Source organism: Morus notabilis, unplaced genomic scaffold (genome assembly GCF_000414095.1).
Source record: "Morus notabilis unplaced genomic scaffold, ASM41409v2 Scaffold701, whole genome shotgun sequence".
In the NCBI taxonomy this organism is placed as follows: domain Eukaryota; kingdom Viridiplantae; phylum Streptophyta; class Magnoliopsida; order Rosales; family Moraceae; genus Morus; species Morus notabilis.
This window is the reverse complement of record NW_010363199.1, coordinates 1-112,691: the sequence shown is the minus strand read 5'-3', so window position 1 is coordinate 112,691 and position 112,691 is coordinate 1. Positions and strand designations below refer to the sequence as shown.

General features: G+C 34.5%; 13 protein-coding genes across 24 annotated transcripts; 8 read left to right on the top strand and 5 right to left on the bottom strand.

Moving 5' to 3' along the window:
• Window positions 1–5,640: 5,640 nt before the first annotated feature.
• LOC21391564 (callose synthase 10) lies at window positions 5,641–30,615 on the bottom strand. Of its 2 annotated transcripts, XM_024169238.1 has the most exons (51): window positions 30,074–30,615; window positions 29,591–29,688; window positions 29,318–29,481; window positions 28,766–28,889; window positions 28,193–28,303; window positions 27,806–27,931; window positions 26,437–26,526; window positions 25,610–25,707; window positions 25,413–25,530; window positions 24,593–24,721; window positions 23,475–23,551; window positions 23,302–23,383; window positions 22,226–22,318; window positions 21,997–22,099; window positions 21,774–21,897; window positions 21,478–21,667; window positions 21,316–21,368; window positions 20,113–20,173; window positions 19,898–19,979; window positions 19,209–19,258; window positions 18,704–18,790; window positions 18,421–18,506; window positions 18,260–18,287; window positions 17,973–18,070; window positions 17,784–17,865; window positions 17,408–17,568; window positions 17,197–17,317; window positions 16,491–16,588; window positions 16,071–16,161; window positions 15,816–15,976; window positions 15,600–15,709; window positions 13,635–13,769; window positions 13,364–13,432; window positions 13,093–13,264; window positions 12,025–12,142; window positions 11,396–11,515; window positions 11,108–11,223; window positions 10,941–11,024; window positions 10,053–10,165; window positions 9,859–9,911; window positions 9,566–9,742; window positions 9,415–9,462; window positions 8,241–8,399; window positions 7,714–7,827; window positions 7,496–7,584; window positions 7,215–7,373; window positions 6,996–7,098; window positions 6,734–6,853; window positions 6,567–6,617; window positions 6,293–6,475; window positions 5,641–6,178 (listed from the first exon to the last, which is right to left on the bottom strand). In XM_024169238.1, exons 1-51 carry the CDS (start codon window positions 30,279–30,281, stop codon window positions 5,942–5,944), a joined length of 5,724 nt encoding a protein of 1,907 aa, XP_024025006.1. In that variant the 5' UTR covers window positions 30,282–30,615; the 3' UTR covers window positions 5,641–5,941. The 2 variants fall into 2 exon arrangements, with proteins under 2 accessions (XP_024025006.1, XP_024025005.1); XM_024169237.1 differs by having other exon boundaries at window positions 13,093–13,432.
• A 5,116-nt stretch (window positions 30,616–35,731) lies between these two features.
• Window positions 35,732–39,520, top strand: LOC21391563 (phosphopantothenoylcysteine decarboxylase). Of its 2 annotated transcripts, XM_010103638.2 has the most exons (4): window positions 35,732–36,106; window positions 37,162–37,508; window positions 38,137–38,449; window positions 39,451–39,520. In XM_010103638.2, exons 2-3 carry the CDS (start codon window positions 37,167–37,169, stop codon window positions 38,446–38,448), a joined length of 654 nt encoding a protein of 217 aa, XP_010101940.1. In that variant the 5' UTR covers window positions 35,732–36,106; window positions 37,162–37,166; the 3' UTR covers window position 38,449; window positions 39,451–39,520. The 2 variants fall into 2 exon arrangements, with proteins under 2 accessions (XP_010101940.1, XP_024025023.1); XM_024169255.1 differs by lacking the exon at window positions 39,451–39,520 and having other exon boundaries at window positions 38,137–38,689.
• A 6,933-nt stretch (window positions 39,521–46,453) lies between these two features.
• LOC21391562 (GDSL esterase/lipase At3g48460) lies at window positions 46,454–48,765 on the top strand. Its single transcript, XM_010103637.2, has 2 exons — window positions 46,454–47,269; window positions 48,058–48,765. The coding sequence occupies exons 1-2, from the start codon at window positions 46,622–46,624 to the stop codon at window positions 48,562–48,564; spliced, it is 1,155 nt and encodes a 384-aa protein (XP_010101939.1). The 5' UTR covers window positions 46,454–46,621; the 3' UTR covers window positions 48,565–48,765.
• A 2,109-nt stretch (window positions 48,766–50,874) lies between these two features.
• On the bottom strand, window positions 50,875–54,134 carry LOC21391561 (E3 ubiquitin-protein ligase RNF8). 3 transcript variants are annotated; one of them, XM_024169261.1, is made up of 5 exons: window positions 53,819–54,134; window positions 53,114–53,276; window positions 52,564–52,630; window positions 52,181–52,394; window positions 50,875–51,230 (listed from the first exon to the last, which is right to left on the bottom strand). In XM_024169261.1, the coding sequence occupies exons 1-5, from the start codon at window positions 53,908–53,910 to the stop codon at window positions 51,020–51,022; spliced, it is 747 nt and encodes a 248-aa protein (XP_024025029.1). In that variant the 5' UTR covers window positions 53,911–54,134; the 3' UTR covers window positions 50,875–51,019. The 3 variants fall into 3 exon arrangements, with proteins under 3 accessions (XP_024025029.1, XP_024025031.1, XP_024025030.1); XM_024169263.1 differs by having other exon boundaries at window positions 53,225–53,276; XM_024169262.1 differs by having other exon boundaries at window positions 53,114–53,271; window positions 53,819–53,899.
• Window positions 54,135–58,416: 4,282 nt separating this feature from the next.
• On the top strand, window positions 58,417–59,208 carry LOC21391560 (B3 domain-containing protein Os01g0905400; the record flags this gene model as incomplete). Its single annotated transcript, XM_024169269.1, has 2 exons — window positions 58,417–58,548; window positions 58,672–59,208. Coding segments are annotated over exons 1-2 (669 nt in total), but the record flags the coding sequence as incomplete, so codon positions are not given.
• On the top strand, window positions 59,201–62,026 carry LOC112090255. 2 transcript variants are annotated; one of them, XM_024169265.1, is made up of 7 exons: window positions 59,201–59,278; window positions 59,369–59,509; window positions 59,611–59,694; window positions 60,235–60,543; window positions 60,654–60,737; window positions 60,902–61,116; window positions 61,629–62,026. In XM_024169265.1, the coding sequence occupies exons 1-7, from the start codon at window positions 59,260–59,262 to the stop codon at window positions 61,878–61,880; spliced, it is 1,104 nt and encodes a 367-aa protein (XP_024025033.1). In that variant the 5' UTR covers window positions 59,201–59,259; the 3' UTR covers window positions 61,881–62,026. The 2 variants fall into 2 exon arrangements, with proteins under 2 accessions (XP_024025033.1, XP_024025032.1); XM_024169264.1 differs by having other exon boundaries at window positions 59,366–59,509.
• A 263-nt stretch (window positions 62,027–62,289) lies between these two features.
• On the bottom strand, window positions 62,290–69,541 carry LOC21391559 (adenine/guanine permease AZG2). Of its 3 annotated transcripts, none has more exons than XM_024169270.1 (2): window positions 69,524–69,541; window positions 62,290–64,077 (listed from the first exon to the last, which is right to left on the bottom strand). In XM_024169270.1, exons 1-2 carry the CDS (start codon window positions 69,539–69,541, stop codon window positions 62,452–62,454), a joined length of 1,644 nt encoding a protein of 547 aa, XP_024025038.1. In that variant the 3' UTR covers window positions 62,290–62,451. The 3 variants fall into 3 exon arrangements, with proteins under 3 accessions (XP_024025038.1, XP_024025039.1, XP_010101936.2); XM_024169271.1 differs by lacking the exon at window positions 69,524–69,541 and adding an exon at window positions 64,193–64,227 and having other exon boundaries at window positions 62,290–64,057; XM_010103634.2 differs by lacking the exon at window positions 69,524–69,541 and having other exon boundaries at window positions 62,290–64,089.
• A 2,585-nt stretch (window positions 69,542–72,126) lies between these two features.
• Window positions 72,127–77,946, top strand: LOC21391558 (kelch domain-containing protein 4). The gene is made up of 19 exons (XM_024169259.1): window positions 72,127–72,313; window positions 72,775–72,861; window positions 72,969–73,037; window positions 73,146–73,278; window positions 73,372–73,418; window positions 73,526–73,612; window positions 73,938–73,999; window positions 74,374–74,416; window positions 74,510–74,590; window positions 74,695–74,811; window positions 74,938–75,043; window positions 75,261–75,364; window positions 75,527–75,787; window positions 75,895–76,056; window positions 76,410–76,535; window positions 76,757–76,903; window positions 77,051–77,137; window positions 77,394–77,462; window positions 77,651–77,946. Exons 1-19 carry the CDS (start codon window positions 72,182–72,184, stop codon window positions 77,741–77,743), a joined length of 2,013 nt encoding a protein of 670 aa, XP_024025027.1. The 5' UTR covers window positions 72,127–72,181; the 3' UTR covers window positions 77,744–77,946.
• Window positions 77,947–90,346: 12,400 nt separating this feature from the next.
• Window positions 90,347–94,299, top strand: LOC21391554. 2 transcript variants are annotated; one of them, XM_024169247.1, is made up of 10 exons: window positions 90,347–90,497; window positions 90,928–90,953; window positions 91,453–91,537; window positions 91,618–91,827; window positions 92,467–92,589; window positions 92,669–92,726; window positions 92,887–92,960; window positions 93,396–93,484; window positions 93,560–93,638; window positions 93,730–94,299. In XM_024169247.1, exons 1-9 carry the CDS (start codon window positions 90,363–90,365, stop codon window positions 93,627–93,629), a joined length of 870 nt encoding a protein of 289 aa, XP_024025015.1. In that variant the 5' UTR covers window positions 90,347–90,362; the 3' UTR covers window positions 93,630–93,638; window positions 93,730–94,299. The 2 variants fall into 2 exon arrangements, with proteins under 2 accessions (XP_024025015.1, XP_024025017.1); XM_024169249.1 differs by having other exon boundaries at window positions 90,482–90,497; window positions 90,869–90,953; window positions 93,730–94,295.
• On the bottom strand, window positions 94,120–96,313 carry LOC112092644 (oxygen-independent coproporphyrinogen-III oxidase-like protein sll1917). Of its 2 annotated transcripts, XR_002902676.1 has the most exons (3): window positions 95,247–96,313; window positions 94,285–94,978; window positions 94,120–94,194 (listed from the first exon to the last, which is right to left on the bottom strand). XR_002902676.1 is itself a non-coding variant. In XM_024169246.1 (2 exons), the coding sequence occupies exons 1-2, from the start codon at window positions 96,044–96,046 to the stop codon at window positions 94,348–94,350; spliced, it is 1,431 nt and encodes a 476-aa protein (XP_024025014.1). In that variant the 5' UTR covers window positions 96,047–96,313; the 3' UTR covers window positions 94,208–94,347. The 2 variants fall into 2 exon arrangements, 1 of the variants encoding a protein (XP_024025014.1); XM_024169246.1 differs by lacking the exon at window positions 94,120–94,194 and having other exon boundaries at window positions 94,208–94,978.
• Window positions 96,314–96,609: 296 nt separating this feature from the next.
• LOC21391553 (elongator complex protein 3) lies at window positions 96,610–100,224 on the bottom strand. Its single transcript, XM_024169250.1, has 9 exons — window positions 99,725–100,224; window positions 99,215–99,284; window positions 98,931–99,103; window positions 98,591–98,765; window positions 98,130–98,296; window positions 97,722–97,941; window positions 97,524–97,628; window positions 97,159–97,311; window positions 96,610–97,021 (listed from the first exon to the last, which is right to left on the bottom strand). The coding sequence occupies exons 1-9, from the start codon at window positions 100,195–100,197 to the stop codon at window positions 96,863–96,865; spliced, it is 1,695 nt and encodes a 564-aa protein (XP_024025018.1). The 5' UTR covers window positions 100,198–100,224; the 3' UTR covers window positions 96,610–96,862.
• A 798-nt stretch (window positions 100,225–101,022) lies between these two features.
• LOC21391552 (telomere length regulation protein TEL2 homolog) lies at window positions 101,023–107,335 on the top strand. Of its 3 annotated transcripts, XM_024169240.1 has the most exons (14): window positions 101,023–101,257; window positions 101,671–101,699; window positions 101,826–101,928; window positions 102,109–102,280; window positions 102,768–102,793; window positions 102,913–103,069; window positions 103,272–103,432; window positions 103,554–103,830; window positions 104,323–104,537; window positions 104,755–104,853; window positions 104,938–105,476; window positions 105,801–106,570; window positions 106,711–106,909; window positions 107,030–107,335. In XM_024169240.1, the coding sequence occupies exons 1-14, from the start codon at window positions 101,089–101,091 to the stop codon at window positions 107,186–107,188; spliced, it is 3,075 nt and encodes a 1,024-aa protein (XP_024025008.1). In that variant the 5' UTR covers window positions 101,023–101,088; the 3' UTR covers window positions 107,189–107,335. The 3 variants fall into 3 exon arrangements, with proteins under 3 accessions (XP_024025008.1, XP_024025007.1, XP_024025010.1); XM_024169239.1 differs by lacking the exon at window positions 102,768–102,793 and having other exon boundaries at window positions 102,884–103,069; XM_024169242.1 differs by lacking the exons at window positions 101,023–101,257; window positions 101,671–101,699; window positions 101,826–101,928; window positions 102,768–102,793 and adding an exon at window positions 101,933–101,991 and having other exon boundaries at window positions 102,884–103,069.
• Window positions 107,336–110,691: 3,356 nt separating this feature from the next.
• On the top strand, window positions 110,692–111,881 carry LOC21391551 (tropinone reductase-like 2). The gene is made up of 2 exons (XM_024169268.1): window positions 110,692–110,830; window positions 110,991–111,881. Exons 1-2 carry the CDS (start codon window positions 110,793–110,795, stop codon window positions 111,772–111,774), a joined length of 822 nt encoding a protein of 273 aa, XP_024025036.1. The 5' UTR covers window positions 110,692–110,792; the 3' UTR covers window positions 111,775–111,881.
• The last annotated feature ends 810 nt before the right edge of the window (window positions 111,882–112,691 follow it).

The following is a 112,691-nucleotide window of genomic DNA, read 5'->3' as shown; positions in this document are numbered from 1 at the left end:
AAACTTGATCTTCCATGCCTCTTTTTGATTCAAAATCAAAACCCTAATTATACCCAAAACCTAAAATTACAGTAATTATAATCCCGAATTAAATTACAAATAATTTAATTTGAACAAATTTAATGCGATCCATGGAACCATATAATTAACGACCAAATTCATCATCCATACATTCATCATTATGAATCAAATATAAACATCCATAAATACAAGCGCCTACCCATCACATAAATAATCATGAAATTTTCATTGATATTCATAAAATATTCATAAATATATGCACATAAAATAATGAATGAACTCTTTTATTAAATAAATAATAAATATCTTATTACATCTCATGCTTCTAGGACACTATTCCCAACATTGTCTACTTCATATGAGATGTTTGTTATATGATTTTTATCTACCTTACATTCTGATAATTTTTTCCTACTCACCGACAAATGTAAAAGAGGTTGCATATATTCATTCATTCAGTTACACGTTTTCTTTTCAGTTGGTTTTTTTTATCCTTGTGAGCCTTTATACTTTGGTCTCTGTGGATGGAACAAAATGGTATAATTTTTTAGGAAAAGGCAATGGGGCCAATTGATATTTTTGAGAAGGCAAAGTTCTATGCCAAAAACAATTCCACAACTCGAAGACTACAACTGTCCTTAAGTAATTGTCACTAATGCTTCTTTTAGTTGTAATTATATTGTGAATGAAGAAATAAAAAAAAAATTAATTATAATAAATTTATTGTTAAAAAATTCAAAATCAAAACATTATGTGTTTTTAAAGTTAAACAAGTATTTTTAAATACAAAAAATAATTATATATATTTAAATTTCATATCATGTCTATTTTGATCATTTTATATACCCACAGCAATTCCACCTTAAAATTTATCAAACGTTATTTACTAATTTTGGAACCAGCACAGCTACTATAATTACAATTTATCAAACACTCAACTGCTTTTTAGAACAATAATTTTTTCTTTTAGCACAACTAAAAATATTTTTTTTAAAATTCATAGCATTACCAAACTAAGCCTATATCTTTTTGTTCGTGTCGTGTCAGCGTACCAAGTTACCAATATAAGTGGAATTGGTATATCCTCGGTACTTTTTAAAGTGCTTTTTCTAAAGTATGCGGCTTTGATTTTTAGTTTGTTGAAACATAAAAGACATAAGGACCCTTATCATTAAAAGCTGCATTGACAAACATAAGTCTGTGATTGGTACTCTCTCTCTAAGACCAATACAAAATTTTTGGACGTAAAATTGTACATTTTTGGATAAAATGAAAGAACATGAGTTATACTGTGAAGTAAACGACAGCCCTTCGATGAAGACCCAACTGTTGTCGTTTATTTATTTATTATGTTTTGAGAAAAAATGTAACACTTGGTAGAAATTATTCAGATTCAGTGGACCGGGTATATTGTTTAATACAAATTCGACATTTGATTAGTTTGCCTATGTCCACTTTAAAGTGATTAAAGCTTTCTTTCCTAGTGTATCTTACATTAATATGTAATCAAAATCACTGTAAATAGTTTTATTTAGATCTGTAATATTAATTAATCTTAACTAATATTATTCTCAAATCTCAATTTTTTATAAAGTTATTTTCTATATAAATATAGGGAACTCAAAAGACGTCATTAAAAAAAAAAAGACGTGCCTAAACCCATTGAAAAACTTGATGGTATATATAATAAATCTAACAAATAAATAACAATCATATTTCTGCGTGGAATCACTGTTTACGTGTCCATCATCACACTCCTTTCTTGCATTCTAAATATAATACAAACAAGTAAAATAAATGCATTAGGCAAAGATGTCCAAGGACGAAACAGAAGTAAACCAAATTAATTGGCACAAAATAAAATTTAATAGGAACTTAAAACACAATTAGTGATAACACTTGGGGGCCCAAAAGAAGTGTGTAAATTTTTTAAGCACCGCAGCAAAACCATTTCTTCTGCATTGAAAATTTTGGAGAAACAAATTAACGATTTAAGTTTTAGATGCAGTAAACCAAACGACAAACATAGGAAAGGATGTCATGTATGTACCTTGGAGGACTCAGCTTTCTTCTCAGCAATAATGTCGTTTTTTCGCGGAGTCACAATCTTCACCGCTGCCGTGGTATTCGTCTTCTTCTCATCTCTGGCCTTGTTGAATATCACTGTGAAGCCTTCAGCTGAGGCAGGGTTGTTTACATCCCACTCTCCAAATTTAGGCAATGGACGACCTTTGTCCTGCTAAAAAAAAAAAAAAAAAAAAAAAAACGCAAAAGACACATCCTTTATATTTCATAAGAAGCACTTGTCAGTTCTCTATTAATCGGAACCTTTTTAGCATGTTTTAATTATTTATGATGAATTAACTTCGAGTTGGTTGCTGATATAGTAGATGAATTTGTATTCTACTCAATCTTGATAACATTAATTCAACCTAAAATAAGTGAAATACAAATATTAATTTGAAAATTCAAGTGAAACATTCGTAATTAAAACCATGATAACATGATCGGAACAATACTTGGTGGTGTTAGAGATGTTAGACAAAAGGACACAGCCTAATATGGACTACATGTGTGAGATCCATACTCTTGTGATCTTGTGGTGCTCGACATCAGTGGCGTGAACGACATCAGTGACGTGAAATAATACGTAATATATTTTTTGAGATGTATAAAAGTGTACATCATGTAGGGGCACGGCTTGGATATGTAATAGCTAATTCAATTTTGAAGTATATTTTATACATCAATATATAAACTTAGAAACCTATACAATTAATATGTTAAGAATATTTATACAAGAAATGGAATGTCATATTGAGGTTCCCTGAAGAAATTACTTAAATCAGCTTATACAAACGAAATACACGTAACTGTACCTCGACCAAATTCATGTTTATTATTAATAGACATTAGGATCTCTTTTTCATTTCATTTTTCATATGAGCCCGTAAATGTTGTGATAAACAAACGCTGGAATGGAAAAGATCAGTACTCCAAAACCAACCCTTCAATGAAGCCTAAATTAAAATCATCATCTCTTTCACGTTGTGATGCTTAAAACTCATTAAAAAAGAACATAAGAAAACAGCAGAATCACAATAAGGTGAAATATTTATCCTCCGAAGTCAAAATCTTTTTTTCTTTCATTACAAAATCGATGATATAATATTATATGTCGCTCTTCAAGAACAAGGAAATGTTCATGCAAGAACAAACGCTATTGTTTAAACATGTATACGTATATACACAATAATATATACGTATGCTTGTGATTGAATCCATTACAAATTTCAAAGGGAAAACAAAAGGAAAAACTATCTTACCGAAGCCATGATGGAGGTCCGCAGGAGCTTGCAACCGCGGGTTTGTTTGGAGAAAGAAAACGTGGGGACACACTGATTTTACGAGAGAGAAAATTTTGAAGAGACAAGCTAGAGAGAGAGAGAGAGAGAGAGAGAGAGAGAGAGAGAGAGAGAGAGGGAGAGAGAGATTAATTAGTGCGATTTGTAAGGGAATATATGCCTAGGGCGGAGGCTTTCTTGTTGATGTAGTGAATTATTGTTGAGATTGCATGCAATAATATGTAGCGATGCACGTACCTTTTTGTTGTTTTTCCTCAAATAGCTACGTAAATACACGTCGCTCAGCCAAATCAACTGCCTTTTGTTTTCCTCGATTTACCGTCTTCCATCTAATAATATAATTATATAATGGATTTTGGGGTAAATTGCCCCCTCTTTTAGAGTTTTTTTTTTTTTTTTTAGTAAATGACTAAAGTTTAATAAAATTAAAAAATGACTGATTTTTTTATTAACTTGAATTTCACTGATTAATTTTAATTTACCATCGATTAATTTCAGTACATATCACTGATTAATCATGATCTACTATTTAATAACTATAATTTATTACTGACTAATCATGATTTATCGCTAATTAATCATGATTTATCACTAATTAACTACTACAGAAAAACGACCATTTTCTAAAAAACAAAAAGTACAACTATTTGGCTAAAATTTAAAAATTTTGGGTATTTATTAAAAGAGATGGCTAAAAAAGATCATTTATCTAATTTTTTCAAAACCTTATCATATATATATATATATATATATATATGTATGTATGTATATATACCCGACAGCATTATGCAATATGAAATCGTTGGAGTTCTATCAAGTTTTATAATCTATATACCATTCAATTCTTATTATCTCTCTAAACCCTACCTACATGCTACAACACGAAATTCAATGATTTTTTCTGTGTCCTTTTTTTTTTTTTTTGCGTGTGTACTGAAGACAATGGTTTTTTTGTGCTTAGGAACAACGAAAATGTTACATGCCAATAGAAAGCTTTTATTATAGTTCATAAAAGTTTCTGATAGTCAATTTATTTGCCTGAGTATATACTTGAACAATTAATTGAAGAAAAATAAGAAAGCTGTGAAAATCCTAAACAAAATGAACCAACGGGCAACGAAACTCCTGGATGGCTAGATCACTAAGGCCCTCCAAGACATCTGCACATTTGACCTTAAAGTTTCGAGCTTACTCCTGTAACTTGTTAAATTATTACAATGTGTCTCGTATTGTTAATGATTAATTAACATTGCTTTGTATACATATGTGTAAATTCTTATTAGTCCTGTTGAAATATAGAAAAATAAATAAATATTCTACAAATAGCAACATTGATTCAACGTAATTTTGTAGCGTAAAATGGAATATCATTATAATAATGTCTGTGTTATTCCTAGAATATTTCAAAAGAACTTTACATTTCAACTCTATCCTCCTAAATTTACAATGTGGTATAGTTAACACAAATTTATTAATTTCCCAACTCCCAATCTCTCAAAATCAGACCAAATTCGGAGCAAAATTGATAAAGTGGAGAACATTGCAATAGTTTAGAAGAGTTAAAAGGGTAAATTGCCAAAATCCAAAATTCACGGGAAAAGCTTTCGAAATCCAAAAAATTATTGCCAGAAGTAGCAAAGAATTTTCAGAAAAGTGACACAAAATCCTGATCTCAGTGTCATAAGATGCCCCACTCCATCTTAGACATTAAAATAAAATAAGGTCTTTTGCTCCACACGTACTGCGTGCAACCAATTATTGAGATGTACCTTGCAGACCGTTTTCCTGGAATTGAATAGAAATTTTCAATGGCCAAAATCATTTTAATCACCATACACCTCTAGGTGATAAATGCTTTTATGTTGTCTACATTTCTTATGCTAATGCATTTTTACTACCCTGGACCCTAATAGTGAGAAAGAAAAGGGGAATTTTACATTTTTATAACTTGTATGTATTTTGAGCCTGCCTAAAAGTAATACCTCATTTATTTAACTGTTGTAAATTTCCAACCTATCCTCAGTCAAACCGTTAATTTTAACCATAAAAAGGCCAAAATGTCCACACACAAAAAAAGGCAAATAACTTCAACGAGGTTGTGTTCTGTAGCTGATTCTCGTTCTCTTTCTTTTTCCCCTTTCGATTGATGTTTTCAGTAATCGTAGATATTAACTATATTGTTTAGCAACTCTAGAAAAACGTCATGTCGTCGAGAAAAACAACGCAAAAAGGCTCACACTAAAGACTCACTCACTTTGGTATTAAGAATACTCGCTACTAGATAAAGATCAGTGAAACAAAAATATCAAAATATTGGCACAGTATTAAGGTCCAATATTTACAAGGAGGGAACCGAGGTAGTCTGGGAAAAAACATACATTTCTCTACAAAAATGCTACAACATTTTTACGATCAAATATACAGCTGCCACAATGTCGGATCCTCAGGACCGAGTAACAAAAGAATGACCTTGAAGATAGAAACACTGACAAGAAAATATACAATAAAAGAGAGACCTAGAACCCGAATACTTCCCCAGAAACTACCCGGATCACTTAGACATCGACATTTGCTTTGTTTCCAGCAAGGATGATGGAGATTTCCAACCCGCGGCTGAATGCTTGGTTGAACAGAAGTCGGGACTGGAAGGTGGAGATGAATGGGAACCATGATAAGACTGCTATAGGAGCAAAAATGATCATACCCATCCCAGCATCATACATTCTGGAGAATTCGCGGACCGAGTCCCACAAACCAAGACTCCTGACCACCTTCTTCCAAGTGATAGCCAGCTGATTTTCACCGCAACCAAAAAAGATCAAGATGGCACAAAAGATATCAAACTAGAGAGAAAATTCAAGTTCAACAAGCTGACTTGAGAGGATGCTAAAAAACAGTACACTTACACAAATAATAGCCCAGCCAGTAGGAATAAATGCAAGGATGCTAGCAAATAAGTCAGCTATTGAGAGATCAGTGAATATAACAACAAGGGTTATGGCTGCAACAAGTGACAAGGATGTGACGCCCTGCATGAATCGCATCACAAGCTGGAAGCTCGATGACTTTTTAGGGCTGTAAGTAAAGATCTACGGCGTAATAGACACAAATGATTAGGTCAGTTTTGACAACAGAAACAAAGCATGCTCAGGGAAAAGAGAAATTAAGAATGACACGTACCTTGAAAACCATGACAATGGCAACCAACACAATCCAGGAAAATCCATAAACCTAGACAAGAAAGGAATTTGTAAACATCAAGAAAAACAAAGATCCACAGATAGAAACACAATAATTTTCAATCTCAAAAAATGATGCAGAGTATTTAAATTTTGCTGAGGGAGTACCGCAAGTGATGTATCCTCTGCAGTGAGGTGGAGCTTGTACACAATCCCATATTGAAACATGAGGAATCTCAAGCTCAAAATGGTTTCCAGTAGACGGCCTCTCAGTGTTTGGATATGCAGCTACAACAAGAAGAAATAACTTACCAGTTACCAAACATGATTGAAATAAAACAACAGAAAACAGCAATGAAAAGAAAGACTTGACGAGGGCAAAGCATAATGAGACGAAGTTTTCTAGCAAAATCATTTCTCAGTCACAGACCTGCTCTTCATCCCACCAAGACTCCCAGCTATCATCTCCCTTCACTCCGACACCACCTTTATAGAGAAGCCAACTGGTCCAATCATCAAAATCCTCCACCGTTCTGTTTAACCAAGAGTTTATATCATGCAACGCGAGTTAAGATAACAGCAAAAACGTTATGCAATAGGAAGGCGGGAAAAAAAATGCAGAACTAACCAAAAATAGTCAACTACTTACTTTTGCCACTCAAAACCAGAAGGATTGAAGATATAAGGCGCAAAGAGCCAGGAAATGACCATAAACCAACTACTAAGAGTAAGCAAAACAAAGGAAGTAGCCCCTCTGCCAGTGTACCCATATGCAATGTAAACAATGAGAAGCAGAGCCACTTCAAGCCTGTAAGGAAACAGTTTGCAAAGTTTTACTTTTCATTTAAGTAACTTATTTATCTTCTAAATGTGGACAAGTTTAATTTCCTGCTTCCAAATCTAAAGAAACTTTTGGTAATTAGTACTTACGCCTTGACAAAATGACTTCTTGAGTAGAGCCGGTAGTTCTCAGCAAACTTGATGTGGCGGACAACAAAGCCCCTACCAGTTGCTCGGTACTGTTAAAAAAATATAAAACGGGAGTATGACACTTTAGTTTCCAAAAAATAAAAAATAAAAAATAAAAAAATAAAATAAAAAACCCTTCAAAACCAGAATATCAAAGTTTAGATGATATAAGTACGTACTTTTGCACCTCCATGGAGAATGGTACGTCCAAAATAGTGAGTTCTGGTTCCTAATGAGAAAGTGAAGAACACAGAACATAATTGCAGCTGCATTGTAATAAAGCTGAAAACTGCCTGTAAATGTTTAAGCAAGAAGTTGAGCAATTACATCAAAAAAAATTATTCTGGAAGATGATACATCTTTGGAGATACAGAAGTAAATAGTCCTAATAACACAATAATCATCATAGATAATACAGCTAGAGGAAGAAAACCATTTGCAGAAGTTTTTTCCCCTCGAGAGAAATACTTCCACTAACACAGCATTTCCTATATCTAAAATATCTTGTGGGAAAGAAGTTTTTTTTTTTTCCTCCCAGCAACAGGAAACAAAACTTTACTGAGATTAAAACCAGTACATAGAAGAGAACAAGGAGTCCTCGGAATAACAGAAGAAAGAGATAACAAACAGACACTCAAGACATAATAAACATGTGGTCCCATATCGTCTTTCTAATCCAATATATACAAAATTAAAATGGACTAACCTTCAGCAATCCCAGTTCCAGTATGAACCCAACAATCATTGGGACTGCCGTAAACACTCCAATCTGAACCAAGAACTGTGCATTTAAAGCAGCATCCAGTGCTGTGTTACCATATCTTTTCGCTTGCTTTACGATTTGTTCATCAACTCCAGAGAAAGCCTGAAAGCATCGGCAAAGCTCATGAGGTATTACCCTGGTAGATTACCTGATTTAGACCTCATGTTTGACTGCGACGATCGACCGGTGGTTAGAGCGAAGGATTTTCGGGGACCCAACACCCGTTCCCCACTGGTCTTTCGGTATTGTTCCGATCAATGGAGCTTGGACATGTGTTTCCGGATTGGTCTTTCTGGGGCTGGTAAGCTTGTGTATTAATTTTGTCCGTAACTCTCTTTTTTGCCTTGTTGGAGGTGATTGTGTGTCTAAATTTTTCTTTATTTTTTTATTTTAGCTTGTGTTATGTTTGTGTGACTCATGGGGGTATGATAGGAACTTGATAGTTGGTTAGTGAAGTTACTAGTTTGTTAGAAAGGATGTTATTAGTTAGTTACTGTGGACTTTAGTTGGGGAGGGAATTAGTTAGAGAAGGCAGGGGATATTAAAAGGGGGGTTTGGGAACTGAGGGAGAGCAGGAAAAATACTGGAGCCTTGTAGGGAGTCTTGGCTTAGGCTGAGCAAGGGGAGGTTTGGCAGTACCTCGAATCACTGCATTGTAATTCATTCTTTCATTCAATAAAGATTCATCTTTCTCTTCTCAATTCTTCTCATTTCTTGAGAATTGTCTTAGATCTAATCAGGGTACCATACAATTTGATTTATACAAGGAAAATTAGGCCTAGATTTTGATTCATATCCCATTTATAAGAGAAACTATGAAAGAGATGCCTTCCCATTATTAAAATAAGAAAACTAGACTCAAAGCCATCAAGTCGCCTTAGAATCTGAAACGTCTCCAGACTCAGGTAAAAACAGAAGCTTTGAACATTCGCTTGTTTGACCATTACATCCACATCATTATAAATTCATACGTTTATTTATTTATTTGGCGTTCTTGCTGTTATTGTATGTTCCTATTACTATTATTCTGACAAATAACAAGACTTATATTAAATAAAAGCAAGTACAAAGAAGAATAAGACTAGAGAGAGAGAGAGAGAGAAGAAATAAAAGTTACCAGGTAAACCCTTCCATACAAGAATATGTACACCGTGATGACTGTCATCTGCACAAGTATAAATTGCCATCAGAAAACTCCAGAAACTTCAAAGCAGAACTGAATCAGTTATAATGACTATTAGAAGTCGAGACCAGTCGAGGGAACGTACCATAGTGCAAACATAGTAACCAACAGTCGTGAAGAAGAAAGAAAGCATCCTAAAGAAATCAAAAAGTTGTCCAAGTCTGTAGACATCCCTACTTAGAACTTGCTCCCCGTTTCCTCCAGCAACTTTTCCTTCAAACAGAGCAATCTGGTTCAAGCCAACATCCCTTCCTTTTCCAACCTGAACGGAACAGTAACAGACTCAGAAAACCACAAACTGGAATCTATGGAACATAGAAAGTGGGGAAATAAAAAACAAAAAAACAAAAAAACAAAACAAAACCTAGCATATCAAACCTGAATATATTCGTGGTGTGTAATATTGCCCTGCCGCAAAGTTGAGTTGAACCCTGTAGCATTTTGTTTACATCAAGATAAATTGGATGCTAATAGTGGAATCAATCATTCTATTCCACGAAGAATATTTAACAGCAATAACAGATAAATGAGATGCAGAAATAAGAAGCAAGTACTCACTATTCCATACTCACCTGCAAAGATATCTTCACTAATATTAATAACACGCGATGCCTTGCTAATGCCACCTCGAGTTATGTGAAATATGCGGTCAAAAACATCTGGATGCCCATAGTGCATGCGAGTTCTGCGAGAACATATACATATATATATATATGTATTTTTTTTTTCAAAAACAAAGTCCAATTCTAGATATTTTATGTATGCAGGATGAGATTTTGCACATACTTCCCTTCAACCAAAAAAGAAAAGAAAAAAAGCATCTACTTTTTTTCAGTAGTTAGCTGTCACAAGTGATAATCTTAACTATGAGGCTCCACATCACCAAAAAACCTTAAAAAGGGAGAATATGGAAATAAATCCGCATGTCGTTAATGAATAGCCCAACACCTCAAAAAAAAAAAAAAAATACAGAAATGTTTTACACCAATAGTTAAAAATTGTTGAAAAGAAAATTTGTTAACACTAATATTAGCAATACGGAATATTGAGATCCACATAGTACAAAAATATGAAAAGCACTTTCCAGAAAATAATTTCAACTAAACAAATGCAGTATTTAGTTTCACGAGTAACTTATAAAGTAAAACACTAAAAATTAAACACTTTAGCAAGACAGAGCAATAAGAAGACGACAAATTCAGAAAAAACAAAGACTACAGACACATATGAATACGCAGTTTTAAAAAGCAAGATTAGCACAATTCCAGCAGAATGATGTTAAAACTGATCTTCTAAACAATTCCTTTCCCTTGCAATCAAGAAGCATAAATTTGATTAATTAAAGCATTACACCAGTTATCCAATAGACATCCTCAGAGATGTGAGAGAGAAAAAACCACAAAACATAAAAGATAATGACCAATACGTCCTTTCCACAAAAAAAGTTGTGTACTACTCACTTGAGAGGATATGCTAAGACACGTTGGCCCAAGGTCACAAAGCTGGTTTCTTGATTTGACATAAACCATGCTAACGATGAGACACTGTAAGAACACATAACAATGGCTAAGAGAGGTTATCAGGGGGAAAAACACTCAATAACATTTATGTTTAAAAGAAATCCAACCTTCCCGTAAAGACATGCTCTCTAACACCAAGAATACTTGGACGCCGAAGGCCGTGACTTGTATGAAATTCCTCAAGAAGATTTCTCATTTTCATTGCCTCCTCAAGATAGTTATCCTATAAAACACCATCACGTCAGTCAATCATGTGTTAACTTCCTTCACTTTTGGGTAAGAAGAGGATCATAAATCCAAAACAACACAATGCTAATTGAAGACAAAACATCATAAATCAAGTTAAATCGGAAACATATTATTCATAACTGCTTGAAGAAAGACAGATTTCTGACCTGATTCATGTCAATAGTTTGAACAGCCTCCCCACGAGTGAAGATTATTGCGTGGTTTTGGTTTTCAGGCTTCCCCTCACCAAGCTTTGGATTACCAGGAAGTTTAATTGAAAATATTTCCTGCAGATAGATGAGAAGCAGATCAACATCGAGTGCCCTAATGAAAGCCTTTTCTATCCCTTTTATCGAATTCAAAATATCACTCATGTTACTAGTGAGATGGAGCATTCTCGTTAGAAATTGGAAACACTCATGAAACTAGCTAAATAAAAAGAACCATCCAGATTACTAACTTGACGGGTATTAATGAGCCTTAAACCTTTGCATAAAGGATACATGGATTATATTTAAAGAAACGATTTTTATGCATCTGTTGGAGGAAGAAGAAAACAAAGATATTATCTACTAAATTGCAAGAGCAAAAACATATCACATTAAACCTATAAAAATAATTTATCTAATGCAGCCTATAAAAAGAAATTTACAAAATAAGCGTATTGCCGGTGCACAATTAACTTGACTTGTTTTTATAATCAGCTCTGAGGCTCTATGGTGTGATTCACAATCAAACCCATCCAAGAGGAAAAGTTCATAAACAACCGGAAAACAGAAACTGAGCGATTATTTACCTGATCTTTTCCATGTATGTCAGCTTTCACAAGCTTTGAATAAAATTCTCTTGAAACCTTTTCATTAGTTGCACCACTCTCTTCCTCATGTATGAAAGCAACTCGAAGTGCCTCATTCCTAATAACCAAAAGAAAAAAGAAAACAGAAAATAAATAGCTACTAGCACAAAAATTTTAGTTGTAAGGAAATTGGAAACTGATTCCATTTATATAGTCCAAGAAAATATAAGAAAAAAGTTTAACAGATAAAGCAAGTTAATTAAGTGAGACTTAAGCAAATGCCAGCATATTATATGTTGGATCACTGCACAAAGCCCAGTTTGAAGCAAGTTCTGAAACTATTATCAAAACGATTATCATGGAATTCCAAATGTGCAATTGGAATATAAACTGGGTCATGCAAATTCTGGACCTCTAACCTTCTTTTTCTTCCACATTATACTTCATCTTGTTTTCTTTCTTTTACCCCCAAGGGTCAAACATACATTTAGGTTTTCTAGTCTCTCCTAAATTTCAATGGGCCTTAAATGCAAAATACTTTAACTGAAGCCTCGGGAAAAAAATGTTTTCAGAAAAGCAGAATTGATAACAGATTACAATGGGGCTTGACCGGAAAAAAACTTACAAACAAGAAAAAAAGAGAAGTTTCAAGATTAAGAGAAAGCACAAAGCGGAGTCTGGAGAGTAGTGAGCAGGAAAGAGAGAACAAAACCAGGTGCCGTAGAAAACATGGCGCAATGTCACACAAATTTGCAGTTCAGGACCGTAATCCAATAAATTGCAAATTGGCGGACACAGCCTGGCATTGTAGTCTGAAGCAGCGTACAATAATAGCTAAATCATTTATACTGAATAGAGAGCAAGGAAATTGGTAAGTGGTAACCATGAGAAAATGGCCTCTAGTTTCCATCAATTCGTATGGATCATTGTGCCTATATTTTTCTCTCTCTTCTCACATTGAATGTTTATTTTATATGCCCTTCTTTTAATTTCACTATGTGAACCAGTAATTAGAATATATGAATCTATTATAGTCATTCTTTCGCTTCAAATTTTGAAGATCAATACCTCTGCAACAAAAGAGATATATCAGCAGCCTCTGGCACCTTTCTCTGCTTCTGTTGCCCATAAATTTGGCACGACACCACATACGTGAACTTTATATCTGCTTGTGCCCGTGATTCACGTGATAACTCGAAACCTTGACTAGTAGGGATGCTGGACTGAGAATATCCATCCACTATTGGAACAGGAAAAAGATGTGATAAAAATAAATAAATAAATAAAATGTCCATGACCACATGATAGACGATGAAGTATTCAGAAGTCCTTAAAATACCTCCCAGCGATCTCCTTTCCAAATAGCTTTGTAACATTAAAGCCCTTCTATAGTACATCATACCGCGCACTGCAATTATAAGTCATAAATTTCAGAGAAAAATATCCAATGAATCGTTACTATTTTCATATATAGAACTGAGACATTTCAGGAGAGAGAGAGAGAGAGAAGTAAAGTACAGATATAAAGGACACGCTAATCTCAACCTCAAAAATTGAAAAACACCAATGGAACGAATTCAAAGATAGCATTGATAGGAAAAAAATCAAACCAGTCCTAGCTAGAGTTTGTCCCCGGTAGGATACCCAAAACCGAAGCTCCAAAGAATCACTTGAAATTTTCTGCAATTCTGCATCTGCCGTTGAATCTGGCCGACCAATCCGTTCCAAAAAGTTTTTCCATTCATCTAAAAGGAAACAAAAATCTTAAGGCCCTTTTTCCTGGATGAAGTAAATGATAATAAAGAAAAAAACAAAAACAAAAACAAACTGACAAACTCAGCCATTGGAAGGCTTGCAATAGCAGGAAGATTTTTATCGTCCGCTTAATATTATAAGGTGAATGGATCCTCCCACCGGGCCACCCCACCCAAACAAACGAAAAAAATAAAAATAGCTGAACTAGAAAGAAAAGATAAAACACATCTGAAAGCAGGTTATATGAAAGAGAATTAAAAAAAAAAAAAAAAGAAAAGAAAAGAGGAGAAGAAAGAAACAGTTACCAGTCAACTTTAGATTTTTTTCTCTCACAAAAAATACACGTAAATCGAAAATGGTTCTAATCTTATGATTCTAATCCATGAACCAAACGTCTCCTAATTTATTTATTTGACAAGAAACTCAAAATGCTTTAAATTGGCCATGTGATGGCTTGTCAAATTAAGTGAACTAGAACCTTGTACTTTCAGCTGGTTAAACAATCTTGGGTAACAGACAGGTATTGATTCCATGTGATAGCTTGTCAAATTAAGTGAACCAGAACCTTGTACTTTCAGCTGGTTAAACAATCTTGGGTAAAACAGACAGGTATTGATTTGGTTGAAAAGGTCAAATATTCAGCTTCTTTGTGGGCCTAGACTGATAAAGTCTTTATGGACTTCCCTTTTTCTCTGATTGCTCTGCATTGGAAGTTCTGATGGGGGGCCTAATTATTATGTGTGCTTGAGGGTCTTTGGTTAGCTTTTTGTTTCTTATATTTCGTTTTCTCCATTTTTATTTTGCTTTTTGAGAAACACTTGTCCTCTTTACTTCATAATTGATTTCTTCATCTCAATAAAACGAAGTTTTCTTACTAAAAAAAAAAAATTGCTTTAACTAAAGCGTGAGATGTATTTATTCAACCAAGTCAAGCTCAAACCAAATACCAGTTTAACTCTTAACCTGGAATTTTGCTAATCTGTAGCCCAATAAAAACAGTGTCATCTGTATCAGCTCTAGCATTTCTGTTGGCTACACGACTAGGCAATAGGCATACGAAACAAGTTCTTAAACACTGTGCGCAGAGAAAATAAAAATAAAAATAAATGGTTTTTGTTAACTTTTCATGATTTTTAACAAGAGGATTATATGCAAACCCTTGATGAACCAAATGAAGGGTATTTGCATGTCACCTTTCCTATGATGTCAATTACCATGTACAAAAATGGCCACGCAAAGATAAGATTGTGAAGTAAGACCAGAGGCACACGAATCAAGTTTGGATGAATCTGACACTTTTGGCACCTTTCAACATACTAATGGCAATCATTCAATCTTAATAAAAGAAGGGGCGGAAAAAGACAAACAAATTGGAATGACGCACAAATAAGAATTTTTCTTTTTCTTTTTTTTTTGACAAAGTGAATCATCAAGAAATTTAAAAGGAAAAACCCGTAAGAAAAACTTAAGATTGCAACACCTATCTACTAAGTTAACAGCAGAGTCAGAGCTCATAGGTTCAATTGAGCTCAACAAGACCTAGTTGTAGTACGATAAGTCAGAACATTTATGTAAGCTGCTACCGATTTGTTTCTTAAACCAATGCAAAAATGGATCAGCAGCTTGATCAAAGTGAGCAAAGCAAAACGAGAAGCACCTAAAGCATACAAAGAATTCAATCTTAATGCATGTGCATTCATTCACATTAAAATGCCATTCAAACAATAATAACATCAAGCTATGACAATCTACAGTAAATCAAATCTCCATCAAAGAGAAGAAAAGGCGCTACGAGGCAGCTGAGAAGCAAGAAAGAGTACCTGGAAAAATTTTCTGGAGATAGAAAAGAATTGATATTCCATCTTCATTTTCCTTTTGCAATTCAGAGGAACTATAAAGTACAGTCTCATTGTAGTATGGGGTGAAGACGCTATTCTCAAACAAAAAGCAACAGAAGGAAAAACAAAAACCTATTAATATTCTTTCAAAGAGCAAAAGATAAAGCCAGCTTCTACAACAAGGTAGTTCAGACGTACCTGAAAGGCATCATTTCACTAACTGGTTTGGCTGAAGGCATGTCCATAAACAATGAATTTGTGAAAAACTCTAATCTTCTTCTTGCTTCAAGGTTCTTCGGAATATTAGCCGCAGAGTCCTTTACGGTGAGCAGAAGATGCAACCGCTTCACTAGCTCTTTCTGTAATCACCCAGGAAAAGTGGAAGAAATCATAAATGCAAAAGACATAATAAAATAAGATATCCATCTTCTAAATTTAAACGGAAGATCTTACAATTTCTGGGTCTTTGGGCCATTCTATTCGAGAAAACAGCCGCCCTTCATTTCTTGCTCTTGCTAAAATGTTCCATGTATCCAGTTGCTCCCTGCAGCACATACAAGGAAACAGATGAAAACCTCGAGAATATAAAAAAGCTGCTAATCCAGCTTTCTTTGATCCTTTTAAATTGGGACAATATAGTGGCTCATTGATTGTACAAGGCATGTCTTGATTTCAATTTTATTTGTCTCTCTTTTTTGGCTGTTCTGAAGACATCTTGTCCTTGGTTTAGTCAGAATGTAAAAACTTATGATTTACCAATAAAGTTTTCGTCTTTTAAAAAGAACAAAAATAAAAAAAATTGAAAAAAAAAAAGAAAAAAGAAAAAGAAAGCTGCTAATCCAAAAGGTAACTCAAGAGTAACAAATCTTATACCTTAAATCAGATGACAGCAGATCATGCGTCACAACTTCATATAGATCAAACAAAGCTTTTGCAGCCCCTTTAGCAAGTTCAGGATCTTCATTTCGTAACTGCATATATCATTCATGTTCATTGATGTGACAAATATAACTAGATTATGTGACGTCACAACTATATGTCTATACCTCAATCCAATATTCCATATTTATAAACTAAACAATCTAAAAGGAACAGTTACAAGTGAAAATAAGATATGCAAATTGAGACACCAAGGAACTACCAAACTAATAAAAATTATAAGATACAAATATATCTATTGCATTATATTAGTATTATTTTTCCAGTTACACCTGTTGCTTCCTAAAAACAGTACCATTGGAAATGTAGATATCCATTTCGTAGTGGCTGCTGCTTTTTTTTTTTAAGAAAAAAGATAAATAAATATGCTTCTCTAAAGTTTACTTTACCAAAGACTAAAACAACAATCAACAACCCACATAAATAAACTTATGAAACATTCATACTAGATGACATGGTGCCATGTCTCGCTGACACTAGTACTAATAGGTAATGCACACTAACTAGCCAAACAGCCACACAGCAGTTATGACAGAGAACGATATACACCATCAAAATTCTTTCAACAAATAAACTGATGCACAAAAACTTTTCCATAAGTGGAAACTTTACAGAAATGAGGTACAAGATCAACACGTACCAGGAGACCAGTAAGAGCTGTAAATCTTGATAACACCAGAGGAAGCTTCTTAAGAGATAAGGTTATAACAAGCGAACCCTCCAAAATACTGTTGTTGATCTCACGATAGATTCTTTCAACCCTACCATTGAGAAATCGAAAATAAAAAAATTTAATAAACATCCCCAAAAAATCTTGAAAAGACTAAAAGAGGATCAGAAGAAATTTATACCAGAGTCTTCCTTCACCATCAATCAAAGAATATAAGAGCTTTTCAATACTATAGTAGCATTCCTGAACCGCATATGCCATGTATTCATCCCTACATATTCTATTCCAAAGATCTGCTTGTGTGTCTTTACAATCCAAGGCCAAATCAACAGCCAACAAGATCTAGAAAAGAACAAACCAACAACCAAAATCTGAGTACAGGACGTGTTTTTTCCACATAAAATCATCATTTTTTTTAAAGAAACAGAACTTCATTTTTTACAAACCGAATAATGAAGTACAATGCAAGGACAGGATGTTCCCAAATAAAAAACAAAAAGAAAAAAAACAAATGCCAATCCGTAACAAAGCATAAAATCATCGGGTTGAACTTGCACCTTACTGCTAAGAAGAAATAAAGGCCACTGTACTAATCTTAGACTTCCTGTGTTGCTAGGACAAGCAAGCAAATCCATCTCCCTGAAAGCACAAGAATCGTGAAGGATCTATACATTCTGACCATAAAACAGAATGAACTTCTAACACAAATTATTTCTAATGATAAAAAGCAATTGCCACAGGCTCACCTATTACTAATATAATCTTCTTCACGCAGACTTTTAATGATCTCGTTCCAAAATGGAGAAAACATGGCAGCATATGTCTTGTTCATATCCTGAGAATCCTGAATACACCAAAAAACATAGTTCAACCTCAAACTGTATTAAGAAATAAGAATCGTACAGCAAGAAAAGAACCTTGCTAGAAAGTAAACAACATGCAGAAAAAGATTATCAAGAGTTCAGTTAAGAATTAATGCAATGGCTCAGTAGAAAATTTGAATTAACAAAATACAACCAATTTAAAATCTCACCTGAGGTGCCTGCCTGTTAAAGGGCAGCCTGAAAGACCACATCAATAAATAAATAAATAAAGTCAGACAACACTTAAAAGGAAAAAAAAAATCTAAATTGAAGATATCTTTAAAAAATAAAATAAAAAAAAGAAAAAAAAAAAAACTAAATTTGAAGATACCTATTTGTTTGTGGAGAGACAAGATTCTTGACAAAAGCTTCTGGAAAACTCACAAAACGTTTGTGCACCATTTCAATTGAACGTATCTGAAATGGACCAACAAATAAAGCAATAAAACAATAACTATGATCAACTATAACTATGATCAACTGGCAATGTTTATAAATAAGTAAAAAAGAAGCATAACAAAATATTAAACATTAGAATGATTTTGTGTAAGCTATCCAACTAATCAAATTAAAAAGCCTAGGAAGTAACCAAAGCTATTTAAGAGCATTAATACCTCGCCTAATCGAGCACGTGCACCCATTACACCACCAACAATGGCTGACATAATAGTGTACCATATGTGGATATCCATGAGATAGATCTGAACCATAGGAAAATATTAGAAATGGTAACTTCCTTACTTTACTCAGTTTCAAAATAATAATAATAATAAATAATAAAAAACCATACTTTACACAACAATATATCAACTAGTTTATGAACCTTTTTGTACAATAACGGTACTCGGTCTTAATTTCCCTTATGGTACTCAAGGAGAAGCACCGAGGTGAGGAAAGCAAGTTACCAGGCACCATAGTCGATACAGAATGTGTTTAACAAGCATTTCATGAGTTCCATCCGTTCAAAAATGAAACATCATATATCAAATTTTAACAAACTTTAGGCTACAGCCTACAGTCTATAGTAATAGAGCTTCAAGTCAGCAAATAGCCAAATAGAAGTAACATACGCTACATGTGCATTGAAGAGTTAAAGCTGAAGCAAAAGGAGACACTTACAGCCACAACAGGAGCCCAAAGGCTAACGATGGTCAAGGCATTATTATTCTCTGCACAAACCACAACAATGCATCAGCAATCAGTAATATAAAAAAAAAAAACCACAACAATGAATCAGAAATATTAAGCGACTAATGAACGGTAGAGCTCATAAAAACCGAATAAAAACATGGCATAAGAGTCTTAGAATTTAACACAAATGATAGTTGATTGTATTATAAAAATAAAAAAAATTTAAAAAAAAAAGAAAGAAAAAGAAAAAGCTATTCCACATGAAGTACTACTTCTAGTTATAAGCCGTCCACAAACCAAGATGAACTGGTTTTTCTGCTATAGGAGAGAAGAGCCGGATTAAGCTAATGAGTAGAATTACAAGCTAACCTTGAAAGGAGTACTGTAAACTACGATAAAGTTCACTGTTTCAAGAATATTGCTACAAAGCCTTAAGCCATAGTAACAAGTAAATTCCTCCAGAAACAACATGACATCTACCCTAAAAGAAACATCTTGAAAAATCTTAGAAGTGACACCACAGAGAAGCCAAAACTTTCAATCTATCTCGAGAGAAGCTCAGCAATGTTTAGTTAAAAAGGAGTACCAGGATTTCTGAGGATCAGTCTGGGGGTTTGATTTGAACCAAAACAAAGTAAACACAAACAAGATCACACAAATAATGGCAGTTAACCTACTTTTTGAGATAAGATCATGCCATGAGTAGTCCAAACGCACAAGCTCCCGAATATCCTTGGTGGGATCAACGAGAGGTTTAATCTGCAATTAAAGTACAGAATAAAACGAGCTTCAAATTTTGTATTTAAACCAATTACCATATCTTAAATAACAACACAAAGTAAATAAACCTCTTTAACCCAGTGAAATAAAATAAAAAGACGAGATCGCTTACCTGGAGAAAGTAAGCAAAAGTGAACTTGCATATGAAGATCACCAGCCAATACAGTACATACCTACATCAATTGAGAAATGAGAACACATTGACAAAAACAAATGAAAATAAATCTCACAATAATGAATCTCTTTTACAGTTTAACTTAGGACTGAGAATTGCATTATAGTCTTTTCAATTGAAATCCAAGATAACTAAATGCAAACCATTAAAAGTCACTTCGGTGCTCATATACCTTTCCTATAAACCAGGGTAAAAATTAACTTATTACAAAAACTAAATATAAAATTCAAAAGGATTACAAATTTATAACTTTTTGACAAAAACCATATCTGCTAGCAAATAGAAGCATCACACATGCATGCATGACATACATACATAACGAATTTCAAATTTTAGAAGAATGAACAGACTTCATTTGAACTTGGATACCTCATAGTTCAAGTACTAAATTAGTAAATACAGGAACAGATGAAAAGGATCTCACTAAACAAATACTCCTAAGTAAAAGATAAAGTGATGTCTGGACCCCAATCAAAGTAAAAGTAACCTAGCTGATAAAACAGCTTTAGGTAAAACAGCTTTAGGTATAAAAATAGTCCAATGTTCTCCACAAAATTTAGCAAAATGGCCATAAACCAGATTTTCTATTCGGAAAATCTGAATTACATGATACAATCTAAAAAAATTAGTAAACAGATAAAAGAATAATTAATCAGGAAACCTGCACTACAAGATGATATATGTTCAACTGTCTTAGAGAGCAGAGAATATCAACATTAGAGCAAAATAGGTAGTCAATTTTGGAGAAATCAAAGGAAATTAGCAAAGCATAAAAACAATAAAACTCAATCAAATAGAAGAAAATAATGAGATGTTGATTGCTGGATTTGGAAGAGAGGGTCAGTGCTGTGGGAGATATTCCTGGAGTTAGGTTCAAGGTTGTGAAGGTCTCTGGGCAATCTCCACTTGCTCTATTCAAGGAGAAGGAGAAGCCTATGCCTTAAGTTCATTTCTATAGATAGGTCTACTGGGAAACGAATTGAGCTACCCAAATAATTTTGTTGGCTGCACAGGCCTTTCTTCCAAACAAATCTTTACCACAGAACACTAAGGTTCAAGACAACAATAGAAAAGTCGGCCTAAGAAACCAATCCCATTACGTTCTGTTTGCTGTAAGATACACATGCACATAAAGCAAACCTGCAATAATCACTCAGACTCTCATAGAGCCCACGTCCGACATAGTAACGCTCCTGAAATATTCCGAGGGAAAAAAATATACCATTAACAATCATTTCATCCATACCTGTAAAAGAATCATTTAGCTTATTTCTCTAAAATGATTGATCGAACGGGATTTACCTGATAAATCCACTTAAAGAATTGGAAGAACGATTGGTCAGACATTTCAGATAGCACATGACATGCTGGGAATTTAAGTAAGAGATCCAAGCCTAGGCGTAATGCAGCATAAATGCCCAGTACAAGTATATATATTCTGAAGTAGAATGAATTATCAGAGTTCCGGCCATTTCTTTCCTCCAGAACCTTTCTGCAATTATTTATGCAGTCATGATACAATGTAATACTTAGCATGAAGAAACTACTTCATGTCCTTGATACTAGAAACTAGTAAGAATTATCAAGAGAGTACTCACAAGTAAACATATGTCACAAACACAGAGCTCAAGCCAAACCAGAAAAACCTAATTACTAGCCTTGAAATAGCCATGCCTCTCGCGGTGGTGTAAGCCCCAAACATGAGCACCACATCCAAACAACCTAAGAAAACAGCACAAGATACAACAAACACAAGGTCAGATCTGAAATGTTGTTCCCTCTAAAAGCTTCAAAACAATGTAGGAAACCTGAATAACTTACTCTCAAGAAAGCTCATGATAGCAAAAGTTGGCCCAATGCTAAGTACACTTTTAAAAGTATCCAAATTTATTGTCCCGTCATTGAAGGCTATAATTGCTAAAGCCTTCATAAAAGAAAATAAAAAAATAAAAAATAAAAATAAAAAAAGAAGCAAGAAAAAAAAACAAAAAAAGTTAATATCTTAATCTTACAGTAAGAATAACAATTAAGTAGAGACACAACAAATAACCTGGAACATTAAAGCCAGAAATATCCACAAACGGTGAAAACTTCGGTACAAGTGAAGAAATGTCCGATGCTCAACAAAAGTGCTTTTACCAGTCTGCCAAGCCAGAAATACAAATCAGAAAAATAGAAAGAAATAGCTTCTATCAAGTCAAAAAAACGCAAGACCTGATCCAAGGACTAAAAGAAAGATCACCAGCATCCTCACTTGCATGAAAGAACAGATAACTACCAAGCAAACATTAGGAGGATGCGTATTGATATTATTGATAGCAAAGTGAGCATCAAACCCCTTTTCCACATGAAAGCATATCAGAATCTCAGAACTAATAATAAAACTTTTCTTAAGAAAATTAGGACACCATTCCTGAATCGAGAACTGAGATGTGAAAATAAGACTTCTTTAATTCTAAAAGAAGATCTCTTTATTTGAAGGATGTGATAGGGCGCTAGTTTTCATGTCCTCGTGTCCTTTTTTATTTAGTTTTCTTCATCCTTTATTTAGTTCTCTTTACGGTTTATTGAAGATACCTTATCTTATATCCTTTGGAATTTGCTTCAATGATCAACAAACGGAATTTTCTACTTCAAAAAATCCGAAAGATCTGATAAGGCTAAATTGAAGAACTTCAAATTTTCAGGCTAATAGTAGTTAATAATAATAATACTAATAATAGTAATAATAATTGAAACAAACAAACAAAAGAAAACAAAATCTAAAGGAACAAAGTTGTCACTTCAATTGCCAAAATGTTTCCTTTTTTGGATGGTATAATGTTTTCTACTATGAAAGGGATAGCATAAATCCTTTTGAAAAACAAAAACAAAGGGGAAAAGATGGAAAGAAAAAAAAAACGTCAGAAAGGACTTTTTAGACATTATTAGGCCATACTGAAGGAAAAAAATAAATAAGTAAAAATACTCTAAGATGCTATTTTCGTTCTTCATGTCAGTGTATTTATTTAAATGGATGTGACAGTAGAGACTAAAGGACAAAATCTGTGCCATCCGTTCAAGTTACAAACCATAGAGCAACAAAATGGACAAACACAAGGATTGATATAGCACACAATAACTTACCCTCTTCCCTTTTTTGTGAGGTTTCAAGAGAAACGATGAATCACTCTTCATAGGCCAGCCTAACTCAAAGCATGCAGGTGACCTCCATACACATTGCAAACAAGGGAAAACACGCATTACACTCTGAACCAGAGATCATGTAAAACATCCAGAAACAAAACATGACAACAAACCAAAAATATTCATTGAAGTCATCATAATTCCGCCATGCTGAATGTGCAGCTTTCCCACTATTGTTTCTATCAGCTTCCTGTATGTACAGAGAAGAATCCAAATTACTGAAGGATCAATTGAAGCACAATATGAAAAACCGCAAATGAGAAGAAATCCTTGATAAATGGAAAGCTACAAGAAATCTGGAAAAAACAACATCACTGCAATTCTGTACATACGAAATCACAATTGTGTGAAACAGTTACTGAGAAAAACATTTCTGGAGAACTCGCATATGTTTTAGCATTGAATATAAGCATCTCTTTCTTGCTAAGAACAGCTTTGTCTGCTTTTTCTTTCTCTTCTTTAAAATAAAAATTCATTTCTTTCAAGTTGACAAGAGATTGTCCTTTTTTTCCTTTTTGCTTTGTTCTCTTTGTTAGTTTACCAATCCATCCCAAAAGCTTAAGCTATTAAGAGGTGGGCCAACAATAGTTTTATATTTTAACACTCCCCCTCACGTGTGGGTTGAACAATGAGCAATCGTGTGGGTAAATTAATTAGAAAGCCCAACACGTGAATATTTAAGCGCGAGATATATTAAAGACCCAATACGTGATGACAATTTAATAGGGATAAAGAGTGCAATTACGGGAGTTTGAACTCAGGACCTTCCGCTCTGATACCATGTTAGTTTACCAATCCATCCCAAAAGCTTAAGCTATTAAGAGGTGGGCCAACAATAGTTTTATATTTTAACACTCTTTTATTACCAAAATCCACTCCTTACCCAGCAAATAACAGTAACAAAGGTAAATTATTTCATGATTGACGGAATAAGACCATGGAACATATCAAGGAAAAGTGAAAACGTCAAATTGAAAGAAGTCTTAGCAAACCTATCTAACTTCTGCAACTAATCCATATCGCTCAGCAAGAACTAATATAACAAAAACTTGATAACACAAACAACCCGTGATGGTGGATTAGGCGAAAAATGGAATCAAGTTCAGTAACAGCAGACAAAGAACTGCAATACCACAATTTTTTCTTTTTACCTTTTCTTTTTAAGGAAACATGGCTTGTAATACTTCTAATTTAATTTAATAGCATAAAACTCAAGCACTGATCCACTTACATCAACCATTGTCTGATATATAGGATAAATGATTTTCTCAAGGAAGGACACAGAACCAGTTTCAGTTACACAGCTGGCAGCAGGATTAGCTTCTCCATGATCCAATATTGCGTCCAACTCTTTAGCCATCTGGGGAACAGAAATTTATAATTTTGTATTTTGAACACTTAAGGGCTAATTTAAAAGTTGCGTTATCCTGCAGTTCTAAGCAAGTGTTCCTGAATCTTCACATAGAGTACGGGAACAGTAGAAGAACATATCTATTTTCACTTATTTCCCACCATGAATTCCAGGCAATAATATCACATCAAAGGTTACATAAGAATCAACAACAAAAGGCAAGCGGTCTTATCACCTGTGACCTGTTTACAACATATTGTTGATGTTGAAGAGTTCTTAAACCCCGTTTTACCCTAACAAAAACTCATTTAAAGATATTCCATGAAGCTGGGGAGAAAGTGAAAAGATTTGAAGAATTATGGATGTCAAACTTCAGTCATATTGTAGGATTCAAAGAATTGAAGTGAAATTTGAGTTTAGATTGTGGGACAGCAATCAGTTAGTACAGGCAGTTTAAAAAAAAAAAGAAAGAAAGAAAGAAAGAAGAAGAAGAAGAGAGAGAGAGAAAGCAAAACCAGTTGAACAAGAATTAGGCACAGCCAAATAGCAAAAAACCACTTCCACTGAGTATTAATAATAAATAATTGTCTGGTACCACGATAAAAGCACAAAATCAGTATCTTCTTCAAATTTCTAAAATAAAGACTAGGTTAGGATGGGGAAAAACAAAACAATCAAACTATGGATGCAGAAAACTTACGTGGTGAAATATATAGCAAATGCACTCAGGAAGGAAACGGACATTTGCAGCTTCACCCCATATCAAAAGGTATAATGAAACCAGAAAAATTTTCCGGTCCCTATTAATTGCTTCTAAACTGCACATGTAAACAATGCAAATCAGCAGTGTGAAAAAGGAGCTACGTAGTCAAAACAATATCAGGTTGCAAATGATACCTATTCCAAGCAATGCGTATCCGCAAGTATTTGCACCATTTGATATAATTATCCAGCACCTTCAAGAATACCTCATTGATTGCCTTCTCATCTATTTTCTAAAGATACCAAAAACATAAAAGAATTAGTTGACATCACATCCGAATCCCTGCCAAACACACACCAAACAATGCATAATCATATATGACAGAATTATGAACGACAAAAAAATACCAATCAGTAACCACGCAAATGTGGTGTGAACACAAGAACCAACTGCAAACACAAACTAACAATGAAAATTGGGAACTACAAATATGGCATCATTTCTTCGTAGACTTTTACCATGTCAAGCATTTTGAAAGTTCTTAGAAAGATGATAACTTTTATGCTAAAAATCACCTAGGAAAAAAATGCTACAGAAATTCAGCAATTCTGCGTCGTTTATTCATCACTAGTACAAAAAGCATCATCACAGACCTTATTTTATAAAGAAAGAAATTCATTGATTCAAAATAAATACAAGAAGTTTCATGATTGATGAGAGGTTAATTCGACAAAAAATGATCTTTTGCCTTATCACATGTAGACTCTGGAACAAGCTATATTAACAAAGTTTGAAACTCTGTATGCTGGTCTAGACTCCAGTGATCATATATTGTATAAAAAAAATTAAAAACTATGTGGAATGACCAATGAAAAAACTAAAAACTGTGAGATAGCGATTCACTAAGAAATTGCACACAACACACATTTGGGGAAAGAAAAAATCTATGTTGGAATGGCTCTCGTCCATGTGTAAGATAAAGCTAATGAGAATGAAGGGTTAGAAGACCCAAGGCACTCACTGGATCAGCCTCAACAGGTATGCCAAGTCGAGACTGTGCATTTGCAATGGCAAGAACAACGTGTTCTCTCTGGTTCCTTATGTTGTCTTTCTGCCAAAAAAAGGTTTAAAGCAATTAACAAAAAGATACCAAAAAGTAATGTGGAGGAAATTCAAAAATCATATACGAGGATAGGAATAACTGGTACAAGGAGACTATCAGGAGCATCATTACGAAATAACAAGGTAATTGGGAAATCATACATATTTTTTAATTTATATTTCTAACTTAAAACATCCATCATATTCCCTCAAAAAAAAAAAAACCCCTATCCTATTCCCATGCTGGATTTGAAACTCTAACAGCCACCTTATAGCAACCGTACAAAACTCCCACATGACATGAATAAAAAAATTTTAATAGTTAAAAAAAAGCTCTCTTTAGGAGAAAAAGTGAAAGTAATAAAGAAAGAAAACAAACGGTGCACAACTTGAGGGACTAGAACTACACGAAGAAAGCTTCTAAAAGCATATGTATTACTTATTTAAGAAATTATAACACAAATTTTAGAATATTTTTGCATCAAAAAGCTTGACAGAGGTGGTAAGTGTGAAAAGACTTTAAACATTAATCCTGTTAGGAACGGCATAAGCATCTGTGGATGTCCCATGTAAGGCCAGCACAGATAAAAATATGGTGTCATGCACTTAGAGTTTAGGCAACAAACAAGTGAAACCAAGGTTCTACCAGAATCAAAATTTGCTCCTTGTCATTAGATTCTGTAACCTTAGTGTATCTATAGATGTTCAGTGACTGGGATGTTACTTAATATTAGGGTAGCTATAGACAAAGCGTCCGAGGTTGTGTTCCGGTTTAAACAGTGCGCTATTTCAAAAGTATGATATCCATTACTTCTGAAAAAAAAAAAATTTTAAAATGAACAAATATGCATCAACAAACTAAATGCACCAAATTGCTCCTTCCCCTCCATTTTCTCAACCTGAGGCCACCAAATAGTTGTATATTCATGTTTACCCACATGGCTTCCAGCCCAAAGCAGCCGCAACCGAGCATCTCTTGGAGCATATGCAAACTTCCAAAATATTATGTGAACTCAGAGTCATGCAGAAGGCAACAACTTTATGATATGTGCCTTATACATGCAATATTATGTCATAGATTTGAATAGTGACATTAATTTAGTTCCTTCCTAACAGTTTAGTAAGCAAATCTAATAGTATGAGATTGTATGAGTTGCAAAAAAATAAGTGATACAAGCAAAATTATCAAAGAAAGCATGAGGATTTAGAATGCATGTAAAAAAATCGGCATGTTAAGTTGAATTTAATCATGGTGGCTACCAAGGAGAACTACAAGTATATATACAAACCTGGAAACCAAACACATATTCCAGAAGATCAAACGTGTCTGCATCTCGTTGCCCATATATTTCAAAATCAGCTGGAAGTCTAGGGAAGTGTTCGCAATATCTAATAGCCGATATTGCACCTCTAACCTGTTACGGAATTGAAAATACATGTCAGAACTGACTAAAATAGTTTGATCACAGAGTAACGCAAAACCCTAGGGCAGGAAGAATATAATAATAAGTTTCTTTTAGAAAAGGTGACTGATATTTGAGATCTATGAAAGTTACTTCAATATAATCAATGACACGAGATATCAGAAAATTTGAAACTGAGGTATGGCTTAGGAAATAAAAGCGGTAAAGGGTATGAAAAACAGAGCAACAGTTCTTAGTTTAGGTTCAACTTACCTCTGGAAAGAAACCGATGGCATTGGTCAGTGATGGCGCTTCAAGAGGTACAATATTATATGGTATGAGCTCCGCAGATAATGTTGCTTCAGAGGCTTTTAATCTTCGCAACTGAAAACCACAAAGAACAAAGGGTATCCTCAACAAAATCAACCCTTTTTAAGGTAAATTCTACCATTTTCTTTCTTAAGCCTCAGATATTGAGAAATACCATAAGCTTCTATACAAGTAGAACGTCAATGCTCAGAAGTAACACCTTAGAGTGAACAAGTTTTCTACCATTTTCTTTCTTAAGCCTCAGATATTGAGGAAATATCATAAGCTTCTATACAGGCAGAAAGTCAATGCTCAGAAGTAACACCTTGGAGTGAACAAGTTTTCAAGTCGTTGTTATAGCGTAAACCTCTAAAATGACTAGGCATACATAAAAATTTATAATAAGATTTTAGTGAACAATATGAACCAAACTCCTCTTACATCTTCATTTACACATTACAAAATGAATAAAGCATTTAGCCACAACCAATACGTCAATAGTAAGTTAAAAAAAAAAAAAGTTTTAAGGACCGGTACCTCATCCTTAATAAGTCTACCAACTCCATCAGGATCTGCATCGTTGCTAAGGGCCTCCATGACCTCAACTAAGGCCTTCAAGGTAGCAACTATCCTTGTCATCTCTAAAGATCTAAGTTCCAACCTGAAACGAAAAAATGTGGGGATAATATCAATGAAAAAACTGAAATAGAAGAGGTATACTTCCTTAATTTGCTTGTGTTGAAAGAACTGAACATAACTTTTCAATTCAAAACCCAAAGAACTGAAAATATGATTAAGTTACAAGTATTGATAGCAAGTTGAAAGCAACAAAAAGTTACGAACTCTTTCCATCTACAAATTGTGTGTGCCAATACAGAGCAACTTCAGTCTTCATGGCATTAAAAAGTATATACAACACCACCAGACATAACATAGAAGCCCTATCAATCCTTAACACAGGCTACAGCAAAAACCTTCCCCAATACAATAGTGACAACAAAAATAAAAAATAAAACATGCCAAATCAGCTTTTCCTGCTTTCTTAAGCATGGAATTAGGATAATAAAACCATTTAAAAAATAGCCATACTCTCCAAAGTTAGCACTAAAACTTCCGGACTCCCGCAATCTTTGTTCCTCTCTCTGCATATCATCCACTCTATGCCGTCTCTTGTACCGTTGGTAAAATTCCCAAAGGTGCTCAATATCACGATTACGGTCTATCCGCCCCCCATCCCTTTTCGCAAGTTTTTGCTGCAAATGAAAGTAAACCCCTTATTAAACCAATTGTGCAAAACCTAACCAAGAATTGTTTGTCCCTATTCCCTTATGAACAATTCAAGAATGAGAACTTAAATAATACCTTAATCACAGACATTAAACCGGTCTTGAACTGAAGAACACCTCTACCATCGCTGCTAGGGTCCAAATTTTGCGCCATACTATATGCCTGCTCACACACTGAGATTGAAACCATAGAATTTGTTTAAAATATGTAAACAGATTAACATTATGTGCGTGTATATCTAAATTTTCCAATCAAAAAATAATTAAATGCCATTAGCGAGAACACTCGAAAGAAATTCGCATAATCTTCAAAAATAGGGAGTTGAAGTTGAGAAAAACCCAACATAAAACGCCATGAGCTAACGAAGAGCTCCATAAGTTCAAATTGCTCAACATTATAGCACTAAAAACTGATTTCCTTTAAATAATATCACGAATCAAATATTGTAGAGGTTTTGCAGTAAGATTAGAGCTGAGAAGTGAGAATCACGAAACTTGAATTCTCCGATTTCGTAAGGGGAAAAAAAACAGAAAGCGAAAAGACGAAGACAATGCTTACGTATCCTTGAGACGGTGGGATTCTCGGACAGAATCTCATCGGCGGCTTGTAAGATCGCTTCGATGTTAGTCGTCTTCCCAAGCGACGGCGGAACTGCGCCGGCGATGCCAATGGGAGTCCTCCCGTGGCCTTGGCCTGCTGCTCTGAGCTGCTCTCGCTTCAGCGTCGCTCGGACCAGTCTCTCCCAATTGTCGTAAACCCTAGCCATGGCTAGTGGAAGCTGAACCTGCTTGAGATTTCGAAGCCCTAGCTGCACTGTTCCTGCGATCTGAGAGTTCGGTAATGGCGACGAGCTCCGAGTGCGGTGAGCCGACTCGGACGCGGATGAGTCGAATCGGCGACGATTTTCTTTCTGACAGAGAAAATGGAAAGCTCTTTTTTTCTTTTTCAAATGGAAGGTGAAAAGAGAACCAGAAAAAATGGGATATAGGGAAATGCAATACAAGTCGAATAAACGCGGAGGTCGCGGGAAAGATGAAGTGAATTACGAAATTTGCCCCTTAAGAAAGCTTCTCTATAGTTTTCCTTCTTCATTTATTTGATTTTTCTTTCATTTTCCTAAGAAACCCCATTTTCTTTTTCTTTTTTTCCTGTAAAGCGCGTAATATATGAAGGAAGGAAAAAAAAACTTGACTTCGACGAAATGAGAAAACAAAAGTTGATATCTAACTTTTCTTTAAAAAAAAATATGGGTAGAGTTCTAACTCTTCATTAACTTGTGCTTAGGGTACGTTTATTTGCATAATTTAAGTTATAATTTGAGTTATGTATATGAGAAAAAATATTGTAATAAAAAAATTAAATTTAAATTTTTATGAGAAAAAATACTATAACAATATGACTTAAATCGTGAAATGAACAATTAAGGATTTGTTATTTTGGATGGCTGGAATTATGACTTGAGTTGTGTATGTGAGAACAAAATAATGTAATAAAAAATTAAATTTAAATTTTTATGAGATAAAATACTGTAATAATATGACTTGAGTCATCAAATGACATACCCTTTTGAAATCATACTTTTTATACTTTGCAAGGACAAAGTTAAAAGCCGTGTTCATTTTACAATTCAAACTCAATATTTATTACTATAATATTTCTCTCATAAAAATTTAAATTTAACTTTTTTACTACAGTATTTTTTTTCTTACTTAACTTACATTATTAAACAAACATATCCAAAAACTTATCCTAAGAAGTGAGAGAAAAAAAAATGAAATTATTTCAAAGCACGTCTAGGATTTGTTTCGAAGTTTAAAAAAATGCAACAAAAAAAAAAATACATTTTCCTCAAAAGTGAAAAGAAGAAAAAGGTAGATCATGATTCATCAGTTTTTTTTGTACTAAAAAAAGAGAATTTAGTGGTGCACTTTATGTCTTTTAACCTCTTCAACTATAGCAAATAATCCCGAGGACCGCTGAGTATGTGAAAAGGGCTTGAACTATTCTCCCACTAGCCATCTAATCAGTTTTTACTCCCTTTTATTTTGTGGGGCCAACGAAAGGCCACTTAATTTTTCACAAGGGGCAGGGTAGCAACGCGTGAGTATAAAGTATCGAACCTTGGGAAAATGGGCAAAGGAAATCTAACAAAAGCGTTCTTACCACTACACCGCGATTATCGGTGGTTCATGATTCATCAGTTTAATAGGGACCATTAATAAGTGTTCTAGGTAGTATTTAATGTTGTTTAGTTTAATTTGTCCAAAAGGGATTAAATCAAAGCTTTTAAATGCACTTTGGAATTTGAAAGTTTGAAACCGTTCATTGGGCCAGGCCTCATTAAGGAATATGTTTATTAATATTTATTTAGGAGATTAACACGTATTGATTGGCCAAGTTTATTAATATTTACGTACTTTTTTACTTTTACATGACTTTATGTAGATCCGATAGATAAAAAATTTAATCTACTGATATGTTGACATACCGGAAAAGATTTTTATTTATTTTTAAGTACAAGGGAAATAAATAAATAAGGAAAAATATTTATGAGAAATGAGACAAATATCTCTTTACTTTTTTAATATTTGAGTTATGGTGATTCGGGTAAAAATCTTAATTTGAGTTTATTTTTAGATGTGCACATTTGAGTTAAGGTTTGAATTGAGAATCTAATTTTAAGTTTGTGTTAAGTTATACCAAAACTTGAGTTGTGAATAGTAAAAACTGAAGGGAATGTAATTATTTTTGTTTGGATTTATTATTTAAGGTAAGAGAAAATAATTTTTTTAACTGTATCATATAACTCATGTGAGGTGAGTTGAAGGAAAGCATGAACTTGAAAAAACTGGTGCTTTACTTGAATCGTTTTGGATTTGAGTTTAGGGAACATAAGAGCAACTTGGACCAAAATTAGGACTTGAGTTTGGCTTTTTTGAGTTTAGGGGAGCAAAAGAACATCCCCTAAATTAATAAAAAGAGTATTAATTAAGAACACCGGTAAAAATTAAGAGTAAGGCATCGTAAATCCTTTTTCTGGGCAAGAAGATTCTTCAAGTTTTATTCTGTTTTCGGTAATCTTATTTACATAATTTTAATATTTAGATATAGATTTTCCTGATACTTTATGTGCTAACACGGTTATGAGGGCTTATTTGATGGGTTTTGACTAGAGATGTAAGTTTAGACCATCCGGCCTAAATTATCCGGCCCTAAAAGAGAGAGGATCAGCCAAGTCGGGCCCTAAATTTAAAAAGTTTAGGATTGGCCCAACTTGGCTCTAGATTTTATAAGGTATTTTTTTTTTTAAAAATATGATGTTTAAGCCATGCCGACCTAGCCCTAAAGGAAAGAGAGTCAGCGCAGACAGGTCCTAAGCTCAAAAAATTTAGGACCGGGCACTGACCAACAGCGACAAATCTTGAGTTGGCTCATTTAGCCCGGCCTAAACTTACGGTTCTAGTTTTGACTCAGATCAACATTATTTTAGGGCCCGTTTAGTTCGCTTATTCAAGTTTTTAATTCGAGTTGAGATGTGACTTTATATAAGAGCTTTTTACTATAGTAAAAAAGTTAGATGTAACTGTTTTTGAGAGTTTTTTACTGTAGCAAAACTCGAATCGGTAAAATGAACGGGACCTTAGTGTGCTATACATAGTAATTTTTGTTTATAATCGATTCAGCCGGAAAGAGTCTAACTAAGGAAGATCAAAATAATCCGAGACCTGAAGTGGATTTTGAAGCGACTTCAAACCAAAAGTACTACAAAGGAGGGCTATTTTCTAATTACTTGTATTGTGGTCGGGCCACAATTAGGTGTGAAAAGGACTATATACAGCCTCATTCATATTTAATGTGAGCTTCTAGATTGTATCCTACAGGTAGAGAAAAGTAATGCAATGCTATAATTGATGTGTCAATTATAAATTTAGTATTAGAGTGTAAAAATACTATCTAATATAATGTTATTTGTTATGTCAATTTTCTCATATGCTATATTTTATGATAAATTTCTCACTAAGTATAGCATATGAGAAATTTGACATTTAATTGCTATTGATCGGAATGTTTTACTTTTTTATATAATCATTACAACTTTTGCATTTTTTAATTATTTTAAACATAAAAGTTTACTTTTACAACTTTTAAAGTTTAATAATTATGAGAAAAAGTAAATTTAACATTTTAAATAGCATTTTGCATTACAATAAAAATGAAAATAACATACTACATTATACTTTTTGATGATAAATATACAATTGATATTAACATTTGTATTAGAGAGGATGACATGCCCTTCTTTTATTTCTACTTTCTTTTGCCTCATTAAAATTTCATATTCTAACAACTTATAAACCTCTAATTTTTTCAATTTTGCCTTATTGCTTGCTAAATTATTACGAGGTGGTCCATGCTACTAATTTTCCTTTATTTTTTGGTCAAATTTTAAGGAATACAGTTGGAGAATGAGAGGTTTATGTGCTACAGTCGAACACTACCATTATCCAAATGAAATACTTTGCAACAGTTTAGCAAAATAGGAACAAATTATTAAAATTAAAAATTTATGAGAGAAGTTGCCGAAACCCTCGTATGTTTCGTTGGGAGGAATGGAATGGAAAAAAAGATCATTCTGATCATTCTATTGTTTGGTTACTTTATTTTGGCTAAGAAAGCCTTTCCGTCGGAAAGCTGATTCACTCAATTTGAGTGAATCCTCATTCACGTGGGGGGTGACTTGAATGGCCTTTCCATTCAGCGCTCTTAATTTTTTTCCCCAATTTGGCCCTCGTCCCCCCTCGTCCCCGATCAAAAGAAAAAGAACCCTAGCCGCATCTCGCCGCGACCACGACTCCAACTGAGGCCAGCGCAGACACTTGACGGACGGAAGGTCGACCGACTGTTGACGCCGACGACGAGAAACGACCGCAGGTACAATCTTCCCTCTTCTTCCTTCGTGGTTCTTGGAGATCCCTCTGTTCTGGCTTCGTTTTGATTTTTTGAAATCTTCTCTCATTTTCGTTCTGGATCCGTAATCAAAGCCCTAACATTGTTTCTTACTGCGGTTAACATCTCAGAAACTAGTTTTCTCTTAATTTTTCTTTTCCTTTTCTCGGTTAGGTTTTGGATTTTTCGGATTCTTCTTGCTTCTGCATATTCGTTTTCTCAGATTTCTGAAATTTGAGATAATGTAATGGTTCACATATTGGCTGTTTTGATTATTTGTTTTCATGCTCGCTGATTTCTGGATTTCTGGATTCGATTTTGGATTTTGGTTCGATTTTTATTTCGGATTTTGCAAGAATATCAGTTTTTTGGATAATGATATTCGTTTTCTCAGATTTTGATATGGAGAAGACAAGCTACATGTTATTTGTGATTGCTTTCCACTCGGAAAACGGCAATGTGATTTTCATATTACACGGCTTTGATATTTACGAATATGAAATTGGTAGCAACAATTCTGAGAAAGTTTTCAAATTTTCTAAATTACCAGTCTCAAGTTGTCTGATCATGTTGTTTTTTGGATAATTATTATTTTTTTGGGTTGAATTTGGATTGATTATTTTTGGGTTGAATTTTTTTGTGTATTTTTGAGGACCTACCTCAACCTTCCTTCTGAGATCATCCCTGCTACCTTGAAGAAGCAGGCCAAGCCCACCAGCAAGGTCCTCGGTGGCCCAGGGGGCGACCGCCCTCGGTAATTCCTTTGCTTCTTGTGTTTAAGTTTTAACTGGTAGTGATTTGGATTAGTTTTTGGTTTATATTGTTGAGATTTTTGCCGCGTTTGTTAGTCTTTCTTTCCTTGCTTTTATATATTCACGCTTTCTTTCTTGTTTTTATATGCATACTTTTTTCCATATTGTTAGTTGGTGCTACAATGTGATAGTTGGTGCTACAATTTAGAAGCCTCTCGCATATGAATGTCGACTTCATACCTTGTTGATGGCATTTCCATAGGAATTGTTATAGCAATGTATTGTTCACTTCATTGCTATTATTAAATTAAACTCATCAGCGTGCGTTTAAATGGCTCGCTTTGGTTGTTTTATTGTAGGATAATGGCTCGCTTAGGATTAGTCAAAAGTGAAAGTCTGAGAAAGAGGAAGATAGTGGCTTTGCTTTTACATTGGTTGAATATTATGCATGTAGTGCAATGGTTCTTTGAATTGATGGAGAGTGGTGATGGAGGATATAGAACCAATACGACTACAGAGACAACTTTATGTGCTCGACGTGTTTGTTCATAGGCAATATGTTTATCAACTAGCTTACGCAAGTGATGTCATATGCAGAGATCAATTAAGGATGATCAGAATGATCTTTCCTTTCCATTCCATTCCTCCCAACCAAACATACCGTCCTCGGAGTGTCTTTTATTTGTTTAGAGGCAAATCTGTAAAATGTCTTTTATTTGTTTTCTTCAATTCTTCCAAACACAGCCTTAAAGAAATAACACAGATTGCAGCGGGAGAACAAGAGGATGTTGCGTGTTTGAATGTTGATCCTCGGAGTTCCAGAACCGACAGCTTTCTCAACTGAATCCCACACCAAAACCTCGTAAAGCTGCTCTGCAACTCCTCGTTACCGGTCAGTAATCCTCTTCAACTGAAATTATACCTAATTGTACTCCTTTTTTTTTCTTTTCAAAATTTACGCTAAGAATCCAAACGGCTATTTTGACTTGGATCTTCATAATTTCATCTACGCTTGGGAATTATTGATTGTCTTGATCCGTTTGGTTCTCTAGAATATCATCCAACAAAAAGGAAAAAGAAAATCATTAAGGATCAGTTTGAAGCCTGGATTTCATGGAAGAAAGGAACAAAACAAATCTGAGGAAATGAGTTTTTTTTTTTAATTAAAGAAAATATTGAAGAACTTTTGAAAACAAACCTTGATTTCTGTTTCCGCAACACAAGTCCGAAGAAATTTCACGTTATTCTTCTCTTCTTCGCGCAAATCCATCTTCTGCTCCTCTGCGAATCGCCGAACCAGATCTCGCCGCCGCCCTCATATGTATATTGCTGAGGATGTGAAGCAACAGAAAACGATAAATCATGGTTTTCATTATTTGCACTGTATTTTGAGTTTGATTTCAGAAACTTTTTTTGTTGATTCAGAAACAAGGGTACCGAACATTTTTTTTGGGTTTTTCTTTAATCATAAAGTTGATTCCGGAGTGGGAACCAAACGGCCCCTTATCTTTTCTTCCTCGTTTTTTCTTTTGTTTTGTACTTTACTTCATATGTGTAGATATATATATATATATTTTTTTTTTTTTCACCTGAAAATTTGGGTTATAAAATGCCTAACTGGATCAAGTGAGCTATTTTTTGTTCCAAGTTTTTTTTTTTATCTTTTTAAAGAAGAAATTTGTTTATGTGTATATCATTTATCAATTGAAGCTTGTCATTTTCATTAACAATCTATTGTGGCTGTTTGCTCGTTGTTACGTGTATTGGACCTGCAAGAATACTGTACTTGAACATCATTATGATATATATATATATATGTATATATATATATATTTTGGCTGAACTTCCTTTGGATTTGTGTGTGTTTACTCAATTTTTGTAATGCTTGTATGAATCCAAGATGTTTTTGTGTAGAGAATGTTTTATATGAAGAAATTTTTTGCGTAGGTTTTATGGCGTCAGAGCTTGTGGCTGGGGAGAGAGAGCCAATGCAAGTCAATGCTGCTCCAAGAAGGCCTCGGATTCTACTGGCTGCGAGTGGAAGCGTTGCCGCCATAAAGTTTGGCAATCTCTGCCATTCCTTTGCCGAATGGGCAGAGGTACGAGCAGTCGCAACTCGGGCGTCGTTGCACTTCATTGACAGAGCGTCGCTTCCGAAAGATGCTGTTCTTTACACTGATGAGGATGAATGGTCTAGTTGGAGCAAAATAGGCGATAGCGTGCTCCACATTGAGCTCCGCCGGTGGGCCGACATTATGGTTATTGCTCCTTTATCGGCGAATACACTAGGCAAGGTGAATAATTTGGAGATAGCAATCTGCAAGAGTTGTTATAACTTTTACATATTAGGTTTGTTTTCGAGTAAATGTTAAAGTAGTCCTCCATTATCTAGTGGTTGTTTTACTAGAAATATGATGATACTGATTAGTGCATTTCACTGGAAAATGCATGTCACACCTTCAAAACCTTCAAAATTTAGCACTCTTATCCTTCAGGTAGAGTGAGAAAAAGAAAAATGCAGTCCCTAAGACCAGATTCTGCTCCTTTTAGGTTTATCATACTTTATGCTTATGTTTAACCAAATCCCATGTTTGTTAGTCCATTTTTTCTTGGTACAAGAGGCATTAGTGTCCAATATTGATCCATTGGCCTACTTTTTTTAATTAATTTTTTGTAGTTTTTTTTATTGGAGACATCAGTGTATTTTGCATAGTTTCTTTCTGCTCTATGCACAACACCGATGTCTAATATGAAGAAAAATCTATTCAGGTTGAGTTGTTGTCTATATTTCATATGCATTATATAAATATTATGAATGTTTCAGAGAATGTCCTTATATTCAGATAGGACCTTTTTCTGCTTTTCCATAAACTTCATGATTTGGTGTTTTACTAAGTCTGACATCCCGTGTCCTTATTGTAGATTGCTGGGGGGCTATGTGACAACTTACTGACCTGCATTGTGCGGGCATGGGACTACACCAAGCCAATATTTGTTGCACCGGCCATGAACACCTTCATGTGGAACAACCCTTTCACGGAGCGACATCTCATGTCAATTGACGAGCTTGGAATTTCTCTTATCCCGCCCGTCTCGAAGAGATTAGCTTGTGGGGATTATGGGAATGGCGCAATGGCTGAACCTTCTTTAATCTACTCAACAGTTAGACTCTTTGTAGAGTCGCGGAATCAACAAGGTGGCAAAAATGTTCAGCAACAGCAAGTAGTATCATAAGGTTTTAATTTGAAGACTTAAACTGCATTTTTAACTTTTTCGGGTCATTCTGAATTGTTGTTGCAGGCCTTCGATCTTGTAATGGTACTGTTTTAGTCTGTTGATCAGGCTAACTGTACATCTGTTAGGAGTTAGGAATTGATTTGGTCTACATGTATTAACTCTGTGATTTGATTTTGAACCATCATCTTGTTGATGGATTAAGTTGAATATATGATAGATAGTGCTCAAATTACATATTTGATCGGCCTAGTAATTTGCTGGTGTGTCCAGTTGGCTTGGTTGAGTTACCAACTTACCATGACAAGACTCTTAGGCCTTGTTCTTTTACATGATTTGAGTTATAATTTGAGTTGTGTATGTGAGAGAAAATATTGTAACAAAAAAGTTAAATTTGAATTTTTTATGAGAAAAAACACCGTAACAATATGACGTGAGTCATGAAATAAACATAACTAGAATGTTTTGTTGCATGCATTTGAGACAACTACTATCCCATTTGTTTGATAGATTCAACCATAATTCTAACTGTTTTGGTATGGTATCTTCTCTCTTAAAAATTTAAATTTTTGTTCAAACTTTATGTTCTAACATGTGAACTAAACGGGCCACTTTTTTAAATGGCTGAGGATTTGGATAGTGGCATGATGAATTGCATTCCTACAATGACTAATTAAAAACATATTATGGTTGGTGGATCACTACCTGTAATTCACTTAAGCTTAATGGGAAGCACCTCATAAGAAATTAATCTTTGCCTGCTTTCTTTTAAAGAAAAATGTTAGCATCACTCTTTCTATCACTCTTTGTATTTATTGTTTGACAAATGGACTCCACTAACATAATATGTTATTATTTAAACAAAAAATGAGATAGTAGAATTTACTTATCAAATAGTGAATGCAGAGAATGACAGAAAAAGTGATGCTTACATTTATCTTCTTTTAAGTTATAAGGTACTTACAAACTCATGTGTTTAACTGGTTAATCTGTTTTGTTTAGCTTTCAATGTAGTTGGCACCATGGCTTTGAAGTAGGTTTGCAGCACCATGGCTTTGAAGTTTGATGCAAACGTACACATTAAAAGGAACATTAGTGGTTAGTTGCCGACTTATTTTACAAGGTACAAGGATCATGAAGGCAAATTACCATGGCAGAATTTACTTATTTACTTAATGGGACTTAGCAAATGTCTACTGCATACTTTTTTTTTTCTTTTATTATTATTTTAATATAATTTTAATTATATTTAACATAAACGTGCATTACCGATAGGTTATTGGTACCGTAAAAAGCTCCTTGCTTATGTCAAGCTATTATAAATTCTTCTTAAAATAGTTTATTTTTGTCAAGCTGTCGGTAGTTAAATTGGATTACTGGTGGCTGACTAACTATTTCCTAAATTTAGCAATTAATGCAAGTCATGCATCTCATTAATAATAGCTACTGCAAGTCATGCATCTCATTAATAATAGAGCTACGTGTTTGAATATTTAGCAATTAATGCAAGTCATGCATCTCATTAATAATAGAGCTACGTGTTTTAATATTAGGAAACTTGCTTTTTGTTGAAGATCATCTTTCTAGATAGTCTCTAGATCTAGATTATAACAATAATGAAAGTACCAGTGAGAGAGCTTAAGGGTTATTCATTTCACAATTTAAATTTTATTATTATAATTTTTTCTCTTATTCAAATTTAAAGTTAATTTTTTTACTATAATGTTATTGATATTTGATTTTGTATCAGGTTTATTTAAGGGTTCAGACCCAATCATAACGTCACGCGACGTTATTGAGCTCGTTTAGTAGACCCAAGCCACGTTCAGGGAACTCCTGTAGATTGTGATTTTGTGGGTCATGCGTGATCAAATAGGCCCGTTTATCGTTAGTTCGATCTAATTTGAATCATGCTTGAAGAGTTTTCAGAATTAATCGGATTAAATACAAATGGGTGTGGAGAATTTTCAAAAATCTTCCTCCCGTCTTTTGGAAGCCCAAAATTCCTAAGTCGATACCTTAGAACCTCTTCCTCTTCATCAAGATTGATTCTCAGTGTTTTGACTCGAACGGAGGCTCTACCTGCTTCAGACATGCCTAATGGAGACTCCCTCTGTGGTAGGCATGTCTCCCGGAGCATCCTCTTCATGTCCAAGTATGCCTAACAGAGCCTTTTCTGTGTCAGACATATTTCCTTTGGACTTCTTCTCGCCCAACTCACCATCGGAGCAATCTTCGCTTAGAGCATGCTCACCCTTCGGAGCAGCCTTCTTCAGGAGCACGCTCACCGTTGGAGCAGCTTCATTCGGAGCAACTTTCGTGTTAGAGTCAACTTGGCGGCTGCTTAATTAATATTATATAAACCATCTCTGACAAGGTCTGACATTCGAACATGCCTCCGAAAGAGGAAGTTAACGGAGCACAAAGTTGAGTCAAATACTTTTGAGAATTTCAGACCCTGGAACTCTTGATGCCAACTCTAAATCTGAAACTTTGCCTCTAAGTCTTTCCATTTTCAAATCTTTTCTTTGTCAATCCGAAAAGTCATATGATCGCTTTGCTCCAAGAAAAATTGCATGTGCAGGTCTTCGTTAGAGCACTGCCAATTAGGCTTCGAAGTAGCCACCATGAACTTTTCCTTCCATTTCCGGACCAATTCTGTTTCAACTCTGAAAAGGCTTCTGATAACTTTGCTCTATTTTGATCACGTATACATGTTTCCTTCAAAGTGCAATCGATTCACCTCTAGAGTAAGTTTTCAGAAGTCTTCATTCCATTTTTTGCCAATCTCCTCTTCAACTTTAGAAAGGTGTCAGAAGGCTTTGCTCCATCAGGATTGCTTGTGCAGGTGTCCATCAAAGCACGCCGTATGAACTTCCAGAGCTGCCGCCAAAATCCTGCAAACTTCACATATAAATACCCTCATCTTTCTCATTCCATATGACCTGAGAAGACCTAAAAACCTTTGCACTCCCCACATCTTCATTTCACAAAGCTTAATCCACCTGATAACTCTATAAAATAGAGTTATTTTCTCTCTTATTTGCACTTAATTTAACTTTGTTCTTGAGAATTTTTATTTATTTATTTTATTTTTTAAGTTTAGTTTACATTTATTTTGGTTCACTTTACTTTATTTTAGTTTATTTTATTTAGTTTCTCCCTAATTATTTTATTAATCCCCATTTGTGTTAGGTGAAAATGGCAAATTAAACTTGATTAGGAGGATGAAAAAGGAGTTAAAGAGCATTATCTCGTTCATTTCACCGATTTGAATTTAAAATTTGAGTTTTGTTATAATAAATTTTTTTAAAAAATAATCACATTTAATTTTTTTATTACACTAAAAAAATTTTCATATAAAATTACATATCAACTTAAATTAAAAACTCGAATCAACAAATTAAACGGCCTTAAATACACGTAAGCATCCTTTACTCCACGCACCAGCTCCACACTCACGTCAAAGCATCCCTCATGCCCAATGTCGCGCCGCCACGTGGCCTGTCTGCGTTAGAATCTAATGGGCTTGCTTTACTTTTGTGCTCACGTGAAACAAAGGCTATATAAGAGCCTTTAGCCGCAACTGAAGAAGAGGTGACCCCGCGCACTGAATTCGACGAACAGGCGCCCAAAATAATTAAAGCCCCGTTGAAAGAGCTGATTAGAGAATTATTTGGGGAAATTATTTTGAAAAATTTAGGATAACTTTTTAGGGTTATTTTATTTAGGTTTTATTTGAGGGCTATTAGAGAAGGTATTTCTAGAAGGAGAATAAGAGATTTAGAAAACGTAGTTTTGAGACCCGTGACACTCTCAATCGGTTTTATTTTCTAATTTTACAATTCTCTATTTTTGTTCTTTAATTTTGCTTAGTTTGATTATCTAGGGCTACGATATAACCGGATTATGAGTATTGATTTTTCTTGTTTTTAATTAATTCATGTTTTATTCCTTAATATGTTGAGTGTTTCAATTTATTCTTAATGCTTGTGATTGTCTAATTAACAATTGCATGAATTGGTGTTTAATTATGAGATTGAGTAGTGATGGTTAAACATGACCCGTGATTGTTATGCCATTAGAACATCATAAGTTAGAGATAATTATGTGACAAGTGCAGTAGTTATGATTTCTTGTTCTTAATAAATTTCAACACGTTAAAGTCTTAATAGAGATATAGGGTCTGCATAGTTAGGGTATGATTATTGATGTTTGAGAAAGATTAATAATTAACGTAGAGAAATTCACTGTCAGCATTAGGAATAAACATAATTAATTTGAATAGGAATTTTCAGATTTGATTAATTTTGGTGAGTCATAGGCCGGGATAATTTAGGTTATTTGTTTTATATTTGTTATTTTTGATTTTATTATTTTCATCTCAATTTTGGTCATTTGAATAATCTTTAGGGTTAACCAATTTCGGTACTTAATTGAATTAACGCAATCCTCGTGGGATCGACACTCTATTCATTACTTTATTACTTGTTAACGATAACGTACACCTACATTACGATTTTACGCAACACCACCATCATCACCAGCTACTACTTTCATCCTCTTCAGATCACTTTCTCTCTCTTCCTTCATACTTCTCTAGTCTCTTGCTACAGAGACTTGAAGTTCTTCAACTCTTCAAAGTTCTTCATAGCTTCCAAGTGTTGACAGCCTTTGAAACTCCCCCAAAACACTTTTCGATCCATTTCCACCACCATCATAAAGTTCTTCGAAGTTTCTTCACACATTTTCTGGCAACATTCAAGTCTTTATTTTCGGGGTCACCTCTGCTCACCGTCGGAGCAAGTGCTCCGAGCGTCATTCTCACTACCAAAGCAATACAGCTGCTCTTGGAGTTCCCTTCACTAGAGTCTTATCCACCTCGCCAACTTCACTCTCATACTCCAACAGGCCTTATCCACCACTTGAGTCACCATATTCGCTCCTGGAGCAGCTTGCACTTATCTCCAGAGCACTGCTCTATCCAGGCATCTTTGGCCTCCTTTTCTCTATCTCCATCAACTACTTGGTCGCACCTCCCACCATTCTTCATCTCCGGAGTTCTTTTATTTGTGTTTGCAGATTATCTAACGTATTTTGCAGGGCATTTTTGTCATTTCGACAACAAAGAGAGTCCTAGGACACATGTCATTCGGCCTAATTTGGGCCTAGTCGACCCCACTTCTTCGTCGAAGGTCCCGCCATCATCATTTAATTTGAAGCTCGGCCACGAGGCAAACCGTGTGTTTACACATGTCAATCCCCGATACGTCAACCCTCCGGATTTACTGGACCCCGACAAATATTTTTCTCTCACATACTCAACTCAAATTCTTAACTTGAATTGTGAAACAAATATACCCTAAATCAATCAATGAAACCAATAAAAAGTTGGCATTTACTGATGGAATGGAAAGAAATGCCTCTGAGAATTCTTATACTACCATACAATTCGTCTCTATCAGTTCTCACCTCTTCCATTAACATCATCAGTGTTTCATATTCAACCTTGAAATTGAAATCACCAAGGATGCGTTTAGAACTCATTCTAAAATAATTTTATTTTTTGTATGAAAATGAAAATAAAAATGTTTTCAATTTCAGGCAGAAATCATTTTTGAAAATGCGTTTGGTAATTTTATCAAGAGATTGTTTTCAGTATAAGAAAAAAATGAAACTCCGTTTAGTTATACATTTTTGAAAACATCTAATAGTATTTTAAATAATATATAAAATAAGAAAATGAAAATATTTCTTTCTTATATATATGTAAAGAAATAACCCATTAATAGAATAATTATGTGTATATATATATGTATAAATATCTCTCGAGCATATCTAGCAGAGAGGAGAAAACGCAAATAAGAAATGAAAAACGACTAAAAATCATTTTTCATTTCTCCCTTATTTTATATGAAACTAAAAAATTATTTTCATTTCCGTTTTTTGTCTTTGATTGCTCCAAACGCTATATTCTCTTCATTTCATTTTTTCTTTATCAAAAAACGTAAAAAACGTTTTTAGAATCAATTCCAAATACGCTGCAAGTAACTCTTTTCGTACAATATGTGATAACATACAGTCAACATCTCATTTCTCCAACTGAAAAGAGAGAAGCTGAAAGTCAGTTTGGTTCATGTGTTCAAGTCATTGATTCTGATTTATTGATGAGAATTTTATGAGAGAAAAAATTTTTAAATTTAAATTTTTTGTTGGATGAAAAATATTGTATAATAATCATAATCGTGGATTCAAATATAAAAATCAAATGGGACTATAGTATTTGTGCACTTCGGAGTTAACACTCATGGGTCAACACAAGGGTGTCTTTTTAATCTCTCTCTCTGTCTTATCCATATATAACCCATATTCTAGATAGCCATACGGATTTGAAATCTGCATAGGGTAGTGTGAAAAACTTCCATGCTAGTTTATGTTTACAAACAGATAATGTAGTCGAATTTGAGGTTTTGCAACCATTGGCAAAGTTGAATGTGTGCTCATTGAGGTGGCTAGGAACAATAGGATTGCAGATGCTAAATATACTAGTGACTTATTTGATAGGAGGGAAAAGTAGAAGCAAGGAGAGGACTGACGAGAGTAGTGAAAGAATTTTGGGACACACGATTGTTTGGGCTAGAGATTTCAAATATTTCAAAAGCATGTCAATTTTAAACTCTTCTAGGATGAAAGAAATAGAGTACAAGATCCATACCAAACACAATAATGACATGTTTACTTATTTGTAATCAGAGTGGATAAGATTCGAAGTGAACAGAAATCAGAGTCAGAATTTACTTAAGTTCCAGGAATCGGTGTTAGAATAAGCTGTTTACTTAGGTTCCAATAATCGGAGTCGGAATCAGTCCCAATCCCATTCATGCGTTTACTTATACCCAGAATCGGAATAAATTGTTATAAATTTACTTACCTATCATTTTAGTAGATTTTTGTGTGTTGAACTTTTAAAAAAATTGTATATTATGCTAACTATCTTAATAGTAGGATAACTAATTAGTAATTAGATTTTTTTAATCACACCTAGATTTTTTTAATTAGTAATTAGAAATTGTAATAGTCTTGATCTCCACGAATTCTTGAAATGATGTTGTGCAATCAATGGGCAAAACATGGTTTGATCACAGATTCAACAAATAAACACAAAAATAAATAAATAAATAAATAAACTTGCGATTCAATAAAAAAGAACCACAGTGATTTATCTTATTGACTCACTTTGAAGAGAAGATGGATGCTCTTGGTTGCTGTGGATGCAATGCTGTGTTTTGAGGAGAATAAAATATCAGAGGAAGTGAGTAAGGAGATACGAGATGCGTGAAAATAAATTAGAGCATTTTCAATTTTTTACTGTTTACTTTTCTATTTACAAATTTGTTAGTAGAATTAAAAATAAAATCGTAATTGAAATTTATTATCAGGATTGAGAATGCCAATCCGGTGGGGGTGAGGGGAGTGTCAATCTCATTTCTCAATCTCAAATTAGTGTATGACCCACACATTCTCACTCTCATTTTAAAATAAAAATGGGTAAGTAAATGTAGGGTTGATTTCAATTCTCAATTCTCATTTTCCACTCTTGGTAAGTAAATATGCCACGAGTATTTTCCTTAAAATACTTCCTTCGTTTACCTTCAGTAACCCGGCATTTAGCACAGCCACCGGTCAAGTCACGTGGGTTGTTGTGATAAGGCAATAAATATCAAGCAAACCAGAATCCCAAATTCCCAATGCAGTTCTCTAGAAGTACTATTATTAGGAAGAAACAAAAATGAGAGAAAAAAATGTCAGTTTTTTTTCCTTTTGTTTTCTAATCACTTTAAATTCTCTTTTACTAAATCGCCGGCAACACAGGTGAAATGGACCATGCTCATTTAAAGCCGCCCCCAACTAATTTCCACTCAACCACCAAAAGATCTATATATATATATATATATATAATTCACATCTCATTTTCATTAACTTTCACACCTTTTTCTCACTCTAATTACAAAACCCAAAATCTGATTTTTCAAGTAAATTAATAGTCATCAAATAAACCAAAAGCTAGCTACTTCCAAGCTACACAAAGCTATGAAAGTATATATAACATAAGATAGAGTCCACATTAAAAGAAAGCCTAGAAATTTTTTTTTCCCTCTAAAAAAGGAACAAAATGGCTTCCTGTTTCATTACATCTATCTCCTCCCAAATCACTCTCATCACTATCTTGATCATCACCCTACATTCTTCCTCTTCCTCCATTGCCATATCCAAGACAAACCCACTTCCCTTCAAGAAAATCTATGCCTTTGGAGACTCTTTCACTGACACAGGCAACACAAGGTCAGTTTCTGGTCCTAGTGGTTTTGGCCATGTTTCAAACCCCCCATACGGGATCACGTTTTTTCATCGCCCCACGAACCGATACTCCGATGGGCGGCTGGTGATCGACTTTGTGGCGCAATCACTGGCATTGCCTTTCCTGCCACCTTACAAAACCGTCAAGGGAAATTCTCCTCATGGGGTCAACTTTGCCGTTGCAGGGTCAACAGCCATAGAATATGACTTCTTCGTTAAGAACAATCTTACCCTTGATATAACCCCTCAGTCTATTCAGACTCAGCTTCTTTGGTTCAATAAGTACTTGGAGAGTTTGGGGTGTAAAAATCTTGATTGGAGATGTGAAGCTGCGGAATTTGATGATTCTCTCTTCTGGGTTGGTGAGATTGGAGTCAATGATTATGCTTACACAGTTGGATCTACAATCTCACAAGATACTATTAGAGAGCTTGCAGTTGGACGTTTCACAGGTTTTTTAACGGTAAAGTTCTAACCAAGATTAGTATTTTTCTTCTCGTTACTGCAAAAGCATTAGTACTAGTTGAGAGCTGTCATGGAACACCAACATTTATGAGTGAAAAATGACGTTTCACTTGACAGTTTGATTGGTATTTTTGGATTAATTAGTGTATTTTTGGATTAGGCATGTATAGTATTTTTCTTAGTAGATTATTGCCAGTACAAGTCTATAAAAAGTTCAGCTAAAAATGGAATTTCACTTGCCGCTTTAATTGACATATTTAGATTAGTTCAAGTTAATACGTTTTATTCTCAGCAGATTATGAAGTTTATAAGGTTTAGTATTAGTAAAAGTTTATAAATACTTAAATGAAAATAAATGACATATTACTTGTCACTTTAATTAACATGTTTAGATCAGTACAAGTTAAGGCACGTATAGTATTCTTCTTAGCAGATTATTAAAGTTTGTAAAAATTTAAGTATTAGTTTAAGTTTATAGTGAAAAATGACATTTCTCGTCACTTTAATTGGCATTTTTAGATAAGTGAAGTTATAGTATTCTTCTGAGTAGATTCTCAAGTCTATAAAAGTGTACCATGTTTCATTTCTGTCCCATATAATTTTCAACTTTTAAATTATCTCTTGATGTATCGATTTCAATAATTCAATACTTAGCTTATGGAACTCACACATTATGTTAAGAAACCGACATATGCAAATCCAAAAACAGTCCTCTAGTACCTCCAAGAAAACAACCATTCATAACTTCATTTCCACATGTTTTCTCTTGTCATTTGTTTTTTGCAGGCCTTGTTGAACAAAGGTGCAAAGTACGTTGTGGTCCAGGGCCTTCCAATGACAGGCTGCTTACCGTTGGCCATGACACTGGCTCCCGAAGACGACAGAGACGACATAGGCTGCGTAAAAAGCGTTAACAACCAAAGTTACACTCACAATCTAGCCATCTTAAACAAGCTCAAAGACATCAGAAGACAATTCCCACACGCAGTTATAACGTTCGCGGATTATTGGAGCGCGTATCGCAGGGTCATGCAAAATCCGGGCCAGTTTGGCATGACTGAGCGCTTCAAAGCCTGTTGTGGCTTGGGCGATCCTTATAACTTTGAAGTGTTTACCACATGTGGAACTCCTTCAGTTAAAACTGCCTGTAAAAACCCATCTCAGTATATAAATTGGGACGGTGTTCATCTCACGGAAGGCATGTACAAGGTTGTCTCGGATATGTTTCTCAAGGGAAGGCTTAGTTACCCTCCTTTCAATTACTTGTTGGACAAGAAACTTCGTCAGGGATGAGACGTTTTTGCCACTAGATCAGCTTAATGAACTGCTATTTCTTTGTTTTTTCGTTTTAGTTAGTTTACGACTAGAAATTCCAAAAGAGTTGAGTGGTTACAATATTTGAATTTTTGTTCATTGTTGAGTTAAACATCATTACTGGTTTTCACATTCTTGTCGAACATGGCCAATAATATTGTCTAATTTTCTTGCCGCTAAGGCCAGTTTCTGAATTCTGGTTGTTGAATCTGGTCTCACATCATTAAAAAAAATAAGTAGACCAAACATTTATCATACAATATTTTTTAAGAACCTAAAAATTATAATCCCATCCAAGCACCTACCTAATATGAGACCAAATGCGCCTCATACCACTTAATAGGTTGATTTATAGAATGGAACATATAGATATTTTGCTTCCAGACACTTTTGACTGTAAAAGTGAATCTCTCTGCTTGACTAGAAAATATTTATAGGACGTTTAGTTCATGATTTTAGAACTATGATTCATGATTTTAATTTTTAAAATTTTAATTTTTTATAAAAAAAAAAATACTGTAAAAAATTAAAAATTATGATTCAAAATTAAAAACAAACATCTCATTAAAGACCCCATTTTTCTATAAATACTCAAATCTCTGCAGTAAAAAATGGGCATGAATTGGCTGCTCTCTGCCATGCCAGTTTAGTATAGTACCATAACCATTGTCAGAAAGTTGGTCCAGACTCCGAAGGCCCCCCGCTACAATTAGCATCACATGTGTGGCAGCTGATATTCAAACAAGTAATTAAGGTCTTATTCATTTTATAATTTAAATTATATTATTATAGTATTTTTTTTCATAAAATTTTAAATTCACAAATTGTAAAATAAACATACAATAATTTTCGTAAAAATCATGGTACGTCATAAAAATTGAGATGTACCATGCAGCTCAAATATCAGTCAGTAGATGATGAAAAGAAAGGATCTCAACTGTTTTATCGTTGTAAAAACAGTTATCAACTTTTAAATGAAAAACTTTGACGACTCTTTTTTGTTTTCTTATTATTATTATTATTATTCAACGTAATAGTAATGTATGTATTAAATCACACTAAAGAAACCAGTAAACATCTTAAATCACCATCTTTCTTTAATCCAATGTAAGTACTTGTATAGTCCATGTAACACATGCTTCTAGACGAAGAAACTTGTATATGTGACAGCACACAGATTTCCAAGGTATTTATTCCTTACTTTCATTCACTACTGACGAAGAAACTTGTATTTGCAGGATTGCTGTCAAATTTTTGCTAATAAATACACATCTTGCCTCATTTAGACGTTATGCAATCTATCGAAATCTTTACACAATAACATAGAGATATATATATATATATATATATATATATATATATGCAGCCACATACTCGCACATATTATATTTGTTACTCTTGATCATTTATTTGCAGTTTTTGATGATCTCTTGCCAGGACAGCTTTACTTATAAAGAGCCAAAAATCTACAAGTACTAGTAGGTGGAATAGTTTATCTAGTTTTGTTGTTTGTCAGCCTTCAGGTATTAACAAAGAAAAAGGACGTTTTGTTAGACTCCACATTTATTCTTGCTCGTTTCATGAAAAACAGGAATAGGGAAAATGTGTGAACTAGCTCACCTTTTTGGAAAACATTGTGGCACTGGTCCCAAACTTTAAAAAGTGTTGAGTTTAAGCTCCAAACTGTTAAAATGTTCCACATGAGTTCCTAGAGTAAAAAAGTATCCATGACATGAAATTTGACCAGTAAATATCATTAATTTTCCCTCCAAGTTGGGTGTCCTGTTTAAATCCGTGAAATTTGACCATTAAAGCTTCATTCAATTCGTTAATTCGAGTTTTTAATTCGAATTGAGATGTAATTTTATATGATAGCTTTTAACTATAGCAAAAAAATTTAATGTGACTTTTTATGAGAATTTTTAACTGTAATAAAGCTGGAATTAAATCTTGAATTAGTGAAATGAGCAGGACCTAAGTATCGTTAAAGTCAGAGAGAGGGCCTCTAAAGTAATGAAAACAATTTTCGGACTTAAGACGGAAAGACTTCAAGTGGTGCATTGTTTTCGTTACTTTGAGGTTCACGCGGTATATCTTAACAGTTAGGACCGAAACCGCAATTTCACCTTTATTTTCTTTTTCTGTAAAATGAAATCAACTGTCTGTTTCATCGAAGTGAGTTGATCATGCACTTAATGAATCTGGAATACTCCATATTTAAGATCAGAATACTTGACTCCCACTTACTATGAGCCTCTTTCTATACTGAGAAGAGCAATTTATCTCTTGCACAGAAACAATCTTTATTATATACTGCATGGAGTGGTAACAAACGTTTCACAATTTGAAGACCCCAACATACTCGCTAAATACATGTGATGGTGAGCAATTTTCTCCCTTTCTATACATCCAATTTTCATGATGAGCTGTTAGATCAAAATAAGTAATCATAATACATTATGAATAGAGCATCAGGAATATCCTTAGGCAGGCTGTTAATGAAAAGATAAAACCTTTGAACATCCTCTTTCAATGCACTTTGTGTGTCAACCACATCATTCCCACATGTCAGGACCCATAAATCCTCGGAATTCACTCTCTTTAAGCTTCCGCGGCAGAATGGGCAGGACTCTGACCTTGTGTTCCTGCAATGTAAGAAAAAAGAATGCGTTGACACTAGGGCGTCAATAGAGCCCGTTTGGTTCACAGATTTGAACATTAAGAGGTTGTTCTTTTGCAACGAAATTCAAAAAAAATTTAAACTCGAATTACAATTTTATTCAAGTTCATGTTCTTTTATAAAATTTGAGTTTGAACTCGAGTTTGGTACTAAACTCGAGTTCAAGTATCCCATTCAACTCGAGTTCATAAACTCGAATTCAAGTTAATAAATAATATTTTTTCTATTCTTAAAAATACCACAACTTTTTTGTTTTAATTCTGATTGAAATGTTTTTTTTTTTCTATGCATTCACAACAAAAAGACAATAAAACCCCACCTATATACCCTATTAAAATTTTTCATCACCATTGAGTTTTTATTAAAATACTATCTAAATACAAATTTAAATTTTGACCCACTTAAACACAAATTCAAATAGATTCTCAATTCAAATCATAACTTAAATGTGCATATCCAAACACAAACTCAAGTTATAACTCAAACTCAACTCAAGATCATCACTCAAGTCATCCTAACTTAAAAATGCAAAAGAACAATCCCTAAGTTTGAACGGAAATTCAATTTTGTTGTGAGAGAAAAGACTGTAGCAAAAAAAGTTCGAGTAAGTGTTATAAATTTATGTTTTTAAATTTTAGTCTTTATTTTGGGGAATATGTTGTAATCTATCCTCTTAAGAGCATTTGATGAAAATTTATATATTGAGGGCATTATTCTAGCGTATTGTGATATTTGATGTCGGCATTCCTCAAAAACTCTATCAATGGAGGTCGACCTTACCTCGAACGAGCCTACATCTATCTTTTATTTTCTTTCAGATACGGATTTGTATCTATTGGCATCTTTACATTTGCGTGAGAGTGAGATCAAAATGAAAATGTGAACATGAAGAGAAAAGTAATGTTGCATATTTACCAGTCATGGTAGCAATTGATGCACATGGCATGGCAGCAGTTGGGCAAAACCATTTTGGTACAAGGCTCCAAGCAGATCCCACATTCATCTTCCCTCTCCAAATCTGCATCAGAGATCTTCCTCACCGCCATCTCCAAGTTGTGACTCCTCCTCTCGTGAGTCGTGTCCTCCGACAAATCACAATGGAGACGCTTAAGTGACGGTAGTATAACAGCTGCAGTTTCAATTTGGAAAGTGCATAAGCAAAGGTCAATAATAAGTTGCCAAAACAGGATAGAAAACGAGACTTCTAAGGAAGTTCAAACCGAAAATCAAATTCTAAGGAAAACTAGGATTATCAAAGGCTACTAAAGACGAGAATAAAGAAGAAATTTATACTTAACTATAGAATTCACCAATGGTTGCTTTTCTTCCATACGAAGAAACATTTGGCCTCCCATCTGACCGGACCTGAAGACATAAGGGGCACGTTTAGAACTCGTTCTAAAATGATTTTATTTTTTGTATGAAAATAAAAAGACGGAAATCATTTTTGAAAATGCGTTTGGTAGTTTTATCAAGAGATTCTTTTCAGTATAAAAAAACTCATTAATGTCTTTCTCTCTCTGTTCGAGAGAGGAGAAAACGAAAATAAAAAATGAAAACGGATTAAAAGTCTTTTTTCATTTTCTCTCATTTTACACTAAACTAAAAAATCGTTTTCATTTCCGTTTTTCGTTTTTTTACGCCAAACGCCGTTTTAAAAACGTTTTCATTTTTTATTTCTCGAAAAACATAAAAAACAAAAACGGGATCAATTCCAAACACAGCCAAAGAGATCAATTTTCAAGAACTTTAATTCATCCTTAAATGAAGAGAGAAAAAAAAGGAATAATCTTTTTTTTTTTTAAAAAGACAATAGAAATGCATGAACAAGAAAGCAAAGAAATTCACCTTATGTACAATAATGTAAAAGAGGTTTATATAACTAGAGAATAGACATGAAGAAGAACAGTCCATCCATTGCCGCAAAAACATGAAAATTGGTGCTAGTTTATTATATACCAATTTCATCCGAAGAGAAATACCTCCTTTGCCTCGTGGAATAGAACCTGCCCTGAAAAACACATTTGGTGTCCCCAAAAAAAAAAAAAATCACTTGAATAATGTCAAATGATTTATTAAGCTGTGGCTGAAAAGGCCCAATTTTTGAAATTTGAAATCATATGGAAGTTAACTACATTATGCTTTTTAACATTACACATAATCAGAGAATCATCAGAAGGAAAGGAAAAAAAAAAAGAAGAAGAATTGATCTTTCTACTAATTGTCCATGTAAACTCTAAAGCACATTAATCATTAAAAAAATAAGGAAAAAAAAAAAGCAGTTAAGCTCATGAACAGCGGTCAACATTTTAAAAAATCATACTAGAGGAGCAGAAAAAAGCTTTCAAAAGAAAATTGTAATTATTCCTAAAATTTAATAAGTCAAAAGCAAAAAATAACACAGATAGAAAACCCATCATAATGATCACATTACCTTACTGCATTTAAACATGATCTTCTCAAAAACAGAAAAAACCCAGTTCCAAAATCAAAGAGAAAAATAAAACAAAAATAGAAAAAAAAAGTGCCAGAGAGAGAAGATGAGAAACTCACAGCATATTGGCATGTTGAATATCGGCCTCAAGAATCTTAAGGGAGTCTTGGTAAGATGGCCTAGCAGCAAGTTGCTGATAACACCCCAACATTGTTGTTGTTGTTTTTTTTTTTTTTCCCCTTCTTCAAAAACGGATACTTTAATGGAGAAAATAAACAAAAATTCAGAGACAAAGCAAAAGCCACAGCCTAGAAGGCCCTATTAAGGCACACCCACTTTGAAAAATCTTTGGGACTTTGACAAGGGAAAGGTCCTTTTTATTTTTATTTTTTTTGGTGGAGTGAAGAAGAAGCTAAGAACAATAAAGAGCTTGTGGGAAAATGGAGGGAGAGAGAAAGAAAGAGTTTTTTTTGGTCTTCCTTGTTATGTTTACAACTTTGATAAAACTTTCTGCTAAGATGTTATTTTGAATTTAATTATCCACTAGAACTCAATTTGACCGTTTTGACCTTTTTTATTATTATTATTAAATACTTGCTTCATTTGACTGCTTTCATTGCTTTGGTTGAGTGGTTATGAGTAGGTATTTCGTGCTTCCAATCAAACTCACCCACCTACGAAGTCAGAGAATGATTGAAAAAGAAAAGGGTGAAGTGGGAAATAGCCTTTTATAAATGGTATGATATATATATATATATATATATATATATATTTGGGTAAGTTAGACCGTGACAAAATTTCTTCCAGGAACAAAATGACCATGACCAAATTTGATGAATACGAGATATATCAGTTTCGTAGCATAATTAAATTTAATAAATCTGAAATTTATTGAGTTTCCGGAAAGCCTCATATTAAACAGTCTACATCCTAGCACAAACAATAATCAAGAGTGTGATAAAACCCTCATCGGCCAACGTTCTCCATTTGTTGTAGCTCCACGGTCTGCGATTGCCGAAGCCCTGCGACCACTGTCGTTAGCCCCCTCTCTTCGTCGCGCCCAACGCCATTAAGCCTACTCCCTTGCACCCATCGATGTTGGCTCGAGCCCCTCATGTGCCCATTGCCAATCCTCAAGCCACCTTCGAGCGCCACATCGTTGTAGGTTCTTCACTTTTCTCGTCATGACTCAATTTTTGAGAGCTTTTTATAAAAATCGTTTATATTTTGTTGGAAGGGAAAAAGGTAGTTACGTTCAATAATTTTTTTTTTTTAATTCATTCACACTAAAAATTAGCGTTCTGCTAAATAACAAAGTAGCCGTTTGCTACTATTTCTAAAAAGTAAAAATTACAGTAAAATTAAAATATTGTAAATGTTCTGGTTTATTTTAAGAATAATAAGATGACATATAGTGCTTCGAATAACGTTTTTCATGTTTTATGATATAAAGTTGCGAAATAATTTTAGTTTATTCACCTATTTGTATGGGTGAATGAGAGAAATAGCAGAAATGGATGGAGTAATTAAAATTTATAGTAAATATTAATTTTAAACTTAATAAAGAACGTCTGGTTCATTAATTAAAATCATAAAATTAAAATTATTTTTAATTTATGTGTATTTTTTATAAAAAAAATATTATAATAAATCATAAATTATAATTCAAATTAAATACGAATCTCCTTATTAAACACACCCTAAATGTCATAAAATAGTCCTTCTCTGATTTTCTGATTTTCCAACTCTTTCTCTCTCCTTCACTCTGTGATCTCTCGGATGCCATCCCTCTTTCTCTCTCCTATCTCTCGCTTTCTCTCTCCTTCACTCTGTGATCTCTCGGATGCCATCCCTCTTTCTCTCTCCTATCTCTCGCTTTCTCTCCTCACGTTCTCTATCTTCTGAGAACGTGGTTCACTGTCATCATTGCTCAACCTGGGGACGATAATGATCGTCGCGAGTCGTCGGAATTGTCGACGGAGAAGGCGATTTGTTCATCGGAGGTCGTTAGAAATCAGCCATCTGTTCGTTGGAGAAGACGAGCAGTGGCTGGGCAAAAAAGGATTCAGATCTCGATGCTCCTCCCATCGCCGAAGAAGATAAGTGCGTTGGGTGAGAAAGGAAAGAGAGACTAGCGCTTCATTTTCGCTCTTATGGTAAATGATCATTTACCAGTCAAACAAAAGACTTTAAAGTTTTAAACAGTAAGTATTTTTTGGTAAATGAACGATTTATATGGTAATTGTTTACTAAAATACAGAAATAGTTTTATGAAAATACATCAATTGAGTTTATACAGTGAATAAAGAATTTAGTAATGATTGTTTACTTTATTGATTCAAATTTTTAATTTGAGTTAAGATATAACTCTACATGAAAAATTTTTATTATAATAAAAAATTTTAAATATGACTGTTTTTAAAAATTTTTTACTGTAATAAAATTTAAATCGATAAAATAAATAAAATTTAAATAAATATAATATTTACCACATGTATTTTCTCTCATCTCCATCGACAAACTCTTATTCTCTTTCTCATCATCACTACAACTCTTCTAAGAGAAAAATTGGTACACCATATGTTAAAATTTTAAACTCTTATTCTCTCTGTCATCATTACTAAACTCTTCTAAAGAGAAAAATTAGTACACTACATACTAAAATTTTAAAATAGGTTATAAATTTTTATTTATCTATCATTTACTAAGGTTTTAAGCGGTAAGTATTTTTTAGTAAGTTGGTGATTTACATGGTAAATTTATTGTTTACCAAAATACAGAAATAGTTTTACGGAAATATAAAAATTGAATTTGTATAATAAATGAAGAATTTATTAAATAAATGCAATATTTACCACATTCATTTTCTCTCATTTCTCTCTCATCTCCATCGACAAACTCTTATTCTCTTTCTCATCATCACTACAACTCTTCTAAGAGAAAAATTGGTACACCATATGTTAAAATTTTAAAGCAGGCTATAAATTTTTATTCATTTGTCATTTACTAAACAATTAAAACTATTATGCTATTTACTATAAAATATTTGAAATTTTTTGCTAGACAAGTAAGTTTTTTTTTTTTTTTTTTTTTTTTTTTTTTGTTTACCAGCGACCAGTGGCCACTGAGGCCTAATGAAGACCCAATCTTGAGCCCAAATTCTCCGAGGCCTAATAGCCCATCAACCCTCTTTCAATGTCAAAGCTTTTGTCCGGTAAAAAGCTTCTTTTTTATTTTTATTTTTTATAATAATAATAATTTGGGTTGGCGTGCTACAAAGGATTGTACTCGTAGAACAGAGTGTTGCTCAGAGAATGGTTCAGAGTAAAGACTAACCAGAATCATTCAAGCGAGCTTCTGATCATTTACGATCGTAAGTATTTCCCACAGTGTTTTTCTTTTTTCTTTTCGTTTTCTAGAGCTATTTCTTCATAATTTACGTACCAGAAACTTTTTTTCTGTAGTTTCAACCATGCATGTAAAGCTTTTCTGTAGTTTCTCTATTTTCTAGGGCTCATTTTGGGTTCTTCAACTAGAAAAAGTTGAATTTTTTTTTTTGTTTTCCTAGTCCATTCGGGTTCGTTATCTCAATAAAAGTTGAAAGCTTGGTGAGTTTTGTTTACTGACATTGTGTTGGGGTCGAAAAAGGTCAGAGCTTGGTGTTTGGTTCGTGAGAAAATGGTCTGTAAGGTGTTTTCTGAGTAGCATTGTTATTCCAAGGCTTATATTGGGTTGATCAAGCTGAAAAGTTTAAAACTTTTTTTGGTTCGTGGGAAAACAGTTTCATGGGTATTTTATGAGTGGCATTGTTTGTCCAGGGCTTTATTTTGGGTCCATTAAGCTGAAAGGTTGAATCTTTGTTTGGTTCCTGGGAAAATAATTGCTCAGTAATCATTTTTTTTTGGGCAACCCAAAGCCATGCAAGTTTGATTAGTTGTACTCCAGACAAAAGCGTATTGGCAGGAAACATCCTCGTACCTTTTTAAGGAAAAGCAAAAAAAAAAAAAGGATGGCAATTTAAATTATAAATACTGATACTAATATAGGCATCATCAGGTTGGGTTTTCACTTTTCCATGAAATTAAAGAATATGGGTTTAATAAGCAGTTTTTCTGGTTAAATGGGAAATATGTAATTCTTTATATATTTTTAAGGGAATTTTTGTTTTATCGTTTTTTTTTGTTTTTTTTGTTGTTATATATTTTTAAGGGAATTTTTGTTTTATCGTTTTTTTTTGTTTTTTTGTTTTTTTTGTTGTTTTTTTTTAAGGTGTTCTCTTGCTTTCTAATTTTAATGAATAAATTGTTAAGGCTTTATATTGTGAAATGTCATACTAAACGACATAAATTTCTATTGTTAGCAGGAATAACTTTGTCTCATTTGGTTGATGCTCTTTTATTTTAAAACCATGACTTTTTGAAGCTTGGTAATGAAATCTTGGGCTCATTTTTGTTTATGCTTCTTCTTCTTCTTTTTATTTTTTCTCTTTTCAAGATATTTTCCTTGTGGATTGACATGTTTTTCTCTTATGCTATGTTATTATTTCTCGTATGTTAAAAAGAGAAGAAGAAATACTATTTGATATCTTTGTTTTCTGTTCAAAAAAGAAAAATATTATCATTTCTTGTGTTTCTGAAATAGTTTAATCAGTTAATTAATTGTTTAATTTATATATTATTTTCAGTGATCCAATTTTAAAAGACTGATCGGAGAGGTGATGGATTGCAATGCTAAATCTTGTGCAACATGCACTCACACTTGTTGGTTGGTTCATAGGAGGAAGAGCTCATCACCTGTCGTTGCGTCTTTTTTCAAAGTCATGCTTGGCGATGACTTTTCTGAAGTCTTGGTACGATAAAACCCGGTGGTTTTCTTTCCACTTCTCTTTTAGCCACTTTTAATGAATGCTTATTACTTAGAAGTTATGTGTTATTTGCAAAGTCTCTATTCTACCTATGTCATTTTATTACAGTTCTTGCCTCCCAAGTTTGCTAGTGAGATGTCGGGATTGGTTGGAGAAAGTGCCTCCCTTGAAGATGCAAATGGGAAGCAATGGGAAGTAACGGTTTCGAATGTTAATGGCTTCCTTGCTTTTCATCAAGGATGGAGTAACTTCGCATCGAGCCATGATCTGGAACTTGGAGATTTCGTCGTGTTTTTTCAGCTAAAGCAATCACTTTTTGTAGTTAAGATTTATGATAGAACGGCATGTGAAAGAGTGAGCTTTGGTAGGAAATGCTTTAAGAGGAGAAAGATTAAGGACGACAATAGTTCCACTGGGAAAGATGGTCCACCACGTACCTCTACTGCGTCCTGTTCTGATGTCGAAGTGTGCTGTATGCTCAATAGAAACTTGGGAGAACAACAAGAAGAGGATCGGATATGTAACTTTGACTTGTCTCTTTTCGAAACGTGGAGCTACTCTGGCAGGGAGGGAAGCAACAAAGCCGATGCAACGAGCGTGATATCTCCACATCAAGTAGTTCAATCGATAGCAAGGGGAGCGTTGCATTCACAAAAAGATTCTTGGATCACCCCAAGTTCTTGGCATCGCTTGCCAATGCCTGTGACTGCTAAAGGTTTGAAGAAAACATTAACAATTACATTCGAAATTTCTCGAGTTGTGTACAATGGTTCGGTAAAAGTGTTTCTTTTCTGATCATTAGCAGGAAACAATCAGAGTAAACTTTTACTATACCAAAAACAGTGTTCAAACAATGACACCTGTCAATGGGCACAAAAGAAATTTGGTGGTGTTTCAGACGGTTCCATTGTTCACACTTCCATTGGAGTTAAAAACTGTCAATCTGGTTTGTGTTCCTTCAAATTGCTACGTGTTCTTTCTGTTTGAGACTGTTTGGCACCTTTTATGTGATGTCTCTAATAAGATCTCTCTTTTTGTGTTTAACAGTTAAAAGGATGAACGTTGTTAAAGAAGAGCCCATGGAGATTATATCAGATCCCTGCAGTCAAGAAGCCATCCAAAAGCTTCCTGGTAAATGTTTTTTTTTTTTTTTTTTAAATTTATTTTTATTTTAAAGTTTTTCATAATAAATAGTCTGGATAATGACTCTAGTCAAAGTGCTAAGAAACCTCTAACACTCCCTCATCAATTGGAACTAAAGATTGTCAATCCGGTTTGCGCTCCTTCCAATTGCAACATTTTCTTTTCTCTTGAGATTTTTTGGTATCTTTATCATCTGATATCTTAAACAAGATTTCCAATTTCTTTCATAAGGCAGGTAAAGTAATGAAGGTCACTAAAGAAGATCCCGTAGGAATTAAGTCAAAACCCTGCTCTCAGAAAACTATTCAAAATGTTTGTGGTATGTTTCGTGGATTGTATTATTGCAACATTTTGTGATGCAGGGCCAACAGTGTAGCTTCATTTGTTTAACTGCTTCTCATTAAAAGCCTTTTTTTTTATTTTTTATTTTTATTTTCTTTTCTTCTGTGTGTGGAACTGATAAGAAACTTTATGTTTTTGCATGCACATAGATATGTTCACAAATGAACCAAAATATCTTTTTGTTAGAAAATGCAGGGGGGTCATCGAAGCTCACCGAAGGCGAGTATTTTCGCACTATTAGCATGAGTGTGAGACAGGATGGTAGAGCTTCTCAAGTAGCAAAAGCTGATATGGTTGGTCAAGTGGTGACTAGTGATGGAGTTGCTCATGTAGTGAAAACTGATGAAGTGGCGAAAACAGATACGGTTGTTCAAGTGGTGAAAACTCAAGTGGCGAAAACTGGAGGAGTTGCTCCAGTGGTGAAAGCCGATAGTGTTGTTCAAATGGTCAAAGCAGAACCTGTTAATTTAGTTGGAACTGAAAATGGTCAATCTGGTTTGTGCTCCTTCAAGCTGCTATGTTTCCTTTTCCATTGAGATTGTTCAATATTTTTATTATCTGATATCTTAAATAAATTTATTTTAATTGTGGTTTTCATTAAACAGCTAAAGTTATGAAGGTTGTAAAAAAAGAGCCCGTGGAAAATAAATCAGCTCCCTGCAGTCAGGAGATCATGGGAAAACTTTGCGGTGAAGTCTGAAATATTCTATCCTTGCAACACTTAGTGATGCAGATTGTAGGCTTAGCCATACTTATTTAACTGCTTCGCATCCAAAGCTGAGTGTTTGTGCGTGTGTGCGTACATATGTATGCAAATGATCCTAAAGTACCTTTGTAATCAAATGAAATACAGGGGAATCTTCAGGGGTCACCAAAGACTCGCTTCTTGGTAGTACAGTCCCTCAAGTGGCGGTGAAAACTGAAGGCATTGATTTTGATCGAAGTTTTCCCACCTTCTCCCCTTGGACTAGAGTTCCTCTAGTGGCGGTGAAGACTGAAGTCGTTGATTTAGATGAACGTTCTCCCACATTCTCTCCCTTGTTGGCTATAGGCGGTGAATCTTTTATTGTATGTCGATCTCTCTCCTTATGGATTTTTTCTTTTCCTGTGCAGATTGCTATTCTTGACTCCTAATCTAGTTTTTTTGGCTGAAGTAATGTTATAGTTTTGCTGTTTGCTTTTGTTTCAAAGACCTTGGTATTTCTTTTGTGAGATGGCATATCTGATGATCTCATGCGCGTATGGAATTTTGCTTTGTTTATTCTTGGTTTTTTCATCAATATCTCTGTGACACATCTCACTCCCACGTCTGATATAATAGGCTAAACAAGTAGAGGTTAAACCCAAGTTGAAATTTTTTACCTTTCAATTTTTGGATGAAGGCATGAAGATGCAATTTTCTCTAAGTAGGGTACAAAATTATTGTGAAGGCGCAAAGTTGGCGCTCTCGTGTGGTGTTTCTGAGTTCTAAAATACTGTATTTTGGGTGAATATTTGAATTGTGGTGTCTGAGTGATTGAGTGGTTTCTTTTGGTTTCGTTTAACTAGCTAGTTTGACCTCCCTTCTGATACAAATGCAGGAGTTGCCAGAGTGTTTGCCATTTCCAGTTGTGAGGGGCAGAGCAGATGTAGAGAGGAAGACGGTGTACATTCGAGATTCTGCCAAGAGATTGTGGCCAGTAAACTACCATGAGAAACCAGGCTTGACGGTTTTAGTGTCTGGTTGGGCGGGTTTGAGCAAAGCAAATCGCATCAAGTCTGGAGATCAGTGTTGTTTTACTCTCGAAGTTGAATCTGACGGTATATATGCACTCACTGTAGTTCCAAAGTAAAAAAGATACAAAGTTCACATTTCCCTTTGCAAACAAGTACTTCGTCTTCGTGTAAGAACTGAAAAATAGTGTAAATAATCTAATTACTAGGTGGCAGAAACTAGAAAGTTATCATCAAACCCTTTTGATATTTTCTATCACATGTGAACAGCCTTAGTTTCTGAATGAATGAAAATCAATTACTAGTATAATTTGCTTCATATATTTTCGTTACTAAATCTGAAGATTGTGAAGAAGTTAATTACTTCTGGGATTTAGCTTGACATTAAAAAGAAGATAAATAAGAACTACGTTTCAACCTTCTGAAATGGAAAACTAAGATGAAATTAACCAAGCAAACTGATCCACTATCAATGTCTGTACAAGTTAGACGTCGAAAACTTGAAATATTCTAAAGATTCCTTGCTAACACACGAGCTCTTGAGCTCTCAAGTCAAACCTTGTGCACCCATTGCTAATAGATCACACATTGTTGTCTACAAATCTAAAAGAGTTTCCCTAGATTATCTGCTACTCATAAAAAGTCCTATTTTTGCTTAAAACACCAAACTAACATTGACCCTAAAAGCTTTCATATCATTTCAATTGTTGGGTCTGCACCAGCTGAGGCAGAAACCTGGTTATGCTCTTTGGCAACCATTCTTCTCATCTTCATCAACCACTCGATCAGCCGTACAATCCAATCATAGAGGCTAAGAGCAATGTAAACCCCGATCCCGGCAATGATTCCATTGGATATGGAGTATGTAAGCGGCATGAGAAGTATGGTCACAAAAGCCGGAACCGCCTCTTTCATGTTGCCCCAATCTATGTCGTTCACCACCTTCATCATCATCACCCCAACCATGATTAGTGATGGCCCTATTGCCCAGGGAGGTACACTTGATAATAAAGGAGTGAAAAACAATGAAAAGAAGAAACACAAGCCTACAACCACAGCTGTTAGTCCTGTCCGACCGCCTTCTCTTATCCCGGCCATCGATTCTATGTAGGTTGCTGTTGTCGAGACGCCAAGCGCGGCCCCCACAATCGTTGAGCCTGCATCAACAATGTAGGCCAAGTATTCGCCTTCAAAGCTTCCATGCTCGTCGACAAACCCTCCAATTTCGGCCATTGTGTACAACGTACCTGTTGTGGCCAGAACATCTACATATAACAAGGTTGCCAAAGCCACCCATACCTCACTTCTATTGAAGTGTGCAAAGGTAATGACCCCTGCTGTTGTTTGGATTCCATGAAAATCCACAACTTTCTTGAAGTAGTTAAAATTTGTGTCACCAAGTGGGTTACCAGGAAAATATGTGAGAGGTGTGTTTCTAAACCATGATATAAATGTAACAAACAGAATACCATAAATCATGCTACCTTTAACATCCTTCATTAAGCCAAAGCTAGTGATTAGAAATCCAATTGTCCCCAGCCAGAATTTTGGGCTCCTCATTTTCCCACCAAGGCACTCACCTGTTTCCGGGTTTATACTAGTGCAAGCAGTGACGGTCACCAAATTTGATGGATCCGGCCCAACAAGGCCCATACCCTGGTGGGCCTGAAGGCCCACAAAAGCAATGAAAAGCCCAATTCCCGCTGCACAAGCAAGCCTAACTTGACGAGGAAAGACTCTAGCCAGCTTAGCTCGGATCCCCAGGGCAGACAAGGCCATGAACACGCACGCCTCAACCAAAATCACTGCTAGAGCAGTTTGGTAAGACATAGGCCCAGTTCCATGAAAGCCTACCATGTTATAGGCCATGTAGGCATTTGGGCCCATGGCAGGAGCCAGGCCCAAAGGTAAGTTTGCAAGGGCCCCCATAACAATAGACCCAACCATGGCTGATACAATAGTGGCCACAATGAGGTCACTCTTGGTCCTTGCAAGGCAAGCTTGGTAACCAACGTTTGGCTTGAGCATGCAATCATCATTTGTGGCCGTTTGGTTGGCCGGAAAAGTACAATCAGCGACGGAACATGTCCCGCCGGAGTCGGCGAGGATCGTGGCGTTGACGGTGATTATGTAAGCCATGGTGAGAAAAGTGGCTAGACCAGCCCTAAGCTCCTTTGTGAAGCTGCTCTTTCTTGCCTCTAACTTGAAGTACCTCCCAACAAAGCTCTTTGAAACCCCATCATTCAACGTCTTCTCTCCTTTCTGCCATGACTTCACTAGTCTCCTCCAAAACCCACTTCCCATTTTTGGACATAACTCAATTCCCATATTGCTCTCTCTCTCTCTCTCTCTCCCAACAAAGCTCTTTGAAACCCCATCATTCAACGTCTTCTCTCCTTTCTGCCATGACTTCACTAGTCTCCTCCAAAACCCACTTCCCATTTTTGGACATAACTCAATTCCCATATCTCTCTCTCTCTCTCTCTCTCTCTCTCTCTCTCTCTTTTATAGGCTATTTGGTGAAGAGAAAAAACAAGAAGGAATCTTTTGATCTCCTTGTATTAGGGACAAATGTGAGTCATGCCGGGTGAGATATAGATAAAGTGTGAGAAGAGTTAGGAGTTACAAGAAGCAACTTTATGTGTGTTTTAGAGAGAGAGAGAGAGAGAGAGAGAGAGAGAGAGAGAGAGAGAGAGAGAGATAGGTATACTATATAGTGCATATTTAGGTTATTATAGCGGCTTCTGGGTTTTGGAATAAAAAGGCATCTCGTTATCTGGCTTAATGTATATTTTATTTGTCTAATTGGAATCTAATGTAAAATAGAAGAAAATACAAAATACAAAATTCAAGTTGTGGTTACAAAGGGAAAAAAGAGCAAATACGGCTTGGAGTTTGAAAGTAGTTTTGAGTTTTGACTTGGCACTTACGCATGATGGTCCATTATGGTGTGGAGACTGGAGCCTGATGACATTAGACAAACAAGGACTCCTATATTGGGAAATCCTGTCTGATCGTATTGAAGATTTTTATGTTTTTTATTTCCTATAAATTCCTTTCCTGATTCCATTATAGCTACTGTCGATAGTTTTAGTTGTGTTGGAATAATATGACTAGACTTGGAAGTTCATTGGTGCTCTTCTTCAATCAATAATTTATTTAAATATGGTAAAAACACATACAATATATATATATATATATATATTTATATATATGAATAATGTTGTATATAACGTACTGGTAGTATTGAGCACCACACACTCATAAAATGTGGGTATTATACCATGCAATCCACAAATAATCGACTTACATTTTATTAATTGTGATGTTTAACGTCAGTAGTATCCCGACTGTTTTTTATATATACACGGAATATGCTATGTAACTCCCTTTCTATTCAATACATGCTTCTCTTAAGTTGACATGTGTATGTGGGTCTTATTTTTTTCTTTAAAAGAAAAAAGAGTTGAAAAATTAAGTGCTTTAATCTATAAAAGATTGACATATCATCAGAATGGGACTAAAATACCATAGAGACAAAAAGAAGTGCTCTATATGCATATACATACGGTTTTTTTTTTTGGGTCCCTATAATACGTAGAAGTTAGGTATAACATGCTACTTATTAGGTATAACATGCTACTTAACAATGACTTAAACGAGTAGAACAATATTTTTTCTCTTCTTGTTACATCCTTTCAAAATCACTATCACATAAAATAAATTATAAATGCAATGCTACACCCCAATTTCTACATATATGCATGGTTAGTTGCTAACATGTATATGTATATTGTGATTCTACGTAATTTCGGAATGCTAAAATTGATATTATTGCCACTTATCCACCCTTCGACAGTCTGATTTATGGGAAACACAAAAAAAAAAAAAAAAAAGAACCAAGTACTAGAATTTTTTTTACTAATAGACAGCTGTCTTATAAAGGTTTATTTCTTTTATTTAAAAAATATTTTATATGAATTGATATTTGGCATGCAGCTAGCTATGAAGATATGCTTAAACTTTTGTTTTGTTCTCTTATCTACCAAATTAGAACAAAATAATTGTATTTTGTTTTATAATTTGTTTAATGGGTTGGTATTTCATCATTGTCAAAATATAACTTTTTTTTTTGAATGGTTTGATACATATGACAACAACATAGATTATGAACATCCGATCTTGTCTGTAGTCACAACGGGCACCACAAAATCATAACATCTTTCCATGAAATTTCATATTGATAAAAAAATTTGGCTCAAGAATAAATTAAATTTGTTTTTGATTGTATCTATACTTTGAGTCGCTAAGAAATCGTTTTCTTCACTTTAGCAGCTAAAAAATTCCAAAGTCGAGATCTTTGAATGATCTGAAAAATATTTTTACAAAATTTCACAATCTAGAAGTTTGAAGGAATCTCATAAGACTTATGTGCGACCGTTATAGTGTTCCTTCTTAATCCGCAATTATCAATATGGCAGTTTTCTCCACCTTCTCCTTTTCCTTTTTTCCTAAGACCATAAATATTAAAATATCAATAGTGAGCATATATAGCCAGAAAAATAAAACTATAAAAAGTGCCTAGGAACTGAGAATATATAGGAGCAAATGATTATAAATTTGCAAAAGTAGAATACATTAAAAGCTGTGTTTAGCGCATGCCAATTAAACAAATAAGAACAATAATAAAAGAAACTATGCCATTGTCCCTAGTATAGTACCGTAGCAAGTTAATTAATCCCATTTTAATATGTCCAGCTAATCTGGTCCTTAATTTGGTGGACCTTAAGTTCTTAACAAAGCCAAGACCAAACAGAAATAGGGAATTATGCAGAATCAATGTGTTAATTGAAAAGCTAAATGAACATAGTTTCCCTCTTTTAAGTAAGGATTAAGTTTCTTTTCTCTTTTTAGCCAGTGTCCAGAATAGGCTGCCATCGTTTCGAACTAATCTCATGAGACTTATGCACCGTGAATTTTACAATAACTTGTTAATTTTACGTCAGTACTTGCAAACTTAAACGATTCATCGTATTCCTTCAAAATCACAAATTTATCGTAACTTTTACAACTTTATCATTGGAGTTTACAAGTTCTAACGTAAAATTTAATAAATTATTGTATCTCCCAATACGGTGCCGGGAAAAAGTGTCCCGACAGCATAAATGATTCCGTTTAACTTCACCAAATGAGCCAATTCTCTTATACATAGATGAAAAAGTAAAACTCCAATTTTTGTTTGGAACATATTTCTTCTTTATTTTATATAATGAATTGAGAGTATACCAGATTATTATTATTTTTTAATACAAGTCAGTGGCCAGTGATCTCTTTAATTAGAGACTAGCCAGGGGTGTAACTCTAGAAGCAAGAAAATATAAACAAAGTTAAATCATTTGCACGCGCAAGGAATGGCATTTTTTTTCCCCTATATAATACATTTCTAAACTTGAAATATCAGTGGGTTCTCCTTTTGAGAGACAAGGGCAGCAAAAAGTAAAGGATTTAATACATGTTTTAAAAGAAGAGAGAAAAGGGTACTAATATACTGAAGTGCTAAGTGTGGCAGAGCTTGGCTTTACTTAATCAAGACAAAAAGTTTATGAACCTTAATTGGCAAAACGCATCTTAAAAAGGGTACACATTTAGGTGGAATATTGAAGGCTCTTCTTTTTTAGTGGTTTCAATTTTGTTTATTTGAGGATGCACAGCACATTAACCCGATAGGGGTTCTAAATGAGGCCGTGAAATATCGAGTTCTTAAAAAGAGAAAGATGAAAAGATATTTTTATCGTTGCACTAATCACGGGACATTTAATATGTTTTTAATTGGGGGTATTTCATTCACACACGATGGATGTAGTGCTTTTACTAGAAGGGAGACATTCACCGTGTTTGGAATAGATCATGTTTTTATTTTTCATGTTTTTTGAGGAAGAAAAAATGAAAATGTTTCTCAAACGGCGTTTGGCGCAATAAAGACAAAAAACAAAAATGAAAACGATTTTTTAGTTTAGTGTAAAATGAGAGAAAAATGAAAAATAACTTTTAGTCGTTCTTCATTTTTTATTTTCGTTTTTTCCTCTCTCTAGTAGAGTGAGAAATAGACATTAATGAGTTTTATTATACTGAAAATAATCTCTTGATAAAACTACCAAATGTATTTTCAAAAATAATATATGTCTGAAATTAAAAACGTTTTCATTTTTATTTTCATATAAAAAATAAAATTATTTTAAAACGAATTCTAAACGCGTCTATTGTTTGTCTGGCCAGGAAATCTCATATATATTCAGGAGAAAAGGCGACATAATACCCTTCTAGCAATAAATTGAAGAATGGTGCTTAAGTAGGTGGAACGACGAGAAATTAAGTAGCATTTATAAAAGTGAAGAAACTCGTTGATTTAAAATAAGAGTAAATTGCACCGTGCACCTTAAATTATTTGGTTTTTACATAATGCACCCCAAACTATTAAATTTAACAAAATGTATTATGAACTTTAGAATTAATTACAATTGAGGTCCAATAGTTAACGAATGTCATCAAATTAACGGTTAAACACATGATATTCACACATGAAAGATGAGGATCGTCATTTTTTAAACTATATCACGTGTAAATCTTGTGTATCGAATAATCAATTTGATAACGCAATCTGTTATTGGACCTCAATTGCAATTGATTCTAAAGTTCACGGTGCAATTTGCCAAAATCAAAAGTTTGGGATATATTAAAAACCAAATAATTTAGGGTGCACCGTTGCAATTAATTATTAAAATAACTCTACCATTTAAGACCTTTTTTTCCATTGTAAATAATACTAATTGTATATTTACCATCAAAAAGTGTGATATGGTATATATGCTATTTTTATTTTTGCTCAAATGCATAATATTATTTGAAATGTTAAATTTATTTTTTTCTATAATTATTAGGCTTTGAAAGTTGTTAAAGTAATCTTTTATTTTTAAAATAATTAGAAAATGCAAATGTTGCATTGATCACATAGAAAAAGTAAACATTTCAACCAATGATAATCAAATGTTAAATTTTTCATATGTTATACTTGGTGAGAAATTTACCCCACAAAATATAGCGGATGAAAAATTTGACATAACAAATAGCATTGCATTAAAGAATGTTTTTTGTATTCAAATATTAAATTTACAATTAGCACATTAATTATAGTATTACATTAGATGTTCTAACAAGTTAGCTTATTGATTAATTATATTTCATTGATAAGTGATAAAACAAAGTGTTATTTTGTGGGTAGCTAATAAACGACACGACAGAGATTTCATATACCTGTGAAAAAATGATCAAGAAAATGACGGTAAGAGAATAAACAGGAAGAGTACTCAAAATGGTCTGCACATATAACTGGGGGAAAGACGGAAAGCATTTGATAGACATTTGTAGTCGGTAGAGATATTTCAGGAGGATAACGACATGTAGTTTTTCAATGTAAAAGTTCACTGTCATTTAAATGGAAAATGTGTTTGTTGCTTGTGCAACTATGAGAACTATATGGTAGATCCTGTTTTATTTTACCGATTCAAATTTAGAATTCGAGTTTTGTTACAGTAAAAAACTCTCAGAAATAGTAATATCTAACTTTTTTACCATAGTAAAAAGTTCTCACATAAAGTCACATCTCAACTCGAATTAAAAACTCGAATCAACGAACTAAACATACATGTCTATCATGTGGATGTGTATATGCATGCTTGCGTGTATGTAGTTTGTCTCATAAAACCTCATAATTATATTTCATGTTTTCCTTCCAGGATTCGTTGCCTACTTAAGAAACAATTGTCGACTTCACCTTAAACGATGTGTTGTTTATTGATGGAGTGTCATTTTGATCCTTTTTCATAATATTATGTCACTTATATGTAAATTTAATGTTGTTTACTCATTACTACCACAAGTGCCTCTTAACAAGCTTTGGATTCTCAATATTGATGACATGTTGTATTATTATTATTATTATTATTATTATTATTATTATTATTTTACATAGTTATGAATCTATAACGTATAAGTAGTGCTGATACTGTCAAATAATAAAGAATGGATCTCGTAGCGTATAACCAATACGTGAGAGTATAATGATTAGTATTAGTAGTGTCTTGATAATTTTTTCCCGTCGTTTTTGGTTTCGTTTTAAGTTACCCATATGGACGTGTTTAAATTAACGAGATCTACTACAATGTCAGTTTTCTATAAAGCATGTTCTCTTGTATCAGTGTACGTACATGCGTAGAACGTCAGGTCGTAGTGTTGTTCAAATGAAACATGCTAAAAACGACATTTCGGTTATTTTTTTCTTTTTCTTTTGTTGAAAACATTACCGCTCAATTTTTTATTTTTATTTTTATTTTTTTGGCTAAGAAAGCTCAAAGTTTAGGTGCATTATTTTCATGTCAGGACTTTTTGTCATGTAGAACGACATGTAGCTTCTCCTCCGAAAATACTATGCTGATTAATTTAAACGACATGCCTGTTTTCAGAGTACGATTTCAAAGTAAATGTGTATTTCTCCGTTCATTTCACTGATTCGAATTTAAAATTTGAGTTTTATTATAATAAAAAGCTCTTAAAAACAGTCACATCTAACTTTTTTACTACAGTAAAAAGCTCTCATACAACATCACATCTCAACTCAAATTAAAAACTCAAATTAGCGAACCGAACGGGAATACACTTTAAATTCTATACTTTTATACTAGATGTGCACCTTTTGTTGTTTATTTGCAGTTTAAATTGTAAAGTACCTATTTTGTCGTTTCCTTTCAAGATGTTGTCGTCCCGTGAACGACTCGTCATTATTTTATAATAATGATGTTGTTTCATAGTTGGATATCCTTTTTTGCTATGAAAATAGTTGGATGTCGTTTAATTGGGTTACGAGTCTCGACTGTAGAGGACATGTTATTTTTATTTTTGACTTTTGTGCGACGTGTCGCCAGGCTAATATCAACGAGAGTAAACGACAAAATGTTCAATGCTTCAGACTTAAACTACATGTAGTTTATGGGAAGAATGAATATTTATGGCTTGTTCATTTAACAATTCATGTTACAATTTAAGTTTTATAATTACAGTATTTTTTTCATAAAAATTTAAACTTTTATAGTTACAATGTTTTTCTTACAAAAATTTAAATATTTTTGTTATAGTATTTTTCTCTCACATGAGCTATAACTTGAGTTGCAAATAACTCATCTGATTTAAACACATGAATGAAAAGGGCCTTTAAAAACGTTTCAGTTAAACGGCAACAAAGTCTAAACACTATACGACGTACGATTTTTGTATGAGGCACCTTTCCTCCAAAAGAGAAAAAGGGAAATATAACAAATAACTGAAGTAATACAATTATTTGATTTTCAATGAAAATTTTATTTTCTTAAAAGAATTTAGAACAATTTTATAAAACCATTTTCAATGCAAATATCAATATCATTTCTAAATTTTGTAATTTAAAAATATAAAAATAGTATATTTGATGTGCTATTGCTATTTCAAATGTTATATATACTTTTTAATATAATTATTAAATTTTAAAAGCGTAAACTCTAAATCCTTCCCAAAAAAAACAAGTGTACTTTAAATATTAAAATAATGTTTTAAGAGAATATTAAAATATTTTGAAAATAATAATGTTGTAGTGATTAAAAGAAAGAGTTAATACATTTAAAAAATGACTTTATCACTATTTGACGTTTATCATATTCAACATAAAAATTAGTATTACATTAGCTCAAATGTCAGAATATGTCATTGACACATCAATTTAATGTTACATATAAATTTTAATGCTTTAATATCCTGCTTGTTTCGCTCGTTCAAGTTAAAATTTAAATTAAAAAGTGAATTTATGTCAAAAAAGTATTATAACGAAAAAAATTAAATTTGAATTTTTATAACAAAAAATACTATAATAAAAATTTGAGGTGTAATTCGAACAAACATATGTACGTATATAACACATATAGATGTAAAAAATATATTGAAATGTGACTATTTTTTTGAATATATATGGTAATTACATGTATAAATAGATCGCTTTGAAATTAATGTAGAGTAGAAATTTAGGATACTGTCACTAATAGTTATGTTATCTGATTAAAAGCAAAAACAAATATCGTTGTAGTAAATGATTTTTTGTTCCCCTCTCTTTCTCTCTCAAAAAAAGAAAAGTTTTCATTAATTTCTTTTGGTGGAAAACGCTGCGTAGTGAAGCTCGAAACTCGAAAGTTTACTATTCCCCTCAAAACGACACCGTATCGAGACGCACACAAAATCATTTTCAGTACTTCCATAGTGCCGCTTCCATGGCGTTTTCTACTTTGTCGTCTGGAGTCTGCTCTGAACTTCAGAAAGCTTCAAGCTTTGGCTTCGCTAAACGATGGGGAAGAAAACGAAGAAGCCCGGGAAAGGAAAAGAGAAAACCGAGAAGAAAACCGTGAAAGCAGAGGAAAAGAGAGTTCGTCGAGAGACCAAAAAGCTCTCTCCTGAAGACGACATTGATGCCATTCTGGTAAATAAATTCATTCTCTTCTGTAATATTATTCACATTTTTGCTTTTGGGAGTAATGGGTATTCGATGTACAATCAAATTATGTTCCTTTGGCTTGAAAATTTCGATCATCAAAACAAGTTGCGCCTTTGTGGAAATTTGAACCAGTTATTGTGGCGTGTGATGTTTACAGAGTTTTTGGATCCTTTTTTTTTGACACAATAAAGTTTCGTTTTATATTTTATCTTAAGCGTAATGGGCATTTGATGAACAATCAAATTGTGTTCCTTTAGCTTGAAAATTTTGATCATAAAAAAAAGGTTGTGCCTTTGTGGAAATTTGTACTAGTTGTTGTGGATGTGATAAAGTGACAAAGTTTAGTTTTTGATTGGATTTTCGTCATTCCGTTGGTGACAGGGAAGATAATGGTGGTGGTTTTGTTAAATTTTGGAAGTTTTTGACATTCTTGTGGTGTTAAACAGTTGAGTATACAAAAGGAGGAAGCCAAGAAGAAGGAAGTCCACATTGAAGATAATGTCCCAGCTCCATCTCCAAGATCAAACTGTACGGTAAGTGTTTTTATTTATTTATTTATTTTTGTTAAAACTTATAATTTAAGAGGATGTTCAGGTTTTTATTTATTTATTTATTTTTAATGTCTGTGCTGATTGTGTAGCTGAACGTTAACCCATTGAAAGAAACTGAATTGATCCTCTATGGAGGCGAATTCTACAATGGTAACAAGGTTAGTTCTAGAAATTCTTTAATCTTTACATGTCTGTATGATCTGATATAAATAAGCTTACTTTTCTGTTGTTGCTTATCTTTGGCGCATCAATTTGTATCGCTGCAGACATTTGTCTACGGTGATCTTTACCGGTATGACATCGAAAAGCAGGAATGGAAGTTAATTTCAAGTCCCAATAGTCCGCCGCCTCGAAGTGCCCACCAAGCAGTTGCTTGGAAGAATTATCTTTATATCTTTGGTAGACTGAAAAAACTTTTGAATGACATAAACATGAGAGTATGTGCAAATATGATTTTGCATAAATAACGCGATTGCATTTGTTTGACATTAGGTGGCGAGTTCACGTCTCCAAATCAAGAGAGGTTCCATCACTACAAGGTGAGTCCTGTTGTACACTTACCTTTTTGTAGATTTGTTTGGGTTGTTAAACCTAGGTATCAGCAAGTTTTAAGGATTACAAGCTGCCTTGAGTTTTGCATTTTCAGGACTTTTGGATGTTAGACTTGAAGACAAATCAATGGGAACAACTCAATTTGAAAGGGTGTCCAAGTCCACGGTCAGGTCATCGAATGGTAAATCTGAGTTTTTGGAATCTATGTGTTTGATTCTCGTTTCCATTAGAAAGAATTGTGATTGCATTTCCAATGTTATAGTCTTTATACTCACGACTGGGACATGCCATTCTTACTTATTATGCTCAAATGAATTTGAAAAGTTACTATGTCTATTTATATAAATTACATTATCTTTATTGTATTTACATTCCAAGTTGCCATGAATTATTTCTTTGTTCTAGTATGTGACATTTTCACATTGTTGTATAAATCAGTCCATTCTTCATCCAATTACTGTTTTTTTAAGATGAATTTTTGTGTTTATTTTTTGTTTCTCTTCCAGGTACTATACAAGCACAAGCTGATTGTTTTTGGTGGCTTCTATGACACTCTTAGAGAAGTGAGGTTGTTGACGGATTCTTCACATTTCGAAAGTTTTATTGTTAGTTTATGATTTAGAATTCATAGTGTATGCCATCTTACGTACTTAGCATTCTCATCCAAACAATTTGGTGGACGTTAATCATAATTGATCCTCTTCCTATCTTTTTATTTTGGAGAAAACACTTGTAAATAACTTTTTTGTCCTAAAATGATTTTGCATTCGGCTCATATATGTGGTGGGAAACACATATATATTGCTTAAAACATTCACTTTTGATTTTTATTTTTCTTTAAAATAATTTTGAGGGCTTTTGTAATAATTACTCAGTCCATGGTAACAATATTCTTCTCTGCTGTTTAGGGGGTTTATGGAACTTTGTCCTTTATTTATGCAGGTATTACAATGATTTGTATGTTTTTGACTTGGATCAATTCAAGGTAAATATAGATTGGTCCTTTGCATTAAGCCGGTATCGTTATTGGTTGAATGTGTTATTTAACAAAAAAAATTTGGCGTGTTGCAATTTTCAGTGGCAAGAAATAAAGCCTAGGCCTGGATCCATGTGGCCAAGTGCCAGAAGTGGTTTTCAGTTTTTTGTTTACCAGGATGAGGTGAGCAAATGAAAGATACCCTTTTTTTAGAAAGGCAGTTTAATGCTCCAAGTCTTTTTTGTTGTAAGGTTTCTAAATTTGTTTGACCTCCTTGGACATGGCAGATTTTCTTATACGGTGGCTACTCCAAAGAAATTTCACCCGATAAGAGTGGCTCCGAGAAAGGAAATGTTCATTCTGACATGTGGTCCCTTGATCCTAAAACTTGGGAATGGAACAAGGTTCTTGCTTTTCCATAATGCAATACCTTACTATTCATACAATCCAAAGCGTCTTTCTGATTTTGTTCTAAAAACAAAATCTTTCATATGTGGGGTTGTTCACAAATGCTAATTACCTTGGAATAGGTAAAGAAAAGTGGGATGCCTCCAGGGCCTCGTGCTGGGTTCTCCGTGTGTGTTCATAAGAGGCGCGCTTTGCTGTTTGGAGGGGTGGTGGATATGGAAGTTGAAGGTTAGTTTTTAACAATTTCTGTGTCATGACTTCTATTTTATCTGTTTATTTTATTTTGCTTTCCACAGGGAGGTAGTGTTTCCAAAATAAATCCTGTGTATCCTATTTTTATAACGTCTTTATTTATGTGACACATGCATCTATGCGGCAAGTTGACTAAGTCCGTGCTTTTTGTCAATATGTTTTTCCATAATTATTTCTTGTTTCTTGCATGCAGGTGATGTGATGATGAGCTTGTTCTTGGATGAACTTTATGGCTTCCAATTTGACAGCCGTCGCTGGTATCCATTGGAGCTGCGGAAGGAGAAAACAACGAAGAAGGTTTAACCATGTCAAATTTTAATATGGATAACCTATGATTTTTATATACGTTATATTGTTTAGCTTAGGTTTTTACATTTTTTGAAAAGATAATAGGGATTAATTTGTCAAGATTCTCTTGTTCAGATTATTACTGGCTTCATTGTTGTTTATATTGCACAGTTAAAAAAGAGTTCTGAACAAAAGGGTAATGGTGATAATAAGACAAATTCTACGGAAGTAGAGGAGCTTGCAACAAACGACAAAGATGAGAAATCAGAGTACGATGAAGAAGCGGATGACATGGAAAGTGACATTGATGAAATGTCACAGCATATGACAACAAGCATGACTGTTGACGATGGTGGATTAGCTGCTAAATCGAATGGAAAGATTCCAGAATCTACTGCTAAATTGGATTTACCAAATTCTGGTTTACCAGAGGTTTGTCTTGCTGGATGGCCTTTTCTCATCATCAATTTAGCTTTATTTTTAAGTTGATTTCTCGATTTGTTATGAACTCTTTTAATTTTAATTTTATTTTTTATTAGATAGTGAAGCCCTGTGGACGAATCAATTCCTGCATGGTCGTGGGGCGAGATACACTATACGTATATGGCGGTATGATGGAGGTTAAAGATCAAGAAATTACACTAGATGATTTGTATTCGCTTAATCTTAGCAAACTTGACGAATGGAAGTGCATCATACCGGTTTGTAACAGTCTCTTTTCTACATAAAAATGTTCATAACATCTTTGTTTGTCATGGTTCTGACGATGGTGAAACTATGTGTTGAATTGTGAATGTTAATTTTCTGACTTCCTCATGAAAAGATAAAAAAGGACAATTTAACTTACAATTAAGTCGCTTTGATTTTTTAACCTGTCTATGCTATTGGCACCAATGTCTTCACTCCCGATAAACTTCGGAACCCATCCTGTCTTTATTTTTAGATTTTTTTCTCTTTTCTTTTTTTTTTTGACAAATTGGATGCCTGATGAATTGGCCATTTATATGATTTGTTGTATGTCATTTGCTTCTGCCTGACTGCATGTGTGATGCAGGCGTCCAAATCTGAATGGGTAGAAGCCTCCGGGGATGAAGATGAGGATGAAGATGATGGGGAAGATGAAGGTGAAGATGGTAGTGATAGCAACAGCGATGAGAGTGATGATGATGATGAGCCAGAGGTGCCTTTCCGTACTTTCCCAATTTTTCTTGTGCTTTACTTCTAACGACTAAAAAGTGTCCTCTTTTGGTGGTTTCACATCATTTTTTTCTGTGGTAGTTTTGCATTTTGAGTCTTATTTGAATTCCATGCCTGCACAGCTAGAAAGATTTTTGCTTGTTACATACAAGGGAAATGATTAAACCGTCTTTTTATTTAATTGCTACTTTTCCGTGTGTATAGAGTAGCAAAGATGGATCAGTACATTTGGGTGATGCTGTTGCTTTAATCAAGGGTGAGGGAAAGAATCTTCGAAGGAAGGAGAAACGGGCAAGGATAGAGCAAATAAGAGCCAGTCTCGGCCTTTCAGATTCACAAAGAACTCCAATGGTGTTTCCCTGTCATTTTGACTCTTGCTTATTTTGCGTATATAACCAGTCTTTCTGTAGCCTCCCTGGGCCAAATTTAAAGCTCCTAGTTTGATTTTTCATTCTATCACCACGTTGACTGATGTTCACTTTTATGTTTTATGTGAAGCCTGGAGAGTCATTGCGAGATTTCTACCGGCGTACGAATTTATACTGGCAAATGGCTGCACATGAACACACTCAACACACTGGAAAGGTGTGAAGCATCATCCTTTAACATCCAATATATTTATGTTCAGGACCTTTTTTACACCCTTCAATTCAATTAATTTTATTGATCTGCTAAATTTTCTCTCTGCTGCCTTTTGAATTTCTAACACGATCTTTTCGGGCATGTTTGAATTGAAGATAGTGCAGAAAGGAACAACACGGCTTTCTACTCATGTTTCTTGTTTGATGTACTTTCTGTTTTTCACGTGCATCACATAATGTTGCCTTGGTTTCGTTTGCAGGAGCTTCGGAAAGACGGTTTTGATCTCGCTGAAGCTCGATACACAGAGCTTAAACCTATTCTGGACGAGGTAATTCTTTGGCTGTACAAAGGTTCTTAAAACCCAACGGGCTTTTCGGTTTGTGATCTGATTTATGTATTTGTTGTAACTACCAGTTTTTGAACTGAAATTCTGGAATCAGTGTCTGAATCTGTCTTAGAAATGTGTTTGGTTTGCCATATCCGATTGATGTTTTGTAAATTTTGTTTACGGTGCAGCTGGCCATATTGGAGGCAGAGCAGAAGGCCGAAGAAGCGGAAGCGCCCGAAACTAGTTCTAGAAAGAGAGGCAAGAGGAAAACTACGCATTAAAGTCTCCATATAGGTTTTTTGCCCCGGTACTGCCATCAAGTAGTGTAGATTTAGTCTAGTCATTTTTGACTTGTTGCAAATTTACAGTTAAGTTAATTCATGTGACAATTGACAAATACATATATGCTTTCTCTCTTTCATAGTGCCCCGCACAGTTATTTTTTTAAGGTAATTCCCAGATAATTTGTTTTATAGCTGCAGAACCCGCCACCATTTTAGGTGGTTTGTTTTACCTTCATGTTCTGTGTTTAAGAGTGATAAAAAGGAGTAGATTAATGTTAATATCCTTCTATTCATAATCATATATCTCTCTCTTTTCTGCCTCTCTATTCCTCCACCTAAATTATTCACCCTTTCCTTTCCTTTTTTCCCTTGTACCAAACACAGCCTTATAGTACATGCAATATATACGTTTCTCTTATTGTGTTTGGTATGAATTTCTCGTCTAATCCTTACAATTTTGGGTGGATCAAAATTGGAGTCTTGCGGAAAATTTTAAATCCCTCTTCTTATCCCCTATGCCAAAACAACTACAAGTTTTAAAAACCATTCACTAATCCTCCCATCCATTCCTTCCATTTTTCTCGCTTACCAAACGAGGCTTTAAGAGAATGAGGAAGGAATGAGAGGAATATCTAAATAATTGGAATAATACGCCAAATATATATATATATATATGTATTGATTAAAAAAACATTAAAAAAACAAAAAAAATAGGTAATGAACAGAATATGGTAACACTCTTACATGGCAAAAGAATAGAAGTTGAAGAAATATGAGTACAGCTTGATATTCACGTAAAACCCACCTTTCTTTGCATGGAAATGGAGCTCCATTGGGAGCTTCTCTTCATCTACTTTGCAAGTATTATCTGCAAATATTTTCAATTTTGCCTCGTTTCTTCATAACTGCGTGTTTGTATGATTTTCTCACAAGCAACTTCGCAGCAAGACGTATGTAGCAGCAAGGAAGAGCAGCAAAAACCCATGATAGAACGCGTAAAGAAAAGAGGTAGGAGATAGTGCAAGAAAATATATGAGCAAAATCAGAAACAGATTGCACTTCAAGTTATTACAAGCCATACATTTAACTTCGAAATGAAACTTTAAAAAGGTTAAAGGAATGACCAAACAATACAGTTCAGAGAATGTTTGATTGTGAAATCTAAAGCTTGTACATGGTCTTCAGATGCTAGACTTCTTATAAGTTCTTCGCTGACTTTCTGAAGCAAATTGCTTGGTACAAATTATCCAAAAAAAAGAAAAGAGAATATATATATATATTGATAGGGATAGCACATTTTATTATGTCTTGGACAAGAACAATTCTCTGATGCTAATTGGAGGAAGTGCAATTCTGATGAAGTAATAATCCTTTTGTTTAAGGTTGGTTGCCGATTGATTAGCAAAAAAAAAAAAAAAGAGGGTTGGTTGCCAATTTGCCATTGGGTCAACTACTAGTGTGAAGCATAAAGAAGTGTGTAACAAATCAAGTAGGAAAACAAGTAGGAGATTTTAAAAAAAAAAAAAAAAAAAAAAAAAAAAAATCAAGTAGGATATGTGGATATTAAACTAACGGCAATTCGGTTATTATATTAGGCGGTCAAAATATGAAAAACGAATAAAGTAGCAGAAATCTTAACCCATATGGAGTTTGTCGCATTCCATTCCACCTAATTTTCTGTTAAGAAAATTCGGGGTCAAGTGTGTGTAAAAATAGAATAAGTAGAATTTCTCCTAAAAATAATCCGTTCATTTCACTGATTCGAGTTTAGAATTGAGTTGAGATGTGACTTTATGTGAAAGCTTTTTACTGTAGCAAAAAAGTTAAATGTGATTGTTTGTGAGAACTTTTTACTGTAGAAAAACTCGAATTAGTGAAGTGAACGGTGCCGAATTTCTATATTTCGGCTCAATCATATATATATAAGACTAAGCAAAAGAATGATTCCTACATCACCAATCTTCAGTCGAGCTATTAATTCATAAATTCTTGAATATTTCAAGTCTTTTGTCCAAGAGCTTTCATTTCATTCTTTGCACAATTTGAGTTCTTTAATACTTATAAAACTATGTAACTCAAGGAAAAAAAAAAAAAATTAGCACAAACTCAATCAAGTGTTTGTTATTACCAAAACAAAGTTGAGTTGATCCAATGGAACCTTGGGGCCAATAGAGACTTAAATTCAATAGGGAAGTTGAGCCACAACGATTAACTTGTCGCTAGTGATTAGAGCCGCCATGGTTAGATATGAATATTATTAGTAAACGTTTGTCTTTTCTATATATATTTATTTCATTTATCCACTTCATTCTTTCTTAGAATAATTAGTCAGAACGCGCGCTTCGCACACGTGACATTCTTTAAAGTGATGGCTAAACAAATAAAAAAAAGGAAGGAAAAAATTAAAGACAAAAACATAAAAAAAAAAAGTAAAAGGTAAGAAAAAAGGAAAAAAAAAAAAGGGAAAAAAACCTGAAAAAATAATTAAAAAAAACTATGCGAAACGTTTTGCACATGATTTGTGAGATGGTTTCGATGTTTTCACATATAACTGAAATTCAGATTTAGTTATATGGTATAGGTATAGATTAAAGCCTTCGATTAATTTAGATTAAATACTAAAGATGAAGTTACAGGACCAAAAAAGTTAAAAAGGAGATGATTATTAGAGCTATTTATTCACATTAAAGTTGTTTATTTTCTTTTATTCAGTAAGGGTATTGTAAAGCCTCCGTGTTAGTTTATTTATCATTGTATGTTTTTCTTCAATTGCAATAACAAGAAACCTTAAACTCTCTTTTCCTTCTCCTCTATTTTGCATTGGGTAGTCTCGTAGTTGCTATAAAGAAGAGAAAACAAAAAATTATAGTTACATATAAAACCATATGAAATTAAACAAACAAATTTTCAATTTACACGCAAATATAGTCCCATGTGACGGAATTATTTGTAAGTGATTTAATTGAAAAGGAAACACAAAAGGTGAGACCTGAGTACATCCCAACTAAGTTGGTATCTGTCCAAGTCTAACCTTAACAAATTATTGACCAACAAAATATGTGTAGAATACAAACACTTGTGTGGACAACATAAGACTTAATTTATGATTCAAGAACCTAAAGGTGGAGGGAGGTGTGAAGAGGGAGGGGACGGATTCTTGTCTAAATCCTTGGAGGTGAAAATATCGGCTGTGTTTGGAATTGATCCCGTTTTTATTTTTCACATTTTTTGAGAAAGAAAAAATGAAAACGTTTTCAAAACGGCGTTTGGTGCAATAAAGACAAAAAGCAGAAATGAAAACGATTTTTTGGAGAGAAAGAAAGACATTAATGGGTTTTTTTACACTGAAAATAATCTCTTGATAAAACTACCAAACACATTTTCAAAAATGATTTCTGTCTGAGATTGAAAACGTTTTCATTTTCATTTTCATACAAAAAATAAAATCATTTTGGAATGAGTTCCAAACGCGCCATCGTCGCTGAAAGCGGAGGCAATGATACTCTTGGGAAGATGGAAATGTGGGTTGTAGTAAAGGCGGGATGGTCGGTAGAGGCACCGAGTTGGTCGGAGGGGCGTGCGATAGATGGTATGGTTGGCAGCTGCACCGGCGGAAAACTTGGCATTGGCAAGTTGGGTGGAAATATTGTTTGCAAAAGATGACGAGCGGCTAAGCTAAAATCCATGCTAGAAAAGGTAAAAGCGGTAAAGAATGCTAAGATATAGAAGCAATTGCTAGAGGCCATTGAAAACTGAAGGAAAAGAATATTTTCTCACTTTGGTTTGTATGAATTCACATGGAATGGAACGATCACATATGTAGTTGTAGATGGTCGGTCTTTAAACCATTGAAAGGTTAACAACTCCTTTAATACATGATTATTTTACCTAATAACTTGATATGAATTTTCAATAGTAATATTTTTATTTATTTATTAGAATCATGTAATCCATAATTAAATTTGAAGAGCTATAAGGAATAACACACTTTTGTTATTAAGATTTAATATTGCGCGTGTATGATAAACACATCTTGGTTAGTATGAAGAGATGTGATAATTTATATGTTTTATTTGTTCACTTTATTTATTTATTTTATGGAACCAACTCAGAAAATTCGAAAAAAAATACAATATTGTCGAACAAAAAAAGTTATATATATAAATATATATTTTTGTTTTAACAAATTATTAACCTCGTGGTATGATTGTGTCATAAAAAAAAAAATAAAACTTTTGCATACTAAGGATAATATTGAGTAAGAAATAGGATTTAACTGTTTTCTCTTCGTTACTTTATTGCAATTTGTAGTATAAATTTTGAGGGGAAAGACATTCATCCATTTATCAAGAAGCTTTAAATCACGCACATTAAATTTTTTAGGGAAAATACATTCATCCATTTATTTTCTCTTTAAAGTGTCATTTTGAAAAAATAAATAAATACGTAAGAGAGTGATGTTAGCACTTCTCTTTAATTTGTTTCAATTAAATCGACCATCTACAACGTTTTTTTTTTTTTACAACCAATGCCAAGAAAATGATTTTTGATCCTCTTTTGTTGATGACTAATAATTGTCTGTTGGGACTTTGGACTCAGTTTAAAGGATATATTGCAGCGTTTGTTGAACACAAATTCATCGTAATCTTTCTTTAAATAGTTGTTGTACACCTTTGAGAGCATCATACGCAAATATGGGATCTGGTAATGGAGAACTTTCATGATTAATTTAATTAATATTACAACAGACAAATGAATTTTTATTTATTATTATTTTCTTTTGCATCACATCTATATATACCTGTTCTTGGACCAAAAACTTTCGTTTGATATACGAAACTATAAACAAGCCAAAAAAAAAAAAAAAATTGAAGTGCCAACGTATATTGGAATTATATATAGAATTAAATATTTAAATATAATAATGTCTCAAAATCTGTTTATTTGTAAATGATTCATCAGGAATATTAGTGTTATTTTTTTTTTGTCATTCTTTTTATCACTTTCTTCATTCACTATCTGATACGTGAATTCCATTAACATAATACGTGTGTCACGTAGAATAAACATGATAAAAGTCAATGAAAGAGGTCAAATCTTGAAATTGGATGCGTGCCACGTGGTATAAACATATTTTACCTGAGTCAAGTACCCAGATAAACAATTAGTTCATTACATAAGGGTCTTGGAAAAGCAGTAATTTCATGATTCCACTTGCACCAAGCTCCAATTTCCCAAGAAAGAAAACCGAGAATAGTTTTTAAGACGAAAATTAGTAAGAGCAAGCAATATTTGTCTTTGTGTGCGTCTGTGTCAAGAGTAAAATGCAATAAGCTAATAATGTATCTGTTATGTTAGTCGGTGATTACTAGTACTTCTCAGTATAAAAAATATCAGATTTTGCATCCACTATAGAGAAGTTATATATATATATATATAATATGGATGAGTTTTTAATGATTATGTTTTCATCCTTATCACTTTCAAATATAGAAATTTGATGGTGTCATGTAAATACTCACCAAACAAACATGAGTTCTAGGATAGGCTCTTTGATTGTTCAAGAAACAAAATGAGAATACATTTTCTAATTTTCTTACTACATGATTATCTCTTTCCTTGTTATTTTATTTGCATGTTATAAAAATATGAGAGAGTGAGGGAAATAGGCTAAATTAAAAGATGAAATCCACACCCAAACATAGGCTAAATTAAGTATGTGACGTAGGTTGCTTAGTGGAGCACTTGTTCCAAGTACTAGTTATTAAGATCGTAGGGCCCGTTTAAATTTTTTGTGAGAGTTAAACACTGTAGCAAAATCAATAATTTAAATTTGAGTATATAAAAGAAATATGTTATTAATTCCTCTTCATCTTCTATAAAAAAGAAGAGTTCAAATTCAAGTTGTCTCGTGAAAGCTTGATGGTATACTTGAGTGAGGTAGGTCCCGTTTATTTCACCATTCGAGTTTTGTTACAGTAAAAAGCTCTAAGAAACAGTCACATTTAACATTTTTTACTATAGTAAAAAACTCTCACATAAAGTCACATCTCAACTCAAATTAAAAACTCAAATCAACGAAATAAACGGGCCTGTAGTCTTTGGTAAGCTTGCCGCTCTTGACTTTCTCGTACATTACTGGTTCCGACAATTTAAGTTCCTCCTCCGGCATAGTCATGAAACGCCGCAAACTTTCAAGCATGGTATCCATTATGCAGGACTACAACAAAAAGAGCTCTTCAATGGCACTTAAAAAATGTCGTAAAAGTGGTTCCATGACATTTTTTCAAAGGTCATTGAAAGGGGGTGCCGTGGAAATTCTGAAATTTTTTACGACGTTTCTGACACGGCATCCTTCACATCGTTAATTTCTTTTTCACAACACCAAAACAGTGTCACGTTTTATATTTTCGCTTTTATAAGTGTCTATGTAACGTCACATTTAAAATGTCATCCTTACGAATAATTGATGTCGTTCTTAATCCTTGTCACAACATTTCGTAAATGTCATCGATTTTTATTGGATAAAAAAAAATTATTTAATTAATGAGATTTTATTTTATTTATATTTTTCATAATATTAAAAATTAATTTAAAAATTGAAAAAAAAACTTATTGTAAGACATACCAAAAAAAAATCTTTTTATATCCAAATATTAAAAAAATACATACAAAATTCTAGTCTCAAACCTAAAAATTGAGATCATTACATTTTTTTATGGTCTAATTAAATGAGAATCTAAATTTGCAGCACACCAATAGCTAGCACCAATAGCTTATTGTTTCCTGATAAACTTCCTAAATTTAGCAAGAACTTTAATTGAAAACATAAATCGACCACTATTCAGCAAAGGAAAAAAAAAATACTTCAACCACAATAACATATAAGATGAAACTTAGTTACCATTTCTATCCTCCTAAATAGAAAAATATCAAAATAGAGCCTTTCGACATTAGGCTTCAAAAATTTATCAATAGCCACGTGATTCAAATAGAGAATCATCCACTGAGAAACTGAAATGAGTAAAGAAAATAAGAAAACAACAAAAGTTCAAAAAAAAAAAAAAGAAAAAAAAAATCTAATAGGTATGCAAAACAAGAATAAAAAATAGGAAAAAAGAAAAATAATCAAAATTGAATTTGTGAGAAGTATATGGATCTAAGTTCTTAGAGGAGCCAACACTTGATGATACCTTCTAGTATTTCAAAAGGCTGAACAAAGTTGAAACTGGTGGCGTGAATAAGCCTTCGTCAGAACTTATATTCATTCTAAATTCAAAAACGATTCCCATTAACCTTCACTATAAGAGGTGAAGAGAATATCAAACCAGAAATAAAAAGATCGTTATTTACCGTAGAGTAGAAAAACAGTTTACAGAGGTCATAGACGATATCTTTCCCTTCACCACAAATGTCGAAATGACACTAAATGGTTTGACGGAAACAAAGAAACACGCAGGGCTCCAAAACCTGTAAGTGGGAAAGAAATCTCGCTGATATTGAAGAATGTGGTTAATAAATGGGCAAAAGACCCATTGAAAGGAAACAAGAAGATAGAGAAACCAAAGAGGAGGAAGGGCAAAAAGAGGTTGAGGAGCAACAATAAGAGCAAAGAGAAACAAGTTGGTCCAATGAGAATGTAGAAGAAAAGATCGTTATTTTTTGACCTACCATATTGGGAGATGAGTCCTCATCAGCTTCTGTTTACTACATTCATTCAATAGATTACTTTTTTTTTTTTTTAATTTGTACTGAGTTATGATTTTTCCCTTATTATTTGACTAGAGGAGTTAAATTTGCATCATAACTTGAATGTTATACATATTAAAAAAAATATTTGACTAAAAGAGTTGGATTTACGTCATAACTTGAATGCCATACATATTGAGAAAAATATTTGACTAAAGGAGTTAGATTTGCATCATAACTTAAATGTCATGCATATTACGAAAAATATTTATGAGAGTCTCATTGGCACTCTCTTGGATATAAATGGAAAACCAAAAAGATGCACTTGAATCTCGTAGAGATTTAGAGCATATGGGTATAAGAAAAGAATTACATCCACAAGAAAAAGGTAATCGGTTTTACCTTCCTGCAGCACCTCATTCGCTGTCGAAGAGCGAGAAACAATTAGGCTCCGTTTATTTCACCGATTTAAGTTTAGAATTTGAGTTTTGCTACAGTAAAAAACTCTCAGAAATAGTCACATCTAACTTTTTTACTACAGTAAAAAGTTCTCACATAAAATCACATATAAACTCGAATTAAAAACTCGAATCAGCAAACTAAACGGGCCCTAATTTTGCAAAAGGTTATTTGATTTGAAATTGCCTGATGGTTGTGGCTCAAACATGAGGAAATATTGTTGAGAAAAGTGTATATGTGTGTTGTCTCACAATGAAAAGTGGATGAGAATGTGAAATGGTTTATATACATAGAAAGACTCAAGATTTAATAGGTTAAGTTGGGTTCTTGAAGTGTGTTGGGTCAATTTTACATGTGGTGTCTCCCTAACGAGTAGTATTAGAGTGATCACACTCAGTTACAGTTCTCACGTTGCCCCCCGTGGAGAGTTGGTGTTCCCGCAAGTATGCGGATGGTGGAGCATTTAGATATAGAAGGACCCAAGACCTAATAGATTAATCTTTTTGGTCAAGTTAAACTCCTAAAATGTGTTAGGCCAGTTTCACATATGATGTCTTCCTAATAAATGTGTATCTATGGATGAGTGAAAGCTTATAGGTCTTAAATCTGATGATTGTCTCATCCTGATGCAACAATTATTGTCAGTGGCTATAAGAGGACTTCTCCCAGATAAAGTACGGACTGCAATATTTCGATTTTGTGCTCCTTTTTTAATGGAATATGTCAACGTGTGGTTGATAAAAATAAAATCGAAACATTGGAAAATCATATTTTTGAAACAATTTGCATGTTGGAGAAATACTTCCCTCCTAAATTTTTTTTTTTCATATTATGACTCACTTGACTATTCATCTAACACGAGAAGTTTGACTGTGTAGGCCTGTGCAATATCGATGGATGTATCCTTTTTAGAGGTATTGTGACTTACTCAATGATATTTTACGTATTATTTTGCTATTTCTTTGCTAAGTTGATTAATACAAGGGTGAATTTTTTTTTTCTAAATAGATTTATGAAAGTACTCAAGGGTTATGTAAGGAACCGTTCACGACCAGAAGGATGCAAAGCAGAATGCTATAATGTATGAGATTCTGCAAATAAATTACGAAACCGTTAACTATTTTAAATGGGGATAAAGAGTGTAATTACGGGAGTTTAAACTCAAAATTTCCTGCTCTGATACTATATTAATTTACCAATTCATCCCAAAAACTTAAGCTGTTAGGAAGTAGGTCAATAATAATTTTTATATTTCAATTTAAATAGGCTAAAGGGTTAGTCAACCTTCATGAAGGAATGAGTCAATTTCAACGAGATCCATTTATTTTGGCATCACAAGCAAAAACAAGTATTTTATTCCAGAGAAAATGATACGTCGAGTTGGTATGTTGTGCTGAAGGCACCACCACCAAGAGGCTTTCATGATCTTGACGCATTTGATCATGAGAGTGCTTATATTACATATGCACCATAGGATGCATCTCAACTCAATAGCGACAATGTGGAAGACGACGTCGTACGTGAGGGAGGATTGCCAGGGCAGTTTAATTTAATCATCTCATGAGAACTTTTTTATTTCTTATTTTTAACAAAATATGAGAATTTTTCATATATCTATGAACATTTTTTGAGGATGATCTCTAACACAACTGACATTTGTGTTTAGTAAAAACTTAAAAAATTGATTCTTAAAGAATTTTTGAAAAATTTAAGGCTAAAATCGGCTGCTTCTGATTTTAGATTGTGCGGTAATCCGTGACTAACAATTAATAAAACTTTCAAATATACCCTTTATACCCCTGCTGAATGAAAAAAAATCCCATATCCAAAATTTCCTCTTCTCAATCTCCTGTTTCTCAAACCCCTCTCTCTATTCTCTCGTCGGTCTCCCCATCTCTCTCTTCGTACCATATCTATTTTGGTCATCTTAACTATCCACATCAATTCAACATCACAATTTATCAAACGTTATTATATTACTTTTGAAACCAATAACACTTGTATAATTACAGTTTACTAAACACTAAACTATATTTTATAACAACTGTTTTTTCTTTCAGCACAGCTAAAAATAATTTTTCTAAAACCTATAGTACTACTAAACTGGTTGTCCCTCTAAACTCGTCCTCTCCTTTGTCAAGAACAACTCTATCCCCAACTTTGAGTCCTTTAGAAAACACAAATTTGAGGCTTTGAGCCATTCTTCAGCGTAGAGATAAGACTGGCTCCTTGCATAATAATTGACCCCATCAATTGGATAGTACTCAACTGGCGACATCAAGTACAAAAATTCCCAGAAATACCCTAGTCGGTAGGCAACCCATAGCTGCTGCACCATCTTGTTGGTGTGGCCTTGCCCAAGTGGCGGCAACACCGGCAACCAGTCCGTCGGAACTGGAAAGCTGTTTTTGAGGTCGGTCTCGGATAGAGTCTTCGCTAGTACTTCAACCATTGTTGATTATTTTTGGTGATCTTGCCCTTGTTAGAAAAATCAATCGGTTACGCAGCGGAATTTTAATTTTTTTTTAATTACTAAAAACAAACTCAAGTTGCCATGAACAATAAATTATACCTAAATAATTCTTTCCTTTTGTTTCACAAACTGTTGTGTTGTGTGTGTGAGTTCAAACTCAGCAATCTTGTCTACACCACTAAAGAGCAATGAAGAGTTAACTGTTAAAAAGTGAACAATTAATTTTCTACTCTCAGATGCTTTCAAGCAATTTAAAAATAAATGAGGATTCCGGATTTCTATTTATAATAGCGGTAGGAGGAAATTGAGACTTATGAGGAATGAGACTTCTAATCAGATTGGATATTAAGAGAGAATTTTTCTCTTTTTCTTATCTTATAATAATTTACAAATCATTATAAATATTATTAGGGTAATTTGTACATGGTCGTCAAATTCTTTAGTAAGTGACAGTTTAGTCTTAATCTATCTTTTTAATAAAACGATTCCTAACCTTTTTAAAATGTGACAGTTTGGTCATTTTTGTCAAATTCTGTTAAATTTTTAACAAAACATGTCATGTGACTCATCACATGACTATTTTTTCAGTAAAATGACTTAAATGCCCCCATTAGAAAAACCTTCTTCTTCATCTTATTCTTATTCTTCTTCTTCTTTTTTCCCCAAATTTCATCTCTAAATCCAACAAATCGAAGCTGTAAATCCCTCTTTCATCTTTAAATTTCACCATCTTCCTTCTTTCTCACACATATAAGCAGCTTTTCCCCTACTTTCTTGCAGATCAACAATATCAGAGAAAGATGCCGGAAACCAAATTACTTGGAGATCAGAGAAAGACGCTGGAAACCAAATCACAACAAAAAATTACAAAACAATCCACCAAAGTCTCATATCTCAAAAATTGTAAAAAAATTCACCAAAGCAATCCACCAAAAAATCTACAGCCTTTTCCTCACAAATAATCCAACAAATAGTCTACAAGAACCAAATCACAACAAAAAATTCACCGAAACAATCCAACAAATAATCTACTGGCCTTTTCTCCCAGCGGTGGTTCACGGTGGCGGCGGAGGAGGTGGTTCTCCTGGTTCACGAAGTCGGCGAGATCTCTTACTGAATCTCTTATCGTTGCTCGACTTCTCCGGCGGTGGCATCATTGAGTTTAGATCAAGCGTCGTCGTCAGGATCGGCTGAATCTAGTTCACAGAGGTGCGACAAGGTCTGGTTTGCAGAGCTGATGAGCACTCTGTTGGACTGGTTCGAGGTTCCTGCCGGAGAAGATCGCAGATCGTCCACTATCAGATGTGCGAGCAGACATTGAGGTCGCCACCGGAGAAGGTACCGACGAACACGAAGCTTCACCTGTCGGAGATCCATGTACGACCAGAATCATGAAGGGAACCTCACCGGAGATCGTCAGTCGTCGCCTTTTGAAATCCCTAAGATCTCTCTTTGTGCGGTGGCAGGCACCGTCGCTGGTCGCGTCGATCCCTAGCATCTAGATTTGACATCGACAAGCAAAGATAATGAAGGAGAATGTTTTTAGAGATGAAATTTGGGGAAAAAAGAAAAAGAAGAAGAAGGTTTTTCTAACGGGGGCATTTAAGTTATTTTCTTGAAAAAAGGAGTCAGGTTACGTGACATATTTTGTTAAAAATTAAACGAAATTTAACAAAAATGATTAAACTATCATCTTTTAAAGAAATTAGAGTTATTTTATTAAAAAATAAAAATTAAGCACTGAACTGTTACTTACTAAAGAGTTTGAGGATCATTGTGTAAATTACTCGTATTGTTAATATATAGCTTGTACGTTGCCCCTTCTCTCCCTCGCGAACAAGGTAATCCTTAACCGGAGCAAGGGAATCCTGTGCTTGTGACCAAACAAGTGCTATCCACGTATCTAAATTCTAAACGTGGCCTTATAAAGCGACTCTCTCTCTCCGACCCAAAGTGCTTCTTCACAGTCGAGAGTTTCACGAGCTTGAAGCTCTAATGGTAATGGAGATGAAGAATTCCATGGCGATTACTTCCTTTTCCTTCTTCTTCTTCTTCTTCTTCTTGGCGTTGCTTTTTCTTCATGGGATAGTCCCTGTTTCCTCTTCTTCGCCTCTCACGAGCAGAAACCAGGTTTTTTTTTTTTTTTCGCTTCACAGACACATGAAATTATTGATTTTTTCTTATTTATTAAAGATGTGGGATTGGATTTGGTAGCTTCGGTTTTATGAATTGGGTCCTTTGTTTTGGAGGTTGATTGTTTTTCTGATCCCCAAAGAATTATATTTTTTCTTTTTCTGGTGAAGAATTTCAAAACTCCATTATCTGAACATCAAAGAACAAGGCAAAAGATAAAATTTTCTTTTTTGGGGCCCTTTCTTCCATGAAATGAGTGCTTATTTTCAGTTTTTCAGTCACATAAGTTTACAAGTTTGGTTACTACATTGCCAAAACCAAACAGGACTCTGTTTGAGCAGTTTTTTGGTTTTTTTTTTTTTTTTTAGCTGAGTCTATCTCTAGAAGATTTAAGCAGTAACCATGTGTTTTGTGTTTAATGATTCAGGTCTATGAAGAATCTCCCGGTTCAAGGTAATTTTTTGTTGTCAGACTAATTATTATTACTACAAAACACTTTTGTTCATTTAGTTAGATTGAATCACAACTTAAATAAATTTTTACTATAGTGTTTACTTTCACAAAAATTCAAATTCAACTTTTTTTACTACAGTGTTTTCTCAATTCACCTTTTAACTCTAAGTTAAACGAGCAAAACAGACAGAATATGATTGAATATTTGTGCTGTTTGGTTCGCAATTGCCACGTGTTTTTTCTTACACAAATTTGAATTTCTGTTCAAACCTGAAAGTTATATGGGTCACTTAATTAATGGAGGGTTTTGATATAAAGTTGGAAAATATACACAAATTTCCTTATTTAGAGTTTTAGACCATAGAATCATTGGTTGTAGTATCTGTATCTTCTTCTTGCCTATTAGAATAATTGTATAAAATAGGACTCAAATAGAAGTACATTTAATCTTCTCGATTATCCGTTTAAACCCTCTAGTCTTGTGCTGTTTCTGTTTTAGAACTCTTAAGCAAGATGAGGAACATGTTCCTGAAGTACATTGTTCTAGAGAAAGAAGTAGGGCAGCATGGAAAATTGTCGAGGAGGTAGGAGCTAAATGCTTGATAGGATTACAGAATTGCACCATTTTTCTTTTCAATAACCGTTGTATTTGGGAATCATGTAGTTCTTGATGCCATTCGTGGAACAAGAGCGCTATCAGATTTCAACCAAGTGTCGGCTTCATCCTGACAACGACATCTTTAGATATCAGGAGCAGCACAAGGTTCATGTGGATATGAATGAGTGGCAGTGTGGATACTGTAAGAAAAGCTTCCGCGCTGAAAAGTTTCTTGATCAGCATTTTGACAACAGACACTACAATCTTCTTAATGTTGTATGTAGATCTAGACCATATTTCCTTGTAGGTTAGGCGCAGATATTAAGTAGGTGCAAGATTTGCTGTTCATATTTGTTACATTGAAAAAAACTACTCTCTTATTTCACCTTGGCTTATTGCATTCAGCTATTCATGCCTTGGATCTAGATAAATCATATATTTGTCTATCAGTTCCGATCACTTCCATATTCTTATCCTGTAATTTTTCCTTTGCTTTTTTTTATTTTTATTTTATTTTTTAAATTTTGTTGATCTCTAGAATTCCTAGTTATTTCTTGTTGCCCTTATCCGCAACAAAGACATAAATTTGGATTTACTTAATATGTCTATTTTTTACTTCATTTTGATATAGATGTCTTAATATTTGGTCAAGTTATAATATCAACATTCTACTGTGTTTATCTGCCTTAATGATATAGACGGCCAAGTGTCAATAAATTATGATGTTTTGGATTAAATTTTGTTTTATTTTCAATTTTAATAGGGTTTATCATCTAATGAGGTTTATCATCTAATGAGCCTGCCCATATTTGTACTAAAAGACATACCTTGGAAATTTTGATTTCATAGATATGAGACGGCTTGTGGTGTTATTAGATTGTTGTTAGTAATTGTAACAGTTTCTAATGGATGCAGAACGGAAGCAGGTGCATAGCTGATTTATGTGGGGCGTTGCACTGTGACCATGTGATGAATACAAAATTGCCGAAAACCAAATGCAATCCTGCTGCTGTTGCAAGAAATCGCCATTTATGTGAGGTTGCTTTGAGTGCTTTCATTGCTAGTCTTGTCGATCTTAAAGATTATACCGTGTTCATATCTAGTTGTTTCTGTGCAGAGTCTTGCTGATAGCTGTTTCCCCGTTCAGCAGGGACCCTCAGCAAGCCGCCTTCATGGTACTGTACTTTTCAGTTTTTTAAGAGAGAACCGCGAACTGTGTCTCTTGTGATTCTATTTCAATTTCAGATTCTTTCTTGTTTTAGAGCATTTCCTATGTACTGTTTTGCAAAGTAGCTATCTTGCAAAACTTATGTTGACATTCTGGCTTATCTTTAGAGTTGTTTCTGCACCAATTTTGTGATGCTCTCACTTGCTCTGGGAAACAAAAACCTTTCTCCAGAGGAGGCAAGGTAACTCTTCAGTCTGTTAATATTAGTCGGTAGGATTCTATATGGGAAATATGTAATATGTTGATTCCATTTCTAATGCTTGCAATATGTTACGCTCATATTAGGTTCTTATGACATACTTTCTTCAAACCTCAAAAGGGTGGAAACATTTTTTCAACTTTTTTAGATTGAAATTACTTTCTTGCCAGTTCCTTCATTTTGGGAAGTATAAAGCAGTCTCGTAAGGTCAAATGAGGGCAGTTTCATGTATATTTTTCCAGAATAGTGAAATTTAAAGGTCATCTAGGATTCTGATTCTGTAGGTCTGATCTTATTTGAATTATGTTAGGTTTCTTCTCTTCTCTCTCTCTCTGTTTTTTTTTTTTTTTTAAATTGTTTTCCTTATTTTCTATACGCCTCTGTTGATATATGTAGTGCACTGTTTCATCCATGCAGAAGCAAACAAGTATACTATACCTGGCTAGTTCAATACTGACTTTGATGCTGCTCCCCATTTTCTATGTTATTGTTTTCTTGCACCAAAGGTATCACTTTTAGCTTTTTGAGACCTCATCGAGGCAAGTTCTTCCGATGATTTTCTAACGTGTTGTGTTTTGCAGAGAAATGAAAATGAGAAGCCAAGAGCTTAGGCGCATCCCGCGAGCTGGACGAAAGATAAAACCCTCATAAGTCATAAATGTAGTTCTCTTTTTAACTCCATTTTAATTAATAATGTGTAATTCATGTCGTACTTAAAATTTTCTAATTCCACTCTTTTTTTTTTGGTCAGGCTCTTTGAACAATCTATTCGTTTGACAGACAAAAAGGATATGACAACGGTTTCCATACACCAATTTGCATGGCGCTCACAAATTTCGCTCGCACATGTTTATATTGAACAAAGGCACAATGGAGTATAGAAGCGTCAAGAAAGCGTATATTGCAAGAAGCGAAACTTGCCAGAAAACCAATTAGAAGCTACATGAAAATATTGTTTTCCTAGTAAAAGTTCTGCTTGATGAAAAAAAAAAAATAAAATAAAACAGCATAAGTTTGTAAAAGAAGAGGGATATTATCTCAAAAAATCAATGGTCTTTAACTCTTCTTTTCTGTACTACAAATTATTCAGTGTCAATTGGAGCTCTCTTTTTGCTCTGTTTCCCCTTTCATAAACAAGAAGGCACTGTAATATTCCAATTATTCTGCAAGCTGATGCTTAAATATTCTGACCACGATAAGAGCCCCATCACCATTTCTGCACAAATAGATTTGATTTTCACAATCAGCTACTTAAATAATGGCTACAGTCTATAATCCATCAGATTAGAAAGGCTTTCTATATTACTTAAATTGGTCTTTTAACTTCTTGATGACTTAGCAGTGCTCCAAAATCCGAATGGATGTGACATTATGGAGCTATGACCCCGAATGCATGGGATATTATTTCATTTGACAGAAGAAAACCGTCTGGATCGCTAAGCCGAATATAAGCAAGCCCCTTTTCAATCTTGTCTTCCTCATCAAGTAGCATGGTATTGAATTCATCCGAAGAAAAGGCCCGTCCTCTCTCGTCCAAGCAAACTACATGTCCGCTTTGGACATGAGCTTTGTAGGCTTTGCAAAGAGAAACAACAAGAGAATCACCGAATGCTTCTCCGAAGGACCTTAAATCCAGGCCTCTTGCAGTCCTCAAAGAGAGCATAACAATATCCATGGCAATGTCCTTGGAATCAATGTGATTATCGTTATTGCAATCTACCATTCCATTCTCCAAATTTTTGACAAATTCCACGTATCCTTTCATCTTTTTAGGCCTCGAAAATCTAAGTCCGCCAACGTAGCTAGCAGAACCAAGGCCAAAAGCATAGAAAGGTTTGTTCTTCCAATAAACCAGATTGTGTTTGCATTCAAACCCTTTTTTGCAGTAACTGCTGATTTCATAATGAGCATAACCTGCATCAGAAAGCATTCTTGAAGCTGTTTTATACATATCGGCCGACTGTGAATCAGAAGGCAACGGGAACTCCCCTGGTGTGTACCTGCAAATAGTCAAAATCTCAATGTTATTCAAACTCCGATTTGACACTCATGTTCTATTCTTCGTGTCCCCTTTCATTTCTATCCAATTGATGTCATTTTACATCAATTAAAATGTTATGTTAATTAAGATATTTTAATCAACGTGACACGATATTATTGAAGGACATTAAAAAGGAACAGGAAAAAGCGAATATGCAAGTTGAATCCATCAAATGCAATAAACTGAAACTATAATCCTTTCATCATTTTGAAGGCTTCATGACTTACAACAACCCAAATTTTGTGCCTTGCTCGACTTGCAAATCGTATACCGACACGTGCTTTGGTCCCGCTTCAATGGTGAGCCTCAAACTCTCTTCCCACATCTGAGGAGTTTGGTGGGGAAGAGAAGAGATGAGATCCATACTCCAATTCTCAACCCCACAAGACTCAACAATCTCAATAGCCTCGTAAACCTCCTTGACACCATGTGCTCTCCCACAAGACTTCAACAGCTCTTCTTGAAACGCCTGAACTCCTAACGACACTCTATTAACACCCAAGTCCACCAACTCTCTTGTCTTCCCAGCATCAAAGGTCCCAGGGTCCATTTCCATGGACACCTCGGCATCCGAATGCAGCCCAAATTTCGACCTCAACGTCTCCAAAACCGACGACACGAGCCTCGGCGGCACGAGAGAAGGCGTGCCACCTCCAAAAAACACGGTTTCGAGAGGCGGGTTATCCTCGCTTTCTCCTCTTGTGGCAACGATTTCCCGGCAAAGCAGATTAATGTAGTTCACCATTCGCGGGTCGTCCTCGGCTTGGGGCGAGGAAGAGCCGAGGGCGACGATGGGAAAGTCGCAGTAGTGGCAGCGTTTTCGGCAGAATGGGAGGTGTACGTAGGCCGAAGTAGGTGGTAGCTGGTGTTGGAGAAGTCTATCGTTGTGGATTTTCTGTGCGGTATTTTGTCGAACAGTTGGTGAGCTATGTGCGAGAGCGCTGAAGATGGCCTTGAACGGTAGTTTTCTGGTACTAATTTTGGCGGGAAATGCTGGGAAAATGGGAGTGAAGGTTGATCTCAGCATGATAGATTGGGTTATGAAGTTAAGGGTTGTGGGGTTTAGTGAAGACCGAATCTGTATCTGTATATATATATATGTGTGTGTGTGTATGAGTTACAAGATTAGTTTTGGTTCTCTAAAACAATAAACGACTCGCGTCTGTGTTGAGTTTTTTCTTCTGGAGAGATTTGGGTAATACAGACTTTCCAAAGGGGTTCATTCATTTTAAGTAGAAAGATAGATGACGTCCATCTAATTTTCCCAAAATTTTGCAAACACCCACCTTAACGGCTTTTCTTGATAGAATATTTTTTCTGAACTTTGATTTTTGGAAGTCTATGACAGTAAAATTGACAAACAAGTTTAAAATTTCAGAGAAATTATCATGTTTCAATCACATATTAAATGAAATTACAGAAATATAATTACAAAAGGTTCCTACTTTTGAAGTTTCTTAAACGCATTCATTTTATTATAATTATTTCTCAATTTATTTGCGCGACAAACGACATGTTGATAGTATTAAGTTAAAAAAATAGAATATAAGTTATTATCCATTCACCCCATTTGCTTGACAAGAAAAGGAATAAGAAGAAGAAAAAAGACCTCTTTTAAAAATAAAAATAAAAATAAAAAAGAAAAAATTGTACACATGATGTTGAGTTTTGTTGGTAGAAACATATGCTTAGAATTTGTCTGTCAGGCCATACATCTACCTCCAATAACAACACAAAAATTTCTCAATAATAGCTACTGAATTAAGAAGTCAATATACACGCCTCCAAAAAGAAATGAACAATCATTTAGCTATATACTACAAAACTGTGTTCCATTTTATTCTCATACTAGATATTTCACCATGTAAGGCCCTTCGAGCTCATAGCCTAATTTCCTATAATAATGCCGTGTGCCAACTCCTGAAATAACAGCAATCTTTGTCGACCGATGCTCCCACCGAGCGATTCTCTCAGCCTCTTCCATCAGAAGAGTACCATAACCCTATGAGGATCAATCAAATAAAGAACCCCCAAAAAAAAAAAAAGGTTAAAATTAGAGCACAGAAAGTGATTTCAATAAGATTTCTTTTTTCCCTTGTAAATAATGTGTTCAAATCTTGTAGAAGCATTGGTGAATACCTGGTGCTGAAGTTTGTCAGCGTCTCTCCCGTGAACTGGAACAGCAGTTCCATATACATGAAGCTCGCGGACAATAGAACATTTTCCCACGAGTTCAGGACAAGTTGCGTTCCTGCCACATTTCCGCAACCGCAGCAACCCAACAAGAATATCCTATTCAAGACAAGAATGGAAATAAAGACATGTCAGGTTTCAGTGAATGTAAACTGCCCACCAAACACAAAGGCAACAGGCATTGTTTATCCATAAATAATAATGAGGATGAACTTTCAGCTAAGGGTTTTAAAGTTTTTCAGGTGCATGTGCATATCAACAGCGTTCTCCTTGAGGGGAAGCGGGCGAGAGAGAGAGAGATTTTAAAATACCTGGCGTACATCTTCATACGAGAGGAATGTTTCCCAGCCTTCATTCGCTGTATAGTCACGACGAACCAATTCAACTTCTTCAGGCTTAATTTTGTGGTGAATATCCTAAAATCACAAAAACATTAGTAAATATTTCAGGGGTTTCTCAAATTACATAGTATGCTGGATACAAGTACAAGCACGGTTGTGCATACTTACTTGGATTCCAGCCTCTCGTGTTCGGACATCACGGCACTTTAAGCCCAAGTCCTCCATCCGAGCTAAAGCTAGCTCCCGAAGATTTCCTTTCTCAACCCCTGAAGTAACCAGAGGCATGGGAATATCCCTCTGTACCCTGTACACACGTGTCCAAGGGGGTACCATGGCTAGGATCCTTGCTACAATGTCCACAAGTTGCTCGGGTGGATAGTTCCTATACCTGCAAATGGAGAAGTATTACCACTTTACAAAGATGCTATGCAAAAATGATGAAGAATTTAAATTATTGTGTTTTTGCTTCATAGATTTTGATCCAAAGATAAGGCACAATGAATATCACGTGTTTTATAAAGATGTAGTTCCCAACTTTGTACCCAACAAAGAAGAAACAAGGAGGAGAAACTATACCTGCCAGTTTTCCAAAGCTCATAAAGTCCAGTTCCTCGGATCACAAGCGTAGGATAAATTTTTAGTCCATCGGCTCTAAATGAAGGACTCTCAAAAAACTCCTTAAAACTTTCCATGTCCCTCTCCACACCAACATTAGGAAGGTCAGGCATCATGTGCGCAACAACCTAGAGCAGAAGAGAACATTATGATCATTAAACGAAATAAGTAATTAACAAACGTGTGTGCACATAGTAGTCTCACAGAAAAATAGCTAGGATAAAACAAACAACATCAATTGCACTTGACAAAAATAATAAAATTCACAAATAGGAGGCCATAAAAATATTTCCAACAAAACCAAAGATGGCATAATATGGTTTGCAGAATAATTCAAGACCAAAAGATGCTTACATAATAAAGATTGGAAATCTGATACATAACTGCATCTACTAGACATGATTCTTTCCTGCGGAGCATACCTTAAAACCAGCATCCTTCGCCAAGCAGAAACAATCGGCAACAGCAGCAACTGTATGGCCTCTATTAGTGTCACGAGCCACATCCTCATATGTGCTTTGTACTCCAATCTCCAATCGTGTGCAGCCATAAGAAAGCATTTGCCGCAAGTGAGGTCCAAGGCAATAATCTGGCCTCCTGACAGATTTTAAAAGAATGCAATATGATAAGAGGATACTTAAGCAACAAAACACTGTAGTTTAGAAATAAAAGCCCAAGATTGAAACTTGAGAGAACTTTAAAACAATGTCCCATATAAGAATTTGACATTCCACATCTTATCCATCAAAGTCCAAAACTCACGTTTCTATCGTCATGCCAATACATTTAGTAGCACCATGCTCAGAGAAGGCCACGGCCTCTTCAACATTGGCAGAGGTGTGTCCTGATAAAGCATCATGAAGGTTCCTTATGAAGTAATCGCGGTAATCTGCTGGCAGCGACATAAACGTGCCGCCCATTAAGATGAACTCCACCTGCCAATCATATGGCCATGGTAGTACGCAGATGATTATTTGCTTCAATATCTAACATTAGCTAAGCCTAATCATAGTTATTTGAGTCTAGAATTGAAATGCAAGCCATACCTTATCTACACTGTGACCCAAACGCTTCAACTGATCAATCCTGCTTCTAGCCTGGACATATGGGTTGTATCTGAACCAAATAGAACACACGTAATGGTGTTAATTACATATCAAGTGTTATGTCCACAAACAAATAGCATATGATTATGCATGAAAATCGTCAAGAGTTTTATGTTAAACCTTTGAAACAACCAACCACGCAAAGTCACAGTAAGCAATCTGATTTTGACACTATCAATCATATAAAAACGACACAACACCAGAGATTGTAGTTCTTATATTAACAAGTACAATTTGCATCCTTAAAACATAAAGATCATTGTTTTTAGGTTACTCGTTGGTGAAAAAAAAAAAAAAAAACAGAGAATACACCTTTTTGTCAATGTAGCTGAAAAAAAATGAGATTTTTCTACAAAACCAATAAATCTCTAACAACTATATTAAAACTTCAAAAATTCAGTATTCAATCCCTTAGTTATTCCCAAATCTGGAATTCAATGAAAAACCTACCTAGCTCGAATTGCGCGCATGCTCGTCGGCTCGTAACCGGTGTAAGACTGAGTACTGTACTCGAAGTCGGAGTCGGGACCTCCAGGGCAGTAAACGCAGATATTCCCGGTGGTGGCGATGTGAGGGCAGCGGTGAGGCTTCGACATGACGGCGACGACGGCGATACCGGAGGCGGTGCGGACCGGCTTGGCGCGGAGCTTGGGGAGGAGAGACTCGCGCTCGGAGTCGGGTAGCGCGGCGATCATCTCGACGAGCTTGGGGGCGCGGGCGAGGCCGTACTTCCGGCATGCGGCGGACTTTAGGGCGTTGAGGTTGACGTTCTCGCCCCTCCGGGAGAGGTCGATCATGGAGCTTACGATCTCGGCGATGGCTCGGACTCGGGCCTCCTCTTCGCTGAGGCCGTGAGCTTCGAACCCGCCCCGACCTGGTCGCGGGAGCTTCTTGTTCGGCTCGGCTACCATCGCAGCCGCCATGGGAGAGGAGAGGAGAGAGAGAGAGAGAGAGAGCAAAGAAGAAACAAGAAGATACACGACACGATACCCAGAGCTTTAAAGATGTAAACGAAACGACAGCGTTTTCTCTTCGAACAAAAAAGAAAGGGAAACGACAGCGCTTCTCGGTGAACAATAAACGACTTGGAAAGGTCCTTTTTCTTGTCGGGGTTAGTGGAAATTAACTTTTTGACAAATTAAATTTTTATTATCCTATTAGCTTGCATTGATCTCAAAAATGACTTTTATGTTTTTTTGCCAAGTTCATTTCTTAACTCAAATCATATTACTATAATATTTTTTTCATATAAATTAAAATTTAATTTTTTTATTATATATATTTTTTTCACATACATAACTCAAATCATAATTTGAGTTAAGCAAGTGAACACATAATTTTTTAAAAAGTTATTCAGAGAACTACTTGTAAATAAGAAAATTGCTTAATATATCTCAAATGTTTTGCTTGTAATTGTAACCAATTTTTTTCTTACACATACTAAAATAACTTATAAAGTTACTAAAAATATTACCTAAAACGTAATATATACTTGAAAAGGCCAAATTTATTTAAGAATTTGATCTTAAAATTCCTAAAAAAATCTTTATTTTCCCTTTTGTTTTCCTTTTATAAAATTTTCCTACACCTCTATTTAATAGAGAATCATCATGATGACCATTGTACAAACAAATTGACCTTTTTTGTCGAAAGTCGGGGTACAAATGTAAATTCAGCTTTAGCTGAAAATGCAGTGAAATTACTGCATTGCCATCAGAAGCAAACGCGGTCTTGTGCGGTCGTGCGGTCGTACGGTACGGTTTGCTTGCGAAAGGCCGAACTAGATAGCTCTAGAGCTCTACAGAGCAGCGATCATGGCGGATGATAGTCCAAAGAGAAAGAGAGCTTTGGAAGCTCAAGTTCTCGAGGTGGTCGGAGAAGTAATCTCTGCAATTAACAGCGCCAAGCATGTCGACCATGTCATTTGCGCGCTTCACTCCATGACCGTCCTTCTCTTTCCTCTCGATTCCTCTCTCGTCTCAGGTAATCTCCAATCCCTAATTTCTCTCTTCATCTTAGAATAATTGAATTTCTGAGTTCGTGAAGTGGGTTTTGTTGATCAGAAATCATTGGAAAAGAAAAAAAAAAAGAAGAAAGTTTTGGTTTTTCTGATATTCTGTTGATATGATTATATAACATTTGGAAACAAAATCGGTTCAAAGTTTTATTTTTTGTTCTTTGCTGGCACAATTTAAGATTAAAGATCAACTACCGGTGAAATTGAAAATGTAAACCTTTTTTTCTCCAATTATGAGTGTATAAGATATAGCGTCTCTCTCTCTCTCTCTCTCTCTCTATATATATATATATATATATATATATATACGCACAAATATATATATATATATAAATATAATATAGTGCAATAATTACTACGTGAATCTTTTCTTGTACAGGTAGTCTTGACGAGAAATATCGAGATCAGGTATGCACAGCTGAATTCATTTGGCCTTCTTACTTCTTAGGTCTCAGGCTTTTTTTTTTCCCCTCAAAATTCTCAGTTATTGGTATAATTTATTATTGATTTTTATGTTTGTATTGTGTTGTTCAGATCCTTAGTGCAAAAGCTCCTTCAGCAGTTGAGAGAAGTGAATGGTGGCAGGCATTCTACCGAGGAGCCGCATTTCCGACTGTGGCTCGCGTTCTTTTACGGGGTAAATCTCTTGGCTGGTGTTCTTAATTTGTTACTCCATTGTGTTAGCAGCTTCGCATTATGGGTGAGAACCATTTAGATGGCTTTTGTTCATGTGTACTTATGTGAGATACACAAGTTCCCGTTGAACGCTTGTTGTCCGAATCTTTAAATCTTTAGCAAAATGTTTTTATGGGTGCAGAGGTTGCTTCCAATTGGCTAGCATGTTTCCCCATTTCAGCTCGTAAGCACGTCTACGATGTTTTCTTTGTTAAAGGACTTGTAACTGAGGTTGTTCAGGCCTTGGTCCCTTGTTTACAGCAGATTGGGACCGATGGTCTTGATGTTAGTGCTGTCTGCTCAAATACCGAAAGGTATGTGTTAGTAACCTGATTTTGTGAGATAATCCTTGCTTTTGCAGACAGATTTTCTTGGTCCAACTTGCAGATGAGGCTAGCTCTTCAGTTTGTTTTTGTTTTTTCATATTAGAATATAGAGAGTAGAGAATCTAATCAATCATTGTAGGTGATTCTTTGCTCCTTGTTTTCTGACCATCATGGGTTATAAAATAATACAAAGGTGACCATAGAATGATTATGAATACATATCTATTGTCAGCAGGTAGCAATCCGATTTTCCTCAAGTTGAATTGTTATCTCAATTGTTCCTTTCTGTTTGTAAGTTTATACTTTCTGTATTCTGAAACATTCCATGTTGCAACCAACAGGTTGCAACAGTTATGCCATAGACGTTAATTTTAAAGAACGGAAAAAGATAAATGAAAATTGAAACCCGTTCCTGTGTTATTAAATTTCTTGTCACTAAGAGTCGATATTTTTTCTTCCTTTACCATTAGCACAGATTGGTCATTCTTTGCTTGCTTGAAAAAGATAAATGAAAATTGAAACCCGTTCCTGTGTTATTAAATTTCTTGTCATTAAGAGTCGATATTTTTTCTTCCTTTACCATTAGCACAGATTGGTCATTCTTTGCTTGCTTGAAAATGATGGAGTTGCCCAGATGGCTAGGGAATTTGGTTGTCCTTCCCAAACTGCAGATTCTGGAGATGTACCTTCCAAGGCCACAATATCCATGGTGGCACAGATTATTGCATCTATACCTGACAAAGCACAATTGGGAGCCCCAGTTTCGCTTTCATCACAGTATCCTTAATGTGTGCAATCTTGTATCAGTCTGTTCCTTCAATTGTGTTCTTTTACAGGTCAATGAAGATCAGAAACATACTCAACTGTTCTTGTTCTGACCTCAAGATAGTTTTGAATTTACGACACACACACACGCACAGACACATAATTGTATATCATGGTGTTTGTTGTGCAGTGTTTATCCTCTACAAGAATATAGTTCGTTCTTCAAGCAGATTACCATTCAGCTTCTTTCTCTGGCAGAAGAAAAGAACTTGAATTTATCTAATGGTGGAGCCACAATCCATATAAGAGACGTGGATGGTACCTTTTTATTTGTTGGTGAAACATTTTCTCGTATCTGTCGTCGTGGTTCTGTAGGTAAGTCTTATGTCTAAGTTTACTTGTGCGGGAATGCATTGGGATTGACTTAGTGGGAATATTATTGTTATATCCTTGAAGAAGGAAGGGAAATCAAGTGTTTGAATATCTTTTACCACAGATGTGTTCGCAAGTGAAGTTGTCCCAAGGGTTCTTAGGCATGTACAAAGGTTATTATCATCAACTGTTGATTCACTTGTCTTGGATGTGATTGACTCAAATCCTGCTTCCCAGTTTTGGTTGAATATGATGTTGTCAGTCAACGATTCGTATGCTGTGGAAAGAATGTCTGAACAACTTTTACATGAGCTTGCAACTCAACGTGTGAGTGATGTTGAAGCTTACTGGGTTCTTTGGTTATTGTTTCATCGAATTTTTGCACAGCAGGCATCATTGAGGTCAGTGAATATGGCTTCTTCGTCAGTTTTCCATTTTTCTTCCTCTTTGTGAGTAAGTGAACAATTGATGATGGCAAATCCATCAACAAAAAGAAAAAAAAAGGAAAAAAAAAAAAGAAAAAACCCATATTGAGACCTTTATCCTGATCAATGTATATAATAAGAAGTGGTATGTATATATTTGTTATTTATCAAGAATATTGTTTCACAACTTTGAACTGATGCTACTGTCAGCATAGGGCACTGATTGTTTTTTGACTTTTGATAATGATATAGACCACAATTTCTATCTCTTTCCAAAACATGGTTCTGTCTTGTCTTGATTTTTTTTTTCTTTTTGAAGCTTTAATTTCATGAACTTTTAATGTAATTCAAAACGCAAGTTATGTTCTTATTTTTTAAATTACTTATATGAAGAAGGATTCTTGTATATTTTTCACTAGACTAGTTATGGACTTATGGTGATTGTTAATTGATTTTCCTCTCTCTCAGGTCCATGTTTGTTGACAAATTTTTATTCTGGAAAGTGTTTCCTGTCCGTTGCGTCCGATGGATCCTTCATTTTGCTCTTCTTGAATCCCCTCCAAATGCAAATTTGATTCCTAATGTTAATAACACCCACAATTTCTTAGAGGCATTGCAGCGGCTGGTATTGGTATGGTCTAAGAGAGAGTTCGTGCAATCAGCTACAGTGGAGCAGCAAATTTGTATCCTTTTAACATTGTGCCACTAAACGATCTGTAACAGATCCTAATGTCAATGATTTCAATGATATGAGAAAGAAGTTATCAGTTATGTTATATCAACTTCTCTGTGACAAATTTGGAATTTGGATACCTTATATCATTGTGCTACGCGCAAACTCATCTTATTTTCAGTATGCTACTTTTTTTGGTTTTGTTGCCCCTTAATTTTGGAATTCAGATGTATCTGCGGCTGTTGGCCTTTCCCTGGAGAAGATGTCTAAAGAGGAACTAAATGAGGTTAAGGACGTGATGAACTCAATTCTTCAAGGAGTGAGCTGTAATTTCTTGTACCTTTGTCATAGTTTCGTTCCATCGTGAATAGCTTTTAGTGTCTTCTTAAATCTTGGCTTTCTGCTTGCAGATAGGCTGGAGAGCCCTAATGATTTGGTTCGTAAAATGGCTAGCAGTGTTGCATTAGTGTTCTCGAAAGTTATTGATCCAAAAAATCCTCTATACCTTGATGATAGCTGCAGTGGAGAGACCATTGATTGGGAGTTTGGGTTGACTACTTCTGAGAAAGGACCTCTGACAACCACAAACTGCGTCGGTAGTGGTGTTAATGTTAAATCATCTTCTACATCAGAGCTGGAAAAGGACGTAAACCACCTACCTGATGATGACATACGCAATAAAGTGAAGAGAAAAAAGGAGAAAGTATCTGAATATAAGTTGGTTGATCCAGACGAGATTATAGATCCAATTAATCTAAATTGTGACTCAGGCTCTGATAAAGATGACTATGATGATGATGATGATACTAGGAGTGAGAATTCTGATACTTCAAGTGACTCATCTTTACAGCCTTACGACTTATCAGATGATGACACGGATTTGAAAAGGAAATTCACACAGTTGGTTGATGTTGTTGGAGCACTACGAAAATCTGATGATGCTGATGGGGTAAGTCAAGCAGATTTCACTTCTTAATTTTGTTTCCTAATGTTTGTTTGAAAGATTCATTTAATCGATCGGTTGGTGGTGTCAACAAGATCTTTCTATGCAACTTCTCTGGTATCTTTTGATAAACATTTCATGCAATGGGGTTAATTTTGCCTGTCCCATACTTTTAAGAAAATATTTGTAAATTGTTGGTGAAACAAAATTCCTACCATCACCCAATGTAACTGGTTATACTACAACCCCCTGCACGTTGGCATGTTATTTGCAAAATGCGGCAGAAACAAGTTCTCTTCTAGACAGTTCCTAATATATTTATATTTGCAGGTGGAGAAGGCTCTTGATATTGCCGAAAGCCTTGTCCGAGCATCACCAGATGAACTTAGGCATGTAGCAAGTGATCTTACGAGAACTCTTGTACAGGTTCGTTGCTCTGATTTGGCTGTAGAAGGCGAGGAAGAATCAGCCGAAGACAAGAGGCAAAGGACATTAGTTGCTTTGGTTGTCATGTGTCCATTTGAGTCTCTTGATACATTAAACAATCTCCTATATTCACCAAATGTTGATATTAGCCAACGGATAATGATACTCGATGTCATGACCAATGCTGCTCAGGAGCTTGCTTATACTAAAACTATGAGACCTAAACATCAGACCAGGCCCCTAATATCAACCATATCAGAGACCCAAGCCTGGTTCTTGCCTAGTGACGTAGGGCCTCCTGGAGCAGGTTCCTGGAAGGAAGTTTCCGAAAGGGGAACTTTACTGAACTGGGAAAATCGCTATGAGAGAGAACTTCCCCCAAAACCCGGTCAAATCAAAAAAGGAAAGACGCGCAGATGGAGCGTAAGATCAGCAAATGTACAAGAGAACCAAATAGAATGGTCCCGTAATAAGTTTCCGATGTATGCAGCAGCGTTTATGCTCCCTGCCATGCAGGGCTTTGATAAGAAAAGGCATGGTGTAGATTTGCTTAATAGAGATTTTATTGTCCTTGGGAAACTCATCTATATGCTTGGCGTATGTATGAAATGCGCTGCCATGCATCCAGAAGCATCTGCATTAGCCCCCCCTCTTTTAGATATGCTAGGAACGAGGTAATGTGATGATCAAAGAAGAACATGTAGACATTCCAAATCTTTTGTTTATACTAATGAATTGGATATTGGCCTTTGTATTTATACAAAGAACGGCACTTCAATTTCTCACTGAATTGCTTAGTGTTTAACTCATGCAGGGAAATCTGCCATCACAAAGAAGCGTATGTCAGAAGAGCTGTTCTTTTTGCAGCTTCATGCATATTGGCATCGCTCCATCCTTCTTATGTTGTGTCCGCGTTGACTGAAGGAAATCTCGAAATTTCAAGAGGGCTTGAATGGGTTCGCACGTGGGCCCTCCATGTGGCCGAATCAGACACAGATAGAGAGTGCTATATGGTAAGCAACAAATTACACTACTCCATAGCAGTTCTATATCCATTCATGGCTTAACTTTGTGCCATACAAATTTTAAAAATTTACAATTGCCTGCATAACTTGTTGAACATTTGATATTAGATGGCTATGACATGTCTCCAACTCCATGCTGAGATGGCCCTTCAGGCTTCACGAGCATTGGAGTCGACACAAAGTACGTTGAAATCGGCAAATAGTGGCCTTACTTCCCATGTCTCCAAAGGGACGATAAAAATCCCTTCCTCCAATGCACTCCATTAATCTTGCTGATCTAATTCACTTTTAAAGAAAATTGCTAACAGTAGCTCTTGTAACTTCTTTTGTACAGTAATTAAATATCATGTTTATTGTTCAATATGTCTCTCCCCTTATTTTTTGGAGGCAGCAAATATGTCCGTCTATTTATTTTCACCATATTTTATTTCCTTTTAAGACGTTGACACTGCATTTCTTTTTCCTTGTGTTGGCTAATTTTTGCTACACTTATAAAAAATTGATTTCATGTTTAAACTCGCTGCTCAAACCTACAAACCAAATGGGCTAGTTCAATCCTTTTTATTTTCTTTACCTCTCTTATCTTTCTTACTGAAGTGTAAAAATCCAATTAAACAAAACACAATCAAAGGTGGCTACAGAACTAGTTAGGAAAATGGCCACGGACGCCCAATGCGGGGGGTCCAAATTCTTGTGCAGTGCTTCTATCACAAGTAAAGCATCACTTCCGATCACTATTCTGTGGTTTGTTTCACAAGTTGGCACCGCAATTCAAACCTTTTTGTTACGCTATTTTCCCTTACAAAAATTTTATGTTGCGCTTGAAATTGTTCTTGTTTTTGTTTTTTTACGTTTTTTGATAAAAAAAAAATAAAAACGATTTTAAAACGGCGTTTGGCACAATTAAAGACAAAAAACGGAAATGAAAATGATTTTTTAGTTTAGTGTAAAATGATAGAGAAATGAAAAATAATTTTTAGTCATTTTTCATTTTTTATTTTCGTTTTCTCCTCTCGAGCAGAGAGAGAGAGACATTAATGGTTTTTTTTATACTGAAAACAATCTCTTGATAAAATTACTATACGCATTTTTAAAAATAATATATGTTTGAGATTAAAAACGTTTTCATTTATATTTTCATATAAAAAAATAAAATTATTTTAAAATGAGTTCCAAACGCGCTCTTAATTTCTGTTCAAATTTTCTACTTCAAACCTATAACCTGCCAAACAATCACTATGTGCTTCCAGTTATTATCAATAGCCAGCTCATGAATAGCCAAGTAAATCGCAAATATCTCACATGGGCCATTCATGTGGCCGAATTGAATGCGTGTGTGTCTATATATATATATATATATATATTTAATTATAGTGGCATATCGTAAGGAATAGTTCTACACCCATTTCTTCTTGTTTGATGGGAAGGTCTACATCCATTTGATTTGTTGCTTTAACTGTTATGCCTTTACTTCCCCCCAACTACCTATATACCTGTCTCATTATATGTTGCATGTTAAATGGCTGACATACAGAGCCAGCTCAATTTTTTTATGGTAAATGATTCAAGTAGACATTTACTGCTACTGCTGTTTTTGTTTTTTCAACTTAAGACGGAGAATTTAAACTCTATTTTAAAAAATAATCCTTTTTTTTAGGTAAGAAAGAAAAGACTTACTGGTACGATTTATGTTATGATCGTTAAATTTAGTCAAAATCACTTTAAATTGAAAAAGTATACATAACATATAATTTTTTATACGAATTTAATAGTTAAAAAGTATAAAACTGCCGGTAATCTATTTTTTCTAGTCTTACCGGAGAAGATCTTAAGAAGAAAACTGAGAGATATTAAAACAATTAGAGATTAGTGACAAATATTACAATTATTGCAACAAGAAAAGTTTAAAACATTATCCTTTCAAAAAAAAATAATAATGAAAGGGACAAAATGCTATAGTTTTGATTATGGAGTTTTTTTTTTCCTTCGGCTAGGTGAAACTCAAGCATTTTTGTGGAGGGCTTTTTTTTTTTTTTTTATGAGTTGCATTTTATATAGTTCAATTTAGTAAGGTCACTAATTACTGAAATGACATAAAGTTTTTTTCATGAATATTAAGGGATTGTTTTTTTTAATTACTGAAATGACATAAAGTTTTTTTCATGAATATTAAGGGATTGTTCTTTTGAGTGTAACTTGAGTATAGTTTTTGAGTTAAATTTGAGTTATAACTTGAGTTGAAGTTAGAACTTGAATAAAGTTGAGTAAAATTGAATAAAGTTAAAACTTAAAAGAACGTGAACTTGAATAAAGTTGAAACTTGAGTTGTCTTTTTTTGAGTTTTTGGGACAAAAGAACATGCCCTGAGACTTTTCTTTTTCAGAGAATAAGGATATATTGAAGTAATTAAGACTATTTTCCGAGATATGGTCTCAATATAATAATAGCTTTAAATATGGGGTCTTAAAGGTAAATTACTTATGTGGGGTCTTGGATGAGCATCCGCATGAGGAACTGAGGCCCAAAGACAAGTGACTTTAATGACACGTTTCAACTCCATGCTGAGATTGGCCTCTACAACTAACGATCTTCAACGGTGGTGGATTCTAACACGAACTAATTATGGTCAGTTAGACTTTATCGATTTGAGTTTAGAATTTAAGTTTTATTACAATAAAAAATTTTTAAAAATAGTTACATTTAAATTTTTTATTACAGTAAAATTTTTTTACATAAAATTATATCTCAATTTAAATTATAAATTTAAATAAACGAAATAAATGACCGTCACATCCAAAGGAAAGTTACTACTATCTTTGCCTTTTTGTACACTTAAATCTCATAGTTAATCAGTGCCTGTTTTTTTTTTTTTTTACCTCGTGCCAATTAATGCCATGCTTCGTGTAATGTTGTGCTCATGACACGTGCCTCTGCTCTTATTATTAATATTATTTTTGGTATACGAGACACGCACAATCTCACTAGACAAATCGACCACTATAACTTTAAGGTGCATAAGCTATTATCGAAACTTAAACTAATAGAATTTGGTATTTGTTTTTTATAGAGTTAAATATTTATAGCCGATTTGATTTATAGGTTTCTAACAGAAATTTAAATGTAGTTATGCTGACATTGCTGAGCAATGACACCAAAGAGTTGCTAATAATGAGACTATTGATCGAGAGTAAAATTCGTTAAAGGTTAAAAACAACAAGCATTCATCCTCAAATTTTGAGAAGTCCAAAAAAAGTCTTTTATGTTTAGTTCGTTGATTCGAGTTTTTAATTCGAGTTGAGGTGTGACTTTATGTGAGAGCTTTTTACTGTAGTAAAAAAGTTAGATGTGACTGTTTTTGAGAGCTTTTTACTATAATAAAACTTAAATTCTAAACTCAAATCGGTGAAATAAACGGGGCCTTAACTTCTATAAACATCCTAAGTCTTTTTTTTTTTCATATGACTTAATGAAAAGGAAAAGGTATGAATTACCACATAAATCACATATGAATGTACCGATTACTGTTTACTACAGAATGGGGGAGCTTATTCCTACTATCTAGACATAAATGCAACCAACTTGACATGACACATAGTTATTGACAACATTAAAAATTTAATTGACAACGATGACATCTCCTGAAATTTAGCAAATTAACAAGTTATTCCATCAATTTTTAATTTTAATAAATTATTTTTAAATTTTAACAAAATATCAACCTAATACTTTTAAATTGATAAATGGTGTTGAAATCATGCATAAAAAAGAGCTTTTATGCACGGAAAATGATCTTATGCTCTAACAATTAACAAAATTGTTTCGTCTTCTTTCTCTTGTCTGCTATAAAGTTTTCTAGCAATTCAAGATAAACATGAGTCGTTTCTCTTCTTCATCAACACCCTACAAAAGGTACGTACGTAGTCATGCATTATTTACTAAGATCACTAGTACGTATTTGTTGATTTATAAGCTATATTCATGAATATGATCAACATTCTTATCAAGTTATAAATTCTATATTGTCACGTTAAAGTAACGTAATATGTGAAGATACATTTCGTGATCTCAGGCTAGAAGGGAAGGTGGCAATTATCACCGGCGGTGCGAGCGGGATCGGAGCAAGCACGGCGCGTCTATTCCACGCAAACGGAGCGAAAGTCATCATCGCCGATATCCAAGACGAATTAGGCCGGTCCACGGCGGAGAAGCTCGGCGAAAACGCCTATTTTGTCCACTGCGACGTGTCGAAGGAGGACGACGTGCGCGACCTCGTCGACGCCGCCGTCGCGAGGCACGGGAAGCTCGACATAATGTACAACAACGCCGGGGTTCTAGACAAGCCCTTGGCGGGGATTCTGGAATCAACCAAGTCGGACTTGGACAAAGTGGTGAGCGTAAACGTAGTAGGCGCATTCCTCGGCGCCAAACACGCGGCGAGGGTCATGATCCCTCGCCGCAAGGGGTGCATCCTCTTCACGGCCAGCGCTTGCACGTCCATCGCGGGGCTCTCCAGCCACCCGTACACGGCGTCAAAGTACGCGATTTGGGGGCTGGCGAGGAACTTGGCGGCGGAGGTGGGGGAGTTCGGGGTGCGGGTGAACTGCGTGTCACCTTACGCCGTCTTGTCGACGGGCATGACGCCGATCAGCGGGGGAGCGGCGGAGGTGGCACAAATGGAGGAGATGGTGAGCGAAATTGGGAACCTTAAAGGGCATATCCTAAAGGCTGAAGATGTGGCAATGGCTGCCCTTTTTTTGGCTAGTGATGAGGCACACTATGTGAGTGGGCTTAACCTTTTGGTGGATGGTGGGTTTAGTGTTGTTAATCCTTCCCTTCCAAGGCCGAGCTTATAATCATAATTAATTACTAAGTTAAGTTTGTCTAATGGTAAAATATCGCTCTGTTTGATCCTAATAAAATGTATTTTCTATATGTAAAAGAATATCTTATGATATGTAAGTTTGCTTTATAAGGTAAGTGTGTTAATCTTGTACTTGTTCCTAATAAAATGAACTTTCATGTTAAGTAGGTCGATTGATTGCCTTTCTTTTTTTGCACCACTAGCTTTCTAAAGAAAAATGATCAGTGCTAAACAATAATTAATAACTAATAGAAGGTCGGGTTTCACATGTAAATTTCATACTGCAAGACTTTCTTTCTATTAGTATAGTTATATTTCTCTTTTAGGTTACGTGCTTTTAGATTGTGAATTCAAGGTTCCATATATATATACAAACATATTGGAAGCGTATGCAAAGCAATACTTAAATTCCATGATTACAACTGGTCCAAAATTTCTTTGCAATAGATTTACAGTATCGAAAATCACAATCATGAGGTTTGTGGTATGTGAATGTTATTTCGCACACTCATAATGTTTCCACAGTTTAAGAACCCACAAATAAACGTATATCAGACAGAGAAAGTTAAAAATCACAGGTATCAGAAAAACTAGTACAAAAAAAAAAGCCCTTCTTAAATATCAGTCGTCCTTGATAGAATTTTCTGGAACACTTTTTTTTGACGACACGTGTCGTCGCAAAAAAGTCGTTCTGAAAAGAATTTTCTAGAACCATTTTTTGCGACGACGTTTTGCATTGTCGTCACAAAACATAAAGAAATATCTGGAACCTATTCGCGGGAAAGCGCTAAATTTCCCGCCCCTTTTTTGCCACGTCACCACCAGCTATGACCATTACTATTTGCGACGACATGTCCTCACAAAAAATGTACAAACTGGAGCCAGATTAGTTTTGGCGCCAATGGGTAT

Excerpts from the sequence above, each read along its gene's own strand:
- LOC21391564 (XM_024169237.1), bottom strand. The coding sequence starts at position 30,281 with ATGGCTAGGGTTTACGACAATTGGGAGAGACTGGTCCGAGCGACGCTG. Across the intron at positions 13,770-15,599 it reads TCTCCAGAAAATTTTTCCAG|ATGAATGGAAAAACTTTTTG; the intron begins GTACTCTTTCTT and ends GTTTCCTTTTAG. Across the intron at positions 6,618-6,733 it reads CAGAGGATACATCACTTGCG|GTTTATGGATTTTCCTGGAT; the intron begins GTACTCCCTCAG and ends TTTCTTGTCTAG.
- LOC21391563 (XM_010103638.2), top strand. The coding sequence starts at position 37,167 with ATGGCGTCAGAGCTTGTGGCTGGGGAGAGAGAGCCAATGCAAGTCAAT. Across the intron at positions 37,509-38,136 it reads CGGCGAATACACTAGGCAAG|ATTGCTGGGGGGCTATGTGA; the intron begins GTGAATAATTTG and ends TCCTTATTGTAG.
- LOC21391562 (XM_010103637.2), top strand. The coding sequence starts at position 46,622 with ATGGCTTCCTGTTTCATTACATCTATCTCCTCCCAAATCACTCTCATC. Across the intron at positions 47,270-48,057 it reads GTTTCACAGGTTTTTTAACG|GCCTTGTTGAACAAAGGTGC; the intron begins GTAAAGTTCTAA and ends TGTTTTTTGCAG.
- LOC21391561 (XM_024169261.1), bottom strand. The coding sequence starts at position 53,910 with ATGTTGGGGTGTTATCAGCAACTTGCTGCTAGGCCATCTTACCAAGAC. Across the intron at positions 53,277-53,818 it reads ATTCAACATGCCAATATGCT|GGCAGGTTCTATTCCACGAG; the intron begins GTGAGTTTCTCA and ends TGTGTTTTTCAG. Across the intron at positions 52,631-53,113 it reads TTTACATTATTGTACATAAG|GTCCGGTCAGATGGGAGGCC; the intron begins GTGAATTTCTTT and ends TTATGTCTTCAG.
- LOC112090255 (XM_024169264.1), top strand. Across the intron at positions 59,695-60,234 it reads AGCCATCCAAAAGCTTCCTG|AAAATGCAGGGGGGTCATCG; the intron begins GTAAATGTTTTT and ends TCTTTTTGTTAG. Across the intron at positions 60,544-60,653 it reads AACTGAAAATGGTCAATCTG|CTAAAGTTATGAAGGTTGTA; the intron begins GTTTGTGCTCCT and ends TTCATTAAACAG.
- LOC21391558 (XM_024169259.1), top strand. The coding sequence starts at position 72,182 with ATGGGGAAGAAAACGAAGAAGCCCGGGAAAGGAAAAGAGAAAACCGAG. Across the intron at positions 75,365-75,526 it reads AGGAGAAAACAACGAAGAAG|TTAAAAAAGAGTTCTGAACA; the intron begins GTTTAACCATGT and ends TATATTGCACAG. Across the intron at positions 76,536-76,756 it reads ATGATGATGATGAGCCAGAG|AGTAGCAAAGATGGATCAGT; the intron begins GTGCCTTTCCGT and ends CCGTGTGTATAG.
- LOC21391554 (XM_024169247.1), top strand. The coding sequence starts at position 90,363 with ATGGTAATGGAGATGAAGAATTCCATGGCGATTACTTCCTTTTCCTTC. Across the intron at positions 92,961-93,395 it reads CTTTCTCCAGAGGAGGCAAG|AAGCAAACAAGTATACTATA; the intron begins GTAACTCTTCAG and ends TCATCCATGCAG. Across the intron at positions 93,485-93,559 it reads ATTGTTTTCTTGCACCAAAG|AGAAATGAAAATGAGAAGCC; the intron begins GTATCACTTTTA and ends TGTGTTTTGCAG.
- LOC112092644 (XM_024169246.1), bottom strand. The coding sequence starts at position 96,046 with ATGCTGAGATCAACCTTCACTCCCATTTTCCCAGCATTTCCCGCCAAA. Across the intron at positions 94,979-95,246 it reads GGCACAAAATTTGGGTTGTT|GTACACACCAGGGGAGTTCC; the intron begins GTAAGTCATGAA and ends GACTATTTGCAG.
- LOC21391553 (XM_024169250.1), bottom strand. The coding sequence starts at position 100,197 with ATGGCGGCTGCGATGGTAGCCGAGCCGAACAAGAAGCTCCCGCGACCA. Across the intron at positions 99,104-99,214 it reads TGGGTCACAGTGTAGATAAG|GTGGAGTTCATCTTAATGGG; the intron begins GTATGGCTTGCA and ends TATGATTGGCAG. Across the intron at positions 98,766-98,930 it reads ATTGGCATGACGATAGAAAC|GAGGCCAGATTATTGCCTTG; the intron begins GTGAGTTTTGGA and ends AAAATCTGTCAG.
- LOC21391552 (XM_024169239.1), top strand. The coding sequence starts at position 101,089 with ATGGCGGATGATAGTCCAAAGAGAAAGAGAGCTTTGGAAGCTCAAGTT. Across the intron at positions 105,477-105,800 it reads AATCTGATGATGCTGATGGG|GTGGAGAAGGCTCTTGATAT; the intron begins GTAAGTCAAGCA and ends TTATATTTGCAG. Across the intron at positions 106,910-107,029 it reads CAGATAGAGAGTGCTATATG|ATGGCTATGACATGTCTCCA; the intron begins GTAAGCAACAAA and ends ATTTGATATTAG.
- LOC21391551 (XM_024169268.1), top strand. The coding sequence starts at position 110,793 with ATGAGTCGTTTCTCTTCTTCATCAACACCCTACAAAAG. Across the intron at positions 110,831-110,990 it reads TCATCAACACCCTACAAAAG|GCTAGAAGGGAAGGTGGCAA; the intron begins GTACGTACGTAG and ends TCGTGATCTCAG.